Here is a 107,266-nt window from a genome sequence, read left to right on the forward strand (position 1 = left end):
ACTCTATGGCTCAGTGATATGCTGCTGCCTTGGTGAGTCGGTCAAGGGTGTTACTGACAGGCTACAGGGTTACCTGAAGGCAGAACACAGCTAAAAGCCACGGTGGTGGTGATGACAAATGTTTTGTTTTTTAAAAAAAAACGCACCATATTTTTGGGAAAAAGAGAAAATCTGCAGGTGCTGGAAATCCAAGCGACACACATAAAATGCCGGAGGAACTCAACAGGCCGGGCAGCATCTATGGGGAAGGCCACAGTCGGCGTTTCCGGCCGAGGCCCTCTAGGGAAAGAGAAAAAAAAGATGAGCAGTAGATTGAAAAGGTGGCGGAGGAGAGAGAGAAAGACAAGGTGTAGACGAAACCGGGAGGGGGAGGGATGAAGTAAAGAGCTGGGAAGTTGATTGATGAAAGAGACACACCCACTGAGAAGGGAGAGTTGGATAGGAAGGAACAGAAGGCCATGGGGGTGGGGGGAGCACCAGAGGTAGGCGATGGGCGGTCGAGGAGATGAAGTGAGAGGGAAAGGGGATGGGGAAGGGGGAAGGAGCTTGGATGGAAAGAGATTTAAAAACAGGACCTCAAATTCGGTCGTTTTAGGATTATTCCCAATGATACATGCTAAGAAGTACAGAAAAGGGAGGACAAAGCTAACGAATCTGTGGCAGAAACGAAGATGCAGGAAGGAGGGTGACAGATTTCTGAGGGAGCAGGCCATTTTGAAGGGGTTCAGATCTGTGCATGTTACAGGGGTTGCACCTCATCTGGACTGGTGGCTTGAGGGGATGGTCGCTGGGTCTGCTGTAAAGGAGTCAGGGAAATAGGAACCTTAGAGTGAATGCAGGAAGGCCAGGAATATAACAGAAAATGGAAATGGGAAAATTAGTGAATGGGCAGAAGAAGCAAAGACAAGCAGAAAGTGAGATTAAAGCATGAAAAATGTTAAAGAGCATTCAATTTGTATCGTAATGTGCTCAATGACAGGACAAACAAATTAATGGCAAAAGTAGAAAAAAATTGGAATGATCCAATTGTAATTGTAGAACAGTAGCTGAAGCATAACCAGTGCTGGAGGCTGGATTTCAGGCCTCTTTAACATTTAGGAAGAACAGGAAAAGGAAAAGGGAAGTATCAGACTGCTAATAATAAGGAATGAGATCAGAACAGCAAGGAGAATGATGTTGGCTCAGCAGATTGTGATGAAATATTGAGGTTTAGCTAAGGAATGACAAAGGGCAGAAAGCAGTGATGGGAGTTCTTTATTAACCACCACACAGTAGCTGCAATATCGGGCGTTGCATTAATTAGCAAACTGAAGGTTCACACAATTGTGACGAAAGAGGGTGACAAAAGTACACATAGACTAAGATGTTAACTGTCCTGTGCTGGCACCAGTGGGATCAACAGTTGATCTGCCACCTGTCTTCAGGAGAGAGAGATAAGTAAGACAATGGAGCAGCATTTGGAAATGTTAATGAAGAGACGAGAGAGTTTAACGGAAGGAGACACCGGTCTGAGTATTGTCAAGAACGGCTCCTTTTGAACCTTGCACTGTTTGAAGTGTGATGGACAGGCGATACCCCAGCAGGGGGATAAAAAGGGGCAGGTTCGCTAAGACACCACACATGACACCACGAGGTAACGAGACCCTGGAAGCAGTGTGCCCCCACAAGTCGGTGGGAGTTTTTGGAGGATTGACCGTGGGACCAGCTATAGACGCACAGGGTGGAAAGTTACAGTCGGCGGGAACCTGGTGTGTGTCCGCCCTTGCCTGGGTGCCAGGTTCACCGCAGAGGAACGATCGTATCTGAAATGGAGAGGTCACAGTCGGTGACCTCAGAAGACATTACAAAGGGCTCGCCCGAAAGCTGACTGCGAGGAATATCGAAGGTCTGTTTGGAATCCGATTTGAATATTCATTCGTTCTCTCTCTCTCTCCTACGGCACAATGACGATTACTGCGAACTGAACTCAACTGAACTCTGTCACTTGTGATTGAACATTTTACCCCTAGACTGCGATAGAGCTGATTGACCCTATTATCCTAGTTCTGTGTACATGTGTGTTTATTCATTGCTAACCTGTTGCATTTATATCCTTACTATTAGAGTACTGTGTTGCTTATTTCTTTAATAAAACTTTCTTAGTTCCAGAAATCCAGACTCCAACTGAGTGGTCCATCTCTGCTGGTTTGGCAACCCAGTTACGGGGTACGTAACACCATGAAGGTGAGAAAGGTTGAACAAGTTGGGTCTTTATTCTTTGGAACGTAGAAGGTTGAGGGGAGACTTGATAGAGGTATTTAAAATTATGAGGGGGATAGATAGAGTTGATGTGGATAGGCTTTTTCCATTGAGAGTGGGGGAGATTCAAACAAGAGGACATGAGTTGAGAATTAAAGGGCAAAAGTTTAGGGGTAGCATGAGGGGGAACTTCTTTACTCAGAGAGTGGTAGTTATGTGGAACGAGCTTCCAGCAGAAGTGGTAGAGGCAGGTTCGATGTTGTCATTTAAAGTTAAATTGGATAGCTATATGGACAGGAAAGGAATGGAGGGTTATGGGCTGAGTGCAGGTCGGTGGGACTAGGTGAGAGTAAGAGTTTGGCATGGACTAGAAGGGCCGAGATGGCCTGTTTCCATGCTGTAATTGTTATATGGTTATAAGGTAATGGGGTAGTCAAACAGGAAACTGATCTATATATAGACCGAACAAGTGAATTTAGAGATAATAAGTTAGAGAGTAGATGCATCGAGTGTCTACAGGACTATTTTCTAGGACATAATGCTGAGCAATGGGGAGAGGTGATTCAGATCTATATTTATGCAATGAATAAATAATGTTGTAAAGAGGCTTTTAAGGGCAAGTGACCATAAGATATCACAGTTTTACTTTGAATAGTACGTAATGTAGTTCAATCCAAAACCTGGTGTTAAATCAAAACAAACTAGAATGGGCAATTTTACTGTGCTAGACAGGCAATATTTCATAATTTGTATAAATAACCTCTTGAAGCACAATAATCCACCAGGAAAAGTGATCTGTTCATCACCTAAGGAGAAATTAAAGATGGTATTACATCAAAGGAAGATCTTATAAACTGTCCAGAGATATCAGTAGACTTGAGGATTGGGAGCATTTTAGAATTTAACAAAGGAGGACTAAGAAATTGATTTTTTTTTAAAAAGGAAAGGCAGAACATAAGATTTGACTGGTGAGATTAATAATACATTTGACTGTAGGAATCTAGAAAGGAAAAAACAGCAAAAGAGAACGTGGGCTCCTTACAGATGTGAGAGTTGGTAACCTGTTGGAGGGGGGGTGTAAAGGAGTGGCAGTGATTTTTTTTTAAACTGTCTGTCCTCATGGAAGAAAAAGATGCCAAATTTCCTGCAGATATTAGGTAGGTAGGAAGGAAGCAAGCAATTAAATAAAGTATCTGAAATGCAGATCGGAGCTATTTGATCCCCTTAGTTCTGCCTCCACCATTTTATTTAGCTTCTTGGAAAATACATCAAAAGTTATAAAAGGTACACAATGGTAATGTAGCAGATGTAATTTATCTAAATGTTTTAAATGTCTTTGTCAAAATACACTTTAATAGATTAATCAATAATGCCAGAGCATTTATCAGCAGAATGGATTGCTGGTTAGCTCCTGAACAGAAAGCATACAGTGAACATAATGGGTAGCTGTTCAGGGTGGAATCATGTGATAGTGTTGTTCTGATGGGATTAATTCTAGTTCAAAGCTGTTCACAATTTATATTATTGATTTTGACTCTGGAGTCAGAAATATAATTCTAAAAGTTGTAGATTGGTAGAGAAAGCTGCTACTGTGGGGATCTGCCATAGACCATGGGGGGGTGGGGGGAGGGCATTAGTAAATTTGCTGATGATTGAAGTTCAACAAAGATAAATATGAGATGTTACATTTTCCTGCATGGAATAGGGAAGTTTTATAACATGATCTGGATCTCCCATTCAGCTGCAAAGTTTCAAAGATGCCTGTGGAGATCACTGAGTCCACGGTAGAGATTTGCCAGTGTCTCGTTACTTGGAAGGACTGAGTCTTGGTGGGATGGAAGAGCAAAAGGATCTTAGTGTACAAATTTCTCAGTCACTGAAGGTTTCACCACAGATTGGCAAGGTCATGAAAATAGAAATCCAAACACTGGATTTTACTTGGTTTACTTCTGGAGAGAAAGAAATGGAAAGTGGTAAAATTATACTAAACCTGCATCGAGTTTTGGTATGACCAAACGTAGGGTTCTACATACAGATGTGGTTGGCATTATAGTTAAAAACACACTTGAACTAAGATGTTCACTGTCCTGTGCTATCACCAGTGGGATCATCGGTTGATCTGCCACCTGTCTTCAGGAGTTTCAGCCCACTTATGATCAAGACTCCCTCGAGGTGGTGGGCCAGCAGTGCTAAAGCACCACCTCCCACTGGTGAGCTTAAAAACTTGGCATCTGCCTCTGTTAGTCACTTCCATCCAACAGATAGTCTACTCTTCAGGTGTCTATGCAACCACTGAAGGGTTTGCACTGTCTGACTATCTGCCCCTCTGGACATACTTGGTCCACACCCATGCTGATCCTGTCTCTGCTGCCTCAGCTACAGCCCTGCTAGTTGACTTGATCTCTCTTCTAGTGAAGCCAAGGTCACGCAGCCACTTCTGGAGAGTGAACGCAATAAACCCACAGCAGCCTACTTCGAATGGATAGCATGAGACCTTCCACCCTCTGTCTCTGCACTCTGATCTTAATTCTGCATACTTGGTTAACTTGCGCTCATGGGCTTCATCGATGTTGTCTTCCCAGGGGACTGTGAGTTCACCAATAACCGCTTCTCTACTGGTGTCAGACCATCCGATTATATCTGGACGCAATGTGGTGAAAGCTATTTGCTCCAGGAAACTAAAAACAATTGAAGGGCACCAGGAAGGATGACGAGATACACGTGTTTGAGATTATAAGGTTCGGGACTGGGTCTCTTTTCTCTTAAACAAAGGGCTGAAGGTGTAATAATCTGCTTGCAAATTATAATGGCTGGTAAGAGGGGGCATAGCTTTAAGGTGCTTGGAAGTAGGTACGGGGGGGAATGTCAGAGGTAAGTTTTTCACACAGAGTGGTGGGTGTGTGAAGTGCACTGCCAGCAACGATGGTAGAGGTGGATACAATAGGGTCTTTTAAGAGACTTAGGTACAGGGAGGGTTATGCCCTAGGGAAATTCTAGGCAGTTTCTAGAGTAGATTACATGGTCGGCACAACATTGTGGGCTGAAGGGCCTGTAATGTGATGTAGATTTCTATGTTCTATAAATGATCTTGATAGAGAGCACACAGGGAGAGCGTTTCCATTTGTGAAGAAGGACATAATTAGAGACCATTGAAATAGAATAGTCACCAAGAAATCCAAAAGAGAATTCAGCAAGAACTACTTTACTCAGATGGTGGTGGGAATGTGGAACTCAGTGCCACAGGAATGGGCTGAAAAGAGGTTGGACAAATACACGAGGGAGTAGTGACTGGAGATTTGCATTGATAGATTTAGATGGCAAAAGAGAAGAAAAAAAGGTGCTCGTGGAGCATAAAGATTGGCCGAGAATTCTGGGCCAAATGGCTGGATTCTGAACTCTTCAGAAATTTTTGTCACCACAATGTTGCACATTGCTTCCAAAAGAAAAAGACTTCTCTTGGGAATGCAGCTAATGCTCAGAACAAATGGAAAACATTTCACCCTGTGGTGACTACCCTCAGAAGCTGTGGAGTTACCCAACCTCAGTGGTTGAGATGCACCCTGCATTTGCACATGCTCAGAAACATAGAAAACCTACAGCTCAATACAGGCCCTTCGGCCCACAATGCTATGCCGAACATGTACTTACTTTAGAAATTACCCAAGGTTAACCATAGCCCTCTATTTTTCTAAGCTCCATGTACCTGTCCAGAAGTCTCTTAAAAGACCCTATCGTATCTGCCTCCACCACTGTCGCTGGCAGCCCATTCCACACACTCACCACTCTCTGCGTAAAAATCTTATCCCTGACATCTCCTCTGTACCTACTTCCAAGCACCTTAAAACTGTGCCCTCTTGTGCTAGCCATTTCAGCCCTGGGAAAAAGCTTCTGACTATCCACACAATCAATGCCTCTCATCATCTTACACACCTCTATCAGGTCACCTCTCATCCTCTGCCGCTCCAAGGAAAAAAGGCTGAGTTCACTCAACCTATTCTCATAAGGCATGCTCCCCAATCCAGGCAACATCCTTATACTCAGAGAGTGGTTAGTGCATGGATTGCACTGCCTGAGTCAGTGGTGGAGGCAGATACACTAGTGAAGTTTAAGAGACTACTAGACAGGTATATGGAGGAATTTAAGGTGGGGGGTTATATGGGAGGCAGGGTTTGAGGGTCGGCACAACATTGTGGGCCAAAGGGCCTGTACTGTGCTGTACTATTCTATGTTCTATAAATCTCCTTTGCACCCTTTCTATAGTTTCCACATCCTTCCTGTAGTGAGGTGACCAGAACTGAGCACAGTACTCCAAGTGGGGTCTGACTAGAGTCCCACATAGCTGCAACATTACCTCTCGGCTCTTAAACTCAATCCCACGGTTGATGAAGGCCAATGAACCATATGCTCTCTTAACCACAGAGTCAACCTGCGTACCAGCTTTGAGTGTCCTATGGACTCAGACCCCAAGGTCCCTCTGATCCTCCACACTGCCAAGACTCTTACCATTAATACTATATTCTGCCATCATATTTGACCTTCCAAAATGAACCACCTCACACTTATCTGGGTTGAACTCCATCTGCCACTTCTCAGTCCAGTTTTGCATCCTATTGTTGACCAGCTGTAACCTCTGACAGCCCTCCACACTATCCACAACACCCCCAACCTTTGTGTCATCATTAAGTTTACTAACCCATCCCTCCACTTCCTCGTCCAGGTCATTTATAAAAATCAGGACAAGAAGGGGCCCAGAACAGATCCCTGAGGCACATCACTGGTCACCAACCTCCATGCAGAATATGACCCATCTACAACCACTCTTTGCCTTCTGTGGGCAAGCCAATTCTGGATCCACAAAACAAGGACCCCTTGGATCCCATGTCTCCTTACTTTCTCAATAAGTCTTGCATGGGGTACCTTATCAAATGCCTTGCTGAAATCCATATACACTACATCTACGGCTCTACCTTCATCAATGTGTTTAGTCACATCCTCAAAAAATTCAATCAGGTTCATAAGGCACGACCTGCCTTTGACAAAGCCATGCTCCAAAAAAGAAGCTAAACTCCAAAACATGGTTAACATGTTCTCTGAACATACAAGAGGATAGGAATTGGACCCAATGTCCACAAGAACAAGGTTCTCCATCAATCTTCCCCTACTACTTCACAGTACTTTACAACAACTAAGGCCTGAGGCCAGAAACATAGCTACTTCTCATATCTTGAGAGTTATCTCAGGCTGTTGGCCAGAAATTGTCACCTTTGTTGTTCAGACAGCTTGATCAATCCACTGTTTGTTGAACACCAGAAATCTCCTATAGCTAATGACTACAACAATTCACCCTCAATGAGGAAGGGGAAGTCCATACTGCAAAGGTTAATTAATGTGGGCATACTTTCTGAAGTCACCAGAAATGCTGCAAATTTGCTGCTGTCTGGGAAATCTAAGGCACTGTTATAAGGCAGGGAAATACCTAACTGCACACAGTGAGGTCCCATAAACACCAGTGGGCTGATTGACCAGATAAATTGTGAAATTTTGTCACCAGAGGTTATTCCCCTCCTCCTCTTCAAAGAATGACATATGGGCCTTTACATCCACCAGAGGGGAACAAGACACACAAAATGCTGGAGGAACCCAGCAGGCCAGGCAGAATTTGTACAAAAGAGTATAGTCGGTGTCCCGGCCGAGACCCTTCATTGGAACTGGAAAAAAAATGAGGATTCAGAGTTAAAAGGTGGGGGGGAGGGGAGGGAGAAACACAAGGTGATAGGTACCACCGGGGAGGTGGGAGTGGGGGATGAAGTAAAGAGCTGGGAAGTTGATTGGTGACCCAGAGCTGGAGAAGGGGGAATCTAATAGGAAAGGACAGAAGGCCATGGAAGAAGGAAAGGGGGGAGGAGCACCGGAGGGAGGTGATAAGATGAGAGAGGGAAAAGGGGATGGGGAATGGTGAAGGGGGGGGGTGGGGCATTACCGGAAGTTTGAAAAATCAATGTTCATGCCATCAGTTGGAGGCTACCCAGATGGAATATAAGGTGTTGTTCCTCCAACCTGAGTGTGGCCTCATTGCGACAGTAGAGGAGGCCATGGACTAACATGTTAGAGTGGGAATGGGAACTGGAATTAAAATGAGTGCCCACTGGGAGATATAGCCAACCAACTTCCCAGCTCTTTCTTCACCCTAACCTCCTGGTTTCAGCTACCATCTTGTGGTTCTTCCTCCCCTCCCCCCATGTTCTTACTCTAACTCCTCAGCTCTTTTTCCAGCTCCAGTGAAACGTCTCAGCCCAAAGCATCAACTGTACTCTTTTCCAATGATGTTGCCTGGCCTGCTCAGTTCCTCCAGCAGTCTCTGTGTGTGGCTTGGATTTCCAGCACCTGCAGATTTTCTCTTGAGTGAGAGGGGAACAAGAGCTCAGTCTGTCTCATTCGAAAAGCAACCTCTCTGAAAATGCAATACCCCCCAGGGAGCATCTGTATTATGTTCTAGGGTCACTGGATTGAACCTTGAACTTCTGATGTTCGATGCTAGAAAGTTGTCCCTAAGCCACAGCAGAAAATACATGTAGCTGAAGACAAATATAAAGATATTTGTAACATCTGCAAGGAAACGTTGAAACATACAGTGAAATGCTTCGTTTGCATCAACACTGTCCGAGGATGTATCTTTGGAATGTGGAAGGAAATCCATGTGGTCATGGGGAGAACATATAAACTCCTTACAGACTTCTTATGGAATCCCTTTGATGGATGACGACTTGCTTCCAATGTCTGTGGGTTTCGAGGTGACTAAAAGGCCATGGAACCCACAGACTCATTCACGGATGGGGCAGAAGGTGGCTGACAGAATAGGAAGTTGGGTTGTTTGGGAGATGAATCACCCCTTCCATTGTTTACAGTGGATTCCACACGCTCCTGACACATGGACTTGAGGTTCTAAGCCCTATCCTGAATACTCCTTCACTTTGAGTCGTTATGGATCTGGGATTCCTCGGGATGGGATGTTCCATTTTTTTGGAGGTGTTGATAATATCCTTGAATCTTTTCCTCTGTCTACCTGCTGACATCAAGCTCAACAAGGGATGTTTGTCTGAGAGAAAACATTGAGGTTCATTCACGTATTCATCCTGTGGAGATGAAGTATTTAGCGGAGACAATGTTGGTGGAATCTTTCCAGTATCTTGAAGATGGCCCAAGATTCAGCTGTTTAAAGGAAGAAAGTGATCACCGCTGCCCATTGGCCATGGGGTTTGTGCTATGTTTGACATCTTGATCTTCTAATATTTGCCTCTTCAGTAAACCAAAGGTGATGGTGAATTTCATCGTTGATTTCTGAATTCACTGACAGCCGTATTAGAATAGAGAAAATAGATCTCTCTGTGAACCACCGTTACCTGCAGTCAAATCTGTTTATTGGAAATTCTGAATCCAATGGATGTGTTCGAACCAATAGCCTAGTAAGAGTTAATTTACTTTGATGAGGGCCTCAGACTTGTTTCAGTGGAACTGAAAAGAAACCTTCATAAGTGCAGAAGGGAAGACCTTCACCTCATCAAATTGGAAGTCTGATTGAAATCTCTGAAGTCTAATACAATGTTAAGGTTGTGAAAAAATAACCAAGACTAAGCTTAATAGTCTATGTTCAGTTCACCTATCAGCAGCTGAATCACATCAACTGACTTTGCTTACTTGTTTTAAAGTACTTCTAGAATCTTGCTTATCCCCAGTCCCCATGATCTCCTCCATGATTTTACAGGTTTAATTACACCTTTTGATTGTTGCTGGTTTCTTATCATTCCACCACTGATGTCCGTGCCTTCACGTACCAAGGCCAAAAGTTCTGCACTTCCTTCCATAAACCTCTCCACCTCTTTACTGTTTTAAAATGTTTCTTAAATCCTTCCTCTTTAATCAAGCCTTTGATCAACTTTCTGGATGTCTCTTTGTGTGGCATGCTGACAATATTATATCTGATTAGATCCAACTCAGGATCTTTTTCTGTTAAATATACTATTTAAGCCTATTTGCTGTTCAATCCTAAGAGCTTATGCAACAAGTGTAAATTCATTAAATGACGATACCAGTAGATTGTAACTACTTCACTGCCTCATTCCAGTGCAAATATATCAGTTCAAAACTCCACTCCAGGAAAAATTGAAGTATTCATAATCTGCCTGAACAGCAGCTCAATGTATGAAACAGGAATAATTTAGCTCAAACTAATTTATTTTTATTCCTTAGACTGAAATATTGGAGTTAGGGCTAATTTATAAAAATGTAACTATTATATTTTAATAGTTTAATAACAAAATATAACTCTACTAGATTTCTTTCAGAAAGTAACACAGTTGATGAGTCATTTGAGAGGTGACAAGCAGTGAGCGCGAAGAAGTTCAGAGGAGTCTATTTCCAACACTACCCCAGTGGGGATTTCCTCATCTCATAACTGGTCCATCTGGACTCAACGTAATAACTCATAAACACCAGTCCTATTCTAAGTAATGGCTAACAAGATGGCAGAAGATGAACAAGGTGGATCTTGAATGTTTTTCAAGTGATTTCTATTAAGTTGACTGCTAAAAGGAATTAGAGACACTGGATAAATTATAATGACAAAATCACTTGGCTTTTCCAGGTAATGCTCTTCATACTCAAGTTATTTACCTCTTTAGTAACAGTGACTCTTGTTTTTATCTATTAAACTTTCAGGATCTGGGTGTCATTTACAAAGGTGCCATTTGTTGCCAATCCCTGATTGCACATGGAACAATGTTGGTGAGCTGCCTTGTTGAACTAATACAGTCCTCTAGATGAGTTTCAGGGCATCGACAATGAGGGCCTAGTGATGTACTGTATTCCAGTCAAAATGATGAATGATTTAGAGAGGCGTCTGTAGGTGTGAGCATCCCACATTCAGCCCGTCCTTGTCCTTCTTGGTGGTAGAGAACATGGGTTTGGAAGCGGCAGTTGGAGTTGTCCTAATAAGTACCTGCAGTGCATCTTGTAGGTAGTTTGCAATGTATCAATAGAATTGGGTGAACATCCTTAGACCTGTTGTCAGGCAAGGCTAGGATTACAAAATGTTTAATGACTTCAGAGCAGCTGCTCCTAAACTTGACCAGCCACTCGTATACAACTTCACTTTTTCTCAGTCATTTCACCACGCTGGTCAAACCAGTAGCCATTTTCTCAAAACAGTTCACACAGTCTGCAAAAGACTAACACATTGTGCAAAACTCCTAATTTTCACTGCAAGACATACTCAGTTCATCAAACCAATAAATATTTGTAATAATTCAATTAAACCAGTAGCACACAACATTGCCTCCCTAACACTTATAAGCAATCAATGGATAATCACTGGCAAAATCTTTCTCACTGAGGCATAACATGAATAGTGTCGTCAGTCGTACGGTGTGGTGCTTGTGTATGGTATCAGAGATCAGTATATTTACTCCATTATTGTAAATATCATGAAAATATAACTCAACTCCAATCCACGAGTAAGAACACTGGAGGACCAGCAGAATGGGATGTAAGGATGAAAACGCACAGAGTCTTCACTGTAATCTCAGCAGTTTACTCTCGTTACATGAAACTCGAAGACAAAAATTATGCATCTCTGATAACAGAAATACAGTACGATAACAGTCACCCTTGATCTATTCTGCCCCTAATGTTGGGCCACATGTTTTCATCCACATCACATAGAATGTGCTCCCTAGCGATACAGCAGAGAGGAATACCTCCCGGAATCACTAATCCAGCCCTGAGAGTCTGACAAACTTCCGTCATACCGTCCATCGGTGGCACTTGGTGATTAGAACGCTTCCGTCTCCAGGAAGGGGGAAAAAGAACTCCTCAGCAGGGTTGAGGAATGGGGAGCACGGTGGAAAGAATTTATTGGCACATGCATGGATGAACCTGCAAGGAGTCTGTCACTGCGGGATGAGTGGTGGAAAAGTACACTGTCCCATATGATGACACAGTGTGGGCCACGGAACCTGGCATTCTCTTCCTCCTCGGAAGCTAAGTGTTGTCTGTGAAGATCATCTAGGAATGTGATAAGGCGTGGGGTGTTATATGGCCCAGTCTTTGTGATGTACGACAGAACACCAGTGTCTGATATGTTTGAACCTCTCTGCATGGTACCTGGTGCCCTATATTCCTCCCTTGCCTCCTTGTCTTATACAAGGTTGGTGTATCAACAGATTTACTGTGATTGCTTAATTCCCTTCAAAATAGAACCACTTTAAGTCAATGATTTAGATTAGATTATGAGAACACTCAGTCCTCTTTTATTGTCATTTAGAAATGCATACATGCATTAAGAAATGATACAATGTTTCTCCGGAGCGGTATCACAGAAAACAGGACAAACCAAAGACTAACACTGACAGAACCACATAATTATAACATATAGTTACAGCAGTGCAAAGCAATACCATAATTTGATGAAGAACAAACCATGGACCCGGTAAATAAAATCTCAAAAGTCCCCGAGTCGATCGATTTGCAATTGGTTGCTGTTGTATGGGGGCACTTGATTGTGTTTTGTTTAACCTGACACTTCCAGTTGATGTTTGTGTCTTCTGATTAGTTCGTAAGACTCATTCGTAAGGCCAGTGATGTTGTGGGGATGGAACTGGACTCTCTGACAGTGGTATCTGAAAAGAGGATGCTGTCCAAGTTGCATGCCATCTTGGACAATGTCTCCCATCCACTATGTAATGTACTGGTTGGGCACAGGAGTACATTCAGCCAGAGACTCATTCCACCGAGATGCAACACAGAGTGTCATAGGAAGTCATTCCTGCCTGTGGCCATCAAACTTTACAACTCCTCCTTTGGAGGGTCTGACACCCTGAGCCAATAGGCTGGTCCTGGACTTATTTCCTGGCATAATTTACATATTACTATTTAACTATTTATGGCTTTATTACTATTTAATTACTTATGGTGCAACTGTAACGAAAACCAATTTCCCCTGGGACCAGTAAAGTATGACTATGACTATGATGACTGCTGTGCCTAGCGTTTTGCAATTGTCTCATTAGCAATTGAGACTGGTGTACGTGCAATGCGAAATGGTTGACTGTTGTGCTGAGGTGGTTGTTGATTTGCTGATATGGAGTTTATAATGGACCACATGGGCTGCTGGTTTGATCAAAGCGTCCAAGCGGCGGAGAACACTGTAACTGTAAATGCCATTACTGCATGGGCGACCGCGGGGACGGAGCAGCGCCGCTCCCGCTGCGCCACCAACAGGCAGAAAGAGGTACCACAGCCACCCCGCCCAGTCAACCGAACTAAATTACCGGCACTGCAAACGCTGGAAATCTGAAATGAAATTAGATGATGGTTGGGGGGGGGGGGGGGGACAGCAAATTAGAAGAAAAAAATAGTTTCAGTTCGTTACATTTAATCGAAGCCTGCGAACAGTCAGTGAACACAGATATACAATAAGTCATGCCAGAGATTACAGATATAAATATATTGCATTCATGATTACAGTATCCGGTGCTCTCGGTGTGGCCTCCTCTATTGAGACCCGATGTGGACTGGGGGACCGCTCTATCGAGCACATTCGTTCTATCCGCTGTGAAAGGCAGGATGTCCCGGTGGCCACCCATTTCCATTCCGACATGTCTGTCGCTGGCCTTCTCTACAGCCATGATGAGGCCACCCTCAGGATGGAGGAGCAACATCGCATGTTCCGTCTGGAGCCTCCAGCCCGATGGCACAAGCACCGATTTCCCCATTTTTCCGGTCATCTCTCCCCCCCCCCCCTTCTTTTTCTATTCTTCATTCTCGATACATTTCCACCTGTTCTCTTCTCCTCACTTGCCCATCGTCTCCCTCAGATTATTCCTCTCCTCCTTCCCTTTCTTTCTTGGTCTATTGTTCTCTCTTATTAGATTTTTTTTCAGCCACTTACCTCTTTCACCCATCTCTTCCCAGGTTCTCACTTCACCCCCCACCTCCCCGCCACTCACCTACCCACTCTCCCCCACACTGGGTTTTTCTTCTTGCCCTCCGCCTTCTTATTTTGGCTTCTGCCTCTTCCTTTCCAGTCCTGATGAAAGAATTTGGGTCAAAACATTGACTGTTTATTCCCTTCCATGGATGCTGCCTGTCCTGCTGAGTCCCTCCAGCATTATGTGTGTGTTGCTCAAGATTTCAGTATCTGCGGAAACCCTTGTGTTTATTATGGATGTAAACACTGGTTAACTCAGCTCGACTGGATAAAGAAAATGTAGTTGTGATTACCTTTGAGTTGTTGCCCATGCGTCAATGGGTAGCACTTCATCCTCAGGAGGTCATTAATTCAAGACCTGACTTCAGAGGTTTATGTTCAGTGCATATGAAGTTACAGCTACACTGTCAGGCCACGAAGCTGGCCTGCACCCCACAATACTATCCAAGAGGTGCAGGGATAATTTACCTCTCTGTCCTAGAGTTGATATTCAGGATAAATATTGGTTTAAGGTAAATTAATTTCACTAAAATAAATAAACCAGTCACTATCACATTAGTGTTTGTGGGGATGTTGCTGTGCATTGATTGGATACATTTAGGAGAAATAACATCAGTTGAGGGGAAGTTTAGAAAGTTCAAGAGACAGTCGAAGTCATTATTGCATCACAAGCACAGAGCACCATTTAAGCATTCACAAGAAAAACATAATACACATAAATTTAAAAAAAAGCAAACAATTAGAACAAAATAAGTCAATTTCAATGTTGAAATGACCAAAGCAGTCATAGTCATAGACATATTAAATGACTCCATAGATCCTCAGTAAAGCAGACAACAAAGATCCCACCGACCGTAGACATTCTCCCCCTTCTCTCCCTAGTATGATAAGACCACAAGACACAGGAGCAGAATTATGCCACTTGCCCCTCTGAGTCTGTTCTGCCATTTCATTATGGCTTATTTATTGTCCCTCTCTACCTCTACCTTCATTCATTTTCCTGCCTTCTCCCCATAACCTTTCATGCCTTATTAATCAACAATCTCTGCTTTAAACATACCTGATGACTTGGCCTCCACAGCCCTCTGTGGCAATTAATTCCATAGATTCACCTCCCTCAGGCTGAAGATCTTCCTCCCCATCTCTGTTGTAAATGGATAGCCCTCTATTCCTGAGGCTGTGCTCTCTGGTTCTAGACCCACCCATCCTCTCTACATCCACTCTATCTAGGCCTTTCAATATTTGGTAGGTTTCAATGAAATCCCACCTCATTCTTCTAAACCCCAGCGAGTACAGGCCCAGAGCCATCAAACACTCCTCATTCATTAACCTTTTAATTTCTGGCATCATTCTTGTGAACTTCCTCTGGGCCCTCTCCAATGCCAGCTCATCTTTTCCTAGATAAGGGGCCCAAAACTGCTCACAATACTTGAAGTGTGGTCTGACCAGTGCCTTCTAAAGCCTCGGCATCACATGCTTGCTGTTGTATTCTAGTCCTCTCGAAATGAATGCTAACATCGCATTTGCCCTTCCTACCTGCAAGTTAACTTTTAGGGAATCCTGCACAAGGACTCCCAAATCCCTTTGCACCTCTGATTTTGAATGTTCTTCCTGTTTAGAAAATAGTCTATGCCTTTATTCCATCTGCCAAAGTGCATAAACGTACACCTCCCTAGACTGTATTCCATTTACTATACAAGATGAACTCTTCATCTCATAATCTACCTCATTATGATCTTGCACCTGTTGTTTACCCTTACTGCACTTCTTCCATGGCTGTTCTACTTTATTCTTCATTCTGTTATTATTTTGCATTGTTCTGCCTCAACGCACTGTGTAAAGGTTTGATCTGTATAAATTGTATGCAAAGTTTTCACTGTATTTTGGTACACGTGACAATACTAAGGACATTCCATTCCAGTTCATTGGGATTGTGCTAGTTAGTTCAAGAACCGAATGGTTAATGTAAAGTGATCAAAGTAGTCATAATGTTGTTAAACTCTAGTCATGCTGTTAAATGCTTCTCTAGATCATGAGTAAAGCAGATAATATATTCAAAGACCCCTGCCCAGCCCAGAGAGAGACAGGCATCCCAGAAAGGGAAGTAGCTGTTCCTGAATCTGACGGTGTAGGACTTCAGGTTTCTGAACCTCCTGCCTGATGGTACCCACAAGAGATGGCATAGCTTGGATGGTGGGAATCTTCAATGATGATGATATTCTTCAACTTTGATGGAGGACAAATAACGATGCATGGAAGTAAGGCGGATAATGATAAACCAGAGAAAGCCTGCCGATGCTGGAAATCCAAGTAACAGACACAAAATGCTGGAGGACCTCAGCAGAAAGAGTACAGTTGACGTTTCGGGCCGAGACCTTTCGGCGGGACTGGAGAAAAACAGATGAGTAGAGTTAAAAGATGGGGGGGAGGGGAGGGAGAAACACGAGGTGATAGGTGACATCGGGAGGGGGAGGGGTGAAGTAAAGAACTGGGAAGTTGATTGGTGAAAGAGATACAGGGCTGGAGAAGGGGGGAATCTAATAGGAGAGGACAGAAGGAAAAGGGGATGGGGAATGGTGGAAGAGAGGGGAGAGGGGCCATTACCGGAAGTTCAAAATATTGATGTTCATGCCATCTGGTTGGAGGCTACTCAGATGGAATATAAGGTGTGGCTCCTTCAACCTGACTGTGGCCCCATTGTGACAATAGAGGAGGCCATAGATTGATATATTGGAATGGGAAATGGAATTAAGATGGGTGGCCACTTTTTCTGGTGGACGGAGTGTAGATGCTTGGTAAAGCAGTCTCCCAATCTACATTGGGTCTCACCGAAATACAGGAGGCGACACCGGGAGCCCCAGACACAGTATATGACCCCAACAGACTCGCAGGAGAGGTGTCGCCTCACCTGGAAGGACTGTTTAGGGCCCTGAATGGTAGTGAAGGCGGAGGTGTAGGGACAGGTGTAGCTGTTGTTCCGCTTGCAAGGATAAGTGCCAGGAGAGAGTCCAGTGGGGAGGGATGAATGGACAAGGGAGTTGCGTAGGAAGTGATCCCTGCAGAAAGCAGAAAGTGGCGGTGGGCGGGGGGAGAGGAAGGATGTGCTTGGTGTTTTGGTGATGGGATCCTGTTGGAGATGGCGGAAGTTATGGAGAATTATGTGCTGGACGCAGAGGCTGGTGAGGTGGCAGGTGAGGACAAGAGGAAGCCTATCCCTGGTAGGGTGGCAGGAGGATGGGGTGAGAGCAGATGTGCGCATAATGGAAGAAATTCAGTTGAGGTCAGTGTTGATGGTGAAGAAGGGAAACTCCATTCTTTGAAGAAGGAGGAGGACATCTCCATCATTCTGGAATGAAAAACCTCATCCTAAGAGCAGTGCAGCAGGGATGGAGGAAATGAGTGAAGGGGATGATGTTTCCCAAGTAACAGGGTGGGAAGAAGTATGCTCTAGATAGCAGTGAGAGTCTGTGGGTTTATAGCAGACATCAGTAGATAAGCTTTCTCCAGAGACAGAGACAGAGGGATCAAGAAAGTGAAGGGAGGTGATAGAAATGGACCAGGTAAGTTTGAGGACAGGGTGGAAGTTGGATGCAAAGTTGATGAAGTTGACGAGCTCAGTATGTGTGCAGGAAGCAACATCAATGCAGTCGTCAATGTAGCATACAAAGACCGTTGCACATAGCCGACAAAAAGGCAGGCATAGCTGGGACCTATGAGAGTGCCCATGGCTACAGCTTTTGTTTGAAGGAAGTGGGGGGAGCTAAAGGAGAAATTATTAAGAGTGAGGACAAGTTCTTCAGAGTGGTGATGGAGGAGAACTGGTTGGGTCTGGTGTCCTGAAAGAAATGAAGAGTTTTGAGGCCTTCCTGGTGGGGGGATGGAGGTGTAGAGGGACTGGACATCCATAGTAAAATAACATGATGGGGGCCAGGGAACTTGAAATCATTGAAAAGATCCAGAGTATGTGAAGTGTCACAGATGTAGGTAGGAAGGGACTGAACCGGGGGGATAAAACAGAATCGAGGTATGCAGTGGGGCATGAACAAGCTGGAACAATAGGTCTAACTGGACAGGCAGGTTTGTGGATCTTGGGTAGGAGGTAGAAACGGGATGTGTGAGGTAAGGGAACTATGAGGTTGGTGGCAGTGGATGGGAGATCCCCAAAGTTAATGAGGTCAGTGTTGGTGTGGGAGACAATAGCCTGGTTGTCCTTAGCAGGGTCCTGTTCGAGGGGTAAGTAAGAGGAGGTGCTGAGAGTTGTCGCTGGGCCATAGCAAGGTAGAGGTCAGCATGCCAGACTACTACAGCATCCCACCCCAGCTGTGAGGTTAGGATTGCTGTGAAGGGAGTGAAGGGCAGAGCGTTTGGAAGAGGTGAAGTTGGAATTGGAGAGAGGAGTGTTGAAGTCGAGATGGTTGATGTCTCATCAGCAGAAGACCAGGGCGGGGTGTCCAGGAAGAAGAGGAGGGTTGAAGACAGGAGAAGGGGTCATTGGTGCCGGGTGGAGATCCTTTGCCAAAGAAGTAGGCACAGAGACGGAAATGGTGGAAGAAGAGCTCAGTATTGTGGCAGGGGTCAAACTCATTGAGATGTGTACTCAGGGGACAAAGATGAAGCCCTTACTGAGGATAGAGGGTCCTGTCTCAGAGAGGGGATGGTGAAAACCTGGCATGGATGAGATTTAGGATCAGAGGTGGGTAGGGGTGGGTAGTGTCAGAGGAAAGGGTAGAATTGGGGTGTTCAGGGAAGGTGGGGTGAGAGGAAGATGGAGTCTCCGAAGACCCAAGAGCCGGCGGTGGAACCTGAGAGACATGGGATTGCCCTGTGGTAGTTGGGGAAAGGGGAGATGGGGGTTCCAGTGGCAACGTGTGTAGATCCGGCCTGGAGGCCAAGGCTGGAGTCAGAGTTGGAGTTGTGCAATGAGCACTTTGTAAATGTCCGAGGTCGTTGAAACCCGCACTGATGGCCGTGGAGTCCGGGTTTGGAACCTGGATAATGATAAGCAGCTTTTCAGGAAGACACGGAGTATACAGCATACCTCAAATTCAAGTCAGAGAAGAGGGAAATAAATGCGCAGGATATTTGTAACAAGATCGACTAATTATGACAATGATAGATAAACAGGTGTGGTCTTAGTCATTACAAATACATAAATACAAAGTAACTAATAGAGAGAATTAAATATTCTAGAAGATTAGAACAATAAATATTCTAGAAGAATTTAGGTGAATATGTGCCTTGTCTGAAAGTGGAGATGAATGATCAGAGCTCAGAAAACAAAGAAACAGAAATAATTTATGTTATTTTAGCATTAACTCAGCATATCCTAAATCCTGCTAGATCATTGAGCAGAAAGTTCGGAACTGTATCTTCCACACCCAAGACCTTAATCTGGGGCTTACTTCCAGGTGAGCCTTCTGTCTATTGGCAGTTACTGGATATGCGTCTGAGCAAGCAGGGAACTCCCAGTGCATCTATAATGAATGAATGGATTTATTATACAGGTTGACCTTCACTAATCCGACTACCTGTAATCCAGTTCCTTCGCTATCTGGCACTGATTATGCTTAATGTGATCCTTCTGTAATTCAGCATTAATTCGGCAGTCTGTCCAACCACCTCAATCTTACACTCACTGTACAATTCAGACTGTACAAGTTCACAGAAACATTTTCTTCTTTCAATGTAATGAACGACTTCCACTTTTATAGATATGGGCATAGTGGAGATATTTAGGGATTCAGCAGTACCTGATTGTCCTATGGACATTCCAGTTAATTAATTAAAATCAGTCCTAAGGTTATCTGTAACCTATCGAGCAGCAATTGATAATTTTTCATAAGCATATCATTGATTGTGAAGGACTGTGAAACATTCTAGGGTTGTGGCCCACACTTGTAGTTGGACTCCTGCTGCAGTGAAGCTCACCTGAGACTTGTATGCCAGATTTTTATATTATTTATGTGTGATTCCACAATCTCTTTATGGAAAAGTACAACTGAGAGCCATAAGTTAAAGAATTTTGTTATCAGTCATAAGGTGGTGTATTGCACATTAATAAGAAACATACAGAGCATGTCTAACCAAACAGTATAACCATAAACACAGTAAGTAAACTGAGGAACCTGCCATACTTCCTGATCATTGTGGACCATCCTATTCCATGGAATAAACTCTGTCCCTTCAGCTAGATCTCTAGTCTGAATATCACAATTCACTCTCACTCTCCAGTCTATAAATTATACTCTGATCAGTTGCTGCCTGATGCATCTGTTTGGTGTTGAAATTTTGCTTCTTTAAGCCTTAAAAAGGGCACCCAAGGCTTACTGACACCACCTTATTGTTCCTGTCAGTAAGCACGGATGAATCACTGGTACTTTGATCTCCAGCGGAAACAACATTATGTTTACTATATTAACCTGCTTTTGGCTGATTTTAGATAGCCAACTAGTATTAGCCATCCTGTTGCACTAGTCCATTTAAAGCATGTTTAACTCAACACACATTGTAATATTTTTCGGAAGAATAAAACATTTGAAACATGACATTATAACTACCTGGAAAGGACTCTTCAATTCATTCCAGGAACAATTATATTAAGGAAACTGCAGAAAGCAACACACACAAAATGCTGGAGGAACTCAGCAGGCCAGGCAGCATCTATGGAAAAGAGTAAACAGTCGATATTTTGGACCGAGACCCTACACTGTGTGTTTATGAAACTGCAGAATGCACTGTCCCACAGAGCTCACAGCTGCTAACCCATTTACCTCAGCCATTCCAGGTCTCGGTGCTTTCTGGGTAAGGTTTCTCCTGAATTAATTTCTGACTGCCTTATTGCAATAGGTCCCTAAGGAGAAATAACCTTTCTATCACAAACATCATGGCATTGATCGTGTGGATAGTCAGAGGCTTTTCCCCAGGGCTGAAGTGGCTAGCACGAGAGGACACAGTTTTAAGGTGTTTGGAAGTAGGTGCAGAGGAGATGTCACGGATAAGTTTTTTTACGCAGAGAGTGGTGAGTGTGTGGAATGGGCTGCCGGCGACAGTGGTGGAGCCGGATACGATAGAGTCTTTTAAAAGACTCCTAGACAGGTATGTGGAGCTTAGAAAATAGAGGGCTATGGGTAACCCTAGGTAATTTCTAAGGTAAGGACATGTTTGGCACAGCTTTGTGGGCCGAAGGGCCTGTATCGTGCTGTAGGTTTTCTAGGTTTCGATAATTTTAAGTAAAACACACAAAACGCTGGAGGAACTCAGCTGGTCAAGCAGCATCTATGGAGAGGAATAAGCAATCAATGTTTCGGGCCAAGACCCTTCATCAGGACTGGAAAGGAAGGGCCAAGAAGCCAGGATAAGAAGGTGGAGGGATGGGAAGGCATACAAGCTGGAATGTGATAGGCGAGACCAGTTGAGGGGGAAGGTAGGTAGGTGGGGGAGGGGAGGATGAATTTAGAAATTAGGAGCTGATAGGTGGAAAAGCTAAAGGGCTGAAGAAGTAAGGAATCTGACGGGAGTTATGAGTGCAACAAGGGAGAAAGCAAAAGAGGAGGGATACCAGAGAGAGCTGATAGGCAGGTAAGGAGAAGAGAAGGGTAAGAGGGGAGCCAGAGTGGGAATGGATACAGAGAGAGTGGGGAGGGGGCGAGTAATTACCGGTTGGAGAAGTTGATGTTCATGCCATGTTACTCCATCAATACTTTTCTACACTAAGTAGATCAATTACCAATAAAAAATATTTTGTTCTAAATGTCACAATTTCATTGACATCCAATTAAACCATTAAAGAGGCAGTAGCCATCAGTTTGACTGATGAACGACATGTATAGTGCCACGCTGGATTGCAAGCTTAGGGGAAACTACACTTACATGAGCATGAGCAAGTTGTATCAAGAATATAATAAAAACAGAAAATAATGGGAACACTCAACAGGTCAAACAGCATCTAGAGACAGGGAAACAGAGTTAACATTTCAGGTCTAAGACCCTTTGTCAGAAGACTCCTGAATCTGCACCTGTACTCTAATTTTGATTTTCTTATGATAAGAATGTTACCAATTCATTTCACTAGCTCTGTAACAATGTTTTCAAATACTTCCATTTCAGATTTCAACATCAGTAACACTTACAATTTTAAATACTGATTCTGGAAATGGGTTGGCTGTCCTATGCGACGCGATTAATGTTGGTGCACAGTCATTTGAGTCTAGAAGAATGACAGGACATCACATTGAGTTATTCTCACATCCTTCCTTGCTCAGCCTTCAAATATCCATAGATTGTCCAGTGACTGCTGTGAAAGAGCAGCTGATGACACGGGAAAGACCTTTGACAACATGGAAGGAGAGCTGACAGGAGGGAATGATGGTCATGGGCTAGCTACCCATGGCAGCAGTCCCTAACATTGTCTCAGCATGTTGGAGACACCCATGAACGGCGATGAAAAGGCAACAAAGGAAGATACCCCCAGAGCCTGCGACAGCGATGGCTCAATGACTGATAACGGCTACAGACTTAGGAACAGAATCTACCATGAATAAAGACAGTACTGCACAAGAGAACACCGAAACGCCAGCAGCAGTAGTGGGACACAAGCGTCGGGTGTGCATCTGTGGGTAGGAGAAAGTTACATCAGTAAAAGGGTTGAAGATCCAACAAGGGAGAAAAGACTGCTTGAGGGAGCAGGATCGGTGGCCTCGCATTGACCAGTACTTCTTGCAAAGTCAATCAACTCAATTGAGTGATGTGCAGTGACCGGACACAAAACAAAGTTGGCAGAGCACCAGCACCCCAGTCACTGAGGAGGTTAGTACAGAAATCCCAGTTGAGGGACCCACCCAACCACCAACACCTCCTAAGGAGAGAAAGATCAAAGGGCACAGACCGTTTGTGAAGTGGTCCAAAACTGCTGATAAGAAAGAGTGGGAACCCATCGACAACAACTCGATGAAGCAGTTAAAAGGAACAACAGAAAAGAAGTTGGATGCAATGGGAAACGTCATCTACTGCTACGGGGAAGAACGGTTTGGAGTCAGCGCAAGGAAGAGTGGAAAGACGTTATCACCACCAATAAAATCCTGGAGGCAGCAGGAGATTGAGTGACTGGTTCGAGAAAGGAGACAGCTGAGTGGAAGAAAACCCCAGATAGTGAGAGGGAAGGCCTCAAACAACTCCAAGCAGACATCAAGAGCCAGCTGACAAAGTTGTGAAGAGTGATAATCTAAGGAAGCTGCTTGGAAAGGAAGAACAAACAAGAACACAGTTCTTTAAAGACCCTTTTAAGTTCATTACAGGTCTCTTTACAGCAGAAAAGAATGGGAACTTAGAAAATGTCAAAGCAGGAACTGGAAAAGATACACACCAACTTGAAAAGGCAGGAACATATGGTCATTCCATCCAACATCCTGCTATTTCATCCCCCAACCTACCACCTGGATTCTGACCCACCAAAATGGACAGAGGTGTAGAAGGCAGTCCAACGGTCAAGAATTGTATATGTTCCCAGGCCTAATGGAGTACCATTTAGTCTCTGTAAGAACGCACCAGACGTCTTGTGGTTTCTGTGGAGGCTCATGAGGGGAGTGTGGTAGAGGCAAATACCCAAAGTGTGGTGAAGGGCTGGCAACGTCCTGATTCCAAATGAAAAGGATGCAGAAAACATAAGTCAGTTTCGACCAATCTACCTTCTGAACGTTGAGGCTGCCCAGCTACCAGGAGAGAAACAATTACATTGATACATCTGTTCAGAAAGCAGGAATTCCAGGGTTCTACGGGTGTTTGGAACATACAAGCATGATATAGCATCAGATCCAAGCAGCTAGGAAGGACAAAAGAAATCTATGTGATCTTCTTGCACTTCGCTGATGCATTCGGCTCAATTCCCCATTCACTCCTCTGGGAAGCATTTGACTTCTTCCAGGTACCAGAGCCCATCACAACACTGGTGACATTGTACTTTCAAGACCTGCAATTGTGCTTCACAACAGCAGATTTTACCACAACATGGCAGAGACTGGAAGTTGGTATTATGGCAGGTTGCGCTATATCACCTCTGCCCTTCTCAATGGCCATGGAGGTCATTATCAGGGCTTCAAGATGGGTGGTAGGTGGTGAAGGAACAAGTGCGGGACTTCATCTTCCCCCTATTAGGGCATATATGGAAGATATAACAACACTGACCACTACTGCAGCATGCACCAAGTGACTACTTGGAAAGCAGCAGGAAATCATCAAGTGGGCCAGAATGAAAATCAAACCCAGCAAGTCACGAAGCACCTCCATAGTCAAGGGAATGCTGAAAGACATCAAGTTCTTCATCGGTGAACACACAATTCCAACAGTGCTTGAATAGCCTGTCAAAAGCCTGGGTAGGTGGTACAGCACCAGCCTCCCGGACAAAGAGCAGCTGCAGCAACTAAAGCAACACATCACCAATAGCCTGGATAACATTGACAAGACCATGCTGTCTGGAAAACTGAAGCTCTGGTGTTCACAGCTGGGACTCCTGCCCCAGATGATCTGTCTATGAGGTCCCACTAACCGTGGAGAAGCTCGAGCAAACCTTAGTTCGTAAAAACGTGACTCGGTGTCCCAAGGTGTATCAGTCTCTATGGTAAAGAAGTTCTTGAACTACCTTTCACCGACCTTACGGAGGAGTCCAGGTGTTCTAAGGTGAATATACAGGTGATACTCAAAGATGCTCATGACAAGACCATCAGTAACACTGCACGGACCTTATCAACTGGGTGGAAACGGACCCCAGCTGATGTGGTGCAGCAAGCACAGAGAAATTGTGGGGCAAGTCTAATAGGACAGGGGCAGCTTCAGTCTGGCAGCAAGTGGACCCACCTAGCACAAGGCCACAACTCCAGAGCGGAGGAAGGTGGTTGTCGAAGAAGTGCGGCAACAAGAAGAGTCAGACAAAAGTGTAAAGGCTGTCTCCCTGGGTAAGCAGGGGCAATGGGTGTGGTGGGAAAGCAATGAGCAAGGAATATCTGCTGGAAGGACATATGGATGGAAGCAAACAGACTTAGCTTTCTGGTCAGAGCTACATATGATTTTGTTCCTTCACAATAAAACCTCCACCAGTGGATCAGTGAGGGCCCAACTTATGCCCTGTGCCCAAATCTGGCAACCCTCAAGCATACCCCGGCAAGCTGCAAAGCTAGCCTCACACAAGGCAGATACATATGGTGTCATAACAAGTCTTGAAGGGTCTGACAGTGGCAATCGAGACCAAGAGTATAGCAACCAACTCCTTTTCTCCTTGAACAGCAGCACTTGTCCAGGAGTGTCAGTACCTCCAGTTGAACTTTGTCTTTTTGTGTGTTTTCCCCTAGCTGTCAGTCTGTGGTTTTGTATTGCCATGTGCTCTTGTTTGTTTTCATGTCCCATGTGCTCCTGTCCCCGCTCCTGCTCTACTCCGGTCGCTGTATTACCGAGTACTCCGTCTCTCACCTGTTTCTCATTATTATACTTTATACTTTATTGTCGCCAAACAATTGATACTAAAATGTACAATCATCATAGTGATATTTGATTCCGCGCTTCCGGCACCCTGGATTACAAATCAATAGTAAATATTAAAAATTTAAATTATAAATCATAAATAGAAAACAGAAAAATGGGAAGTAAGATAGTGCAAAAAAAAACCGAGAGGCAGGTCCGGATATTTGGAGGTTACGGCCCAGATCCAGGTCAGAATCCGTTCAGCAGTCTTATCACAGTTGGAAAGAAGCTGTTCCCAAATCTGGCCGTATGAGTCTTCAAGCTCCTGAGCCTTCTCCCGGAGGGAATTACCTGTTTTGCTGCCACTTCTGTCTCAATGTGGTCCATCTATCATCTATCTCTCTGTTTATTGCTCAGTGTTTTTTAATCCTGTGTTTTCACCTGTTTGCTGCCAGATTGTGCCAGTGAGTTTTCCTGAGCCTTTCCAGCATTCGTAGCATTTCCAGCATTCTGTCCGTCCGAATATCGACCCTGCCTGTTTCCCGATTCTGATTTTTGTATTTCTCTGGAATTTTTGATCTCTGCCTGAACTTTGACGCCGACTTTGTTGCTCCTCTGGACAGATGAACATGTCCCGTGACTGCAAAATGCTGGTGGATATCAATAAACAACTCACCTATCCATCAGAAATTGCTACCACCAACCTTAGGCCAGACTTGGTTCTCTGGTCCAATTCATTACCTATCGTTTACATCGTGGAACTCAGTCCCGTGGGAGGAATCAGCGGCTGAAACATATGAGCGCAAGAGGCTACACTATGCAGATCTAGCAGCTGAAGCTCAGCGAGGGGCAGGAAAAACAAAAGTCTGCCTGTGGAATTGGATTGCAGCCACATCCATCATCAAATTACTGAAGGAGCTGGAGATCCATGATCAGACTTTACGGCAAACCATCAGAACCACATCAGAGGTGACAGAAAGAAGCAGTCACTGACTTTGGATCAAGCGAAAAGGTCTCTCCAAGGCTCCAAGATAGCACAAGCGCGGGTGGGGGGGGGGGGGGGAGAGACTCTGGGATGACAGAAGCCATCGTCGAGCTCTCTGGAGAAGTAGTGGGCTAATTGATGATACGTCGAGGAAGGAGGAGTTCAGAACTGCCCAGTAGTCGGATCTAGGCCCAGATGGGGGACCTCCCAGCCGTTGTTTTTCCATGTTACCGTGCGCCTCACAGTGTTGGAATGGGGTTACTCCTCCCGTCTGGTTGGACATCCAGGAATTCAACAGACCCCGGAATTTAACAAGAGAGGATTTTTGTGGCCATCTATGTCCCCGGGCGTTCACCATGTCGTCTGTCCTTCCATCTTGTGCCCAGAACAAGACATCACTTCAGCGCCTTGCGGGTTGCCGTGTCCACTGCCGGTGCCTTGCCGCCCCTTGTCCCATCTCTCTATGGATTTCCTCACTGTATGCCCATTCTGATGGAAATACTACCATTCTGGCGGTTGTGGAGCGATTTTCCAAGGCTGCCCGTTTCTTTGTTCTCCGTAAGCTCCCGTCGTCTCGTGAGATGGACACTCTCTGGGGTTTCAGCACGCTGTACGGCTTCCATCAGGACATGGTATCTGATCGAGGGCCACTGTTCACGTCTCGTTTTTGAAAGTCCTTCTGTTCTCTTGTGAGAGCCACAGCCAGCCTCTCATCTACTTTTCGCCCCCACCCCATCCAAGAACGGCCAAACCGAGAATGAATCAGGAGCCGGAGACGAGCTTGCGCTCCCTTGTCTCCTCCGATACCACATCCCGGAGCTCCCAATTGGTTTGGGCCGAGATTGCCCACAATAACCTCCACTCGCATATTCTCTTTGAATGCCAAAAGGGTTCCAGCCAGCCAGAGAATGATGTGGGGGTTTCTACTGTTGAACAGTTGGTCCAACGCCACAAGCGCTCTTGGAAACCGGCCGGGGCTTCTCTTCTGCCCAGTCAGAAACAACATGCCAGGCAGGCCGATCGGCTCCGCCGACAGGTGAGGTCTCAAGCCAGTGGAGAAGGTCTAGATGGAAAGTCGAGAGACACAAGTTGGCCCTCCGCTGTGTGGAACCATTCACAGTGCAGAAAGCTATTACAAGGTTTCATAGATTGCGCCTATCATCATCAATGAAGATTCGCCCATTGTTCCATGCTTCCCAGCTCAAGCCGGCGACCTCCCCCTGGCTCCAGTTAGCCTCTCCCCCATGCTTGGTGAATGGGACCCTTCTCTATTACGTGCGACGCCTCGCGTTATTTCGCCGGGTACGGGGCGGGGCCCAGTAACTCGTGGATTGGGAAACGTATTACCTTAAGGAACGCTCTTGGGTTCTGGCCCATGACATTCTGGACAAGTCTCTCACCGGGACTTCCGACAGACACCGGTCTCTGGCGCCTCGGGGGTGCTGTCACAACCACGAAGTCTGCCGTGGGATCTGCACGCCCTCACGGGCAGGATGTAGAACGGGTTCGGAACCATGCTTGTGCGCATGCATGTTCCAGCCAATTCGCGTTCACTGTGGTGCTATATACAGTATTAACTCCCTGCCACTCATTTCAGTCTTGTCAAGACATGATCAAAACAGCAATGTCAATGCTCCCTGCTTACCGTTGGCCTGGTTCCGGGAATAAAGACTACTGTTTAGACTGAGGCTATTAAGGGGCGGTATTTATTCAGTATTAAGCTACTACCGTCGATCCGCTGTATTGGCGTTAGCTTTAGTTTGAAAGTTCTAGTTAACGGCCCTGGTGGCCTAGCGTTTATTGTTTTCTGCCCCTTTGTTTCTGCACAGTTCCTATTAAAAGTTATTGAACTCGGGCCGTAACGCACATTCTTGTCGCTTTCAGCTGAATCGTTGGTGTCAACTGAATATAAAACCTACAGATGACCGAGACCTGAAATAAGCACAGAAAAACTCAGCAGGCCAGGCACCATCCACAGAAAAAGGAAAAAGTCAGGTTGAGATAGTTTCTTCCCACGAATGCTGCCTCACCTGAGTTCTCAGAGTTTTTTGCTTTTACTTCATTGGCTGTAAATCTCATCAGGGATGAACAAGTTTCTGTAAATTAAATCCCGATGAAGGGCTTCGGCCCGAAACGTCGACTGTTTACTCCTTTCCACCGATGCTGCCTGGCCTGTTAAGTTCCTCCAGCATTTTGTGCGTGTTCCTTTGGATTTCCAGCATCTGTAGATTTTCTGGGGTTCGAAATAAACAATAATCCTCTCTCGACCCCGCGCACGGTCAGCTGTTTCTTGTACTCGTTGGATGACTATGCCTGCACACTTGCCAGGCTGCAGGCTGCGTTCTCCGCCACGCTGGGTACTGGGGCATGTAATTTTGAAAAAAAATCCCGTGAACGCATCGAATTTGTACGCTAGGATGTTTCATGGTTCCGACAAACATGAGAGTTATCCAGATTTATCACCAGAGAGTTGAGTCCACCCAACGTCTGAATGGGGCCTGCGAGGTCGTCGTTTCAACACAATTTTCTGCAGACCTTTATTTTCTTCCCGATTCGTCTGCAATCGCAGTTCTAAATGTTCTTCTTTCGGTCTTTTTAAATTCATGTTGGATGGTAGTCTAGTGCAAATTACCGATGGTTTTGGTCACATTTCACTAGCCAGCGAACCCGCTTCCTGTGCGGACCTTGCCCAAGGATAGGGCACGAATTCCGGATTATCCAGAACTTTCTTAGAAAATCACCTTATGTCAGGATGCTGTTCACCGACTACTATATAGCTCAGCATTTAATACCATCATTCCCACAAACCTGATTGAGAAGTTACAGAATCTGGGCCTCTGTACCTCTCTCTGCGATTGGATCCTCGACTTCCGAACCGGAAGACCACAATCTATGCAGACCGGTGATAACATGTCCTCTTTGCTGACGATCAACACTGGTGCACCTCACGGGTGTATGCTTAGCTCACTGTTCTACTCTCTATATACCCATGACTGTGTGGCTAGGCACGTCCCAAATAAATTTGCAGATGCTACAACCATTATTGGTAGAATCTCAGATGATGACAAGAGGGCATACAGCAGCGAAATATGCCAACTGGTGGAGTGGTGTCGCAGCTACAGCCTGGCAGTCAACATCAGTAAGTTGAAAGAGCTGATTGTGGACTTCAGGAAGGATGAGACAAAGGAACACATACCAATCATCAGAGAGGGATCAGAAGTGGAGTTTCAAGTACCTGGGTGTCAAGATCTCTGAGGATCTAACCTGGTCCCAACATATTTAAGCAGTTATAAAGAAGGCAAGATAGCGACTATACTTCATTAGGAGTTTGAAGGAGATTTGGTATGTCAACAAATATACTCAAAAACATCTATAGATGTACCATGGAGAGCATTCTGACAGGCTGCATCATTGCCTGGTATGGGGGGTAGCTACTGCACAGGGCTGAAAGAAGCTGCAGAAGATTGTAATTCTAGAGAGCTCCATCTTGGATACTAGCCTACAAAGTACCCAGGACATCTTCAAGGAGCAGTGTCTCAGAAAGGCAGCGTCCATTATTAAGGACCTCCAGCACCCAGGGCATGCCCTTCGCTCACTGTTACCATCAGATAAGAGGTACAGAAGCCTGAAGGCACACACTCAGTGATTCAGGAACAGCTTCTTCCCCTCTGCTGCCCAAGTCCTAAATGGCCATTGAACCCTTGGACATTACCTCAGTTTTTAAATATATTATTTGTTTTTTGTACTATTTTTAATCTATTCATGTATACTGTAATTGAGTTATTTTATTTTGATTTTATTTCTTCCATATTATGTACTGCATCGAACTGCTGCTAAGTTAACAAATTTCACAACACATGCCAGTGATAATAAAGCTGATTCTGAAATCCAGATTGGGGTTGTCAACATACTTCCAAAGAGAAAATAAAAACATTTGTGGATGAGATTCTTCTGGGACGATCTAACTGCAGTGTCCATCATAGTCCACAAAATCCTGGCCATTAAATCTTTTGGGAGATACATGGGCAAATACCCTCTGTCCACAATACATCTTGGAAGTGTTCCACAATTCAATATTCAGGATAGTAATCAGATCAGTAAAACCATGCAGGATTTCAGTGATTTGTTATGGAAATCATCTGAGTCAACAACTTTATTTAATATCTAGGGCATACATCTAATATAAGAATTCCAGTATTCCTTCGTTTTCTGTTCCACCCACCATTTTCCTCCTCTTCTTGCAATAACAGTGAAACTTCAGTTATAGGCAGCCGCAAGACTGTGCCTCCAAACTTGTTTGGCCCAAGAAGGGTATGCTCCAAATAAAGACTTAGAATTTATTTTGTCTGCAATGAGCTGACAAGGCTGATGCATGACACTGGCCTTATCTGGGATGCTTTGTTTTGCACAAGTAAAAAAAACAATAGGGTGCCCTGTGTTCAACATTCTATTTTTTTTTTACAGCTGTTCATATCAACAATTGTAGGACATTTTTACATAGCCGGAAACTGCATGGCACTTTAAATGTTTTGTAGGTGTCAGTGTTCACCCGACTGGCAATTTATTAACAATGAGCTACCACCTTCCATTCTGTGTTTATTGTTACAATTTGTAACAGTAATGTAACTTAAATCACTGATGATATAAATAGGTCAAAGCTCTAAAATATCTCAAAGGTTGTGGTATGTTTATTATTTAGAAAACTTATGGATTATATTCATTAACACAATTCACGGGGTGTTTCACAATTATATTAGCATAATTTCAAAATTATATAAAAAACTCCAGCAGTGTGGCAACAAAGAGTATGTACACAGGAGCATTTCCCACTTACTGTGCAGTCGCACAGCTCAGAGGGAAGAGTGCCTGAGTTGATATTGTAATAGAGCATTTCCCATTCAATGGGATATTCAGGAATATTAAATATTTCATCCCCACACTGACGGCAGTGCCTACTGTGACCACACAAGAGTCAGCAGATATTGAAGGCTGGAGCAACAAACAATTTGCTGGAAGAATTCAGTGAATCAAGCAGCAAATGCGAGGAATAGTCCTGTTGCAGTGCTTTGACAGGACAGGTAGACAGATCATTTTCTCCCAATGATGTTACTCAATCCAGCAGATTGTTTATTGCTCCTACTATGAGGGCATTAAGTTCCTCCCATATCCCAAAGACATGTCAGTTGTGGGGTTAATTGGTCACTGTAAACTTTCCCTAGTATTGAGTAGTAGAATCTAGAAGAGTTGATAGAAATTTTGGTAGAAGGAAATGGGATTAATGTAGGATTAGTCTAAACGTGTGACAGCTGGTAAATCACTGCCACTTAAAAATATTGAAGCACCCAAGGAAGATATAGTAAGGAAAAAGAAAACGCATGTGAGGACTGAAGTGGGACAAATAACTGGAATCTGTAAGGAGACTAAGTGGATGCATGGGGAAGGAAGGGGAGTTGTACAGGATGGAACAGATAGAGAGGATACTGAGGGAGGTTGCAATGGACCAATGGGGGATGAGAAAAAGACTCATATTCAAAGAATAAAAAAAGGTGAAAGTTCCGAGTACAGTTGCAAATTTTCTGATTTATCAAGGCTGCAAGTATGTTCACAATCCCTTGGATCACTCGCTAAATGGTGCCAAATTGAGCCTTTTGAATATGTGAGCCCAACTTTCATCCCCTTCCCCCACCATCACAAGCTTCAAGCATGTTGAATGTGGGTACCATAGCACACTTCAGTTGTCTTCTGTTACAGTAATCCACACGGAAATTGATGAGGTTGCATCAGCCGTACTCAGTTGATCAAGCCACCTCACAGGTGACTGAATAAAGTCCCCTGTTCCTGAGGTAAAGTTAAACATCATGATTGGAATAGAGGCTGTACTACTCTCACTGTCTACCTCAAAATATGGGACTACAGCACCAACAGTCTAACTGCTCATTTGTACTGTTGCTATTGATGGGACACCTGTGCATAAGGCGGGTGAATCGTTGGATGTACCAATGTACCACCAGGAGTGAGAGACAGACAAACTTTGCGCACATTTGTTTTAATTTTTTTTGTACAGTATATCCAGATTATAAATGTCACATGTTAGAAACTGTCACTCTTTCCAACTCGTTCACTATCAAAGATGATGGCTTGCAGGTGGCACCTTTAGTACACCTGCAGGGAAGGCGAGGTCGGGGTGAGTTACATCACCACTCCATGTGCTACATGCACGGTGATCGAGTTAAGTGAAGCAACACCACAATACTCTACTACTGATAAATAACACAACACAATGGTAACGCTAAGTAAAGAAACGGCACAGGAGTCTGAACAAGCACTTTCAGTACAATACTGCAACTCAAAGCTCTAAGAGATTTACCATTATTAGGGTGTTCCTCTCTATTAGGCTATTGTTCCAAATTCAGGGTACTGCTATTGACTTGCTTTTCACTTGCTCCTCTCATCCAGGAGTACACTGTCTTCACATATGCTTATGCAAAACTTCCCTTCCTCTCCTCCATCCCATAGAGACACGGGGCCATACAATCTCATGCTTTAAAACCTTTGTCAATTTTTACCTCAGTTGCTGCATGATTTGTGCACTTGGGATTAGAGATGGGACAAGTGGGATTTGAAGTTGTACGAGCTCCTGGGGGAGCCAGCCTAGTTTTGGTCAAAATTGTGTAGGACAAAGCTAACACTAATAGCAAGGCTGCAAATGTGTTTCATAAATGGTTTCACTACAAACTGTCTCCAAAGTGCAGCGTCAACTTCATGCAGACCCTGCACCTTAGGCAGCTTGGCCTGGCTCTGAAAAACACTATTGTTTTCTCTTCCATGTGCTTCACTTTGTTTTCTCCTGCAATAGCGTTAAGTCCCTCCTTCCAACTAAAGTAAGTGAAGGCAGCCATTGCTATATTAACACTTGTTTGGCTGTGTTTATTTACACTGATGCAATCATATTTTGTGTGTCTGCTGCACCCAATAATTGAATGGTCAATAGCTCTATACCAGTAACTGGCAATACCTAACCGAGAACTTTGTTGCGTCCAACTCAGATACTTACCTCAGGCCAAAGTGTGCAGCAGTGAAGGCCAAGATTGTTACCTAAATATGGGTTGCAGGGAGGAAAAGCTAACACTGGGCGATAGGAATAGGAAAAGGTACAGCCTAGTCCATTCATTATGAGAATTCATTATGAGAAACATTGATATCCAAATAGGAGAATTCTTGAAGACATGTTTTAAAAAATTTAGAAAATGAAACAAGTGCATTATAGATCTCCTATAATAGTCCATCCTCTGACATCAAAGGGATCAAGTGTATACACCCGGATCCAACCAGAAATACCAACAACATATGGATCCAGACACATTGGATATCCTAAATTATCCAATTGGAGCACTGTTGTCACATGGTGGGTTGGCAGGTATACTGTATTACCAGATTACCACATACACCATTACGAGGTTTCCAGGCACAGTGAATTCCATGTACACCAAGTCACCGGGAATAGCAAGTTATCAGGTGAGCTACTAGATTACTAGGTACAGTGAGTTACCAGGCTACTGTGTACTCTGAGCTCCCGGTTACAATATGTTTCCTAGTTACCATGAACAGCAAGTCTCCAGGATACTAAGTATAGTGAGTTGCCAGGTTACCATATACAATAAGTCTCCAGGTTACTAAATATGGTGAATTACCAGGTTACTATGTATAGCAAGTTACCAGGTACAGTGATTCATCAGGTATAATGGGCTCCAGTACGGTCCTTGTCTGGATAGTTTTTATTATAAACATTCTGCATTTTCAGGTCTTTTTTTTTCCATTTTTCATTTGGCCTCCAACCCTCTCAACCTGTGCTATGAAGACCATCCTCCACTTTCCCGCAACTCCAACATCACTAGCCCAACATTAACCTGAAAGAAAAAGAATAATCAAATAGGAATTATTTGATAAGTACAGCTGTGGGAGGGGAGGGACATAATGAAGGGCAGTGATATTAGCAGTCCTTGGTAATTTAGTTCTGAAGCTACACCAAACACAATCTGGTAAGTGCACTGGTAATGAAAATACCACAGAAATATTCAGATATAATTACAGTGTAATAGTCTTCGCAGCTTACATTCTAAAATATATTTTTTTATTAATCATCCATTTTGCTTCTTGTCCCCTACCTCCCAATTTGTACTTTCCTCTCATTAGGTTGCTGGGGTACAGGATTCCACTTCTTCTGAAGGTGCTGAATCTTGGGATATTGCTTCCTCCTTTTCACAAGATGATACCACAGGGCTGCACTTCTACTGGGAAGAGTAACTTGTCCCCAGTGCTTCCACCAGTAAATGAATGGCAGGCTACACTTACATTGAAATAATTAAAGCTGAACCTTCTATGTGTTAACCCAACATTCAAAATAAATGCACTTCACCTAATACAGTGCAAGCACTGTACGGAAGCAGATAGGAACGGAAACTTTGTTTTGATTCCTCTCTGTCATCATCAGCAAAGTAACAGAATCAAAGGTTAGGTCAACTTCTATGCTCTCCTTCACCATTGACAGGATGCAGAGTTGAGGTTAGATGTAGCAGATGGAGTTCAGGATGGAAAAGTGTGAAGTGATACACTGGTAGTACTTGAAGGCAGAGTAAAAGTTACTTAGCAGTGTGGAGGAACAGAGGGATCTTGGGGTCCAAGTCTATAAATTTCCCAAAGTGCCATGCAAGTTGAAAGCTTGGTTAAGATGCTGTATGCTGTGTTGGCCTTCATTAGATGGAAGACTGAGTTCAAGAGCTGTGCAGCAACATTGCAGCTCTATAAAACTCTGGTTTGACAACACTTGTAGATTATTGTTTTCAGTTCTGGTTGCCTCATTATGGAAGAACGTGGAAGCTTTACAGAGGCCGCAGAGATTTACGAGGGTGCTCCAGAAATAGAGAACATATCCCTTGAGGGAAAGTTGAACAAACCAAACTTTTTCTCTTTGGAGGGAAGGTAGATGAGAAACTACTTGACAGCAGTGTACAAGATAAGAGGCATAGATAAAGTGGACAGCCAGTGCACTTTTTTCCAGGGTGGCCAACAGCTAATGAGAGGGTATGCATTTTAGGAGATCGGAGGGAAGTATAAAGGGTTGTCAGAGGTAATTTATTTTATATACACAAGAGTGGTAAGTGCAGAGAATGCACTGATGGGGGTGGTGGTAGTGGCAGATACATTTAAGAAACTCTTAAGACAGGCATATGGATGAAGGAAAAACGGAGGGCTATGTGGGAGGGAAGCGTTAAGCTGATCTTGGAGTAGATTACAAGGGTGGCACAACATTGTGGTCTGAGGGTCTGTTCTATGCTGTACTGTTCTATATGCTATGTATAGAACAGTTCATAATAAGTCCAAAAGGGAACTAATGAGAATGATGATAATATGCGATTTGCTCAGGAAAGACTATTTTAAGCAGAAAGCAGTGGATCACAGTTAAATACATCAGGGAGGAAGGAGGAGAGTATATCAGTGAGATGAAATGAAGCAGGTTAGGAAGTGGAACATTAACACCAACATGGATCAGCTGGCCAGAATGCTCTAATCCAAAAATTCACATTTCACCTAAACAAATGCACATGAAAAATGGGGATATTTCAGAGAATCCAAGCAAGGCATCCTCAGCATTTCACCTGCTAACAAATTTTGGTTATCTGCAGGTACATCTCTAGAAGCATTTGCTGCCGACCAGCTGTGACATACATACCTAGGACTTCGACAGCAGTTTGGTTCTGAACGCCATCATCATCCGTTTGCGAAAAGTTGCAAATTCGTTATCCCCATCATCTCCCTCTGCAGGCCCACCGACTCCCAGGCCCGACCTGTCTGATGATGTCACACCCCTGTGGAGAGAGGGCTATTTTGTAATGTTCCCAGTGGAAGGTACTGAGACATTGGAGTTAAAAGGGATTAAGCTTGTGAGTAACTGAATTTATTTCTCCAGATTACTTTTACCATAATGTCGGGCATGTACCCATCAGTGCTAAAGACAGGAAATTATAGGCCAGTTAGCCTGGCGTCAGCGGTTGAAAAAATTTTAGAGTCTGTTATTAATGATGAGGTTTCAGGGTACTTAAAAGCACATGATAAGATAGGCCCAAGTAAGTATGGTTTCCTTCAGGGCAGATCTTTCCTAACAAATATGTTGGAATTCTTTGAGGAAATAACAGGTGAGATAAAGGAGCATTAATGGATTTTGTTCACTTGGACTTTCAGAAAGACTTTGACAAGGTACTGCATGCGAGACTGCTAAACAAGACAGGAGCCCATGGTATTAAAGATAAAGTACTAGCATCGATTGAAGATTGGCTGACTGGAGAAGGCAAAGATTAGGAATAAAGGGGACTTTTTCTGGTTGGCTGCGAGTGACTTGTGGTGTTCCATAGGGGTTTAGTGCTGGGTCTGTTACTTTTTACGTCAATGATTTGGATGTTAGAATTGATAACTTTGTGGCCAGGTACTGTATGTGGATAATATGAAAATAGGTGGAGGGGAAGGTAGTGTTGAGGAAGCAGGAAGCCCACAGGTTGAAAGAAAGCGCTTGGTATATAGAGTAGGGAAATGTATGGTCATGCACTTTGATACCACGAATAAATATGGGGAGAGAATTTAGAAATCAGAGGTGCAAAGGGAGTCCTTGTGCAGGATTCCTAAAGGTTAACTTGCAGGTTGAGTCAGTAGTAAGAAAGACAAATGCAATGTTAGCATTCATTTCGAGAGGACTAAAAGCAAGGATGCAATGCTAAGCTTTTAAGGCATAGGTCAGATCATGTTTGGAGTATTGTGAGTAGTCCAGAGTTATGAGAATGTTCCCAGAGTAAAAAGGTTAATGCACAAGGAGCATTTGATGGATCTGGGCGCTGGAGTTTAGAAGAATGGGGGAGGGGAGTCCTCACTGAATTTTTAAAATCCGAGGTGGAGTGGATGTTTTCATTAGTGGGAGAGTGTAGAACTAGAAGGCACAGTCTCAGAATAAAACAAATACCCTTTAGAATAGAAGTAAAGAGGAATTTAGCCAGAGGGTGATGAGTCTATGGAATGCATTGCCACAAATGGCTGTGGAGGCCAAGACATTGGTATATGTAAAGAAGAGATTGATAGGTTCTTGATTAGTAAGGGTGTCAAAGGTAATAGGGAGAAGCAGGGGAATGAGTTTGAATGGGAATATATCATCGATGATTAAATGGTGGCACAGCTCGATTGGCCTAATGGTCTAATCCTGCTCCCTATGTTATGGTCTAAAAGTTTCTCAGGATCCACCTTATTTAAGTCCTTCATACTGTTGTATATTTTTACCAGGTCCTCCCTTAGCCTTTTGCAAAGCAAACAAAACCAGTCTATCCAATCTCTTCTCACAGCTGAAATGGTCCATTCCAAGGGACACCCTGGTGAGTCGTAACAACCCCCTTGGCGCAATCACATTCTTCTTAAGTTGCCTAAAGCAATGTTTTACATAGTTGTATCACAATGTCCTTACTTTTATGTTCTTTTGCCTTGAATGTATTCTCTACCACCTTGTCTATCAACGCTGCTGCTGTCAGGGATTCTTGGCAATGCACATCACGGTACTGTCTCCCTGTACTTGCCTCAATCCTGTCACATATTATACGTTTCCTTGCTTTATTATTCCTCCTACTGGTTGTCTTCCAAAACTTCAATATTCTAGGATGGTTTCCATAGACTGGGAGACAGCTAATGGAAAATAACTGTTTAAGAAATGAGGACAGAAAAAAAAGGGAACTACCGACTGGTTGGCTGGATCTTGGTAAATGCTGGAGACCATTATTAAGGAAGTGGTAACAGAGGAGATGAAAAATAGTACGATTAGGCAGTCGTAGATTGGGTTTTGAAAGGAAATCTTGTTTGACCAACCTATTAGAACTTTATGAAGTTGAAACTAGCAAAGTAGATAAAGGAGAATCAGTGGATGTTTTGCATTTGGACTCTCTGAAGGCCTTTAATAAGTCGCCATGCAAGAGATTATTAAACGAAATTAGCAATAAACGTAGAACTGTGGGTAACATAGAGATGTGGATTGAGTACTGGTTAACAGATGGAAAATAAAAAGTAGAGATAAATAAGTTATTTTTCAACAAAGTTGGGTTGCTTAGCTAGCTGTTTGCAATCTACAGCAATGATTTAAATGGGGGGTATCAAAAGTAACGCATCCAAGTTTGCTAATGAAACAAAGTTAAGTGGCAGCATGAGCGGAAGGGCTTGAGATGACGGGCAGGCTATGTGAATGGGCAAGGACATGACAGTTGCATTTTTTTTAACATTATGGTAAGAAATTAGGAAGACTTGGTGTCAGGAGAACTTGGGCATCCTGTACATGAATCACTGACCATTAACATAAAGGTTTAGCAAACAAATAGGGAGCTTAACAGTAGGTTGGTCCTTAATGCAGGACAAGATATATTGTTTGAATTATATAATATAGAGCTGTGGAGAGAGAGTATCTGAAATATTGTGTTCGGGTTTGGTCTCCACATCTAAAGAAGGATGAATATAATTACATAAAAAGTAGTGTGGGTAAGATATACATATTGATTCCCGTGATGGCAGATTTGTCACACAAGGATAGATTAAGCAGATTAGGCCTATACTTTCTCGGCATTAGAACAATGAAAGTGATTTCATTTAAACATCCAAAATTATTTAGGAAGTGCCATGGTACATGATGAGTCAACGTTTCCTTGCCTGTGTTGTCTAAAACCAGGGATCAGTGCCTTAAAATTAGGAGTGAGCCATTCAGGACAGAGATGAGGAAATATTTCTTCACCAGAAAGGTAATGAATCTTGGAAATCTCTACCCAGAGAGCAATGTAGCCCATTTGTTAGAGTATGTACACAAGACCATAAGATATAGAGACAGAATTAGGCTATTCAGCCTATTGAATCTGCTCCACCATTCAGTCACAGCAGATCTTTTTTCAGCTCCTTTCTTTTGTCTTCTTGTTGTACCCATTACCTCTGTGACACTACCCATTCCTCATCTACCTTGGTACAGTCTGCAAACTTGGCCATAATGCCAGTGATTCCTTAATCTAGATTATTGATTAAGTGAAAAACTGTCGTCCCCACACTGCAGAATTCCACAACACTAGTAGCTTTGCTGAAAAGAACAGCTTTATCCCTGTTCTCTGACTTCTGCCAGACAGCTAATCTTCTTTCCATGATAGTACCTTTGCTACTAACATCACGGGCTATTTTCTTGAACAGCAGCCTCATCTACAGCACTTTTGTCAAAACCTTCTGAAACACTAAGTGAATAAACATCCATGGACTTTCCGTTGTCTAACCTACTTGTTACCCAAAGAATTCTAACAGGTAGGTTTGTCAGGCAAGATCTCTCAACGAAACCATGCTGAGTTTGCCCTACCTTATCATACACTTTCATGTACATGCAGAGATGGTTAGATTTTTCGATATTAAGGGACTCAGGGAATATTGTGTTGGTGTAGGAAAGCGGCACTAAGTTTAAAGATCAATCATAATTTTATTGAATAGTAGACCAAGTGTGAGATGCTGAATAGTCTAATTCTGTTTCTGATTCTTAAGCACATCAGTGGTTTGGCCCCAGTGCAAGTGATAGGTCTGTACTCAATCAAAGATTATTAATCTGACATATTAAGTGTCATTACACAGACACCACCTGAGCTATTGAGTATGTCTAGCATTTTCTATTTTTATTCCATTAGCACTGTATCCCAGTGTTATTTGTTGACGTTCTGTACCCACCAGTAATGTAACCATGTCATACTGTGACAGGCTATCCCTACCAGTATTGCAGCCATTCAGTACTGTCCAAACTGGTGGGTAATTTTGAAATTCCAATGGATGGAGTAAATAAGCATTCACACATTATCAAAATCCCACAGAGATATAAGGTGCAAGTTTCTAATGTAAAGTGAAGGAAATGAATGCATACAATAAATTGTCAACAAAACGTTACCCCATAGATAGGAATGAAGTTTGTGCTGAGGCCCTTAAGGCAACCTTTCACCTCAGGAGTTTTGTCTGAGTTTGAAACCAATATGCAAATAAGGAAATCCAATCTTGTCCTGTCTACCCTCACCCTCCATTATACCTGTTTACAGGATCTCTGATGCCCTGCTTATCTGAGCCCAGTCCCTCTCCATCCTTCCAGCCCATCTTCTGTAGCATCTGGTACCCAAGGTTGTCCGTTGCCAGTTTGTTTTTGGTGTAATTTATATCCTCTGTTTTCTGCAAGAAAAGTATAAATCTTTTACACAACCAAATTCAGACGAACTTACCCAACACCAGCTTTCCTCAATGGTTCAGAGGGTAAAGATAGCATCTAGTCTTAGTCTCTCCTACCAGAAAGTTATACGTTCAACCTGTGCTGACTCAGCTGAGCTCTGCCAGGTGACAGAGGGGATGGGGGTGAACTTTATAAGCATCTTATTCTGTAGCAGGATCAAACCAGTCTTGGCTTTGCTGATCAATAGCCATTGATTTGAAATTTAATGTTCATGGGCAAGGGAGACTTGAATTGATTGTTGCTCCTATGAGAAATGGTCATACAGAAAGCTTTGAGGGGCACCAAATGCCCCAGGAAGTACACATGCAAGGCCTAATACATTTGAAGGAAAAGACTGACTTGTTTTTCACTAATTTCGTATGTTTCAAAGTATTTTACATTCAATCAAATAATGTAGAGCTCTTGTGAAATAAAGAAAAAAACAGCTAGCAATTTGAATAGATAAATTGCCTGTTATTTGACACATTATCTAACACCATTTGGAGGCTCCAAATGCAAATGGTATACCACACAATTGCATTTCTCTCTGCCCCACTACCTCAGCAAAAAATTCTATCAAGACAGATACAATCTGCCTTTAACAAATTCCCATTGTCTTTCCCTATTCACTGCATGCTTCTCAAAGGGGCTGCCAATTCTGTCTGTGGTTATTAAATCCAGAACATGCCCTACAATCAATGTTAAGCTGATTGGACTGGATTTATTGCTGTACCCTTCCTTCAGAATCAGAATCAGGTTTATCATCACCAGCATGTGACATGAAATTTGTTAACTCAGCAGCAGCAGTTCAATGCAATACATAATCTAGCAGACAGAGAGAAAAAAAAATAAAAACATAATAAATAAACAAGTAAATCAATTACAAATATTGAATAGATTTTTAAAAATGTGCAAAAACAGAAATACTGTATATTAAAAAAGTTTCAATATCCATTTAGGTAAAGGATGGCAGAGGGGATGAAGCTGTTCCTGAATCGCTGAGTGTGTGCGCTTTCAGGCTTCTGTACCTCCTTCCTGATGTTAACAGTGAGAAAAGGGCATGCTCTGGGTGCTGGAGGCCCTTAATAATGGACACTGCCTTTATGAGACGCTGCTCCCTAAAGATGTCCTGGGTACTTTGTAGGCTAGTACCCAAGATGGAGCTGACTAGATTTACAACCTTCTGCAGCTTCTTTAGGTTCTGTGCAGTTGCAGTAGTCCCACCCATACCAGACAGTGATACAGCCTGTCAGAATACTCTCCACGGTACAACTATAGAAGTTTTTGAGTGTATTTGTTGACATGCCAAATCTCTTCAAACTCCTAATAAAGTATAGCCGCTGTCTTGCCTTCTTTATAACTACGTTGATATGCTGGCACCAGGTTAGATCCCCAGAAATCTTGACAACGAGGAACTTGAAGCTGCTCACACTCTCCACTTCTGATTCCTCTATGAGGATTGGTATGTGTTCCTTCATCTTACACTTCCTGAAGCCCACAATCAGCTCTTTCATTTTACTGACTTTGAGTGCCAGGTTGTTACTGGGGCACCATTCTACAAGTTGGCATATCTCACTCCTGTATGCCCTCTAGTCACCACCTGAGATTCTACCAACAATGGTTGTATCGTCTGCAAATTTATAGCTGGTATTTGAGCTATGCCTAGCCACGGTCCTGTGTATACAGAGTAGAGCAGTGGGCTAAGCACACACCCCTGAGGTGCGCCAGTGTTGACCATCAGCAAGGAGGATATGTTATCACCAATCCGCACAGACTAGTCTTCCGGTTAGGAAGTCAAAGATCCAATTGCAGAGGGAGGTACAGAGGCCCAGGTTCTGCAACTGCTCAATCAGGATTATGGGAATGATGGTATTAAATGCTGAGCTATAGCTGAAGAAACAGTATCCTGACGTAGGCATTTGTGTTGTCTAGGTGGTCTAAAGCCGTGTGCAGAGCCATTGAGATTGTGTCTGCAGTTGACCTATTGTGGCGATAGGCAAATTGCAATGCGTCCAGGTCCTTGCTGAGGCAGGAGTTCAGTCCAGTCATAACCAACCTGTCAAAGCATTTCATCATTGTCGATGTGAGTGCTACCACGCGATAGTCATTAAGGCAGCCCACATTATTCTTCACAGGCACTGGTATGATTGTTGCCTTTTAGAAGCAAGTGGGAACTCATGCCCGTAGCAGTGAGAGGTTGAAAATGCCCTTGAATACTCCCAGTAGTTGGTTGGCACAGGTTTTTAGAGCCTTTACAGGTACTCCATTGGGACCTTCTGCCTTGTGAGGGTTCACTCTCTTTAAAGACAGTCTAACATCGTCCTCTGAGACAGAGATCACAGGGTCCTCAGGTGCAGCAGGGATCTTCACAGCTGTAGTTGTGTTCTCTCTTTCAAAACGTGCATAGAAGGCGTTGAGTTCATCTGGTAGTGAAGCATCGCTGCCACTCATACTATTGGGTTTTGCTTTGAAGGAAGTAACGTCTTGCAGACCCTGCCAGAGTTGCCGTGCATCTGATATCGCCTCCAACCTCATTCAAAATTGTCTCTTGCCCCTTGAAATAGCCCTCCGCAAATCATACCTATTTTTCTGGTACAGGCCTGGGTTGCCAGACTCAAATAAGAGTGTAACACTTTCTATTTTTAAAATCGCCTGTACGACTTTGCATTTTTGCTCTCTGAACTGAAGCCTCAAAGGTGCAGGATGGTTGCAGTGAAGCATGTACGGGTCAAAGAGTGGGGAATGAGCAATGTTTGACCATTGCTGGAGCAGAACCAAGGTGAGGTAAAGCAGAGTCAAGGCGGAGCCCAGGCCTGAGAGTGAGGTAGGACCCAAAGTCTGATCAAATTAAGCTCAAAGCCGAATTGGAAAAGTTGGGTACAGGCTGAATTGAGGCAGTGGCGCTCGGCCCCATGGAAGTACCAATCTGGCAGGACCTAGGTCTGAAAACAAGAATGAGCCAAGGTTTTGACAATTTAAACACCGGGTTGGATTGAAAAAGTTAAGGTGTCAGGGCTGGAGGTGAGGGACGGGCCGGTCCAGCTCGCTGCTCCAGAAGGTTTACTCGTTTCTACACTGAACTGAGGTTGTGGCCTGCAACTAACAGGCTATAGTCTCACTTTTGTGACCTTCAGCTTTGAATGCTATCTGCTTATGTTTATTGTTTGCATGATTTGTTGTTTTTTCCTCTGCACATTGGATGTTCGACAGTTTTATTTTGTTCTAATGGGTTCCATTGGGTTTCTTTGTTTAGTGGCTGCTCGTAAGGAGATGAATCAAGGTTGTATAAAGTATACATAATTTGATAATAAATGTACTATGAACTTTGAGCTTCAGATGCATTCCACCTGAACTCGGCAATTTATGCACTTTATGTGCAGCTACCCTTTCCAGTACTTTCCTGTCAATTTTTAGTCCCGACAGAATTCCAACTACATCTTCATTTGTTGAGACTCTGGAAATAGCTTCTTCTTGGCGAAGACCAATGTAAAATATTAATTTACTGCCATGAGTCATTTCCTTTTTGGTATTTGATCAACTTCCAATCATTTTATGCTTATGTTTCTTTAGTGTTGATTTCTAATTTTTAACTGATTATTTCCTTGATTGCCTCAGGACATCCGACCTCTCACATTTCAAACAATACCTTTCCCCCTCCTTTCTTCACTCATTCAGTACTGCAGTGTAGTATCAGTTTGGGTGTATGGAGTGGTGATGCAACACTTCAGTCAATGGAAAGAGAGCTGTCCATAATCTATTATTAATAACTTTAGCTCTGAACAAGGACAGAATGGAAGAAAATGGAAAAATATTTTAAAGACTATTTGGCTGCACTTAACAAGCAAGCAATTAAATATTCACTGCAATGGAAGAGGTTTCCTTAAGCAATCATTACAATATCAATTCAGAACTTAGAAAAACTGTAGGATGAATGTCTCTTATTGGGAATTGTGCTAAAAAGTGAAAGGGTAGGTACTGGTATAGAAAGCCCACGTTTAGGATAGCACAGAATTGCAGCCTGTCACCTTACCGGCTTTTTCTTCGGTTTGTATGTTGGCTTGTCATAACCAATTCTCTTCAATTCTCGAACTGAAAAGATACCACAGAATTATCAATGACTTATACCTATTTTTTAGCACTAAATTATAATGCAGTCTGAATAATCCAGCTTCTGGATTATATTAAAAGATCTCCAGACAGTGTTTGAATTTTGGATAAACCTGAACATAGTAATGGTGCTTTTTGTGTCCACTGTAATTTATTTGTTGTATCATGTTTTAAAAGTAAATATTTTATAAGTTACTATAAAAATACAGAAAATATTTCAGGAAATCATTCATTTACTGTATTTAATTTATTTTGGGCCAAGATGGTGCCAAGCCGTAATGTCCTTTGAGGTCGTGGCTCTGACTTAGTTGTGTTTTTAAGTTTCATAGGGATGGTTTTGGGGGCAGAACAGGGAGATAAGGGTCAGGTTAGAGTTTAGAGATAGGGATGTAGGGAGTTAGAGGTAAGGGGCAATAAATAAAAAGTGAGGGCAGGAGCCAGAGCCAAACAAGGCCAGTGGACAGACGTCAGGTCAGTAGGTGCTGAGATGTAGACCAGCAATCCCCATTGTCAACGATCAAGGCTGGCGACCCAGTGGATGAAGGCTGGGGACGTCCCAAGTTGGCGATTCCTGGGATTGGAGGTCCATGCAGGCAGGAGACACGAAGACTGGTGACTCTCCAAGACGGTGAGTCACAGGGTTGGAGGTTCATGCAAGTCTGGAGTTCAAAGCCAATTTATCAGCAAGTCCCGGGGTTGATACTGAAGATAAAGCTTGTAGGTCAAAGACCAAAGTTGGTGAGTCCAGAGTCAAGGCCCAGTGGTTGCAACCTCTGGGTCAGCATGTTCCGATGTCTGTAAGACTTACTCATGAACGGCCCTCGGACAAGTTGGCGAGACCCAGGGTCGGAGGCCTGTTTGAGCCTGGAGTTCGAGGTATGATTGGCAAGTCCTGGGGTTGATACCAAAGGTCAAAGACTGAAGACGGCAAGTCTGGAAGTTGAGGCTCGATGGTCAAGGCCTCTGGATTGATGTGTCCAGAGTCAGAAGCCCGATGTCTACAAATCCGATCCAGGGACTGGAAGTTGGAGGCCGGTCTGTGTGAGTGAATGGGTGGGATGGAGAAAAGAGGCTTATTTTGCTGTTGTTTGTTTTGTTGCTGGTGTTTTTCTGCTGAACACTGTGGGCATGTCGTGTTGCCGCTGGAATGTATGGCGACACTTGCAGGCTGCCCTCAGCACATCTTTAGGTTGTGTTGGTTGTTAACGCTAATGATGCATTTTACTACCCTTTTTGATGTACCCATGATAAATCTGAATCTGGCTTCCATGGTTATAAGTTATCTTAAAGCAAGCTTTTAGCCAATTTTGAAAGGGATTATATATTTTTAGAGTAACCTTCATGAATGGGATAGACAAAAGCAATTAACGTAATAATCAAAAGCTGCTTTTTTTCCCGTCCCTACTTTAGTATTTATTAGGTAGATTGTCAGAAAACATAGCCATGTCGTAGAAACTCCACTTAACCTCTGTCAGTTAATGAAGGGGAGATGAGAAGAGACAGACAGATATCTTTAAGAACTGAGAGATATTTGAAACAGAGTTATGCACTTAGTGTGAGACTGCAAAGTTCAGTAGACTAAAAAAGAATAGGTTCCACTCCTGGATGGGCCCTATGCATTTTCTCCTGTATTTATTTACACAAACAACCAACTAAAGTCAATTAACATCAAGCATTCTCTAATTTTGTACCATTTTGTAAAAATAAATTTTACTTACTGTGCAATAAAAGGGCTTCATAAACACAGGAGATCCACAAAAGCACTTAATCCAATTCTTATCTACTCAGAATTTACATGTCACCAGAAACAGCCCAAAAAATCCGAACACCATGAAATATGGTGCAGGTTACAGAAGATTTATTGTTAACCTTCTATCATGCAAGCTAATGGAAACTTTCCCAAAGGTGTTTGAATCCAGTGACCACAATTGAGGGACCTACAAATAACGTCTGATTAACTTCAGGAACATCACTGATAGCCGAAAAATAAAGAGTTCAAACTTTATTCTAGAACTTGAGGGAAAATAAAATTGAGCCATGTAACTAACTACCAAAAGACTCGCGAAGGTTTGTACAGAATATTACGTTCTTTAAAACACAAAAGCTGTAGTTCTTACCTGGGTGTTCGATTAAAATAATTATCAGATCAGACAGAAATTAAAAACGAAGTGTCACACAGTCTTACTATAATTTTCCACTATTTTTCTGTATGGATGTTCTTTGCCATCAGGGAATACAGTAAGGCAAGTGATGCAATCACCACATTAAACAGTCATTTTGATGCACATAGTACAATGTTTTCCCCCATATTTTTAATTGCTTACCCGGTGAAGGGGCAGCTCTCGGGCGCACTTTCTTAGGTGGTAGCATGCCCACTTTCAACGTTAGTCCTTTCCTCTTTTTGGTGCGCAGGGCAGAATGGCCAGAGGATCCCGCCTCTGTTGCAGGATCTGTGGAAGATTCTGATTTCTCTATCGCACTGTACTCCTTCACTTTCTCTTTATAATATTTGAAGTATGAACTGTTCTCATCATACAGAAACCTATACAGACAAAGAGAGCACACTGCAATTCCTCTCTTACAAAAAAATACATTTCCATTTCTGACAGTATGCAGAGAAGCCACAGCCTACATGTCCTTTAGAAGAGAGCAACAATATGGAAATAATTAATGAAGTGCCCATCACAAAGCCAGAATCTTCAGAGGACTTTACAGCCAATTAAGAACTGTTAAAACTATGTCATTGCTGTAACAAAGAAAATGCAGCTGCTATTTTTACACACAAACTGTCTCCAAAAACAGCAAAGTTGTAATGAGTAGATCTGTTTCAGTGATTCAGTACAAAGAAAACCAGAAGTCATAAGAAGGTCATTTAAGATTAAGAGGGTGAAATGTAGTTGATGTTTCATGGTGCATTAATCAGAACTGAAAAATGAGAAGATAAATATCTTTTAAATAGCAGAAAAGTGAAGACAAAGAAAAGGGGGAATGCCTCCTGAAGCTCCCCTCCTGAGGGCAGAGAGGATTATTCCTGTGTAATTTCATTCCATTCTGGCAGTTTCTTGGTCTCTATTTGATTTTATTTCGATAATAAGTCTTTCCACAACACTGCCTCTAATCTATCTTCCTTTCTTCTTTATGAAGTATTTCTCTTTACCATAGTTAAAGGTTTAACATTTTCCTTAATTCTCACACTTTTCCTTTTTTCACCCTGTCTCCTCAGGCAGAAAAGGGCCTGTGTTTCCTTTGTACTGACCTTCCACTCCAGAAACCTTCCAGATCACCCTTGTTAATTTCTGCTACCTCCAGTGGGATTCCACCACCAGGCACACCTTCCTTCCACTTTCCATTTAGTCCCTCAAACAGACCATTCTGGTACATCCTTCAGCCTCCACTTTAATGACACTCTTTTATTCAATTTCAGTAGAGACATTTGCCCTTTTACCTCTTCCCTTTGCACCATTTATGAACTCAGTCTTTACAGGCAAAGCAGCAATTCATTGTGCAGTATTTGGTGCTCACTGGAGAAACCATAGAAGCATGGCTGCTTTGTAGAGCATATCTGTTTAGTTTGCAAAAGCAACTCTGACCCAAGTATGTACTCTATTTCCACCCCCCCACCCCTCAACAGACCAGCGATAGTTCCTCAGGTCCTTACAAGCCTAACCTATGCATCAGCACATCCCTTTCTGTAACTTCTGCCAGCTAATTTGTGATTTTGCCACCAGCCACATCTTCCTGTTCGAGTCCTTTCTGCTTTCTATGGGGATCACTATCTGTGACTTGCTATGCTACTCAACTTTGCCACCCATCCCCCTCCCTTCTCAAGCATTTTCTTGTATCTGCAAGAGGTGTAACACCTGTCCTTACACCTTTTTCCTCAACACCATCCAGGACACTAAACATCCCTTCAACGTGAGGCAGCCTTATTTATTGCGCCTGGTACTTCCAATGTGGCCTTGTCAACATAGGTGAGACAAGTAGAAAACTGGGTGACTGCTTTGCAAAGAACCTGCTCTCCTTCTGCCACGACTGTCGGGACCTTGAGGCTGCAAACCATTTTAATTCTACTCCCATTCCCACACTGACATGTCTGTCTTTGGGTTCCTCCACTGCCAGGATGAGGCTAAATACAAACTAGAGGAACTGCAACTTATAATCTGCCTAGGTAGTCTACTGCTCACTTTTCTCTGTCTTCCAGATCTACTAAGTTCTTTCTACACTCACCTCAGACCACATCATCCTGTTTCTTTCTCCTCTTCCATCCTTTCCATCTGACATTCACCACAAACTCCTCCTAGTGGTTCCTTTCTCCTTATTCCCAAAGCCACCTCCACATACTCTACCTTCCTCTTTCACGTTCCATCATCTTCAGCCATCACTTCCTAGTTTCTGGTGCTATTTCCACTCTCCCCTACCCCACCTGCCTATCAATCCTCCTCACCTGAATTCAGCTATCACTTGATAGTTCAGTTTCACCTCTTCTGTCCAATTTTTTATGTTGTCTCTCTATCTTTTAGTCCAGATGAAAGACTTCAATCCAAAATGTCAACTGCCCATTTCACTCCATAGATGTTGCCTGAGCCATTGATTTTCTTCAGATTTTTGTGTGTAACATCTTAAAAACACCTAATACTTAGCTATTAATCACATTTATGTCTTCAGGCATTGCTGCGTCAGCATTGGCTCTCACAGATTTCACATTGCAATAGTTCCCTGGTTATATTCACAATGATGTTAATGGCCTGTGGCTGTGAAAGACTCTACAGAAATTTTATCTTTTTATAGAAGAATAGACAGATCTACGGCCAACTATAATACGATTGCTCTCTGACCATATAAAGGGTCTGGATGAAGGGTCTCAACCCAAATGTTGACTGTCCATTTCTTTCCCTAGATATTACCTGATCCATTGAGTTCTTCCAGTACCCTTTCACGTTCCGACCAAATATTTTTTATGGCTTAACCTGCCTGTTAATTAAATATTAGTCCAGTAGCATATCCATTCGACTACTCCTCCAGCTCCTATGCAAATAATGGAGATATCAAGTAGATGATTGTAAATAGACTTTTTCTACTAGCTGGACAGACAACGGCAACAAAAGTATGGAATCACCACCACGTGAAAGTTGTCCTCCAAGCTACACACCATCTTGACTTGGAAATAAATCACCATTCCTTCATTGATGCTGAGTCAACACGCAGAAACTCTCCCCTAACAGTATTGTGGGTATAACCATACCTCAAGGACTGCAGCAGTTCCAGAAAGCAGTTCACTTTCTCAAGGGCAATAAGGAATGGGCAATTAACTACTTGCTCAGCTTGCAAAACCCACATCCCTTGAATGAATAATGTTTAATACTGGCCTTCTTTAAGATCCCAGCCTTCACAGAGGCTTGTCTTTAGTCATTTCTTCATTCATAACATTATGAAATGCCAAGGAGACTGCATACAATTATGATCACAACATCCCATTTGCAGAGCTGTTAACACATTCACCAGACTTAGCCATATTGCAATAATAGTATCCACCCAATAATATGGAAGTTGGGTAGTGGGATAGAGATATATCTCTACCAATGGAGGTCTAAGGCGCCCCTTCCCTCTGCTAGCCTGCAGGTCATACTTGGTCAAGGTGTTAAACCTGCGTCACCCCCCCCCCCCAAACAGGGTCACGTGAAGCCATGGGTGCAGGTGGTGGATGGTCATATGAACAGCTGGTGCATATTACAAGACCTGGTTATACAACCACTGACACCAGGTAGACAATCTCTAAAGAATATTGATATTGGCTGGATCATCTGTCTTGTAAAGACACTGCCAGAAGAAGGCAATGGCAAACCACTCCTGAAGACAAGACTATGAAAGACCATGATCGCCCATGTCACACGATATGCACATAACTAATGATCTAATGTGGAAGATTCCTGAAGGAGTCCTATTTATAATTAAGACGACCAATCCAATATCCTTTACTACTGCCCAACAGTCCAATTTCAATCACACATGTAGTGCATACCCACTGACTTGGGGTTTTCCCAAAGGGTATTCAAGGAATATGAGGTTAAGAGATCAAATTAGTGCCGAAAAGTTTGAAAACACTTAGCCCCAACTGGATAGCACCCCCATTCCCCTTTTCTCGTCCAACTCAGTTCTCTACACTGCCAATGGATAAACATACATTTTGGAAAAATCTGAGACAGCAAGTGAAAGTCACATTCTCTATCCACAACATTATGGATAAGAAATTAATGCCACATGACAGCCTCAAAACTACAACTTGGTGAAGAGGTTTGGCCGATCAGATACCACCCCTTATGGATTGGAAATCAGGAGAGCCATATTTTCCTCAAGACATCAACATATGGACATAAAAACCTATTGATTTATGATAACAGGTCTTTTATACCCAACTCTGCAAAAAAAAAACACAAGATCATGGTAATAAGTAATAACATGGTACATGAAAAGGAACAATGAAATGGTTACTGTCATGGTCCGGTCCATGAAGTCTGTGTTCCGGTTCACGGTCCAGTCCATGGTTCCTTGTTCCGGGGTTTCTGGTTTTCCCCAGTTTCTGTTGTGAGCACATGATTCTCGTTTTGGGGCTGAGACATAAATACCTCTGTAAACCAGGGATTCCCGGCTGAACTGTTCTGTTCCCCTCCTTGTCTCCTCTACCCCACCCCTTGCCTGACCCTCTGCCTGGATTCCTCGCCTGACCCTCTGCCTGCTCACCTAGCCTGGATACCCGCCGGTATTGCTAAAGTTTTACCGCTGGAGCAAAACCAGAGCCTTGTTAGGCCAAGATAAGGAACTGTCTTTCATTGTGTGGAATTGTCTCTCTGTGTCCTCGCCTTCGCTAGGTGGGTCTGGCCATTTGCCGCCACCTTGTGTTGGGATCCGTCTCTTCATGTTCAGCGTTCTGTGTATGAGTCCTGGCCCTACGTCCTGTTCCCAAGGAGGGGTCCCGGCTCTGTGTTCCGTGCTCCCATCTCTTCTAGTCCAAGGCTCCGTGCTCCTGAAGGCCCTCCTCCAGTCCGTGCCTAGTCCAGTCCTATCTGAGTCCTGTCCATGTGCCTTTACCTGTCCTTGTGTCTTGCCCTACCCAAGAGTTCCTCACCCAAGCCATGTCCAGTCCTGTAGCCTCGGCTTGTCCTCGCCTAGTTTTGGAGTCCGAGCCCGAGTCAAGTCCCAGGTTCTGGGTCCTTGCCCAGTCTCTGGCCCGGAGTCCATACCCAAGCCTCAAAGTACCCTAGACCCCAAGCCTGTCTCCAAGCCTCAAGACCCCAACCCTGTCTCCAAGCCTCAAGCCCCCAAGCCTGTCTCCAAGCCTCAAGCCCCCAAGCCTGTCTCCAAGCCTCAAGCCCCCAAGCCTGTCCAAGCCTCGACCCCCAAGCCTGTCTCCAAGCCTCAAGCCTCAAGACCCCCAAGCCTGTCTCCAAGCCTCAAGCCTCAAGACCCCAAGCCTGTCTCCAAGCCTCACGCCTCAAGACCGCAGACTCCAGTCCTGCAGTCATGTCACGTCATGTCCTTGCCTGGTTCTGGGGCCCGAGCCTGAGGCAAGACCCAGGTTCTGGGTCCTTGTCCAGTCTCTGGCTCGGGGTCCAAGCCCAAGTCTGCATTCTTATCCCTGCTCCTTATCTGTATCCTGTCACATCCCTGCTCAAGTCAAGTCCTGTTCCTAGTACTTCAGTGTCTGTGTCTTGCACTTGGGTCCATTCCCAACGCCCCCATTCTGACAGTTACTAGAAGTCTACAAGCATTTTCTACTCAACCAAACATTTCCTTTCGTAATCTTTGTTTTAAAATTCTCTTGCAGATTTGATTGTGCTTGGCTATGCAAATATTTAATGCTTTTTTACCAGTTGCCCTGTAGAAGGTAGAAGTGAGCCATTGTTTTGAACTATTGCACTCCCTGCAGTAAGGATACTTAAATAGTGACATTAGGCAGAGAGCATCAGTTTTTAAATCCAGTGACAAGGAAGGAACAGCAATCTATTTTAAAGTCTCAGTGGTGTTATTTGAAGTGGAATCTGCAGCTGGCAGTGTTCTCATTGCTTATTGCCCTGGTCATTTGAAACTAAAGTCAGGAGCTTGCAAAGCAGCACGAACGGCTGTTGCTGCAGTGTTAAGTTTTTTTACAACCAACTACCCTATCTGTGACACAGTGAAATTAGCATGTATGAACTCTGACCATGAAAAGTGGTAGTCACCTTAACCCCAAGCAACATCATAGTTGTCATTTGATTTATGTACATAAGAGCGCACAGAACTCTTACCAGAACATTGGATTATCCCGGTTATTTTCAATAGCAATCTCTTCCAGCTCTGGACCACATTCAGCAACAAACTTGGCTAGTTTTTCTGCAGTGCTTTTTGTCTTTGTGTCACTGAGAGAGTCATCTGTAAACAAGATTAATACTTCCCAGAAATCACAAATTACGCAGGGTCAGGTCACAATACATCCTTCGCCAAATTGGCACGGTACTCTCATACTACATGCAAGGGAGGGATAACCAGGTCTCAGAATGTAAATGATTCAAATGTAATCAGGAAACTGGCAGAACATAAAAAATAGCTTCAAGGATGTTCATACAGTTTCTTGAGTCTACCTTATTATTTTACAAAATTATGGTGAATTCTAAAAATGCAAACAACAGGAATTCTGCAGATGCTGGAAATTCAAGCAACACACATCAAAGTTGCTGGTGAACGCAGCAGGCCAGGCAGCATCTCTAGGAAGAGGTGCAGTCAACGTTTCAGGCCGAGATCCTTTGTCAGGACTAACGGAAGGAAGAGTTAGTAAGAGATTTAAAAGTGGGAGGGGGAGGGGGAGATCCAAAATGATAGGAGAAGACAGGAGGGGGAGGGATGGAGCCAAGAGCTGGACAGGTGATTGGCAAAGGGGATATGAGAGGATCATGGGACAGGAGGCCCAGGGAGAAAGAAAAGGGGGAGGGGGAACCCAGAGGATGGGCAAGAGGTATAGTCAGAGGGAAAGAGGGAGAAAAAGGAGAGTGAGAGAAAGAATGTGTGTATAAAAATAAATAACGGATGGGGTACGAAGGGGAGGTGGGGCATTAGCAGAAGTTAGAGAAGTCGATGTTCATGCCATCAGGTTGGAGGCTACCCAGACAAAATATAAGGTGTTGTTCCTCCAACCTGAGTGTGGCTTCATCTTTACAGTAGAGGAGGCCGTGGATAGACATGTCAGAATGGGAATGGGATGTGGAATTAAAATGTGTGGCCACTGGGAGATCCTGCTTTCTCTGGTGGACAGAGTGTAGGTGTTCAGCAAAGCGGTTTCCCAGTCTGCGTCGGGTCTCACCAATATATAGAAGGCCACATCAGGAGCACTGGACGCAGTATATTACCCCAGCCAACTCACAGGTGAAGTGTCGCCTCACCTGGAAGGACTGTCTGGGGCCCTGAATGGTGGTAAGGGAGAAAGTGTAAGGGCATGTGTAGCACTTGTTCCGCTTACAAGGATAAGTGCCAGGAGGGAGATCAGTGGGGAGGGATGGGGGGGACGATATAGCCTCCAACCTGATGGCATGAACATCGACTTCTCTAACTTCCGCTAATGCCCCACCTCCCCCTCGTACCCCATCTGTTATTTATTTTTATACACACATTCTTTCTCTCACTCTCCTTTTTCTCCCTCTGTCCCTCTGACTATACCCCTTGCCCATCCTCTGGGTTCCCCCCCCCTTGTCTTTCTCCCCGGACCGCCTGTCCCATGATCCTCTCATATCCCCTTTGCCAATCACCTGCCCAGCTCTTGGCTCCATCCCTCCCCCTCCTGTCTTCTCCTATCATTTTGGATCTCCCCCTCCCCCTCACACTTTCAAATCTCTTACTAACTCTTCCTTCAGTTAGTCCTGACGAAGGGACTCAGCCTGAAACGTCGACTGTACCTCTTCCTAGAGATGCTGCCTGGCCTGCTGCGTTGACTAGCAACTTTGATGTGTGTTGCTTATGGTGAATTCTGTAGTTTCCATTTTTCTACCCAATTCCTTCATCTTAGTCTCCAAGATAAATGCATCTACCCTACCGCAAGAAGGCCTGTCCTCACAGTACTTCAGGTGTGATGTCAGTAAAGCTCCTCCGTACAATCACATCAGGGCATCATGTTTGTACACCAAATTCCTTGTAATAAAGCAAATGCCTATAAAATTACTTCTTGCTCCTACATGTTAACTTTCATATGCCAGCACAATGAACATGCCACTGTACAGCAAAGACAGGCACACAAGAGCAGTTTGGGAATGACCTCTCTTGGCCTAGGCAGAAACACTGTAAGCACATTCCAGATTGCTAGGTCACACAGATGGGAGTAAGACTGAACGTCCCTCCATCAGTGCTAGGCATTCACCTTTCAACACTCGTAAAATTATGTGGCATCGCAGAAAGAGAACGTGGGAGGTTTTCAGGCAGTGTTATCACCAGTGTTCAGTTCAGCATATGGTATTGACAACCTGTTAGATTGAATTCCCTTGTACCACGGATTCAAAGATTCCCTCTGGAAGCACTGGCTTTCAGTGATAATTATTCAATGGCCAATCAGTATGCGAACTATATATGTAAGCTGTAAGGCTGACATCTATTTTTATTTTCTTTTTAATTTAGAGATACAGCATGGAACAGGCCCTTCTGGCCCAATGAGCCACACCACTCAGCAAACCATCTATTTAACCCTAGCCTAATCATGAGATAATTTATAATGACCAATTAACCTACCAACTGGTATGTCTTTGGATTGTGGGAGGAAACTGGAGCACCTGGAGGAAACTCACACTGTCATGGCAAGGACATACAAACTTCACATAGACAGCATCTGCACTGAACTCTGAACTGCAACACCCTGAGCTATAATAGCACCGCGTTAACGTGCTAATTTTATATATTTGTCTTTACTTCTTTAATGTGACAATTTATTTTTAGATTTTCCAAAACAAACAAGCCTGTTTTTTTAAAAAGTAACTGGTAAAATTTGATGGCCTTGTTATTAATGCTTTCACTCACATTACATATAATTATTAACCCATCATGAAACTCAATCTCCTGTTTCCACTGAATTCTTAATTAGAAATGATATATACCCAGATGTTCTTCCTTGCAGAGATAACTGCACGTATTATCAAATAACTAATATACAACACAGTTTGCAATTGGCTCAGCAGTTCTTTAAACTTCACAACAACTTAAGCATCCTACCTACAGGCAAAGGTAAAAATCACTGATACATAACACCTTTAATGTCTCAAAACATTCCAAGGTATGGTGAAAATTATTAAAAACTCTACAATATAAACCAATCAAAATAAGTATAATTTTAAGATTTCAAGATAGTCAATTAATCTTTTGCTTACAGCAGCAGTTATCCCTACCTTTTTCTTCAGATGGACAAGATGTTGTAGTCTCAGCATGCATAAGGACCTTTGGCTGCAAATCCTCTGGATTTGTTTCCAATTCATTCATTCCTTCCAATGATGTTTTACACTCTGATTCACCTTGGTTTGACTCAGACACTTTTTCAGTAGAAAACTGTGCCAATTTTTGCTTGTAATATTTGAACCCATTGCTTTCTGTATCATGTAGAAATCTATAAAGTAAATACACATTTTCAATATTTGGGTCTATCTTTTCTAATTTCTTCACCATTTCCTGGGTCAGAGGTAAGATAGCCAATAGCTATTAGCCCATGCTGTGCAACTTAGCTGTCACTCTGGAGTGGTTGCTGTTTGATGGGTTGCAGCTCCTGCTGGTCGTTTTAAAATGGGAAGATGCTTTGGACAAATTATTCACACAGCCCCTAAAATTAGTTTTTCAGTTATAACTGTCATGATTTTAACATGTTTAGAGGATTATGAAGCTATATTCCATATTCAGGATTGAAATCAATAGATTTTTAGGCATAATAAAAATCAAAAGATGGAGGAAAATAAGAATGAAAAGATTGGATGAAAATAACATGATTCCCAGGACCTGAAATGCTTTCCTCCTTGGACTTAGTGGGAAGCTAATGCAGAAATTGTACGGGCCCAGGCAGTGACATTTAAAACATCCTTAGGCACAGGAAAGATGCTGGAGAACTGGAGGATAGTTACTGTTGTTCAATAAAGGCTCTAAGGATATCTCAGGAAATTATAGGTCAGTGTGGATAAATTTTTGCAAGATATTATAAGGGACACACTATATAAGTATTTGGATAGACAGAGCCCAATTAGGGACAGTCAACATGGCTTTGTGCATAGCAGATCATGTCTAGCTAAGCATACAGCGTTTTTTTTTCTAGGAGGTTACTAAGGTTCATGAAAAACAGGCAGTTGTTTACATGGACTTTAGCAAGTCATTTGACAAAATCCCACATGGAAAGCTGGTCCAGAAGGTTATGTTGCTTAGTATTTAGGATGAAGTAGCCATTTGGATATTTTAGTGGGAGAAGCCTGCGGCTGGGTGAAGATGATTGATTCTCTGACTGGATTCTATGACTAGTGGCGTACTGCAGGGATCGTTGTTGTTTTCCATCTACATTAACTATTTGCATGATAACGTGGATCAGCAAATTTGAGGATGACACCAAAATTGAGGGCATAGTGGACAGCAAGGAAGGCTATCAAAGCCTGCAGCATGATTTCGACCAGATGGTAAATGGGATGAAAAATAACAGATGAAATTTAATGCAGTCAAGTGTAAAGTATTGTACTTCTGTGGGACAAACCAAGGCAACACTTACACAATGAACGGTAGGGCATTGAGGTGTGTTGTACAACAAAGTTCCTGGGAATACAAATCTATAATCCATTGAAAGTGGCATCACAGATAGTAGATAAGAATCTTAAAGCTAGCTTTTGATACATTGGCCTCTATAAATAAGGACAGGGAGTACTGGAGTTTAGATGTTATGTTGAAGTTGTATGAGATGTTGGTGAGGCCAAATTTATAAGCAGTTCTGGTCATCACCGACAGGAAAGATATCAATAAGCTTGAAAGAGTGCGGAGAAAATTTACAAGGAGGTTGCTGGGAAAGGTTCAACAGGTTAAGACTTTATTTCCTGGAGCACAGGGGAACAAAGGAAGATTTTATAGAGGGTTACAAGATTATGAGAGGTAGAGATAGGGTGAATGCTTGTATCCTTTTTCTCCTCGGGTGGGTGAGACTAGAACTAGAAGTCACAAGTTTAGGATGAAAGGTGAAATATTGAGAGGTGTCTGAGGGGAAACTTCTTATCTCAAAGGGTGTTGCTAGTGTGCCAGCAGCAGATGTTGTAGATGCTGGTTCAATTTAACATACAAGGGAAGTCTGGTACATGGATGTGAACGTTTGAAGAGATATGATCCAAGAGCAAGTAGATATGACCAAGGAGATCATGTCAGCACAGACTAGATGAGCCGAAGTGTCTGTATGAGTTCTATGATTCTATGATCTTCCCAAACGTTATAGCAGGCTAAATGGCCAACAGCAGCTCCTATTCCTTAATGCAGATAATTGTGCTTACCTATAATTGGGGTCCTCTTTCTTGTACTGCATGACTGCTTTCTCTGCTGCCTCACCCTTGTTAGCTACGAACATTGCCAGCTTGTCAATAATATTCTTGACTTGTGGGTCGTCTGGAGGACAGATGCCTTCTTCGTCAGCTGCTGCCGCATCCTCTGCCGCACTCTTGCCATTGCCATCAGTGGACGCTGAATCTTTATCTGTCTTGCATCTACCGTTGTCATCTGGTGCCAAAGAACCTACATCTGTCTGTGTGCCAGATTTGGCATCTGACAAATGGGAAACTTGAGAAAACACAACATTTCAAGCCAGGTGTGTGTGCAACAATGAGCCAAACAGAAGTCACAAAAGAGCAAAATCAACAAAACAGAATTTGGATGAGAAATATCTCAGCCTTACTTTTTAAAAAATTGGATCTAAACTGATACAGCAACCTCTCTCGTCGGGCATTCAGCCTTCTACCACCAAAACAGCGGGTGCAAAGACCACTTCCAGACTGCTGAAAATGCATCCATGTCACCAACTGCTGGATGTACCAGTGAGGCCAAGAACTTGACCGATAAAGGATTGACATTGACATCTCATTCATTGACATCTGTAGGTTTGTTGAATTGTGTGATTAATGATTTCACCAAAAGTCAATGCCACCTTCCTCAAGATGTTATGTGATATCAAATTTTAAAAAACTCATTAATAGCAATTGTATTTGGGATGCATAACTTACATTTAAACTTTTGTGAAGATAAATTATTTAGGTTACTTACTTTTTGAAGGCTTGATTGCTGTATCATTTGGTGATTGTTCCTCTTTGACCATGAACTTACTGGAACTAGAAACCTGGCTATGTACTGGAGTAAGGTAGATATGCTCCACTCGGCTCTTCAGCTCATTTGTGTATTTGTTTCCAAAGAGCTCATTGTTTTCCAGATTTGTGAAATATTCGTAGCTTGGAGCTACTGATGCAAGTCCGGTTTTGTTTAACAGATTCTTCCTTCTTTCTTGGCTGACAAATGCAAATGTTTGCCCAACAAATACCATTGTTTGGCGGCATGCCGTGATCACCTGCTCAAGTACACTGGCAAGTTCGTTAGCAGATTGTGAACTTTGCACCTTGGAGCTCAATTCATGGTTATTTGTTGCTACAAACAGGGGACCTACACATTCCAGCAGTCTATTCTGAATCTCTTGCAAAAGCGGATCTTCATGTTGTACAAGATCATCCAGCGCTTTCCTGCATGTAATGATATTCTTCCTTCTCAGCAGAGACACAAAAGAATTATCTATCACAGGGCACGTGAGGCCCAGATGTGCTGCTGATGATGACTGACAGATATCCTGATGCTGTTGCGACATCAAGCACCGGAAAGCTAAGACTACCTTAGAGTAAGTATCTGTATTGGAATCAAACTTTTTTTTAACAGAATGGTCAACACTCTGAAAACCAGCCCACTTTATTATTTGTTGCTCCAGATCCATTTGATTACCTGTAGTGGTAGATATATTCCCCAGTGACTGCAAATGAGAAGAGTCAGAGGATACATTTCTGTAGGTGGCCACTGGCGCACTAGATATGGAAGACCCTGCCAAACCAGCAGGGGCTGTCCCCAGAAGGCCAGGACCTGACCCTAGTAAGGCAGGCGATGTTCCTGGAATCCCGGGGGCAACTCCCAGGAGCCCGGGAGCTATCCCTAGGAGGCCAGGTGCTACCCCTAGAAGACCAGGTGCAGTCCCAAGGAGGCCAGGGGCTCTCCCTAGAAGGCCACGTCGTGCTGGAACCTTGGGACGCTTAAGCAAAGGTGCTCTTGTACCTTTAGGAGGACCATGTAAAGAACGACTTCTTTTGGAAACATCCGTGCTTTTGTGACTATAACTCTGCTGATTCAAATGAGGTGTATAATCCTCATCTCCATGGAACCCAAGTGTAGGTGCATCGGTCTGGTAAGCAGAAGAATCCCTTTGAGGGGAATCCCTAGATGAGTTGCTCCAAGATGTGTGAGAGGGGTCATTTTTACTAGCTTTCATACGCCGAGCATTATCAATAACATTACTTAATAATTTGTATAACTCTGCATCAGGTGCCTTCACGGGACTTCCCGTTGTGGGTTTTGATCCCTGATCCCCAGTCTTATGGCCAGGGCTCCAGGATCGCCTGCGTGATTCTAAATGCCCTGACTTAGCAACAGGATTTTGGGATCTATTATATGAACCGTGACTATCTCTGCCATCAGGACTTTGGGATCTCCTGTAGAATTGGTAATCTCTCGAGTCATCAACTGAACTCTGAGACTGCCAATTACTTGGGCTTCTGTATGATTCTGGTCGATCTCTAGACTCAGCAGGGCTCGCTGATCTCTGGTAAATCCCATATCCTCTCCTGGCATCACTGTCACTTGAATTTGCTGGCCTGCCAAACAATCCTGCATCCCCACCGGTGTCAGTGGGATTCCTCAAATCGTTGTACTGTGAATGGCAATCATCTCTATCGTCATGATCCAAGAAATTGTCTCTGGATGAAGAAGTGTAAGTAGCATCATCGTAATATCTTCTATTGCTTTCGGAATGCATATCAGCCTGATTGGACACATTCCTCCATCTCTCCGACCTGTGAGATGGAGATTCATAGTAATCGTATGCCAGCTCATCATACTGTGAATTTTCTTCATAAGATTCCCTGGGATATCGCCTTGGTGCATAGTTGTGCATTTCTTCAATGGCAGAGGAGGGAAGAAAGGAAGAAAAAAAGTGTTTAGCTTTTTTATCAAAATGAAAAAAAAAACTCTTTAAAAAGTTGCAATCTATATTTCATGTAAAAGCTAATGTATCAGTGATCAGTGGGCATGCTGATAACATCACCAAGATCAGGAAGATATGATGAGTTCTTAAACCACAAAATGCACCTAATTGACTGCTTTTTGTAAATCTGACATAATCCAAGAGATGCAAGCAAGACAAACAGGATCACTTGTTCTATCAATGGGCACGTGTTGTCATTTGGAAATCAACAAGTGATAAGCATCCAAGAGAGAGAGTCAATGTCTTTTGTCCAATGGACTCAAGCATATATAGTGTATGGAAGTGTGGTGCCCCGGCACAATCCTGTTTGTTCAAATTGAGGAACGAGGCCTGGAGAAACACAACTTTAGACAAAGATATCCAGGAGTATACTGAGCCAAGATACACTGGCCATTAATACCTAAAACAGAATTCAACAGACTAGATCCTGTAGTTAATTGCTCTCTCCTTTGTAATTCCCAGATAGCACTGTGCAAGTCCAGAGGCAGAGGTGTACATTCCTTCATTTCCAACATGGTGATGTGGTTCAAATTATGCTTTGGCTAAAAGCAGAATACGTAGCTGCTGAAAGTCATCTTCCAGATCAATCCACACAGGTAAGCCAAACACAAGAATTCTGAGAAGTTCAGTCTTGAAAAGCAGACCAAAATTCAGGTTCCTCAAGATAACTCAGTTCCTGGAATCTCTCTTGGATCCACAAGAAAAGCCAAATATGCTCTTCACAATATCATGGTAGCATAACTAAGACTTGCATTAACAAGACTAACTGGAAGTATGAAATTTCAGTCCAATATGTCCTATTGTGGGGTGGCACTAATGAAAAGATAATTGATGTTTGCATGGTACATTTCAATACCCGAGGATTTCTCAAAGCACTTTATGACTAATTAAGTACATTTGATATGTCATTTGCAGTAATTTCAGATAAACTGTACCAATCATGTCGAACAAAGCCTCAAGTAATAACATGACAATCACCTGATAATGTTTCATTGATGTTGTTAAGAGATAAATATTAGCCAGGACACCATAGAGAACTGTTGTGGGGAATATTTTAATATCAGTCAAGAGTACAGGTGGGCCTCAATTCAATACCGCATCAGAGAGATGGCACTTTTGATTGTATAATACCAAGAAGGTGATGTGTTAAATCCTACATGATCAGTACAAAATTCAAAAGTTGCCATTGATTATTCTTGGCAGATTCAAATTTTACGTGAGGAAGAAATATACAATGTAGAACAAGCAAGGTGATCTAGTCAGAAAAAGGTAAATGCAAACATGAGAGAGAGATAAGTTACCAGATCTTCTTCATTCCTGGAGCAAGGTGTGCTTTGGAAATATTCAATCATCCTCAATTTGATGTTAAAAAACTTGAATTGAAATTGAATCCCAGGATGTTCCACAGCATTTTGCAGCCAACACAATTGTTGTATTAATCGCTGTTTTAATGTAGGTAGCCATCCTTGTAATGTAGGAAATGTGGTAGCCATTTTGTGTGAAGCTTAACTTGCTACACATTTAGAACAGCAATCTTCTTTTAAGTTTCAAACTAAATGTATCTATAATCAAGTCTTCCAATGAATTAGTTACAGTACGCCTCCCTATTGTGAGGAATCTGCAATAACATTTATAGGTTGTAAAATCTTGCTATTTTCCCAAGGAAATAATCTGGTCTATGAAACATTTTTTCTATGATCCCCTTTCAATCCACCTGCTTAACTGGATCTCACTAATTTTAAACTTCCCTTTTTCCTCTGTAAAGCAACTGTGTACAGAGTAACCAAATGCACTATGAGAACAAGGACAGCTAACTCTGCCTGCCAATCAAATCAGAATAAAGACCCGAGGAACACATGTCAAAGTTGCTGGTGAACGCAGCAGGCCAGGCAGCATCTCTAGGAAGATGTACAGTCGATGTTTCGGGCCGAGACCCGAGGAAATGGACATTAGGTAGGACCAGGAAAATGAGCCAGAGAAGGATTACATAAATAGATGAAAACACGGTTCGTCATAAAATTTATGATTGATATATAACATCACTGTACTTGGGGAGGAATAAACAAACTCATATGCACTATTTGAACACAAGAAGAAAAATGTCAGATTTAGGATTTACTATGATTGCTGTACATCAAGGAGAGGCAGGCCCTCTTTGCCACTGAGCAGAATGCAGTAAGCTGCAGATATGGCTGATTGCAGACTACTTTTCATTGATTGGTAGTATGACATCTGAAAAGCAGAGGAAATAAATGGAAACAAGGAACTGGATGTGCACACAGGACATAAGGGTGTGTGTGTGTGTTGGGGGGAGGGGAGTGGAAAGAGGCAGAAAAGAAAGCAGAGATGGAGACACATGCATGTGAAAGAAATTCCAGAATTGAAGTGCATGCAATAGTTAAAAGAGCTGCTTCATTGTAGCGGGAGGTAAAATATCAGGATAATGAATCAAGGCAAAGGAATCCTTGTTAATGTCAAAGAAACATGAATGTGTATGATAGTAAAGGGTGCGGGGTCACCTCTGTTCGCTATCATTTAAAATTTACTATACAGGGGGCCACCATTTAGCTCAACATACCAGCTGAAAAACTGCTGTACAATCTAGTCCCATCTTCAATACCAGGTCTATAGTCATGACTCTTTAAGTACACATCCATGTCTTAAATATGACAAATGTTTCTGCCTCTATCATCTCTGCAGCAGTGAGTTCCAGCCTGATACCACCTTTGTGTGAAAAGTTGTTTCCTTCGCTAATCCAATTACTTTAAATCTGCTGTATACCTCTAGATTTTGACCCTTTCTCTTAAGAAAACTAGGCCCTTCCTATTTACTTTAGAAGGTCCCTCATAACTTTATCTAACTCAAATGAAATCTCCCTTCCACCTCATCTATTCTAAAGAATAAAATTCTTTCTTCCTCAAAACTACAACTTTCCAGTGCTAGCAACATCCTCAAACATCTTCTGCACCCTCTCCAGTGCAGTGAAACCTTTCTGGTCAGTTGACCTGAACTATACACTGTATTTAAGCTCCTGCCAAGTTATTGTATACAAATCATAAGCATAAATTCCTTTCACTTGGCTAAAATTGAGAAATCATCCTGTTTGCCCTTCTAGTCAACTTACTGAACTGTGATCCAAAGATCTGCACGTGCGTACACACACTCCAAGGTTCCTTTGTTCTTTCACACCAATGAATATCTTTTCATTTATTGTGTATTCCCCTGCATTGTTGCATCTCTTCAAAAGCACTGCTCACACTTCTCTGAATGAAGTTCTACTTACCATTTTTCACTTGATTTGATCAATCATTTATACCTCTATGCAGTCTAATGCCTTCCTATGTAATTCATTGCAAAAAAGCCCCACTCCAAAATCTCTTGTTACAAAAGACAGTGAAAACATAACCAAAAATGGAATTTTGACAATCTGATGCATAGTGACATATTCAGCTCAGCTGCCCTTCACTTTAGTTACTCACCTAATGATGAGGGTTAACAGCAGTTAGTCAAATCTAGGGTGAAAAGATGCGCCAGAAAATGCAAGCAGCAAGCATCCAAATTTCCGTTTTAAGACAAATATTATCACATAAGGATAAGTAAAACTGTAGAAGCAATCGGCAACAGCCTGAGGGATATTTGTACCAGGCAAAGGCTTGCAGCAAGGAAAATACACTGAAAATATTTAGATCCATATTGATTTCTCCTGGTATTAGTATGTGACTCTTGTAAGATCATTCATCGGTGCTTGGAGGTTTATGGTAGAGAGAGTTTCTCCCTTCTGCTGCCTGCTATCAGGGACTATCGGGAGTCGATCAGAACTTTGAGACTTTTTTTTTACTGTTCCTATGGTCTGTTCTTTATCAAATTATGGTATTGTTTTGCACTGCTGTAACTATATGTTATAATTATGTGGTCTTGTCAGTGTTAGTCTTTGGTTTGTCCTTTTTTTTGTGATTATCACTCTGGAAGAATATTGTATCATTTCTTAATGCATGCATGCATTTCTAAATGACAATAAATGAGGACTGAATGTCCTCATAATCTAATCTAATCCGGCTATTAATGATTGGATGCTGGATGCAGTGGTCAATCATGAGATTACAATCTTACAAAGAATGACCATTCCACCTGCTAAATCTACATTTGCTCCTCTATACAACATTTATGCTCCTCTATACAACATTTAGTAAACCACTCTCTATCCCCACTGTTCCTTTGTATCACTCGATTTTCTTTCGTATTCATCTAACTTATTCCTGAATCTATTTTTATCACTCCATGAGGCAGCATGTTACAAACTCTGATCACTTCTTATGAATGATGCTTTGTCTTTGTGTTTCATCACGCACTAGTATCAAATACCTAAACCTACAGCATCTGATAATCAACCCTTAAAACAAACATTTTTCTTTTCTCAATCTGAAGTCATCATGATTATGTCTGCCTTAAATATACCCAGTAACTTGGCCTCCACAGCTGCCTGTGGCAACAAATTCCACAGATTCACCACTCTCTAGCTAAAAAAATTCTTCCTCATCTCCATTCTAAAAGGAAGTCTTTCAATTCTGAGGCTGTCTTTGACTCCCCCACCATAGGAAACACCCTTTCCACACCTTCCTCTACCTTTCTCTGATAGAAAATAATGCCTCTTGGCTTTGACCAGAAGCTGAAGTAACAAAAAAAATCATAGAAAATGTATGCTTCAGTTGAAAAACAGCTACTTAGTCTAATCCTACTATCTAGTACTAGGTCTATAATCCTGCAGGTTAAGGCTCTTCAAACTTGTATTCAATAATATTTTAAAAATGTGATGAGGGTTTCTCTACCATGCTTTCAAACACACAATTCCATATCCCAATAAGTTATTTCATCTTCTTTTAATAATTGCATAAATTCTAAATTTTTGAATTTTGGTCTAGAGTCTCAGGGAATAAGGCACTTCTTACTTATTTTATCAAAACCTCTCATAATTTTCCACAATTCTCCTTTTTGCCACCTAAGAAAACAACCCCAACCTATCCAACCAACACATTGTTAAAATGTTCTGGTACTTGCAACATCCTTGTAGATCTACAGTTTCTCCAGTATAATCACATATTTCCTTACATGTAGTGACCACATTGTAAACAATGCTTCAGATAAAGCCTAAGATGATAGCATACAACTCTAGCATGAACCCCCTTGCTCCCCGGTAGAGAAATCCTCGTCACGTTTTGAAAAAAAAATTAGATGTGAATTCAAAGAGCCTTACTTCCCTGGTGTGGCGTGGCAAATGATCTACAGGATAATAAGAATGAGCTAACAGTAAAGTATTAATCTAACAAAATGCTAAATTTGAAAATTAAATGTAGATTTAATTTTCTAAACGATGTTTAAGTTTTGTAAGCTAATTAAAAAATACAAAATTGCCACGTATGAGACTTTTCTTTCCCAGCCAATTTTTTTGAACAAAATGGCTTCAAGAGAACCCCCCCTTTTTAAAATGGTCACAGATATCACCAGTTTCATGAAATCTCTTTACGAAAAGCTACATCTCAATCTAGATCTGTAGAAGAGCCAAGTAAGTGTTACATAAAATGCTTGCCACACTTCCCCATTTATCTAGCTTCACTATAATGAAAATATCAATTAGCTTTGGATAAATTAATTAAATTCAAGCACCAATTATAGAGATCAATTTTCTAAATTCTAAGTAAGTTGAAATATGCACTTTAAGTCTAATTTACAATTTAAAGACACTCGAGCTGGTCAGGTCTACCAACTACAACCACTGAACATCACATTCTACATGGATGGACAAGATCAGCTACAGGATCCTTTGACAGGAAATGATCACGAAGAAAACCATCTAGAAAGGCGGAAAGAAAACATTTACCTCTTTGAAAACACAAAACGAAAAGTAATCTGAAATCCCTTTCACCACAGATTACAGTTATTTAATGATTGCTTTCAAACAGAATTTACTAATCAGCTGGCTTTCACTCCAGCTGACAGCATATTCTGCTTCATTACCCCATCAGCACACTTTTCTATACATTCCACTCATACATACTGATCTATGTTTCTCTCAAATGCACAGGTTATTTGTATCAAACCTTGCACATGAATGTGAGAGCTGGTTACTAAGAGATTACCAAGAGATTTTGGCAGTTCAATGAAACGCAATTTGAAAATTTGAAGCATTGAACCGCCAAAATCTCTTAGTAATATTGTTACTGAGCCACGCAGGTGAAGCAATTTATCACTGTATAACACTGAGGAAAAAAAAACCAGATCCACATGACAGCAAATCATGAAATTCCATAAATTCTATTATTGATTTTAAGCCTTACAGTTCAGGTAGTACATTTAAACATAGAATACTCTTGCACATCAAAGGCTTTGTAAGTCAGACTTTCATTGGCAGTGGGAGTAACTTCAATGAGGTCTGGAAAGATAGTCCAGAATTTCAAGTGCCTTATTTTTCCACATGTAACAATTCCACCTACGTACATAATTCAGCTTATTAAAGAACAAGAGGCACCTGAATGTCCTTGAGAACATGGCTATAGTGGAAATTATTTTAGCCTAAAGATACTCTTACTGCAGTTTGACATCCTATAATAGATGCCATCATTGATTTTTGTTGACTATTTGAATGTAAAATCTACGTCCTAACAAAAATGTCAATGGTAACATCAATAAGACAATTATTAAACAGAACCACTGAGAAGGATCAGCCTTGAAAGGAACGAAGAAAATCTTCCACATACACAAAGAACTTCAACTTAAGTTGCAGAACATTTTTCACATACACATTAGATACTAATAATGTTAAGAATTTTCCATTATTCCTTTTGTTCTGTTGAACTTATTAAAGGCTAAGACCATCATTGGAAAGCATTTCAACAAAATGCTTATCAATCTTGAGATGTTTACTGTGATCAGTCTAGGAGCATCATTCTGGTTAGATTCGACAGGGAGAGGGTGTATTCACTAATTGTCTCAGAACCTTTCACATTCTTGGATTACCTTGGAGTCTTCAGGAACAGAAAATCCCCTGAACATATTTATAGGCATCTTTGGATGAAACACATAGTAGGTGATTAAAATAATAGCCTCCATATTATTTGGTTTGTCTTTTTAAATTAAATACTGGATTGATTTTGGAGCAGGCAAAATGCTGTTCTAGGGAAGTGGTTACACGCTGTAATATATACAACCACAGCTGGCATCCCAACACGGCAATGCCAGACATTTTTTCTAAATTGTTCCAGTTACCGAGGGCAGCATTGAGACCCCCTCCCCACAGTCCAAATTAAAGAACATCCAATCCTTTCCTCACAAGTGAAGATTTATTGGCTTCTGGTCACTTGCGAATCAGGATATCAGGGACTAATTGGGTTTCTTTTTCAGACCTCAAGGTCCACAGATCAGGGCTCTGCTGCGCCCTGATCCCACTGGCTTTGGTGAATCGGGCCTTTGCCCAACACTGGGCCTCGGTTGCCCCTGGTTACCACGAACAGGCCCAGTCTGTCATCAGACCTGTTTCATAAAGCTGCTGATTCAGCGAAGTTACCGACAACTCCATTCACAGCTTAAATCTATCATGGTATGCAGCATACCAAATAGGAAGTTCGATTGTTTCCCCCTCAGCACCCCTTTTCCTCCCCCACCTCAGCCCCACAAACCTGGACAAAACCTCTCCTCCATTGCTGATGTTGACGTCACTTCCGTTACCATCGGAAGTATCTCTGTTGCATTCTGAAATAACTTCCCACAAAAATTAATATTTTAAAGTTAGTTCTTTCTTCAATTAATACATAATTTTATGCTTTGTATATATTCACAAGAACAGTATTCTTGTTTCCCTATATTAAACATAAATGTTGCAGCTTTATCTCTAATTCTGCTTGGAGATTAGTGTTATATTAAACTACAATTTCCTACGCATCTTGCGCAGGCAGAGAGTCAGTTTCCGGTCACATGGACGTTATGGAGCTGTTATCCGGTAGTGACGTCAGAATAATATGAAGCCATGGCGATGGAAGGCGATTCAGGTTGGTTTTGGGAATGCTTCTTGGGTAGACGCGAGTTCTGGGGTAGACGCGTCAGAATTGTGGAAAATATTTCTCATTAACCAAATTCGTCGCCTTTCTTATAATTGAAGGAGGAGGCATTAGCCGGAATTCCGATTCCTTCGCTGTCCTCAAAAGGCAGGCAATTCGGTTAATCCCAGTTATTGAGTGGGGAGGTATTGTATGTAATTTAGCATTTTTGACATAATTAAATCTCTTAACTTAATTTTTTTCCTCTTCGTTATACCCTTTCTACTGAATTTATGATGTTAATAGGGACTAACTGGAGGTACTCGGTGGGTCAGGTAGCATTTGTGGGAGGAAAGGAATTGACATTTCGGGTTGAAAACCTGGGTCCTGCTACTGCCTGACTCACTAAGTTCCTCCAGCAGATTCTTGTTGCTCTAGATTCCAGCGTACGTTTTCTCTTGTGTCCCAGTTGCTAATTGGGAATTGGTTCCTGTCCGTTCTGTCATTGATTCACTTTTTCAGGCTTTGACTTTGCAAGACCAAAAAAAACCCAGAATCACCTAGTTTCGCGTTTCTACATCGTGCTAGTCATTCCCCTTTATCCTAATAAAACACTTTCTCATTCTCCCTTGTTCATGATTGTGGATGGCAGAATTGGTTGTATTTTATACTTGCACTTTTCAAAGAAATTGTTCTTATGTTAGCAAAATAAATAACCTTTATGAAATAGCAAATCTTTTCATGTTCAGTTGAGAGGTTACATACGCAATTTGTCTTTGTACTTTACAGCATTTAGCTGCCATATTGCATTTCCTCTGCAAAAGGCTATTGGTGCATTTGGTGTTTTACAGAGACCTGGTACCAATGCTTGCTCATTGAAAGAGTTGACTGATTTTAGTTCCCCAAATAAAAATCTTGTTTTTATTTTCCTTTCCTGCAGTGCATTCCAGATCACAATAGTTAACTTTAGTCTCCTTTAATTTTTGTGTCATCAACTTTAGTCGATGTCCTTTGATTTACGGCCCCTGCTGCTGGTTGTTAGGAAGTATTATGAAAATAATTTAACATTTTGAACTTCTCTGTGAGCTGTTGATTCTCTGCTCCAAGGAAAACAAGCCAAACTTTTCCATCGTTTCATCCCTGCAGATAGAGCCCCTTTAGCCCAACTAGTCCATGCTGACCAAGATTCCCATCCAAACCAGCCTCATTTCCCTCTGTTTAGCCTGTATCCCTGTAAGTATTTTCTGTCCATGTACCTGTTCAAGTATCATTTAAATGTCATTCATGTATCTGCCTCACCCACTTCTTCTGGCAGCTCATTCCATACACTGACCATTCACTGGGTGAAAAAGTTGCCCCTCATTCCTATTAAATCTCTCTGCTCTCACCTTAAACCATATTCTTGATTCCTGAACCCAGTTGAAAAAGGCTCTGCATTTATCCTATTTACGGCCTGCACCCCCCTCCCCATAATTTTATACACCTGTAAGATCACTCCTTACTCTCTTCTGCTCTAGTGAAAATAAATTGCAACCTGCTCAGCTTTTTTCCATAACTCAGGCCCTCAAGTCCCAGCAACATCTTTGCAGATCCCTTTTGCACTCTTTCCAACTTGATGACATCTTTCCTGTGGTAGGTTGATCAAACCTGCACACAACATTCCAAACGTGGCCTCACCAACTGCAACATAACATTCTAACTTCTATACTCCGTGTCTTGACGGGGTGAAGACCAGCATACCAGAAGCTGCCTTCACCACCCTGTCTACTTGTGATGCCACCTTCAGGAAAGTGTGTACAAGTACTCCTCAGTCCCTCTGTTCTACAACACTACCTCGGACTCTACTGTTTACTGTGAAAGTTCTACCCTCATTATTCTTCCCAAAATGTATCAGAATCAGGTTTATTATCACTGGCATGTGACATGAAATTTGTTAACTTAGCAGCAGCAGTTTAATGCAATACATAATCTAGCAGAGAAAAAAATAAAAATAATAGTAAATAAACAAGTAAATCAATTACGTATATCGAATAGATATAAAAAAGTGCAAAAACAGAAATATTAAAAAGAAAGTGAGGTAGAGTCCAAAGAGTACCTGCCTCTACCACTTTCTCTGGCAGCTCATTCCAGACACTGATTGCCCTCTGTGTGGAAAAAATTTGTCATCTAGTCCCCTTTAAATCTTTCCCCTCTCACCTTAAATCTATGCATGCCAGTTTTATATTCCCCAGCCTGCGAAAAAGGCACAGTAATCACGTTATCCATGCACGTCAATTTTATATAAAATGGAGTCCCATTAATTGGGACACATCAGGACCAGTACATTTTGGCCCAATTAGCCGGTTTCATGGAAATAGTTTAAAAAAGTATGAAAAAGACAAGCTATCATTTAAATGAGTAACAAGTTATTTATTTAAATGAAATACCAAACAAATTAGAACACTACCATTCTTGTTATAGTATTATAAATCTGTGTGCTAGTTCCCAATAGTTATCGACAGAAGAATTCTTCCAGTGTATACTGCCGTGATCTTTTGATTGGCTGTAAATGAACAAGTCAGTGTAAACACCTAGTGCAGCTAATGGATTGTCTTTATTGCCTTCCTGCATGAAGTAGTGTCGTAATCCAGCAATAAATTTCCTGGCATCCTCTGTAGTCACTAGCTCAAGTTTAGATATGTCATCTTCTTCATTTTCCTCATCTTCATATTCCCCCACCCCCTGATGTTTTGATACTATGTTTTGATTATTGCATTCTCCAAATCTTCATTTTCATTGTAACATTCAAGATGACTGTCAATAACTTTCAAATTCTTTGTAGGTCTTAACTTGTTGAAGTAGTGAAATCATTTCATTTTCACACCTTGCAACTTCAAACTGGAATGCTTGAAACCACAAAGAGCAAAATAGTACTGAATTGTCTTATTGCTTATTTCTAGCCATCTCTCAGTGACTAACTGTACTGCCTATAAAAGGTTAACTCTTGCACTCGTTTCCTTGTCTGTCAGTAGATTTTGTTCAATTGCTCCGAGAATGAGGTTCACCAACCTTTCACTGTGCAAAGTCGTCCTGAAACGTTCTAATTAGGGTGCGCTGCATAATTGTCAACAAGCAGTAGAATTTGTCTTGATTTCCACTGTAGCTCCATATCCATGTCAGAATAGCATAACACAAGCACACCCAATCGACATTATTTAAAATTATTCACTCTATGCATGGTGTAGCGACTAACGGCCACACAAGTGCATGCAACTGACACTAATTAGAAACTGCTGGCAACAGTTTCTGTCCCAATTAAGTGGCACAGTGTCCCAAATAAATGAAGGGAATCTCAGCTATTTTCTAGATTAGATTTTGTTCTTTAAGAGTTGTCTTAAATAAGCAGCTTCCCTGATTAACCAATGGCCCAGTTAACCGGACGGAATCCACTATACCTGAATGAAGTCACCCCTTACCCTCCTGCACTTCAAGGATAAGGCAGCTTCCTATCAAGTCTTTCCATATAACTGGTGACATCCTTGTGAATTTTTTCTGCATTCATCCTGCTTAAAGTTATCTTTTTTTTTATATAGGTTAATAATAAGAACTGTAGACAATACTTTAACTGTGGTCTTATCAAGCTCTTGCATGGTTGTATCACGAAGCTCCAACTCTTAGACTCATTGCCTTGACTGATGAAGCAAATGTATCTGATGCTTTCTTCATGACTCTGTGTAGCTGTGTTGCCACTTTCAGGAAACCACAATGGTGCTAGAACTCTAGAATTTTCTCTATTTCTGCATAAATATGACTGAAAGTGTAATCAGATCTTTACTTAAATCCTAAAACTAGATAAAGAGAACACACATAAATTACAAAAAACATTTTTATTCATTTATTAAGAAAAATGATCCAATATTACATGTATTTGTTGGAAAAAGTATGTGAACCTCTCGGGTAATGCCTTCTACAAAAGCTATTTGGAGTCGTGTGTTCCAATCAATGAGATGAGATTGGAGGTGTGGGTTGTAGTGGTGCCCTGTCCTATAAAAAAGACACACAAAGCCAGGTTACTGACAGAGCCTGCTCTTCTCAAGAAAGATCTGTTTATGTGCATCATGCCTTGATCAAAACAACTTTCAGAGGACCTTAGGTGAAGAATTGTGGAGATGCATGAAGCTGGAAAAGGCTGCAAAAGCTTTTCCTGTGTGTTCATCAATCCGCAGTAAGAGAAATTGGCTACAAATGGAGGAAATTCAGTACTATTGCTACTCTCCCTAGGAGTGGGCGTCCTGCAAAGATCACACCAAGGGCACAACGTGCAATGCTGAAGGAGGTGAAAAAGAAACCAAAAGTAATAGCAAACGACCTGCAGAAATCTCCAGAACTTGTTCTTGTATCCACTATAAGAAAAACACTGAAAAAGAATGTTTTCGTGGAAGGACACCAAAGAGGAAGCCACTGCTCTCCAACAAAAAACATTGCTGCACATCTCAAGTTTGCAAAAGACCACCTAGATATCCCACGATGCTTCTGGGACAACATTCTGTGGACAGTTGAGACAAAAGTATTTGGTGGAAATGCACACCACTATTTTTGTAGGAAAAAGGGCACCAACACCAACACCAAAATCTCATCCAACTGTGAATCATGGTAGAAGGAGCATTATGGTCTTTGGCTGCTTTGCTGCCTCAGGGCCTAGTCAGCTTGCAAGTATTGAGGGAACAATTCAAAATTGTATCAAGACATTTTACAGGGGAATGTCAGGGTAGCAGTCTGTCACTGGAAGCTTAATGGAAGTTGGATAATGCAACAAGACAATGATCTGAAAGATGAGTAAATCAACAGTAGAATGGTTAAAAAGAAAAATTGTGTTTGGAATGGCCGAGTCAAAGTCCTGACCTTAATCCTATAAAAGTGTTGTGGAAGGACCTGAAGCAAGCAGTTCGTGCAAGGAAGCCCACCAGCATCCCAGAGTTGAAGCAGTTTTGTAAGGAGGAATGGCCTAAAATTCCTCCAAGCCGATGTGCAGGACTGATCAACAGTTTCCGGATACATTTGGTTGAAGTCATTGCTGTACAAGGGGGTCACACCAGTTACTGAAAGCAAAGGTGTACATGCTTTTTCCAGCAAATACATGTACAATTGGATCATTTTTCTCATTTAATAAATGAACAAGTATGTTTTTTTTGTGCTTAATTGAGTTTTCTTCATCTGGTTTTAGGACGTGCATGAAGATCTGATCACATTTTAGGTCATATTTATACAGAAATAAAGAAAATTCTACAGGATTCACAAACCTTCTCACACCACTGTATATACTTGTACCCCTAAATTTCTCTGTTTCACAACATTCTTCAAGACCCAGCTGTTTACTGGGTACCTTACCAAAATGTAACAGTTTGCACTTGGTTGAGTTAAATTTGGTCTGTTATTTCATGGTCCTCTTTCCCAATTGTTCTTGATCCCATTGAATCTTCATAATCCACTGTCCTCTGTACCAACAGATTTGGTATTATCTGCAAACTTATGTGGTAGCTACCTTCGTCTCCAAACCATTACTACAGATGACGAACAGCCCCAACCGCCCCCCTCATCCCCCCGCAGCACCCCACCGGTCATAGGCCTTCAATGTGAAAAACAGCACTCCATTATCACTGTCATTTGCAACCAAGCCAATTTTCTATCTAATTGGCTAGCTCACCCTGAATTCCATGTATTCTAGCATTCTGGACCAGCCTCCCATGCAGTATTTACTCAAGTCTTATGTATGCAATGTCTACTGCTCTGTCCTCACCAGCCCTCTTGGTCACCTCTTCAAAAAAAAACACTCCATCAAATTCACAAGACATGGATCTCCCATGCAAAAAGCCATTCTGGCTATCCCTAATCAGTCTTTGCCTTTCCAAGTGCTGGTAGATCCTGCCTGTCAGAGTCTTCTTCAGTAACATTCTTGCCGCTACTGTTGGGCTCACCGGCCTGCTGCTCTCTGTCTTGTCCTTGTAGTCCGTCGTAAATAAAGACACAGCATTAGCCATCCTCCACTGGTCCAGTATCCCAATGGTGCTAATGATGATACAAATACAGGTGTCTCCTGCTTTTCGAACATTCGCTTTACGAAACCTCAGTTACGAAAGACCTACATAGTACCGTTTTCGCTTTCAGAAGGTGTTTTCACTGTTACGAAAAAAATTGAGCGCATGATAAAAAGCAGCGCGCGCCCCGAGCAGCCGTTCTCCCCGAATTTGGAACAGCATTCTCGCCAGCATTGCTTTAACAGGAGCCTGTGAGCAGTCATGTGCAAGATGAGTTCTATGGTGTCGGAAAAGCCTGAAAGAGCTTGTAAGGGTGTTACACTTAGTGTAAAACTAGACATAATTAAGCGTTTCGATCGTGGTGAACGAAGCAAGGACAAAGTGAGTTTGGCTTGTGGAAGCTGACGAAGATGATGTTGAAGAGGTTTTGGCATCCCATGACCAAGAACTGATAGATGAAGAGCTGATGCAATTGGAGGAGGAAAGGATAAAAATCAAAACCAAATGAGTAATGATAAAGTACGACTTTAATTTTGAAAGGGTACGTAGGTTTAGGGGACATTTGCAAGATTCTTTGAGTCCTTACACAGAACTGTATGATAGAAAAATGCGCGAGGCTCAGCAGTCAAGCAAGCCTTCCACATCAGCCACAGCAGGTGACGAACTTCGACCTTCCAACATCGAGACGGGCAGTCAAGGGAGAAGATGAGCTGCCTGCTCTAATTGAAACAGAGGACGAGATGACACCCCAGTGTCCCACCACCCCAACACCCAGGCCACGGACAGATACTGTACCGATTCGCGGAGAATGCAGCAGTAGCCGGGAGGCACACAGCACATCTGTAAGAAAAAAGCTGAAATAAACATGCTAATTAATTACGTGTCAGGCGGCATGTAATTAATTAACATGTTTATTTCGGCTTTTTGCTTAAAGATGTGTTGTGTGCCTTCCGGCTACCGCTGCATGCTTCGCGGCAATGTATCAGTTGATGGCCCGGAGGGTGGGGGCCACCGCACCACCCAACCTGCGACGACTCAGTCTAACACACCATCATCAGTGTGCTCAGCGCTGAACCAATTCCAGTAAGTGATACTACACTGTACATACATTATTTCTACTTTATATCCGCTGTGTATTCTTACGTGTTATTTGGTACGATTTGGCAGCTTCATAGCTTAAAGGTTACCGGAGAGAGTGTTTTTGCCGAGAGCACTTGCGTGAGATTTTCTGCCAGTGGTGCTTGCGTGAGATTTTCGCTATGGAGAACAGTTCAGTAATTGTGGAAAAGTATTTCTACTTTATATAGGCTGTGTATTTATCATATCATTCCTGCTTTTACTATATGTTACTATTATTTTAGGTTTTGTGTGTTATTTGGCATGATTTGGTGGGTTATTTTTGGGTCTGCGAACGCTCACAAAATTTTCTCATATTAATAAATGGTAATTGCTTCTTCGCTTTACGATATTTCGGCTTACAAACCGTTTCATAGGAACGCTCTACCTTCGGATGGTGCGGGAAACCTGTATCTCTGTCAAGACCTCAGCAATTTCTTTGCGACTTTCACAGAATGTTATAGGATACACTTGGTCAGGCTCCAGGGATTTAGCCACCTTTATGTGCTTTAAGATTGTCATTACTTCTTTTGTAATGTGGATATGTTTTAAGGCATTAGTATTCTCTTTCCTGAATTCCCTAGCTTCCATGACCTCCATGGTAAATACAGATGAGAAATATTCAGTGATTTGCCTGTCTCCCATAGCTCCACAGGTAGATGGCCACATGGGATACTTAAAGGGTCCTATTCTCTTGCTCTTTCGCACTTAATGTATTTACAGAATCTCTTGAGATTCTCCTTTGCCTATCTGCCAAAACCATCATAAGTCTTTTTTTGCCCTCATGACTTCTCTCCTATATCCCTTATTTTCTTCATCCCAGCAGCCTATATTTGATGTGAGCCTCCCTTTGCTTGATCAGAGTCAACCAGCTTTACCTTTCACTCCAACAGGAATATGCTGATCCTGAACTCTCACTATCTCAATTTTAAAAGGTTCCTCCTTGTCAGAGGCCCCTTTACCTACAGACTGTTTTTGCCAATCAATTCCTGTCTATTGCCATCAAATGGAGAAAACTCACTACTTTCCTTTGATTAATGCCATTGCAGTTTTTACATACACCTAAGTTGATGGTCTTGATTTCATATCTTATTTGAAATATGGCACCTTTTCAAGCACTACAGTTCATCAGTCTTGCATTGGGAAAGCCTCCTTGGGTTTGTTTTGATTTTTGTCTCAAAATACCATTCACTGAGCCATGACTAATTTCAATAAAATGTCCAAAATTTTAGGACAGTCTAAATCTAGTAGTGCAACGTTTAATTATAGTTTCCCAACATTTTGCTTCTGACCCAAGAGGATATTATGATCTGAATGATGCAGAAGTGTAATTTTGTGGATTCATGACTAATAGTTTATGATACTGATGGTACAGGTCTGATATTTTAGAACCCTAGGGTACAGTAAAGGCTAGAGGCTATGTAAATGGGGTACATTTGTCTGTGACTATACATGGATATAATACTGATGTGTACCAGTGTATCACTGTAAGTATGGTCCTACTCTTGCACAGAGATCTGTAATTCCATCTCATTATGTAGATGCAGGTGTGGTAACCACATAAAGGTATCGGTCAATTACTGTGTGATTTCTGGATGGATACACGGCTACCAGTGGATTTAAAATGACAGTATGAATTACAGAAGAAATACTCTTGTATGTAATCAGGATATCATGCTTGCAATGCAGTAAACAATGATGTGGAAGCAAAGGGCAGAATACAGATTAAATAACAGTTGTATTCATGCCGGTCTACCCTAAGTGTTTTCATAAATTCAGTATGAAAGTTTCCTAAACATTTTTATGTGATTATATTATCAAACATCTGCAGTTATCACTAACAAGTACAGGTTCCGGATCAAACACTAATAGTGGTTTGACTGCAGTTAAGTGTAAGTGAGTGTTCAAAGGGAGTGCATTTTGGAATAGTAATATTTGACATTGTGCTCCTACTGACTGTAAAGACTGATTGGTATTAACCATGCCTTTTTTGCATAACTATCTTGATTTAATTATTTTGGATTTTGCCTTTTCCTTAATGCAGGAAAGACTGGTGGAGGCATCAAGTCCAGTGGTGAACGATCCTTTAGTCTGGAGCGCCTAGGCTCCTCCAATAGACCAAATAAATTGTATGTGAACCTAATGAAACAAGAGGAGCTGATAGCACAGAAGAAAAAGGAAATCGAGGCCAAAATGGAGAAGGCTAAGAAGGGCAGCTTCACAAAGTTACAAGCAGCACCGGCTCAGTAAGTGCCAATTAGTATCTGCCATTAGTTGTGTTCAGTTTAACTCTAAATAATTTGTGTCCTTTGAGACGAAGAATTTGATTGTAATGGATAGAGTTTGGATAATGTGTCTGCATGGGTAGAGGACAGATTAACAAAAAGAAAAGTGAAAGAATAAGTAGGTTATATTCAGGTTGGCAAGTAGTAAAGAACTCTTGTCTATTTGTACCCTGATTCACCATTATAAAAATTTCCAGCATTTATTTCCCTTCTCTCAAAGTCCATACCTCGTATCTTTTCTGCATTTTATTCCAACTGCAGTGTTTTTGGCTGCTCACTCTGCTTGTTTACATCTTTTAAACCTCTGCATCTCAACATTAATGCATTTCCAATCAGTTTTATTGCACTGAGTGAGTGATGCCTCCTTCGGTCAGGGCCAACCATGGATGTTGTGTCCTGGCGGCTGTCCTGGTATGCAAGCCTGGGCAGTACGATATGGAGAACAAACTGTTACCCATGTAGCAAGCTTCCCCTCTCCATGTATCTGATGAACCCAAAGGAACAGCGGAGACTTATAAAGTTTGGTACTGACAGTGTCACAGGATTTGCCAGTCAGTGTTGAGTTCAACGTAGGGACTCCAGCTCCAGATTTTTCCCATCAGGGTTTACTCCCGAAGCATTCCCCATGAGTGGGTATAGCTGCAAGGCAGTGGAGATTTGAGATCAGAGTTTTCCTTCTTCTCGATGAGCTGCCAACCATGGCTGACAAACCCCATCTGCCCAAAGCAACTGCTTTTAAGTTGGCAGTAACCTGTTTTGCCCCTTCTCCTGTCAGTAGAAAAGGTTCCACCAGGCTTAGTAGCTAAGTCACACATGAAAGCCATGAGTTGGACTTGGTTGTCAGAGGCTATGTGAGGTGCATGCCATTGGGAACACTTCATGGCATTAGCAAAATAGATAATTGTTATAAACTGAATTTCTGGGTCCCTATCCCTGATATCTGCAGTACTTCATTAGTTACTGCCTGCCCATCTTCAAAGAACATGTTTCTTTCTACACTTCGTTTTTACTTGTTAACTAACAATCCATACCAGTATCTTAATTCCATGTGATCTAATCTTGTTAAGTAATTTGTGTGGGATCTTTTTAAGAAAGCCTTCTGAAAATCCAGTTATGCCATACCTATTGATTCTCCCTCATCTACTTAAAGGCATTCCTCAAAGAACTCTTAACAGCCTGGTCAAGTATGATTTCCCTTTAATAAATCCACATTTACGTTCATCAGTCAAATTATTTTCTAATCAGTATCAAATCCCGTATTAGATGGAAAAGAGTAAAGGCTCAATGTTTCGGATGGAGACCCTTCTTCAGGACTGAGAGAGAAAGGTGGAGATGCCTGAATTAAACAATGGGTGGAGGGGAAAGAGGCTTGCTGGAAGGCGACAGGTGAAGCCAGGTGGATGGGAAAGGTCAAGGGTTGGAGAAGAAAGCAGAATCTGAAAGAGGAGAGTGGACAATAGGAGAAAGGGAAGGAGGAGGTGACCCATGGGGAATTGGTAGGCGGGTGAGAAGAAGTAAAAGGTCAGAGAGAAAAGGGGGGGGGGGGGAGAGAGTTTGTTCACCAGAAGGAGAACTCAGTATTCATGCCATCATGTTGGAGGGATATAGACAGAATATATAGTGTTCCTCCTCCACCCTGAGGGTGGCACAAGAGGAGGCCATGGATTGACACATCAGAACGGGAATGGCAATCGGAATTAAAGTGTTTGGCCATCAGGAAGTCTCGCTTGTGGCGGATGCTGCAGAGGTGCTCAACAAAGTGGTCCCCCAACTTATGAGAGATCTCACCAATGTATAGAAGGCCACGTTGAGAGCATCAGGCACAACAGATGACCCCGACAAATTTGCAGGTGAAGTGTTCCCTCAACTGGAAGGACTGTCTGGGGCTCAGAATGGAGGGGAGGGAGGAGGTGAATGGGCAGGTTTAGCACTTAGGCTGTTTACAGGGATAAATGCCAGGAGGGAGATTAGTGGGGAGGGATGAAAAGACAAGGGAATCACAGAGGGGAGCAATCCCTGCAGAAAGTGGGGGTGGGGTGGTGGTAAAGATATGTTAAATGGTAGTGTTCCCTTGGAGATGGCAGAAGTTGTGGAGGATAATGTGTTGGATGCAGAGGCTGATGGGGTGGTAGGTAAGGACAAGAGGGACTCTTATCACTATTATGATCATGGAAGGTGGTGTGAGCACAGATATACAGGAAGTGGAGGAGATGTAGGTGAGCTCAGCATCAATACTAGAGAGAGGGAAACTTTGATCTTTAAAAAAGAAGGACATCTCTGATGTCCCGTAGTGGAAAGCCACATCCTGAGAAAAGATGCAGCAGAGGCAAAGAAACTGAGAACAGGGAATAACATTTTTATAGGAGGTAAGGTGGGAAGATGTATAGTCCAAGTAAAAGAGGTTAGTAGGCAGTTTTTCCTCCAGGGGTGGAAACGGAGAGATCAAGAAAGGTGAGGGAAGTGTTAGAGATGGCCCAAGTGAATTTAAGGGCAGGGTGGAAGTTGGAGGCAAAATTGTTGAAATTGAGTAGCTCAGCATGGGTGCCCGAAGCAGCACCAATGCAATCGTCAGTGTAGCGGAGGACGAGTTTGGGAGTAAAACTGGGGATATTATAGAGTCTAGCATTTTCAATACTACATTTATGAGTTTGGCAGCTTATTGTTTTCTCTCATTTTCCTTTCTCAGATTTTGGAGTAGAATAACTACAGCAACCACAATCTCTATAACTACATCTTTCAAAACTCTAGAATATGAATCATTTGGTCCTGGAATTTACCCATTTTCAGTCTCATTAACTTTGCTGGTTCTGTTTTTTTACAAGCACATTAATTTTATTGTTTTACAATGGGCTATTCTCTAATATTTTTGTGTCTTCTGGGAAGACCAGCACAAAGCATTTATTTCATTCCTTTGCTAATCAATATTTGCAATCATAAATTCTCGTTCTTTATCTAGGAGAGCCATATTTGTTCTCGTTTCATCTTTTCATTTTTGTAAAACAGTGAGTTTTACAAACTTGTTTTGTATGCTTCTCAATACTTTATTCTCGTAACTCTATTTTCTTGTGTCTTTTTAATCACTTACTAGATTTTAGATTGTTACCAATCCTCGGGATTTTTCTGTTCAATATAAGATTTTTCTCTTGCAGTTTAACTTCTGTTGGAATCCATGGTTGGGCAACTTAACCTGTTGCATATCATGTATTATTCTGTCAAACATAGTCATAGTTTGTTTACTGCTATGCCCCTTCACATAGTTTCACAGTATATCACAACTAAACTCATAATTTCCTTTTAGATTGAAAGCCATAGTTTCAGATTTAGCATAATCAATTTTGAAATGAATGTAAAATTAGTCCATGTTATGGTCATACTTTTGAAGGAGGCCTACACAGCAATACTAGATCCAAAATAATTCCTTGGCTTATTGACCTAGAAATCCATCTCATTTACATTCACTCACGTTATAATTATTGATTTGTCCACTTGTATGTAGACTAGTGTTCCGCATGATTACTAGAGAATTCCTGTTACATCTACTAATTTATTTATTCCATGTCCTGCACCACAACTGGCTCACGAAAGTACTGATCCTACAGACAAGTTTTTGAATCCCACCTCTCTTCCTTTGTGTTAGTGTTGTGTTCATTGAGTAAACTGAACAATTTATAAAGATATATGTGATTTATTCTTTCTAGTCTTCTTTGGGTAGACCTGTATCTTGAAAAGCAACTTCTCTCTGCATAGATTTAGTCCTTGCACTTGTGTAGACTTTCAACCCAATGGGCCTGAGGTTTACTCAATTCATAGCCTATTTTAGAGCAACCTAGTTGAATTTTGAAACTTTAGTATTGAGGCCTTTCTATATTTTTTTTGCTGGTTTGTCTGGAATTCATTGTTGTTCTAATTATTTTGCAGAGATAATGATGAAGCGAACACATCCAACAAATTTGCCAATGATGGGAGCTTCCTGCAGGAATTCCTAAAGATGCAGAAAGAGAAAGCAAGTTCAGGTAAGGAGAGTTTGGATTGCAGGATGTGGTGGAGCTCTGAGTTATGCTGAAAGATCAGCGTTTGGGGTACTTGTGTCACCACAGTGCCTTCCTTAGTTCACAACTCTAAAAAAGCTATCTCAATCTTACTCAAATATATTTGGGATTCTTGGCAGATCAGGCAGCACTTCAAGAGAAGGAAACTGATTACGTGTTTCAGGTGGATGACTTTTCATCAGCGATGGATAGATGAGACAATGAGTGAGCTTAAGTTGCAGAGAGGCTGAGGAGAAGTGATGCAAACTGAACATCTGTGGTAAGATGGAGACCAAGTTTATCCATTGTGACCAAGTTATGGATGTACATCTAAAGAACTAGAAGAATAAAGGAAGTGTAAGTTCTGTGGAACAAGAGCCTCTTAAAACATTAGTCTACCAAGATCGCCTTGCCTATGAAACTTTGGGGAGGAGGTAGAAATAAGCTTTACAGGGCTGTGGGACTATGAAGTTTGAGACTGTGGATTGAAGATGTCCTGTGGAAGTTGAGTCTCAGCTGACCTAAAGGCAATGGTATCACATTCATTAGTAGGGTTGTGATCTGGCATGTAGTAAGAGGTGTTTGAACACTGACAATCTGATTGTTTCTTCATATTGAACAGGAGTGCAGATTGGGGACTAAAGCAACGTAGACATAGACCACTCAATTGCTCAGGCCTTTTCCAACCAGTGTAAAATACATAAAACCCTTCTGTTCCATGCATTTCATACAACTCTAATTTTATCATTCCCATGTATGCAGTTATGCAGTCAGCCTGTAACATCTTATCCTACTCTAATCATACTTTTTGTTATTTAGCTTGCACCCTCTTTGAAAGTAGAAGATAGTGATTCAGCTATTTAAGAGTTGAAAAGACACATGGAAAGAAATCTTTACATTTGACGGAATAAGGAGGATTTTTGCATTTTAGTGGCATTTTAATTACACCTGTTCCTCAATTTATAGAATATGTAGGAGTTTTCATGAAAATGTAGTTGATTAAGATGGGTATCTTTGATCTGGGAGACTTTATCTGTGAGAACAAATAATCCCTAATATTAGAGGGCAGGGAACTAAAGGAATCCATTAATAATACAGGTCCTTCTGTATTATTTCAAGCTTAGCTACCACTTATAAAACCCAAAGTCTCCAAAGGATATTGAGAGGCCATTGTTGTGGCAATTGACAAAGCTGGGATGATAGCTGTGCTTTTCCCATATCATGTTATTTCTCACTCTTCATCAGAACATAATGTGTGAGGAATGACCTGGATCGCAAAGACTTGCTCGTTATTGACAGAGCACCTGGACATCTGATTGACTTTGGCAATGAAGCCAAATGCATTCAGGTTCTTTCCTCCAGTGTCACTTCATTGTTATCTGGACTAGTGTGTTACCTTTATTTTCAAGACTGATTGAAAGTAATGAAGCACTCTGGTTTCAGATTTGAGCAGCAATGACAGACCCATCAATGAAATTTGGAAGAGATGCAATATCAAGAAGTCCATGGGCTATCTCTGTTTCTTGGGGTGATGAAATCCATGGAACAGTGAATGTTGTGTGGAGTAAATTATAGCTCGGGTATGTGCACAGCCTTTGAATTTGTGAACCCAAAAAACATTCCATAAATACATTATCACATTGGCACATAAAGCTGGGCTTGACATAGCAAATAGGATGACTTGGAAATACTGGAATCACATAGCACAGTGCTTGCAAGTTAGGATCTCTTAGAGTTTGGGCAATCAAGGACACAAGAAGCAAAAGAACAGGCAGAGAACCAAACAGCTTACTATGAAAAGGTTTTAAAGGCATTTTGTTCCATTGATAAAACCTTCTTCAAAGATGTTCCCAATATGGGGTGCTGCATTAGATGTGACCGCGTAATGGAAGATGCTGTATTTGCTACAAAGAACTTTAAAACCTTAAGATAAAGGAATAAAATTATGCCATATGACCTTTTAAATTTCTTACACCAGCCATACCCCATCCATTTTTTATTTATATACACACATACTTTCTCTCTCTCCTTTTTCTCCCTCTGTCCCTTCGACTATACCCCTTGACAATCCTCTGGGTTTTTTCCCCCCTCCCCTTTTTCCTTCTCCCTGGGCCTCCTGTCCCATGATCCTCTCATATCCCTTTTGCCAATCACCTGTCTAGCTCTTGGCTCCATCCCTCCCCCTCCTGTCTTCTCCTATCATTTTGGATCTCCCGCTCCCCCTCCCACTTTAAAATCTCTTACTAGCTCTTCCTTCAGTTAGCCCTGACGAAGGGTCTCGGCCCGAAACGTCGACTGTACCTCTTCCTAGAGATGCTGCCTGGCCTGCTGCGTTCACCAGCAACTTTGATAGGGGCTGTAAAATGTTATCTTGTGCACCTACGTAAAGACATACTCCACTCCACAGTAATATATAATTTCACTTTGCCAATTTACATTAATTGTAGGCATGAACTTAACAGGAACTTCAGAACAACATCATTTTATTCAGTCCATTTATTTTTACTTCCTTTGAAGTCTGCAGTTGCTTTACTTTGCCAGTGTGCTTCATTTAAGAATGAATAAGGGAATTAGTTGTCATAAAATCATACTAATTACACATATTCATAGTTGTTTTCAAAAAATGGGTGGTTGGGAGCTTGAAATTTTATATCCTAGATTTAAGGTAAGATTAAAGGTTAACTTTACTGCAAGGGTTATGGGAATGGGTAGATTGGCAATTTTCAATACAACTTGGTTGCTGCTTTTGATTGGTGCAGATGGCCAATTGATCCTAGACACTTTTTCTTCCCCAAAGGAGGACCGACTGGTAATGGCAGCAACACCACCAGTACTTCTGGAACACAGTCACAGAAGAAACAGATTCTAATTGGGAAACGACCAGGTCTGGGGATGAGCTCTTTGGGCAGCCCTTTAGGCCAAATGAAGAACTACACCCATGCCAAGCAAACACCAGTGGCAAGCCGTCCCAGCGTCTTCCAGTCACCAGATGATGATGATGAAGAGGAGGATGATGATCTTGAACAGTGGGCAGAAGTTAAAGGTAAGTTGAATTTTCTAAACTACAAAACTAGATTAGAATGTAGCTGATGGCATGATTTGAGTAAAGATTCTGGATGAAATTTGAGAGGTTTGGAAATCGGGGAGGTTTGCAGAGAAGCCAGTTGTGTTTGTCTTAGCCCTCTTGAAATTATTGACTTGTGCCATGATGTAAGTAAATAGACAGAAATTTGACGGCACAAAGTGAGGATACTGTTCAAATCCCACTACACCTACTGTTTACTCATTTTCTTCAGCATTCAGATTTGTTTTTTCAACATTAGTACCTTATACACATTTTAGAAATGTGGCAACCAATATCAAGAAGTTTGCACTTAAGACGTATTTCTGTGATTGCACAATATTTTCTAGTGTCCTAAATTCTAGTTGACAGCTAATATGAATACTATTAATATATTCAATCAGTGATCAGGATTGATTGAAAGAAATTAAAATAAGGCAGGGGCAAGCGGAGCAGCCATATTTGGAGTGGGCAGTGTTACTGGTTATTTGAAGCTTTGGCTCTTTGAGCCTTCAGTGCAGAGAGGCTTGAGTGAGACAAGGCAAAAAAAAACCTCTTGGTAGATTACCCCCCCCCCCCCCAAGTTTATTTATGGTTTTCCTTCTTTATATTTGCACAGTTAGAACAGGCCGGATAGTTGACTGCTCCTCTTGCAGGATGTGGGAAGGCAGGGAGATCTCCCATGTCCCTGACGACTTCACTCGTGAGAAGGGCATCCAGCTGCAGCTTCTAACACTCCGCGTTGAGGAGTTGGAGCTGGAAATGGGTGAACTCTGGATCATTCACGAGGCTGAGGGGATGATGGATAGGACATAGAAAATTAGTTACAGCCAAGGTGCAGGACACAGGAGACTGAGTGATGGTCAGGAAGGGGAAAGGAATTGAACAGCCAATGCAGCGCACCCCCTCAACAATCGGTATAGTACTTTGGATACTGGGTGAGGGGTGGGTGACCTCACAGAAGGTAGACAGTGGTCAGGTTGCTTGCAGGACTGGCAGCTCAGTATTCTGGGGTTCTGATGTTTTTGACGCAACAGAGCGAGAGGGATTAAAGGGGAGGGGTGGTGTTACTAGTCAGGAAAAATGTCACAGGAGTACTCAGTAAGGACAGACTGGAGAACTTGTCTAGTGAGGCTTTATGGGTGGAACTGAGGAACAAGAAAAGCATGACCACTTTAATGGGGCTATACTATAGACCACCTAACAGCCCGCAGGATTTAGAGGAATAAATTTGTAGAGATCACAAACTTGCAAGAAACATAAGGTTGTTATAGTAGGTGATTTTAACTTTCCACATATCGACTGGGACTCCCATACCACAAAATGACTAGATGGAGTAGAGTTGTCAAATGTGTTTTAAGAAAGTGTCCTTAATCATTATGTAGAAGTCCCATCGAGAGAGTATGCGATACTTGATCTGCTATTAGGGAATGAGACAGGGCAGGTGACAGAATTTGGTGCAGAGTAACACTTTGCATCCAGTGATCATAATGCTATGATTTTCAAAGTAAATATGGAAAAGGATAGGTCTGGTCCGTGGGTTGAGACCCTAAATTGGAGAAAGGCCAGTTTTGATGGTATTAGAAAAAAATCTGGCAAGTGTGGATTGGGACAGGCTGTTTTCTGGCAAAGGTGCACTTGGTAAGTCAGAGGCCTCCAAAAGTGAAATTTTGAGAGTGCAAAGCTTGTATATTCCTGTCAGAATAAAAGGTTTAGAGAACTTTGGTTTTCAGGAGGCCCTGGTTTAAAAAAAGAAGGGAATTGCATAGCAGGTATAGGCAGGTAGGAATTCTCTTGCATTTCTTATACTCGAGGAGTATAAGAAATACAAGAGAGTACTTAAAGAAATCAGGAGGGCTGAAAGAAGGCATGAGGTTGCCTTAGCAGACAAAGTGAAAGAGAATCCTAAGAGATTATACAGATATGTTAAGAGGGACAATATTGGTGTTGTGGAAAATTAGGATGTTAATCTATGCATGGAGCCAAAAGAGAGAGGGGAGATCTTAAATAGATTTTTTTGTGTCTGTATTTACTCAGGAGACGGACACAGAATGTTTAGAAGTGAAGCAAAGCAGCAGTGAGGTCATGGACCCTATGCAGATTACAGAGAAGGAGGTGTCTGCTGTCTTCAGAATAATTAGGGCGGATAAATCCCCAGGGTGTTCCTTCACTCCTTTTGGGAGGCAAGTGCAGAAATTGTAGGGGTTCTAGCGGGGGTATTTAAATCATCCTTAGTAACAGGTGAGGATTTGGAAGTTTGAAGGATAGCTAATATTCCACAGTTTATGAAAGGATCTAAAAGTAAATCGGAATTATAGGCTCGTGAGCCTGATGTCAGTAATGGGAAAGTTATTGGAAGGTATTCTAAGGGACTGATAGACAGTGCAAGAAAAAGTTTGTGAACCCTTTGGAATTACCAAGTTTTCTTCATTAATTATTCATAAAATGTGGTCTGTTCTTCATGTAAGTCACAATAATAGACGAACACAATCTGCCTAAACTAATTACACACAAACAATTGCGCTTTCCATGTCTTTATTGAACACATTGTTTAATCATTCACAGTCCAGGCTGGAAAAGCTATGTGAACCCTTGTATTTAATAACTGGTAGAAATTCCTTTAGTGGTAGTAACCTCCACCAAACATTTCCTGTAGCTGCTCAATGGCGAGGAGGAATTTTAGGGCATTCCTCCTTACAAAATTGCTTCAACTTTGGTGGGCTTCCTTGCATGAACTGCTTGCTTCAGGTCCTTCCATAACATTTCTAAAGGATTAAAGTCAGGACTTCGACTCGGCCATTCCAAAATATGAATTTTTTAAAAAACTTTTTTTTTTAACCACTCTGTTGATTTGCTCTTGCCTTTCAGATCATTATATTGATACATTATCCAATTTCTATTAAGCTTCCGGTGATGGACTGCTACCCTGACATTCCCCTGTAAAATGTCTTGATACAATTTTGAATTCATTGTTCCCTCAACGATTGCAACCTGTCCAGACCCTGAGGCAACAAAGCAGCCCCAAACCATGATGCTCCTTCCACCATGTTTCACAGTTGGGATGAGATTTTGGTCTTTGTTTGCCTTTTTCCTCCAAACGTAGCGGTATGCATTTCTGCCAAAAAGTTCAACTTTTGTCTCAACTGTCCACAGAATGTTGTCCCAGAAGCAGTGTGAAATACCTAGCTACTTTTTGTAAACTTGATGATGTGCAGCAATGTTTTTTTTTGCAGAGCAGCAGTTTCCTCCACAGTGTCCTTCCATGAAAAACATTCTTGTTCAGTGTTTTTCTTATAGTGGACACATGAACAGAGACTTCAGCCGGTTCTAAAGATTTCTGCAAATCTTTTGCTGTTACCTTTGGGTTCTTTTCCATCTCCTTCAGCGTTGCAATATTGTGCTCTTGGTGTGATCTTTGCAGGACGCCCACTCCGAGGGAGAGTAGCAGCTGTTCTGAATTTCCTCCATTTGTAGACAATTTCTCTTACTGTGGACTGATGAACACTCAGATTTTTAGAAATGCTTTTGTAGCCTTTCCCAGCTTCATACATCTCTACAATTCTTCTTCTAAGGACCTCTGAAAGTTGTTTTGATCAAGGCATGGTGCACATAAACAGATCTTCCTTGAGAAGAGCAGACTCTGTCAGGAACCTGACTTTGTGTATCTGTTTTATAGTGCAGGGCACCTCTACAACCCACATCTCCAATCTCATCTTGATTGGAACACCTGACTCCAAATAGCTTTTGTGGAAGGCATTACCCCAGACAGAGGTTCACATACTTCTTTGAACCTAGATTGTGATTGCTTAAGTGGTGTCCTCCATATTGACGAGAAGTAGTACAATTCTTGCATCTGTATGAGTATTTGGATGGATGTAGACTGATTGGGATGATTAGCATGCTTTGTGCATGGCAGGTCGTGTCTAACCAATCTTGAAGTTTTTTGAGGAAGTTACCAGGAAAGTAAGAATTGGGAATTGGTTATTGGAAAAATCCCGAAAAGTAGAAATAAACAAATCATTCCCAGGTTGGCAAGTTCTGACAAGTAGAGTAGTTCATGATTTGATGCTCAGGTCCCAGCTATTCACAATCCATATCAATGATGTGGCTGAGAGGAACCGAATGTTATATTTACAGCTTTGCTGACGATGCAATATGATGTGGCTATGCGATTACAAGAAGGATGTAAAAAGGCTCTAAGGAGATCTGAGCAAGCTGTATGAGTGGGTGAGGTTATGGCAGTTGGAATATAATGTAGGTCATCTACTTTGATGTACATCACAGAAAAAAAAAGTTTGGTATCCTTATCATAAAAGATATATTTTTCATAGAGGGAGTGTGGCAAAGATTCAGAAAACTGGTTCCTTGGATGCCTAGCATGCTATACCAGGAAAGATTGACTGGGCTGGGATTACATTTTTCAATGGTTAGAAGAATAAAAGGAGTTCGCAATGTAACTTACAAAAACTGTAAAGGAATGGATGGGCTAAAGGCAGAGAAAGCTTCCGATGACGAAGGAGTCCTAGACAAAGGAGCATAAGTACAGGATATGGGGCAGGCCATTTGGAAGTGAATTGAGAAGACATGGCTTCACTCTGACTTGCATCGGGAATGGACTCACAATTGCTGAGTTTATTCTTAACAAAAATATTATAGATTTTTGGATATTTGGGGATAGTGTTGGGAAAAGCACTTGTGTTGAAATATCAGCAGTATTTGATGAAAGGTGGAGCAGAGTATTGTGGCAAGTTTATACTGCTGTTTCTTTGTTGCTATGAGGGTTCTCCGATTGCCTTCAAATTAGTACCAAATGAGAGAACAGATGAGGCCTGGTTCAATATCTCAGCTGATGGCTCCAGTAGTGTACAGTTCCTGGGGACTGCACAAGGATTGACGCTCTGGTTGTCTAGTATTTGCTTTGAACTAGGCTGCAAATTCGAGGAAAGAATTGTCCACTGAACCACAGTTTCATTGTGGATAAATCCAAAATGAAGAACAAAATGGCAAGAGTATGGGGTTGAGTGGGATCCAGGATCAGCCAGGGTGTTAGAGTTATTTTTGGGTGATGGATATGGTATCTTTGATGTATTTGGAAGGCAATGAGAAAACTACATTCTCCTTCTTAACAAAATTAGTATTGATATGGAGTAATAACAATGCATCTTATCTCAGTATTGGCTTCCTTTTGCTTTTAACCCATCCTCTTCCTGTATCCTACTCTTACACATCCACGTTTGTAGACCTTGTTTGGCTGTTGACTGTTGGGTGTGTGAGTTGAACTCAAATACTGATAGCCTGCTTAAAGTTTCACCCCCAGAGGAACCGGAAGTGAGGAGCGTCGCTGAGAAGCTGGCAAAATACGTTGCAGATGGGGGTCACGAGGTTGAAAAGCTTGCCATTCAGAACAACAGGGACAACCCTGCCTTCTCGTAAGTGTTGTTCATTCAGTAAGATAGCTGAAGTAAATCATGTACGACAACTATATTGAGTTTTCAGTTCCTGCCTGTGTATGTGCCACTGTTTTAGAGCTATTTCTTTCTGTAGTAATGCCAGAGCTCATAAATGCAATTTTCTGACTGCTCTCCAAAAAACCCGTAGATTAGTATAGTCAAACTGGTATCTTGATTTGTCCAGTCTGGACAGCCTTAAAAAAGAAAAGGGGTGCTGGTGGCTAAATCTCCCACATAAAACTTCAGTCATGTAATTTGTACATCTGTGTTACGCTGTAGGAAATTCCTGATTAATTCTTCTGTTCCTCTTTGCAGCTTCTTGTATGATCGCAACAGCCGGGCTTATCTTTATTACAAGAAAAAAGTAGCTGAAATCAAGCGAGAGAAACAACTAAGTCAGCAAATACCCAAGCCACCAGAGCCAACTTCTGCATCTGTCCCAAAAGGTAGGAAATCGAAAAGAGATCATCTTTAAGATTTATCTTGTGTAAAAGATTTGGAATTGCAAAAAGTTCAAAAGTCAGGATTGGAGTCTAGACCAACAATATTTATCCTTTTTTCATTTTGTGGAGTTGGATTAAAACCTAGATCCAGTGCTAGTTGACCTTTCTTTGAATTAACAGAATTTAGCACAGTTCCTACTGTCTGTTTAATAGCTGTCAAACATAAATCTTCTGAGATGGAAGCTGTGCTGATTGCCCTCTAGGGCAGTGCTAGATGAGCTCTACATGGTACTTAGCTCGTAGGAATGGATTATTGAGCGTCTGACATTTCAGTGTGCTGGAAATCTTTATGATCCACCCTCTTGAATGTGAAAATATACAAAAATGCATTACATTCTCTGTATTTGTGGACTAAAATATCTGTTACTTTGGTTGTGAGATAGTTGTAGAAATCTTTCTCATACTGTGGGGATAACATGCAGGTTAAATTAGATTAGGGATGGACTGTTTTTTGTTTAATCTGTATGAGAATTGTACAGTGAAAAGTAAGGCCATATTTAAGCTCACCAGTCGTCACATTTCCTTCTTTCTCTGTTGCACTTCCTTTTACCCCACTGGAATATTTATCCCATTTTCTTTATGGAAATCTTTTGAAATCAACTTCCACCACACTTCATTAAGTGCATTCCAGTTTACTATGGACTGCTTTTCTTTTTTTTAAAAATACTTCCTCTTGATTATTGACCTTTCTGCCGTAATAAGCAATTTATGTTAGCAAAGCCGTTTATGATTTGGCACAAGCCTATCAAGTCTCTTAACTCCTGTGATCTAAGGAGGACAATCCCAGATTCTGAGACTAGATCACAGCATACATTATTTTGAAAGTGGATTGACCAAAATTGCATAGAAAGGGTACAGCCTGCCCCATACTTCATGCTCCTTTCTCCCTCTTCTGTATCATCAGCACATTTTGGACTATTCTGTTCTCTTCCTCTATATGCCTCAACCACACTCTGGTAGCAATTTCCGCTTTTGTAATAAAATTTCTCCCAAGTTCGTTATTTAATTTGCTTCTGAACTGCGTATACAGGTGGTAAAGGAATGTTGTGTGATATGATTGTACTTTAACATTGTCTATACTGCGCTATGGGAAGTTTCCTGAAGAGAATACCATTAAAACAGAGTGGCTTAAGAGTTGGATCTGTGGACAGTGTCTGTATTAAACCACTTGTGCGTGTGCTTTAACCGGTGCTCTCCCTGTATCCCACTCTTACCCACCCACACCTGTAGACCTTGTTTGGCTGTTACTGTTGGGTGTGTGAGTTGAACTCAAGTACTGATAGCCTGCTTAAAGTTTCACCCCCAGAGGACCCAGAGCTCCGGAGTGTCATTGAGAAGTTGGCAAAGTTTGTGGCAGACGGGGGTCCAGATGTGGAAAAATTGGCCATTCAGGATAATCAAGATAATCCTGCCTTCTGGTGAGCACATTTCATTATGACATTTAAAATGGTAGTTATTTAAAACATTTTATTCCAATATGTATTGACTATGCAGCTCCTTAAAATGTATCTCTGATGAAGATTTTGCCATTGAGCTTAATAATATTGCATAGAATTGATAAGATAAAAGGAGTCTTGGATAAGAGCCTTTTCCTTTAACACTAACATGAAGAGGAATGTCTTCATGGGGTATGATAAATCAATAAGTTTAAATAGGTACATTTAATGTCAGAGAAATGTATACAATATACATCCTGAAATTCTCTTTCTTCGCAAACATGCATGAAAACAGAGGAGTGAATGGCAGTTAAAATGTTAGAACCCCAAAGCCCCCTCCCAAGCACAAGCAGTAGCAAGGCAACAACCCTCTGCACCCCCACCAGCAAAAAAGCATCAGCACCCTCCCCCCTCCCCCTCTCCTCCCCTCTTCCCCCCTCTTCCCCCCCCCACACACACACACAAAAGAAGTGTCCTCATTTCACAGTAAGAGGGGAGACATAACAAATAACTTGCTGATTTATGATGTTAAAAGTCTGTTGCCTTGCTGTTTTCTGAGCTCTGCGCCCAGAGAGTTGGCACCAAGAACATGCAGCTCTCTGGGGACACAACCCCCGGCAGCTAACCTGCTCCCTTCAATATTCTGTGTTCTCCCGCGATGCTTCAGTCAGGGGCACCAGCCCAGAATCAGCATGTCCCCAGACCCACGAAAATCCAGAACATTTTGAATTTTGTAGGAAAATGATAGGGGATTATTTGTCAGGGCATCAAAAGATTACAGGGAAAAGGTGGGAGAATGGGGTTTGAGAGGGATATTCAGCTATAATAGAATGGTGGAGCAGACTCAATGGGCTGAATAGCCTAATTCTGCTCCTATGTCTTGTGGTTTTATGGACTAAATGGACAGCTCTTTCAGATTCCAGCATCGGTATACTGAACTGAATGGGATTCTAGTTTCTGTGCTATTAAATTCCCAGTGTTGACTTGCTGTTCATTAGCACCAAAATCTCTGGCTTCTTCCACTCCACAGGTTTCTGTATGAGCAGAATAGTGATGCATATCGATACTACAGGGACACCGTCGAAGTATTCTGTAAAGTTAAAACTATTGCGCAGAAGGCAGTCCAAGCAAGCTTGATGATGATGTCATCTCCAGCAACACAGAAGAGGAAAGGTTCTCCTGAGCCCGCTTCTGGTGACTCATCCACTGAGCCTGCATCCACACCATCATCTTCTTCCTCAGTTAAAAAGAAAAAAAAGAGCCGATGGGGCCCAGAGGATGACAAGATTGAACTTCCTCCTCCTGAAATGGCTTATCCGATGCAATTACCTGGCTTAACAAGTAAGTTCTGTGAATAAGCAAGTGATATTACTGGCATTTTGGTGTCAGACATGGGTAAGAAGAGTATCGGGTGGAACTTGTTTTCACAGATTAAATTTTTATTTTCATTAAAGATGATGGAGAAAGGTTGGGTATTTGGTTTTCCTATAATGGAGTGAAAATGAGTCAATGGGATTGAGAGGTGGGATTGATCTGTGATAAGATATTTTGGTCAAATTGTGCTTTCTTGTTCATAATACATTTTTATATGTTGGCAGCATTTCATCACTTGTCACTGTACATTCACAATGTTTATACCTTTACATTATCGGGATTTGACCCTAATGGTGAGATTGCAGTCATGGTCTTTTGACCCTTATAACGAGGGTACATCAGTGTTTTTGTCTGTGATGAGGGTGCAGTCACTGTATAGTTTGTATAGTTTAGTATGGCATGTCCCAGGAGGAACAGACAAGAATCCGTCCATTCAGGAGCCAGGGTTGGGTCAGTCTTCATCTGGCATCTCGTCCACAACCATTCCAACATGGGCAGCCATGAGCTGACATCGCCTGATGAAGTACTTGAAGCACACAAGCCTCACACAATGTCAGTTTGTTGATCCAGGTTGTCGAGTTTGTTGTGAAGCTATAGTTCAAATAGTTTCTTTCCTGAGAATATTTCTGATTTCAGAATATATTAAATTAATTTGAATTTGAGTCTGTGCCCTCTAGCCCCCAATAACTCCATTCGCCTGCCCTCTAAATACTGAGGTGTCATTTAGCTTTAATCACAAACTTGCCTTGCATAAAGTCAGCAAATAAACTGCACCATGGGTCTGAAACCCTGTAGTTTCCCCCAATTCAAAGAGTTGTTGATTTCAGTTTGCCTAAATTCATACTTAACACTTCACAGCAAACAAACCTGGGCCCAAGCATGTCATAGAAGTTTGAATAAACACGAAGAATCTTGGGGCCATGAAAAGAGCAGGGAGTGGGACTAATACTTAAAGAACTAATATTGGCACAATAGATTGAAGAGCTTCCTTTATGTATAAACCCTTGTACCTATCCATTGTGATTTGGGGAGAAGAGAAACAGAGGTACAGTTCCATATGGAACAGATGAAGTTGAGGTATGAGTGTGACTGTGCTGGAGTTGATTCCCAGTATCCTGTTATTAATGATTACAGCTCAGGAGTTGAAGGGACTCGGCTATCAGAAAGGTAAGCCGGTCGGATTGGTGGGAGTCAACGAGCTCAGTGATGCACAGAAGAAACAGATAAAGGAACAGCAAGAGGTAAATTGATCATTAATGGCAGAGTGTGCCCATGTGAGGCAGACAGCGATATTTCTGCAGCACTGGTTGGAGGCTGTCTGCTTGCAGACAATCTTATTCTATCGTGCATTGCTTCTGAACTGCGGCATTGTCAGCAGAAGGCCTGAGCTTAAATACTGTTGTGTATCAGGATGCTGGCCCTCCTTGCTTTGCTTGCTTGATAACTCTTTGAAGAAATGGAGCTCCAGGAGTAACTCAGAACTGAAGTTAAACTGACAGACAGGACAGTAGATTGAAGGCTGGTATTTTGAGAGGGAGGCAGCAGGGAAGTTGAACTTTTGGAGGTAGACATATCACTAGTTCGGGACACTCAGTGTGAGAACCAAGCAGATAAAGAGCAGTGGTAATTAGAGAGGAGAAAAAATGAGAGATACTGGGTTTGGCACGGAGAGAAAAAGATGAGAGAGAAGCTGAGAGAAATAGAAACTAGGGGAACATGGGTTGATGGACAATTTGATGTATTTAGTAACAGTAACTACATAGGGAGAGAGAAAAGTTGAACATGAGTGCAGAGATTTGTTTGATTAGAGGATGGAACAGGCTTTTCTGCCCCAACAAGCTGCATCATGCAGAAACGTACCTAGTTAATACTAGCCAAATCACAGGACAATTTACATTGACCAATGAACCCACTAACTGGTATGCCTTTGAACAGTTGGAGGAAATCAGAGCACCCGGAGGAAACCCATGGGGAGAACGTACAAATTCCTTACAGTTGGTACCATAATTGAACTGCGAACTCCAGAACACCCTGAGCTGCAATAGCGTTACGCAGCCGTGCCACGTACACAGACAGGCATTGGGTGCTCAGCATAGAGCTGGGTACAGATCAAGATGCAAAGGGATATCGACACATCCTGACGTGCAGATGGGATGGGTGGGGTGAGGGGGGAGGGGTTGGGTTGTGGGGGGGGGGGGGGAAGAGAGGAAAAGAGCAGACTGAAAGAGACCAAGAAGCAAAGCAGAGGAAGTAAAGAAGGTGGCCAGAACTACACAGGGAGAGGCTGAATGATTACGCAGTCATTTCCCCAGTTTTAAAAAGAGTTATACCCAGAGCTGGAAAGGAAATAAATAAAGGAATTTGCAGAGCTGGCAAGGTGGAGCTATACACAGATTTTAGAGAGCTGTGTTACTTGCCATTTGAAGCACCGAAAGAGACAATAAGGGTTGGAGAAGGTCTGGAGGGGAATGAAGCTGTCCATGACGTTTTCCAAGGAGCTGATGTGATTTCTGGATGAATTGCAGATGCAGCAAATGTACGATATGATCATGAAGCACAAGCAAGCCATGCAGGAGATGCAGGTGATGTGGGAGAAAGCAATTCAAGAACACCGACACGAGTATGATAGTGATGAGGAGATTGACGGTGAAGCTGGGACCTGGGAACATCGCCTGCGGCATATGGAGATGGAAAAGACTAGAGGTAATTTCAGATAACAATATGTAATGAGGTGCAATGGAATTGCGGCACTCTGCAGCTGATCAGTACATATGGTCCTAGGCAGACATACTAGAGATGTCCAAGCTGACAGATGATCCCATGTCTGGACACAAGGGCCTTAGAATTGCCATTCCTTCTGTCTGAAGGCAGCTTATGATCTATCTTTGCTACTCTCGTTACCAAACCAACACACCTAGAAGCTGAGAGAAGAGTGGCTATGTGTCCTTGAGAACTCTTCAGCTAATAATGGCTAATCTGTGCCTTGAATGCTTGTGTGAGATGACTCTTGGTTAATGATCTTACCTGGTAGCAATTAGCAGGAAGAAAGCAAATGGAGTGCATGACCTGTTGTAAGAGAGGAAAAGAAAAATGCATTTATAAAGGCCTTTTCACAACCTCAGAATGTCCTAAAATCTGTGAATTTTTTTTTAAGTGACATACTATATGATATACAGCAATCAATTTCAACAAAATGAATGCCTACAAACAGTACTAAGTTAATGAAAAGACAATTTTTTTTTTTGGTGATGTTGGTTAAGTATTAGCCCTGGGTTACTGTGAAGCACGCCTGATCCTTCCTTAAAAGTAATACCCTGAGATTATTTCTATTCTTGAAAATTTGTGGATGTTTGTTTTTATATTTTGCATCTGACCTTGTTGGAGTTGTAATTTCATCTGATTCTAAAAATGCTATTTTGAGGGAAGAGGGTGGGTGAGATGGTGGAGATGCAAGTAATCAATGTGCCAGGGACCTGCTTTGCTTGAAAAATCTACATTCATATTGTATACTTAACCTTAACTGATTACAGTTTGTCTTGCTGTTGGTAGAATGGGCAGAACAACTGACAGAAATGGGTCGAGGGAAACATTTTATTGGGGATTTCCTGCCCCCTGATGAACTAGAGAAATTCATGGAAACATTCAAAGCTCTAAAGGTAAGTTAGATTATCTGAAAACACTTCTTAAAATGGATTCTGCCTGTTGCTATTTTAAAGTAGCTCTTTTGCATTCTTAGCTATGCAGATGCAGAATTTGGTTCAAGTGAAACTGAAGTTCTGCTGTGTCCAATAAATGTGCTGAGTGTCTCATCTCAGTGAGAATTCACTGCATTGGTATGACTTTTGTTCATTGCTGGCCCTTTTGGTGGTCCCACAGTGAGATCTAGAGCTATGTTAGGAGCTAGGCTGGATTGAAATTAGACTTTTACAGTCTGTATTTCTTCCAATCCTCTTTATGGTCAATCTTGTATCTTTCAGTATTAGGAATTACTATTGAAATGAATTGGTTTCTGGGGTGTAGAAATGAGAATGTTTTCTGGTATCATGTATAGCTACTATTGCCTCGATGTGAGCTAATGTGTGCTTAAAAAAATTGTGGATTCATGTCTATTGTCCCTTGTGCAAAGTGCCACTGGTTTTTTGGCTATCATAACTTACAGTTAACACCAGGTTGCATTTCTAAGGCTGTTTGATATGGTCAAAAGCAGAAGATTTCTGATAGAAGGAAAATCAGCCAAGCTGTGCAAGGTTTTGGTCTGAAGAAGGGCCTTGAGAACAGGGAGAGGTTTGGAGTGGAAATTTCACAATCTGGAGTGTAGATGTCCAGCCAGCTGTGATCTATCAAGAGATAAAACAGAGAATTGGTACAGTTTAAAAGATCATGATGAAAAATATTGAAGACCAAAGGAAGCTGTTTGAAGTATTTTGAAAGCAATGTGAATTTATAATTGGATTGGGAACTAGTCTGTGTTGATGAGCATGCATGACTGTATGCATTGTCAAGTGTACTGGCATAGGTGCATGTATAAATACTTCTTGCCTCATCATCCCTGTAATTCTATATCCTGTTTTTCGTAGGAAGGCAGAGAGCCTGATTATTCTGACTACAAGGATTTCAAACTTACTGTGGAGAACATTGGTTACCAGATGCTGATGAAAATGGGCTGGAAGGAAGGTGATGGTTTGGGCTCCGAGGGTCAAGGCATCAAAGCTCCTGTCCCCAGGTACAGAACAAATGGTGGGACATCCAGGCTCCAATCTGTCAAATAAGTTGATATTATCTGTGTGAGTTAGTTGAAACAGTATTCGGCCTGAGCTGAGGGAAAAGGAAGGGGCAGAGATCTGAGGTTCTGTCACTGTCCAATGAGAGCATTCTTCTCCAGGTTTTAGAATTGTTAGTGAGAGGAGCAGGTAATGTATTTAATCCTGATGATTTCTGTTTACAAGTGGGCCAGATGAGTAGTCATTCTTCTTGTGTGCCAATTGTTTTTTTTTTAACTTGGGAACATCACAGCCAACCTAATCCTCCACCATCCCAAGGCTTCACAACATTAGAGGCCCAGAGGTATTGCTATAACTGCCTTCAGTAGAACTGTTAAATATGAAGTAAATAAACTTAGAATTCAAAGTCTAACTTGATGGATGTATGCTTAGTCTAGGACAATATCTTTTCACCAGTGCTCAAGGACAGCTCTGAAGGAGAGTTGCAATGTCTTCAAGGTGTCTGCTGATTACAGAAGTTTCTTCCAAAAGCAGCAACAGTAGCTAGTTTGCATTCATTGTGTTGGTTTTATAGAATCTTATACCATTGTCCTTGTCAATTGACAATAATTGCTGAAGGACAGTCCTGCTTTATAGATTAATATATTTGCATATTATGGCCATGCTAGCTCATTATGGCAAAAACTCTTCAATTAATCTAGTGTGCTAGTTCTTTAGTTGTAGCTCTGTATTTAAAAATTCCAATTTAATACACTTCCTATGCCTTTTGACATTATAGATCAGGGGTCCCCAACCTCTTTGGCACCGCGGACCTGTTTAATATTGACAATATTCTTGCGGACCAGCTGAATTGGGGGGGGGGGTGGGGGGTGTTGAATCACGACTGGAATATAGGTGATAAGTCAACCGTAAGTCACTTACAAGTGGTTAATACACTCAATTTCGTTCCTAAAAGGGTTTATCTAACGAATTTAGTATTAAACACACAGCGCATATTTTCCTCGCATGGATATAGTGATAAGTCAATTATAAGTCAATGGCATCATAACATTTTAAGTAATGTTTGGATATTAAACACACAGCGCATATTTTCCTCGTACGAACATATAAAATCATTGCAACACACCAATATCGCTGAATCAGTGGGAGCCCTGTGCTTGTTTTCCTGCAACAAGACGGTCCCATCGAGGGGTGATGGGAGACAGCGATACTCGAAGGGGGTTCCTTATGTCCAGTCTATTCCGCAATTTTGTTTTCGTTGCATTCATTGCAGAAAACCCCGCTTTGCAGAGATATGTTGGAAATGGAATTAACGTTTTCAGTGCTTTCGTGGCTATCTCAGGATATTCAGCCTTGACTTTGATCCGGAATGCCGGCAGAGATGTTTTGTCAAACATACTTTTCAGCCCGCCGTCATTTGCAAGCTCGAGGAGTTAATCATCTTCCCGCGCTAACGTGGATGATTCACCAGGGACATTCACAAATGGGTCACTGACCCATTCCTTTGCACGTCTTGGGTCATTTGCGGTTGGGAAGTAACGCTTGAATTCTGTCAACAGCGAAGATAGGTGATTGCGCACCAGCTGTGAGAAGGACAGTGCAGCCTCATTCTCTCCCAAAATCCCAGCTAATGTTGGGAACATGTCAAATATGCCCCTGTCCACTCGCCGTCCCCACAGTTCCAGATTGGCTTTGAAAGCAGACACTTTATCTGCCAACTTGAAGACAGTTGTCATTCTCCCCTGAAATGACAAATTGAGCAGGTTAAAGATGTCACACAGATAAGCGAGTTTTGCTATCCACTCCTCGTCACTGAAATGTGCTGCCAGTGGTGACTTTTTTCCTGAAAGAAATCTCTGTAGCTGCTCTGTTAACTCAAAAGCCCTGGCCAGGGCTCTCCCCCTTGATAGCCACCTCACTTCAGAGTGTAAGAGAAGGCTCTTGTGCTCTGCATCCATTTCCTCGCAAAGCTGCTCAAACAGACGTGAGTAAAGGGCTTTTGCTTTGATGTGATTGATAACTTCAACAACGTCACTCAATACACTGTTAAGATCAGGTGACATTTTTTGGCTAGCCAGCATTTCCCTGTGTGTGACACAGTGTGTACACTGGCATTCAGGAGCAACCTCTTTGACTCGGGTAGTGAAACCAGACAGCCGTCCAATCATAGCTGCAGCCCCGTCTGTGCATATTCCAACACAGAATGACCAGTCTAGTTTGCCTGACATGTAGTCATTCAAAGACTTGAATAGTTCTGCCCTAGTTGTGTTAGTTGGCAGCAGCAGTGCACACAACATATCCTCGTGCACATCGTCTTGAAATATATATCACATCACACATAAACCAGCAGTATTGCCTTGTTGTTGACATCGGTAGACTCGTCGATCTGAATAGCATGCCATGGTGACTTGTTAAGCTGTTCCAACAGCTGTGCTTTGATGTCCTCTGCTATGTCACCGATTCTCCTTGAAACTGTGGTAGCTGAAAGAGAAACCTGTGCCATCTTGTTAGCTGCAGCTTCTCCCAACAGTTCACAGCACATGCCTTTGGCAGCAGGCAGAATCAATTCTTCACCGACAGTGAAAGGCTTCTTAGCCTTAGCAATACGACTAGCCACTAAGTACGATGCTCTCAGAGCAGCTGCATTTGTGGAGGTGGTGGCTCTCAACACTTGCTTCTGTTCCGCTCAAAAAACTCAATGGGTTTGTCTTTAAGTGCAGGGTGCTTGGACTCAAGGTGCGGAAGCAGTTTTGAGGGCTTCACTGCCTCCTTAGACAGCTTGTCTCCACATATCACACACAGAGGGCTTGGAACATGCGAGTCACCAGTCACAATAAAGCCATATTTTATGTATGACTCACATTTTCTGTTGAAGGAAGCTTGCTTTCTTTTTTTTTGCAGTCTCGGCCTCAGCTGTCTCTGCATTATCATCACCGTTAGTTAGGCCTTTTATGTCCCCTACCACCTTTTCCAAAGAAACTCATGCGACGTTTGTTTTTTACTCATCAAGTAGTTGTAGGTTAATGACCGACTGATGACCTCGCGTGGGTAATGACCTCGCGTATGTTCCAAGTTCAACAGTGGGTGTGATAGGGAATGAGCAAACATGCAGCTGACTCATATCGTTTCATATCGCCAAATCATATCGTTTCCTCACAGCTCGGTAGCACATGCTTTGCGGCCCGGTGTTTGGGGACCACTGTTCTAGATTACAACAACATCATATATTAAAAAAACTCACCTTCTGTCATTGCTTTCCTGATTATCATCTTTAATTTCCTCCATATACTGCTATTGGAAACTGTTTCGCAATATCTACTCTGTCAAAATCCCTTTATTAAATCTTTTAACTTTGCCTTTCTGTAGGAACAATCTCAGCTTTGGAGTCCCAAGTCCATAGATCCCTCAAAGTTGATAGAATGGTTGACAAGGTGTATGATCTATTGACCTTCATTGGTTGAGGGATTGAGTTCAGGTAATGTTGCAGCACTGTAAAATTTTGGTTAGATTACACTTGGAGCATTGTGTTCAGTTCTGGTCACCTCATTATAGAAAGGATGGGAAAGTTTTAGAGAAGGTGGAGAGGAGATTTACCAGGACACTGCTGGATTAGAGAGCAAGTCTTAAGAGGAAAGGTTGAACGAGCTAGGGCTATTCTCTATGGAGCAAAGGAGAATGAGAGGCGATTTGATGGAGGTGTGTAAGATGATAAGAGGGATAAGTAAAGTGCAGAACCAGCACCTTTTTCCCTGGGCCACAGTGACGAATGTGAAAGGACAAGGTAATTGAAGGAAAACAGAGGGGAGATGTCAGAGTAGATTTTATTTTACACAAGATGGTACTTGCATGGAATGCACTGCTGAGGGTGGTGGTAGAAGCAGATCCTTTAGAGACATTTAAGAGACTTAGATAGGCACATGAATGAAAGAGAAATGGAGGGCCATATGGGAGGGAAGCATTGGATTAATCTTGGAGTGTGTTAAAAGGTTGGCACAACATTATGGGCTAAAGGGTCTGTACTATTCTATGTTCTTTCCTAACTGAAGCTTTCTATCCCTCGAACAAGAGAGAAAACTCTTAGAGCCTAATATGAATTTGAGTATTTTTGTGATTGCGTATTATTTTTTACATGAACAGAGGAATTACTGCAGTTGATGGAGCTGGGTTTGGTATTGATCGCCCCGCAGAGCTCAGTAAGGATGATGACGAGTATGAAGCATTCCGCAAGCGTATGATGTTGGCCTACAGGTTCAGACCCAATCCATTGGTAGGTCGTCGCTGAAACACAGAAGGGACAGAAGAGTGGGGAGGGTCTCTGTTGGAAGTTTTGTGCCTTCACAGCTCAACTCCATAGAGTTCATTAAAATCATCTATACATTCATCTGAGAAGATACTCTATGTTAAAGGTCTTGAGCTTGTTGCATTTCAGATCTTCATTTTTTTTCCCCTCTTAAGTAGTATAATTTTGCTGCCGTTCTGTATGTAACATGATACAGATCATCATGTCTTAATTGAATGGTGCAACAGGCTTGATTGACACAATAACTTTTTACTTTTGCCATTTGGATGGATCCAACAGTGAGCCAGCAGAAGCACAATAAACAAATAGGGGGTTTCCCTGTTGTCAATTGAAGGTGATGGTAGTCCCAGTGGATTGCTGCTTTTGCCCCTCTGTGGGGAAAAATCATGGGGGTGGGAAACATTGTTGAAGTATGGTGGGTCACTGCAGGATATCCATCCCCTGAATCATTTATATAGTAGCCATGATAATGCAGGTGATGGAAGGCACGGATATTATGTCAGGTTGCAGGGATTACTCGGTCCTAGATGGCTTGAGCTTCTTGTGCTTCACTGCACCTGTCCAGGTGAGTGAGTATTCCTATCACTATGTGTAATCCTAATTACTGCTGAATGGAGTAGTTTTTTGTCCCCTTGTTGGCTCCGAATTTATCCTGTTTTTTTATCTCTCAGGATAATCCATGTGCGGTGAAAGGGAAGGAGGTAGGAAGGGTCCAGTCATGTTCCGGTCATCAAGAGTGTGGAGAAAGCTAAATAGGTCACCTGGTCTCCTACTTGTCTGAAGTAATATTGATTTATTTCTCTTTTTGTTTCAGAATAACCCAAGAAGACCTTATTACTGACTTCCTCACACTGCTGGAAGAGACTACTATTCAATCTTTGACTGTGATGTTAGTTTGTTTCAACAGCACCGCTATCAGTTGAACGTACTTTTGTGGGATGAACTTAAGAGTTGAATTTCCTTAATTAAGCAGTGCTGGAATTTTCTGTTTCACTGATACTAGGTTACTCTCTTCCCATTTTCATGTCCATTTCCATGCTCTAAAAGGAGCCTCTTTCCCTCGTCAGGAGCCAGGATGTTACAGGAAAAGTAATCCCTAAATGAAATGTGTTTCTTGACCGATTCATTCTGTTTTTGGCAGCTGAAATGCCTGCAGAGGCTTGAGCTGCAGAGGGTCTGGGAGAGTTTTCTAGTGGGAAGGTGCTGATACACTGGTGAGGACTATGTCTGGTCCTCTGTCTTCAATGGATAACTAATTGGAAGAGGAGACTGCAGTAAGCTTTGGTCTCATGCATCCTGGCCCAGATGATGAGTGATTTGCTTTCACTGTAGCTGTTTAAAGCCTTTGAGAGAAACAGTGAAGAAGTACTTCTAAGCTCCAGTTCCTAGCAAGTGAAGTCTCAACCATTTTGACCATCTCTTGTAGAAATCAGGTAATGTTTTTTTTACCTCCAGTAGAAGACCACAATTTCTTACAAATTGTAGGAACTGTTGCACGCTATGCCTAAATAAACTTATTGTATAATGAGTGTATTATTTACAACCCAATTTTTTTTTATTTTTAAAAAATGGTTAAGGTGGAAGTGGAAAAGTTGTAGGTTCGATTCTAGGACTCCAGTGATAGCCGAGCACCCATGATGCTAATACTGCAGAGAGAGTGTATAATTCAACAACGTGCTGCAAATGTGGCCCAAATTTGGGAACCATTCCTTTACAGTAAAAAGTTGGCAGGATATTTGAGTTGAGGTGGGGGAGGGTCTAATATAAACTGCTGCACAGCTGCTATCACTGAAAAGCAAGTATGGACACAAATCCTGATTTGGAGTAGGAATCCTCTATGAAACTTTTTTTTTAAAGAGTGAAGTGATCATTTTCTACATTACTCGTTATAAGCTTCAACAAAATCCCACCCAGAGCAATGCAATAAGAAGGTTTAATAGCGCTATGTCATAAATTTGCAGTTTTGCAGCAGCAGTACCTTGCAATACATAACAATAAACTATAAGTTACAATAAGAAATAAATATATATATCTGCTCCAAGGTGAGAGGGCATGAACCCTCACCCTCCAGTCCCTATTTTAAAAAAAACCAAATCCAAAACACTATCCATAAGCAATAACTCCACCATTTTAACTCCAGAATGGAGGTTAACCAGGAGGAAGATCCCAATAAAGGCAAGTCGGGGACCGAGATGATGACAACGTGGGCCAAAAACAAAGTGGCAGTTTGAAGTGACACTGCATCTCCAGTACGAGATCCACAAACACTAGAGGGATATTTTGCCCACTGCCTGCATACTTGCATCCTAACCCTAACCCACCCCAACTAAACTGGACAGTACCCCAAATAACCCAAACCACACCCCACAAAAGGGCTTATGTAAGAGTCCTTTGCCCTACCCCTAAACCTAATATCTCCAACCCTCCTACACACCCCCCATAAACCCGTCCTCACCCCATCAAGGGGCCAAATTCACCCAATATCACCAGCAATTCCGCTCCTATTTCAGCCCTCCCTCCTACTGCAAGGGCCCGCAAACACCTTCCCCCCCGCAATGCCATTTGCCACCCCACCCCACCTCCCTTCATCGTGAATCCTCAACCCCCATTACCTAACTTTACCCCTGGGCCTGTCCCTCCCCATAACACCCCTCAATCAGCTACTGCACAATCCCCACATCACAGCACCCAGTCCCTATAAAAAAAGACGCCCATATCCAAAACACTATCCATAAGCAGTAACTCCACCATTTTAACTTAAACTCCAGAATGGAGGTTAACCAGGAGGAAGATGCCAATAAAGGCACGTCGGGGACCGAGATGATGACAACGTGGGCCAAAAACAAAGCAGCAGGGTGAAGTGATACTGCATCTCCAGTACGAGATCCACAAACACTAGAGGGATATTTTGCCTGCATTCTTGCATCCTAACCCCAACCCTCCTTTTTTAAAAAAAAAACAAATTGGGCCATTGAACCAAGATGCTGGGGAAGCTAGTACCCATGATGAAGCTGGCTGAGTTTACAATGTTCTGCAATTTTTTCCGATCCTGTGCACTGATCCCTCCATACCAGATGATGATGCAGCCAGTTAGAATGCTCTCCACAGTACATCTGTAGACGTTTGCTCGGCACTGAAAAGCTGCACACAACAAGTTGCCACTTAACAGCACCATTTTGATTACCACGGTATCCTGATAATCCGTCCGATTTAACAGTAAGCTTTGGCCAGGTTTGTAAGAAAAACATTTTACATGCAAGATGAAAAGTAGAAGCAGGAGTGGGCATTTGGATATTTTTATCTCTGCCATTTTCCTGCATTAATATAATGTTCCTAAATATAGCCAAAAATGTATTGCTTGCTCTTGAATATGCTAAGCAACTTGCAAAGATTTAATAACTAGGTGAAGATTTTTTTTCCTCTTCTGTCTTGAAGATTACATCCCAGCCAGCAGAAACATTGACTCCACATCAATCCCTTGTTGCAGATGCTGGAAATCCAAGCAATACACACAAAATGCTGGAGCAACTCGGCAGGCCAGGCAGCATCTATGGAAAAGAGTTAACAGTCGAAGTTTCTGGCCGAAACTCTTCTTCAGAATCATTT

The 107,266-nt window shown here is 42.2% G+C and overlaps 2 protein-coding genes across 2 annotated transcripts; one reads left to right on the top strand and one right to left on the bottom strand.

Moving 5' to 3' along the window:
- Positions 1 to 31,179: 31,179 nt before the first annotated feature.
- On the bottom strand, positions 31,180 to 69,054 carry LOC140188338 (SURP and G-patch domain-containing protein 2-like). Its single transcript, XM_072244498.1, has 10 exons — positions 69,016 to 69,054; positions 59,317 to 61,257; positions 58,554 to 58,836; positions 56,442 to 56,656; positions 53,331 to 53,454; positions 47,373 to 47,590; positions 44,972 to 45,030; positions 40,768 to 40,904; positions 36,385 to 36,520; positions 31,180 to 34,561 (listed from the first exon to the last, which is right to left on the bottom strand). Exons 1-9 carry the CDS (start codon positions 69,035 to 69,037, stop codon positions 36,385 to 36,387), a joined length of 3,135 nt encoding a protein of 1,044 aa, XP_072100599.1. The 5' UTR covers positions 69,038 to 69,054; the 3' UTR covers positions 31,180 to 34,561.
- A 259-nt stretch (positions 69,055 to 69,313) lies between these two features.
- On the top strand, positions 69,314 to 105,203 carry sugp1 (SURP and G patch domain containing 1). The gene is made up of 14 exons (XM_072244692.1): positions 69,314 to 69,384; positions 78,547 to 78,748; positions 82,706 to 82,800; positions 85,613 to 85,858; positions 91,182 to 91,305; positions 91,642 to 91,772; positions 93,124 to 93,247; positions 94,296 to 94,606; positions 95,774 to 95,880; positions 97,165 to 97,342; positions 98,189 to 98,295; positions 99,217 to 99,362; positions 103,498 to 103,627; positions 104,475 to 105,203. Exons 1-14 carry the CDS (start codon positions 69,363 to 69,365, stop codon positions 104,499 to 104,501), a joined length of 1,950 nt encoding a protein of 649 aa, XP_072100793.1. The 5' UTR covers positions 69,314 to 69,362; the 3' UTR covers positions 104,502 to 105,203.
- The last annotated feature ends 2,063 nt before the right edge of the window (positions 105,204 to 107,266 follow it).

The sequence above is a fragment of the Mobula birostris genome, chromosome 26 (assembly GCF_030028105.1).
Source record: "Mobula birostris isolate sMobBir1 chromosome 26, sMobBir1.hap1, whole genome shotgun sequence".
NCBI classification, from domain to species: domain Eukaryota; kingdom Metazoa; phylum Chordata; class Chondrichthyes; order Myliobatiformes; family Myliobatidae; genus Mobula; species Mobula birostris.

What these genes read in the sequence shown, in the direction of transcription:
- LOC140188338 (XM_072244498.1), bottom strand. Translation starts at nt 69,037, where the DNA reads ATGGAGGAGAGGTTTTGTCCAG. An exon ending in GGAGGAGAGGTTTTGTCCAG is followed by an intron (nt 61,258 to 69,015) that starts GTTTGTGGGGCT and finishes CTGCCATTGAAG; the next exon opens with AAATGCACAACTATGCACCA. An exon ending in TTGTCCATCTGAAGAAAAAG is followed by an intron (nt 53,455 to 56,441) that starts GTAGGGATAACT and finishes TCTTGTTTACAG; the next exon opens with ATGACTCTCTCAGTGACACA.
- sugp1 (XM_072244692.1), top strand. Translation starts at nt 69,363, where the DNA reads ATGGCGATGGAAGGCGATTCAG. An exon ending in ACAGTGGGCAGAAGTTAAAG is followed by an intron (nt 85,859 to 91,181) that starts GTAAGTTGAATT and finishes GCCTGCTTAAAG; the next exon opens with TTTCACCCCCAGAGGAACCG. An exon ending in GCAATTACCTGGCTTAACAA is followed by an intron (nt 94,607 to 95,773) that starts GTAAGTTCTGTG and finishes TAATGATTACAG; the next exon opens with CTCAGGAGTTGAAGGGACTC.